This window comes from Macaca mulatta, chromosome 1 (genome assembly GCF_049350105.2).
Source record: "Macaca mulatta isolate MMU2019108-1 chromosome 1, T2T-MMU8v2.0, whole genome shotgun sequence".
NCBI classification, from domain to species: Eukaryota; Metazoa; Chordata; class Mammalia; order Primates; family Cercopithecidae; genus Macaca; species Macaca mulatta.
In genome coordinates this window covers 138,536,118-138,680,296 of record NC_133406.1, presented here as the reverse complement: position 1 = coordinate 138,680,296, position 144,179 = coordinate 138,536,118, and the positions used below count along the sequence as shown (strand labels likewise).

At 37.1% G+C, this 144,179-nt stretch overlaps 1 long non-coding RNA gene across 1 annotated transcript; it reads left to right on the top strand.

Moving 5' to 3' along the window:
* The first annotated feature begins 26,695 nt into the window (after positions 1-26,695).
* Positions 26,696-141,656, top strand: LOC144337797 (uncharacterized). Its single transcript, XR_013411318.1, has 4 exons — positions 26,696-26,825; positions 33,465-33,562; positions 134,210-134,343; positions 141,391-141,656. It is a non-coding gene; the product is annotated as an uncharacterized LOC144337797 (long non-coding RNA).
* Positions 141,657-144,179: the final 2,523 nt, after the last annotated feature.

Sequence of the window (144,179 nt, the reverse complement as noted above, 5' to 3'; positions counted from 1 at the left end):
CGTATGCCAGTCACAAAGGCTATTATTAAAAGGTCAAAAAACAACAGATGCTGGTGAGGTTGCAGAGAAAGGGAACACTTATACACGGTTGGTAGGAACATAAATTAGTTCAGCCATTGTAGAAAACCATTCGGCAATTTCTAAAAGAACCTAAAACACAATTTTTACATAGATCAAGACATCACATTGTGAACTATAAATATATGTATTTTTTATTTACCAATTATACCTCTCCAATCCTAAAAATAAAATATATTAAAGCAGAAAATGTTTTGTTTTAAATGTTTGTTTCCATTATTTTATGTAGCTCTATGTCATCCTTTTCTGTAATGTATACTATTCTATTGAGCAAATATACACAATTTATTTAATATTAACAATGTTAAAACATATGATTATTATTTCCAATGTTTTGCTGTTATAAAGTTTCTTGTATATGTTTCCAGGAACATAGGTGCAAAGATTTTTTTTAGAGTATATATTTAGAATTGGAATCCCCAGTTTGCAAGAAATGCATATGTTCAATCAATTTTGAAATTTGATGTTACATGTCTTCACAAGTTGTTCTTGTACTTTAGGAGTATCTTGGCTATTCTTATTCTTTGATTTTGCACATAAATATTAAAGTCAATTTGCTGGCGTCACTGTTATTCTATGTAATACTGGAATTTCTAGCTTTAGTCACTGCAAAAAAAGTCAGGAAAGAGGGACGGGGTGGGGAAAGACAGGCAGATTGAAAAGGAAGAAATAGAACTGCCCATATTTTCAGATGGTGTTATTGTTTATGCAGAAAATTCCAAGGACTCTAAAAGCTAAAACTAAAAGAGAACTCCTAGAACTAATGAATGCCTTCAGCAAGGTTAGAAGTTATGACATCAACACACAAAAATCAACTGCATTTTTATATACTAATAACAGACATGTGAAAATAGAAATAAAAGATAATAATATTAACTTCCACTCCAAAGAAAGTAAAATACCTAGGTATGAATTTAAAAAAAAATATAAAGAATCTAAATGCTGAAAACTACAAAATGCTGATAAAATAAATTGAAGACGTAGAGATATAGAAGACTCAACATTGTAAGACACTGTAAAGGCCATAGAAGGCATGAAAGACTGAATGTCATAAAGCTGTCAATTCTTCCAAAACTGAATTATAATTTTTTTTTTTTTTTTTTTTTTTTTTTTGAGACGGAGTCTCGCTCTGTCGCCCAGACTGGAGTGCAGTGGCGCGATCTCGGCTCACTGCAAGCTCCGCCTCCCGGGTTCACGCCATTCTCCTGCCTCAGCCTCCGGAGTAGCTGGGACTACAGGCGCCCGCCACCACGCCCGGCTAATTTCTTTTTGTATTTTTAGTAGAGACGGGGTTTCACCGTGTTAGCCAGGATGGTCTCGATCTCCTGACCTCGTGATCCGCCCGCCTCGGCCTCCCAAAGTGCTGGGATTACAGGCTTGAGCCACCGCGCCCGGCCTGAATTATAATTTTAATGGCATTCTTACCACAATCCCAGCAAGACATTTTTATAGAGATAAACAGTCTTACTTCAAAATTTATATGAAATAATGCAGATCTTGGAATACCTAGAGTAATCTTGAAATAAAAGAATAAAATAGGAGAAATCATTCTACCTGATTTTTTTTTAAACATAGAGAGTTAGTCACATGGATCAGTGGAATGCTGTAGAGAACCCAGAAATAAACTCACACAAATATAACCAACTGATTTTAGACAAGGAAGCAAAAGCAATTCAATGGAAGAAGGATAGCCTTTACAACAAATTGCTCTGGAACAACTGGACATCCATAGGCAAAAAAATGAACCTTGACCTAAACCTTTATACAAAGTGTATACAAAAACCAACTCAAAATAGATTAAAGACTTAAATGTAAAATATAAATCTATAAAACTTTCAGAAAAAATAGGAGAAAAATATTTGGCTAGACAGAGTTCTTACAATTGATAACAAAGAAATGATACATAAAAGGAAAAATGGATAAACTGTATCTCATCAAATTTAAAAAGTTTACTCTGCAAAACACACTGTTAAGTAGATAAAATGATAAACTATATATAGAGAGAAAATGGTTGTATATCATATATCTAAAACAGTACTAGTATCTTGTAAAACTCAACAGTAAAATGCCCAGATAGTCCAAGCAGAAAAATGGGCAAAAGACATGAACAGACATTTCAACAAAGAGGATATACACATGAAAAATAAACATATGGAAAGTTTTCAACATCATTAGTCATTAGAGAAATATAAATTAAAATTACAATGACGTATCACTACAGACCTATAAATATGACTAAAATAAAAATGTAAAATGTGAAATGGCATAGGCATTTGGCATAACAGTTTGGCAGTTTTTTCCAAAACAAAACATACAACTACTATATGACTCCACAATGGTACCATTACATATTTATCCCAGAGAAATAAAAATTTTTGCTCGTTCAAACCCTCTACAGGAATACTCATAGAAGCTTTATTTGGAATAACCCCAAACTGGAAACAACTATATATCCTTCAGCAGGTGAATGGTTAAACAAATTGTAGAATATTCATACCATGGGATATGACTCAGCAGTAAGAAGGAAAGGACAACTGATAAGTGCAACAATCAGTTGGATCTTGATACAATCATGCTGAGTGAAAAAAGCCAATCCCAGAAGGTTACATACACTATGATTCTCTTTATGTAACATTCTCAAATGACATAAAGAACTTGAGAACAGATCAGTGATTGCCAGATGGTAAAAATAGGGGAGTGGGTGGTGTGGCCATAAAGAGCAAAGCAAGGGATTCTTGTGCTGAATGAATTGTTTTGTGTTTTTACTGTGTTACTCTTAATATTCTGGTTTTGATATTGTGCTAGAGTTTTGTGAGATGTTACTACTGGGGGAAACTAAGTAAAAGGTACATGTGATCACTTCTTACTATTTTTTACTACTGCACAAGATTCTGTAACTCTCTCAAAATAAAAAGTTTAAGAAATGAATTTAAGTTCCTTGAATGAAATATCTATGTAACATATGCACACATGTATACATATATACACATAAATAATAAAATCTGTTAGAATATTATATGAAATTATACCCACTATAGAAAGTCAATTACATTTCTATATCCATAAACTTGCTAAACTCTTATAATTCTAAAATCTTCTTTGTAAATTATTTTATTTTTCAATGTACCTATTTATCTCATTAACAAATAATAACAGCTTTATTTTATTTTTTCCTTATGCACTTTTTCTTTTTCTTTTCTGGTGAGACTGGCTAGAACTTGCAGTAAAATGTTGAATAGAAGTGGTGACAGTGGGCATCCATATTTTTACTAGATTTATGCTTATATTTCTATTGTGTTTTTCTCTTTAATTTCTGACTCATCTTTATTATTTTAGCTTTCAGATTTCCCTTATTGAGCTTTATTTTTCTTTCGCAACTTCTAACTGTTCTAAGGTTGTTATAATTATCATTATAATTTGGGCTTATTTAGTAGTATGTTTTAACTAATGAGTTATTTAATAGTATGTTTTAATAGTCTGTATATATTTTTTAAAATTTCGTTTAATTTTGATTTCTAATTTATGATAAAATGTAATCTACATGAGTCAGCTCTTTAAAGTTTGTATTATAACCTAATATGTGGTCAGTTTTTATATATGATCCACAGGTGATTGAATAGAATTTATGATATCTAGTTACTGTGTATGGACCAGTTGCTCTCAAGGCTTGCTACTCATCTGTCATCCTGGGACTTGTGCTGTGAATTAGCTTTGCCTCTCTCCAGTTTTGTCTCTCTTGCCTCCTGGATATGATTTCTTCTGCTTTTCGACTTGACTTCCCTGTTATCATAGTGCATAAAGAGCTTTAAGGGAAAAAGTGTGAATCCAATTATGCTTTTATTCTATGTCATATTTGACTGTAAGCAGAATTATATGTTACTAATAGCGGCCGTTACATTCTAAAGGACTGCTGTAATAGCATTTAGCTTCCGTTGCAGTAGTTAACAAGTCTAAAATAAATGTAATGCCTGTTTCTCAGTATATGACATTTCTCTTCTCTCTGAAAACTCTTAGAATTTTTCTCTTTATTTTTATGGTTCTGAAATGTTATGATGTTGTGCTTAAAGATATTCTTTTTTTCCCCTTTTAGTCATTGTTCTAGCTCCTTCATGACCCTTTTATTTTGGAGACACGTGTTCCTTAAGTCTGCAAGAAAATTTTTCTTTTATTATTTCTTTGATACTTTTCCTCTTCCATTTCCCTTCTTATCATTTTCTACAGCACTAATTATTTGGATTTTGAATCATCTGGACTTTTTTTAGTCAATTTTCTATTTGTTTTGCTTTTTTTTTCCTGCATTCTTTGAAATTTTCTCAGCTTAACAAGAGTGAATAAGTTTTTTTATTTGAGTTATTTGAGTTAAAATATTTTTATATTTATTATATATGTGTATATATGTATGCATGTGTGTATATGTAACATATATATTTAATTTCTAAGAATTCCTCATTTTTTTCTTTTTATCTTGTAGAGAGTATTCTTCTGTTGTTTCCTTTTTAAACAATTTCTTTTTTTCTCTACAGTTATCAACTGGAGATTTAAAGTTTTAAAATTTTTCTGCTGCTGCATGCATTGCTCCTATATACATTAGAAAATATTTGTTTATTTTGTTGTCTGTCTTTTATGATAGAGGCTCTCCTCAACTGCTTGGTAATCTTTGGTCAACCACTCATACTTAAGAGTGAGGCACAACAGATCTGATTGGAGCATGAGAGGGTAGCCTTTATTGTCAAGTTATAGGATGACGACCTTATCATTTTATTGCAGGATCATTAAGGTATGTCTATAGGTCTCCTCATGCTCACTCCCTATACCTTGGACTGTTCAGTTCCCCCAAATAATCCTTTAATCATTCACCAGGAATGGGAAAATGAATGGGTATAATAAGCTGGCTGCTATGATTGGGAGGACTAACCAAGCACGGAAAGGGGCTGAGTATCTCACTGTTTTGTTTGCAGAATTTTGTATATATCCCTTGGTCTTTAGTACAATAATTCATTTATTCCTTCAGCTGTGCCTGGTATCCACGGTATCCAGGCTTTCTGTGGTGAAATCTTTCCAGAGAGTATATCATCTGATATCTGCTTGACAGTAGGTGCGGGGTGAGGTTGGGGCTGTTGTTTGATTCATGACAACAAGAGAGGAGCATATGGAGTTCTTGCTCCTTATATAGACTTGTCATCAATTCTCTTATTTTCAGTTCCAAGGCAAAACCTGCCTTCCGAGGTGCTAGATGTTTCCATTTCCTGGAATCCTCTAAGATTCTGTGAGGTAATTGATTTGCCTCTTGCTAGTATCTGCAACTCCCTCCATTTACATAGTAGTTCTAAGTTTTGGTGAAGTCAAACTATTTATCTCTTTATTTAGAGTGTGTGCTTTTTGTGTCTCATTAAAGACAGGTTTCCTATTCTAAGTGATTAAAGTAATTTCCTTCATTTTCTTCTAATAGTTTTATATTTTTTTATTCACTTTTATTTTTAATTTAGGTCTTTAGATGGAAATATTTTTGTTTATGGTAGGAATAGAAATCTCATTTTTTCAATATGTAGATCCAATTGTCCTAACTTGATTTGTTTAATAGTCCTTTCCCCTACTGACTTGCAATTTGCCGTTTTATTATTCCATGATTCCATAGATAGATAGGTCTGTTTTTGTGTTCTTTATTCACTTTCATTGAGACAAGATGCTCTGTGAAATTTTGAAGAACTTGTTTTGAATTTACAGATTACTTTGAAAAAAGGTAATATTGTCTTGATTGAATTTATTAATTAACATGGTACCTTTTTCCATTATTCTTTTTTCTTTCTTTAGTAATATTTTATTATAACTATAAAGAATAACTAATTATAATTATTATAATTTTAGATTATATTTTGCCATTTTATGATTTAATCTTAATAATCTTAAATACTTTGTTATATTGATTTTGAAATATTTTATTATATTTGATGCATGGTGAGTGGTATTTTCCTCCTATTATGTATTTGATTTTTCCTGTTTTTTTCACTCATGTGTCCCTGGCCTATAACAGTGCCTGACACACTGTAGGTTATCAGCAAATATTTGTTGACTTAATAAATGAATACGTAGTTACTCCCAATTTAAAGCAATAATAGTGGTTCAGTCTGCCCCCTTTGATTCTTATTTCTCTCTAAATTCCAATTTTTAGATATTGATGTTTTAATCTTTGTTATTTCCTCTTGCCTTTTTATTTTTACCTTCTATATAGCTTATCTCTTGGGAAGAATATATAGCTGAGTTTTCTAGCTAGTGATTTTAGCCAATTATATTTTCTGATAATGAACATGTTTGGAATTGTATTTGCCAACTTATTTTGTGTTTTGTACCTTTTATTCTCCCTAATTATTTTTTCTCCTTTCCAATATTCTGTTAAATTGATTAATTGTTTGAAACTCTATTTTTTCTTTTGATTTGAATATTATATTTTGATTTCTATAGCTTTTAACATACATGCTTATATTTATGTTTGATTTGGTATCAGATTTTAGAGTTATTTTTGTCTAGCGTCTTTAACCCTCGCTGTACAAAACATAGGTTTCAGTATGCTTTCATTTTCTTTTAATTTTTCCCAGCCTTATCTAATGTCATAGTTATTTTTATATGTTTAAAGAATGAACTGAAGTTATCAGGGTAACCCGGATGATGATATACTTGACTTTGTATCTAAACTAGTCTTTGAGGGATAGCCTTTTTTTCTTTTTTCTTTTTTCTTTTTTTTTTTTTTTTTGACTGTGTATTCCAGGCTTATTTTTGTGGTGCTTTGCTAATGTACTGATTGGTACATATATTCATTTAATATAATGTGGTTAACAGTGCCTAGAGCAGAGTACATTGATCAGCAAGTCCTGCTCCCTGCCTTTACAAAATGTTGTCTTATACATTCTTTCAAGTGTGTAAAAAATGAACTCAAAAATAAAAGGATAGAATTAAATTTTCAGGAATATGTTTCTGAAAGATTTTACATTTTCTTATGAAAATAGAAATATTTTGATGTTGTTTAGGAATAACTTGAATAAAATTTAAAACAATAAAAACATAAAGCTGAGTAGTTGTCCTTCCTCAATTGTCTTTGTAAAAGTTTTAAAAATGGCAGAGCAATTTGCACATTTGAGAACTTGCCTTACAGCTATTCACTTTTCAGTAGGCATGGCTCCTAATACACATTTTAGGTCTCAGTGGTTCTGACACTGTAACTGACTAATTCATGGGTAGGCATCCTGGGTGGGCCAATCTGGGTTTTTCTCCTAAAGAAATGCAATTTTAGTCAGGAGACACATAGACTGAGTGTCTTGGGAACAATATTGTTATAGACTCTGGGGAGAAAGATGGTGGAAATCCAACTGGTGAGGATGTTTGAGCCCCTCTGATTCTTCCTTTCTATAGTCTTGGCAGTCTGACTCATTCTTTCAAAACTTTATGCCCTCTCCCCGAAATCAGTGGTTCCCAAACTTTTTGGCACCACGGACCAGTTTCGTGGAAGAAAGATGATTTTTCCACGGATGAGCGTGGAGTGGGGTGGCGGGGGATGGTTTCAGGATGAAACTGTTCCACCTCAGATCACTAGGCATTAGAGTCTCATATACAGAGTGCAACCTAGATCCCTCACATGCCAGTTCACAATAGGGTTCACGTTCCTATGAGAATCTAGTGCAACTATTGATCTGGCAGGAAGCACAGCTCAGGCGTAATGCTCTCTCCCCTGCTGCTCATGTCCTGCTGTGCCACCAGGTTCCTGACAGGCCAGGGACCAGTGCCTGTCTGCACCCCAGGGTTTGGGGACCCTGGGGGAACCCTGCCCTAAATCCAATTCTGTTCATACTAACACCACCACCACCACCACAACAATAACAAAAATTACCCCACAAATAAATGGAAAGTAATAAGAAATATAAACTAATAATATGTTAAATCTACTTTTTCTACTTCTTTTTTAAAGAAAAATAAACATTAGTAGCTGTTACTCTTGTTTACATGATTTATTACTATAACACAAATATTCTATTCATTTATTTAAAAAAATATTTGGGGGCATAGCTCTTGGAATGTATTAGTAATGTAAACAGAAAACATTTTGACTCACAAAATTCACATTCAGGGGTATGTGTTCACATACATACACACAGGGTTAGTTGCAGATACAGACCTTATATGATAACATAATTAATTATATTGTATGTGAAGAGGTGATCTTACATGCTATGGAAAAAGATTATATAAAGCAGGGTAAGGAGTATTGGAAATGGAGGGGGAATGTGTTGAAATTTACATAGGGTGGTCAAGAGTAGGTCTTATTGGGAAGGTGGCATTTGTGACTTAAAGGAAATGAGAGACTCAACCGTGGCGATAGGTGAAGGAAAAGCAGCATTTCCAAGAGGCAACAGCCAGAGCAAAAGACCTCAGGCAGTAGTCTTATGTATTTGAGGATGGGAAAGAAAGCTCCTGTGCTTGAAACGGAGGAAGTGAAGGGAGAGTAGTAAGAGATAATGTCAGAGAGACAAGAGGGAGGAGGACAAATGATATACTGGCTGGCAGTCATTGTAGGTACTTTTCCTTTTATTCTGATTGAAACAGGAAGCCAGGGCAGGGTTTTGCACAGAGGAGAGACATGAGCTGACTTACAATGTGTGTGTGGGAGAGTCGGGGTAATGGTGTGAGCAGAAGTAGAAGCAAGAAGATATTGTGGAGCTCTTGTAATCCAGACATGAAATGATGGTAGCTTTGATCCGGGGGAAGCAGTGAAGATGGTGACAGGTGGTCTGGATAGAGTTTGGATATAGATTCTGAGTATGGAAGTTTGAAAGTAGAGCTAACAGGATTAGCTGTAAAGAATCAGAGAAAGAAGTCAAGGATAACACCAAAGTTTTGGCCTGAGCAGCAGAAAAGATAGAGTCACTCATAATTGACTTGGGAAAGACTGGTGGGTGACACAGTTTTTGTTTTATTAAGGAGTTTGATTTTAGACATGTTGAGTATGAAATGTATTAGACATTTATTAAAATTTGGAGTTCCAGAGAGAAGTTTGTATTCAAGATGGAAGTCTGGTATTAGGGATAGATTCTTTGGTATTGACACAGGTTTTAAAGCCATGACTGGATGATCCCCAAAAGAGTGAATGCATATAAGGAAGAGGAGCAGCAGGAGTGGATTCCGTTTCCAGGATCTGATTTACAAACAATATGGGAGACTCTCTGAAAGAGTTTTGAATATAAAATTAGGGCAATAGTAAATAATGGAAAAAAGAAAAAAGCAGATTGTATATTTTAAAAAGCTGAGAAATGTAAAAATATTACCAAGTCTGGAAAAATGACAGTATTTTAATTAATTTACTGACAAAGCACTCGAACATTTTTCCTTACTGTTTTAGGCTGTCTACTCAACCACTCTCTTTTTTCTTTTCTTTCTTTTTTTGAGACGGAGTCTCACTCTGTCGCTAGACTGGAGGGCAACGGTGCGATCTCAGCTCACTGCATCCTCCGTCCCCCCGGTTCAAGTGATTCTCCTCCCTCAGACTCCCTAGTAGCTGGGATTACAGGCATGCGCCACCACACCCAGCTGATTTTTGTATTTGTAGTAGAGACGGGGTTTCATCATGTTGGCCAGGATGGTCTCGATCTCTTGACCTTATGATCCAGCCGCCTCGGCCTCCCAAAGTGCTAGATAATAGGTGTGAGCCACTGTGCCCGGCCTACTCACACCACTCTCTATGACAATAATTTACAAACATTTTCATAGAAAATAGAAATAAATTATCAAAATATTTTTTATCACTGATTACTGGGATGCATAAAATGCAAGATTTTGTCCACAGAAAAACTCACTGTTAATACTATTACAGGTTTATACCCTACAAACAGGAGTTCTACTACATTTGATTACATTTTATTGCCATCAAAAAGGAAAGAAGTTATACATTTATAATTGACATACTGCATTACCAAGTGTGTTACTGACAGAAAAAAATTTCCCTTTTTTTTTTCTTTTGAGATGGAGTCTTGCTCTGTCGGCCAAGCTGGAGTGCAGTGGAGTCATCTCAGCTCACTGCAGCCTCTGCCTCCCAGGTCTAAGCAATTCTCATGCCTCAGCCTCCCGAGTAGCTGGGACTACAGGCGTGCACCACCACACCCGGCTAATTTTTTTATTTTTAGTAGAGACAGGGTTTCACCATGTTGTCCAGGCTGGTCTCAAACTCCTGACCTCAGGTGATCCACCTGCCTCAGCCTCCCAAATTATTGGGTTACAGGTGTGAGCCACCATGCCAGCCAAAAATTTTCATTTTGATTAGGTATTAATTTTACATGTCTGAAGATTGGAAGAATTTTTTTATAGATTAGTTTATGGATCCATATATTTTAAATAATTTTTTACTTCTACTACATATATAGTCTCAGGTACCTCACAACACATTCACATTGCAACTCAACCTTTGGCACATGAGTAGTTGGAATACTGTTTAAAGCCAGCTCTTTTATGAGGTAGCTAGCATTACCTTAATACATGGAAATGACAAAACTACATAAAAATACCCTGTAAAACCTTGGTTGCTTTTGGCCACATCCCCAACATGACTGCTGCTACTCCAGTAGCACCTGGATGTAAGGAAATGTGATAACAGAAGTGAAAAGGAGGAAAAAGTAGTCTTAACCAATTACAATTTGAAAGCATGAACAGATTTTGAGGGCTTTCCTAGACCCTTGAAATGGGCCCATGCAATGGAGGATTGCTGAAGCTAAAATTAAACATCATTTGCTTCGCTGTAAATCCTCCTCTGGGAGGCAATTAAAGACTAAGTCCTGAAGCACTTCATTGTAAAGAGTTTGGGAATGAAAGGGAACCATAACAGAGATTGAGAAGGAATGGGAGTGATTTGTGCAGTAGGAAGAAACTCAAGAAAAATTAGGGCTTTCCAAAACTGTGAAAAATAATGTATCAAGGGGAATGATCAACTATAGGAAAAAGGATGGGGACTGAGAATTGATCATTGGATTTAGCAATATGGAGGTCATTTGTGACAATAGTCAGAGAAGATTTAGTGGATCAATGAAGTCAAAGCCTTAAAGGATGAGTTTAAAGAGAATTAGGATGAGAACAGAGGTAAGCAAAAAATACAGATAACTATTTCAAAAAGTTTTTCTGCAAAGGGGATCCAAGATATGGAAATATAAGTAGCAAGGGTAGTGGGGTCAAGAAGAATATATATGTGTGTATATATATGTATATATCCAGGTGAGCGTGAATCAGCAGAGGATGAAATGCTGATGATATAGGAGAGAGGCAAGGGAATCTAGCGCAAAAATGGAAGATTTGGCTTTAGATAGTTTCATCTATAATTCATCTATGGCAACAGAAGAAAGGGCCTAGTATGTGAGTGCAAGTGTTAGCAGACAGTGGAGTCCATGGAAGTTCTTTTCTGATTGCTCTAATTTTCTCAGTATGGAGGAAGCAGAGTCATCAGCTTCCTACTGGGAATAAGGATAGAATAAAATGTATTTGAGGTATGAGGAGAAAGGTGTGGATTATCATCTAGGAGGGTGACAAAGTGGATAGATTAGGGAAGTTCAGTGAATTTCTGGAAGCATTAGCAGCTCACCCTTATCTGTGTTTATTAATTCAAAATATCTTCCCACATGATTGTGGGATTTTCTATAGTCATGGTTACCTGTACAGGTACAGGAGTGAAAAGAGTTGGATTTGTCTGTGTTATCAGGTGCAAAAATAAACTGTGAAGATTGTAAGTTCTATAGAAATTCAGAGATCCCTGTGGGATGACCTTTACCATGTGAGTGAATGCAGTGGTTCCACTGTGCCCTCCAAAGTTTATGAGTTGGAAACTTAACCCGCACTACAAAAGTGTTGAAAGGTGGGATCTTTAGGAAGTAATTAAGTCATGAGGACTCTGTCCTCAAGAATGGACTAATGTTATTGCAGGAATGGGTTCCTGATAAAAGGCAGGGTTCAGCCTACTCCCCCCAGTAACTCCCCACATGCTCTATTGCCCTTCTGCCTTCTGCTTTGAGTGATGCAGCAAGAAGGCCCTTGTCAGACGTGGGCCCCTCAACCTTGGACTTCCCAGCCTTCAGAACTGTAAGATAGAAATCTTACAGTTGTTCTTTATAAATTGCCCATTTTGGCCGGGCGCGGTGGCTCAAGCCTGTAATCCCAGCACTTTGGGAGGCCGAGACGGGCGGATCACGAGGTCAGGAGATCGAGACCATCCTGGCTAACACGGTGAAACCCCGTCTCTATTAAGAAATACAAAAAACTAGCCGGGCGAGGTGGCGGGCGCCTGTAGTCCCAGCTACTCGGGAGGCTGAGGCCGGAGAATGGCGTAAACCCGGGAGGCGGAGCTTGCAGTGAGCTGAGATCCGGCCACTGCACTCCAGCCTGGGTGACAGAGCGAGACTCCGTCTCAAAAAAAAAAAAAAAAATAAAAAATAAATAAATAAATTGCCCATTCTCTGGTATTCTGTTATAGCAGCACAAAGCAGACCAAGTGAATTTTGAATGAACATTTGAAAGAGAAGAATTACTGAACCCAGGAGACAGAAAATGTATCTTTGAAGTGAATTAAGTAATTTAAGTAATTTTCTAGGCAATGACAGACTTATAGTTTTGATGACTCAAATATTTATAAATACCATGAATATGAAATTGTCTGTTCCCAAGAAATCTGGTGAGTTTGTGTTTTGTTACTTGCTTGTTGGGAAGTATTTTAGTCCCTCTTTTCATTTAAATTTCATGTTAACTCTCCTCTGAAGCAAAAACAATGCTTCCAGTGCTCTCTCTGTCACTATTTTTGGTGTATATTTTGTTTCTTGGCTTTTATCCTGTCTTTATAAATTTTTACCCTCAGGTTGAGAAAATACAGAATTAAGTCCAAAGCAATGTACTGTGCTGAACTGCTTTCTACTCTCAACAGCATATAGCCCTTGAAAACATGGTGTAATTTCCTGCCTCATAATGGTCCTCTGAAAAGTAGTGAGGTAACCAGGGTGAAGGGCTCCTTAGACTCTTTGGTCCTTGTTAGCACTTGGGGTTCTCTTGGTTGGAGACTCCTCTACACAGTGAACACAAATTCTCTGTGCTAAATCTTGAGGCTAAAAATGTTGTCTCAAAGGAATGATCTTGGTTACCAATCTTGTTAAATGAATAAAGTTTGATGAATTTAGATGAGGAAAATAATTTGGACCTTCTTGGTTGTCCCAGGCTCTTTCTACAATCTTGTGATATATTTGTAAAATAACTTATTTATTTTTATATCCTAAGCATAGAAAAGGAAAACATAGGTAAACTGTTAGTTAGAAATCCATATCCTTAATCCAGTATAATTTATAAATTCAGAAAGTAACATATTCTAGAAAAAGACTATAATTTGTTTCCTTGTCAGTATTTAAATATATCTCCTTCTCAACTTCAAGCATCACTTAACCCTCCTTTGACAAATAATATATGTTCCACAGTCAATACTACCTCATTTAGACTGAGGAAACAAGTGTCATTTGCTTTAGGATAGAGTCTTACACAAAGCTTTCCAGTATTTGATAAATTGATCCTTTGGACCCAAGGGACAGGAAATCCATGTGGTCATACACTCTCTTGATAGTTGTCAGGCTTGTGAAAACAGCCAGATTCTGAGAGACGGTGTTCTGTTCCTAGTATATATTTTTGAGCTATATATTCTCTGTGTAGTGTGTGTGTGTGTGTGTGTGTGTGTGTGTGTAAGAAGCAAGGAGAAGATAAGTTTATCAAAGAACAGTAAGCTGACAATAACATATTGATTATTTTCAAATTGAAACATAACATTAGTTGTTTATTTGAAAAAACAAAAGCCTAATATAAATAAAATCAGAGTGTATCATACCTTTGAAAGGCGAGTGTTTGATATGGCTTGGATCTGTGTCTCCACCAAATTTCATGTTGAATTATAATCCCCAGTGTTAGAAGTAGAGCTTGTTGGGAGGTGTTTGGGTCATGGGGGCTGTGATAGTTAACAATGCGTGTCAACTTGATTGGATTGGAGGATGGAAAGTATTGATCCTGGCTGTGTCTGTAAGGGTGTTGCCAAAGGAGATTAACATTTGAGTCAGTGGGCTGAGAAAGGCAGACCCACCCTTAATCTAGGTGGGCACAATCTAATCAGCTGCCAGCGTGACCAGAATAAAAGCAGGCAGAAGAACATGGAGACATCAGACTGTTGTAGCCTCCCAGACTACATCTTTCTCCTGTGCTGGATGCTTCCTGCCCTTGAACACTGGACTCCTAGTTCTTCAGCTTTGGCACTCAGACTGGCTTCCTTGCTCCTCAGCTTGCAGGTGGCCTATTGTGAGATCTTGTGATCTTGTGAGTTAATATTCCTTAATAAACTCCCTTTTAATATACATCTAGCCTATTAGTTCTGTCCCTCTAGAGAACTCTGACCTATCTAGGGGCATACCCCTTATGGTTTGGTACTGTCTCCACGATAGTGAGTTCTCATGAGATCTGCTTGTTATAAAGTGTAGCACCTCCCCTACCCTCTCTTGCTCCTGCTTTTATCACGTGAAGTGCCTGCTCCATGAGCAAAAGCCCCCTGAGGCCTCTCTAGAGCAGATGCCACTATGTTTCCTGTACAGCCTTCAGAACCGTGAGCCAATTAAACCTATTTTCTTATAAATTACCCAATCTCAGATATGTCTTTATAGCAATACAAGAATGGCCTAAAACAGAAAATTGGTACTGAGGAGCAGAGCATTGCTATAAAGATATCTGAAAATGTAGAAGCAGCTTTTGAACTGGTAACAGGTAGAGGTTGGAAGAGTACGGAGGGCTCAGAAGAAGATAGGAAGATGATGGAAGGTTTGGAACTGCTTAGAGCCTGGTTAAATGGTTATAACCAAAATACTGATAGTGATATGGACAGTGAAGTCCAGGGCTCGGAGGCCTCGGATGGAAATGAGGAACTTACTGGGAACTGGAGCAAAGGTCACACATGTTATGCCTTAGTAAAGAGTCAGGCTGCATTCTGTTCATGCCCTAGGGATCTGTGGAAGTTTGAACTAGAGTGATGACTTGGGATATCTGGTGGTGGACGTTTCTAAGCAGTAAAGTGTTCAAGATGTGATCTTGCTGTGTCTAATCACCTATGATGAGATGTGGGAGTAAAGGAATGACTTAAAGTTTGAATTTATATTTATGAGAAAGCATAGCATAAAAGTCTGGAAAATTTGCAGCCTGGCCATGTGGCAGAGAAAGAAAATGCTTTTTGTTTTCAGGAGACAAATTTAAGCAGGTTGTGGAGCCACCATTTTCTAGAGCTATTTGTATAACTAAAAGGGAGCCAAGTGCTAATATCCAAGACAATGGAAAAATGGCCTCAAAGGCATATGGGAGACCATCACATCAGCCCCTCCCATCACAGGCCCAGAGGTCTAGGAGGGAAGAATGGTTTTGTGGGACAAGCCTAGGGCCCCACTGCCCTTCACAGCCTAGAGATACTGCTTCCTGCCTCTCAACCACTCCATCTCCAGCCTTGACTCAAAGAGCTTCAGATATTGCTTGTGCTGCCACTCTGGAGAGCGCAAGCTGCCATAAGCCTTGGTGGCTTCCATGTGATGTTATGCCTGTGTGCACAGAAAGTGCAAAAGTGAATGAGGCCTGGCAACTTCTGCCTAGATTTCAGAGGAGGTATGAAAAAGCCTGGGTGCTCAGGAAGAAGCCCGATGCAGGGGTGGAACCCCCACAGAGAACCTCTATTAGAGCAGTGACAAGGTGAAATGTGGAGTTGGAATCTCCACACAGAGTCCCCAGTGAAACTCTCAGGGTAGCAAAGACACAGGGTCAGAGCTTCCAAAGCCTTGGGAGCCCACACCTTGCACCAGTATGTCCTGGATGAAGGATATGGAGTCAAAGGAGATTATTTTGGAGTTTAAGATTTAATGAATGCCCTGCCAGGTTTTGAAATTGTTTGGGGGCTACAGCCCCTTTATTTTGATTGATTTCTCACTGTTGGAATGGCAGTATTTATCCAATGTCTGTACCCCTATTGTATTTCTGAAGTAAATAACCTTTTTTGATTGTGCAGGCCCATAGGTAGAAGGGACTTGCCTTGTTTAGGTGAGACTTTAGACTTTGGGCTTTTGGGTTAATGCTGGAATGAGTTAAGTCTTTAGGGGACTGTTGGGAAGGCATGATTGTATTTTGCAGTGTGAGAAGAGCATGAGATTTGGAGAGGCCGGGGTGGAGTGACATGGTTTGGACCTTTCTTCCCACCAACTCTCTTGTGGAACTGTAATCCCCAATGTTAAACATGGGGCCAGGTGGGATGTATTTGGGACATGGTGGTGGATCCCTCGTGGCTTAGTGCTGTCCTTCTGATAGTGAGTGAGTTCTCATGAGATCTTTCTGTAAAGTATGACACCTCCTCCCACCCCCTTGCTTCTGCTTTCACCATGTGAAGTACCTGCTCCTGCTTCACTTTCTGTCATTAGTAAAAGCTCCCTGAGGCCTACCCAGAAGCAGATGCTGCTATGCTTCCTGTATACTTTACAAAATCACCAGCCAATTAAAGCTCAGTCTCAGGTGTTTATTCATAGGAATGCAAGAATGGCTTAATACAGTATTGTTAGAGATTATTTTTGTCTTAGCACACATGCATTGGGTTGCACCCAATTTAAATAAAAAGTAAAAATAAAAAAATAAAAAAACATTATTTGTTTTTCTTACTATAGACTACAGTAAAAAACATTTGAAAATCATCAGCCTAAAGCAACTAAAGTCTCTTACAGAGTTTACCTCGAGGAGTTGTTAGAAGGTTCACATGTAAATGTTTACAATATGAAAATAACTTTTTAATATAAAAAATACTTTATAAGAAACTCAGGGCTTTATTTTCTAATTTACTATAAAAAATTATATTATTTTATAATAAAAGTTAGAAAAATGGAGACATTCCAAGTATTAAGTGTCTAAAATACACAAATGTGAACTTTATTTTATTGAGAAAACATGATATCTTACTTTTAAAAAGCTTTTGAGATCCCTGGGTTCAGGGAATACAGAATGTATTATATTTTCTTGGAGTTCTACCTGGCACCAATCCCTCCTCAAGGGAGTCTGGAGCAAGTTCAGCAAGGACAATGGCCAGGAGGCCTCACATGATAGATATCAGGCATTAGAATTTGGCCAGAAGGATTACCCAGAGAGCTCAAAATGGATAAAGGATGGAAAGAGGGACTTCTGAGGATGGAAGTTCAAAGAGGGGGTTCTGAGGCTGGAAGCCAGAAAAACCAAATCTGTCATAAGGTCTGAGCATCAGCGTTCTTATGCCTTCATTACATCAGTGAAAATGTAAGAACAGGGCAGGGAGCAAAGGGCAAATGTTGGAACAAAGTAAGAGGATCTGAACCCAGGAGGTCCAGATTTTGGAACCTAAACTTGGGCCCAGTGTATTGTGGTTCAAGTAGAGGGAGCTGCAGTGGCTCAGTGCAAGAGGGCAGAAGGAGAAGAGAGTAGCAATGGAACATGATAGAATAATACTCAGCAGATTCATCTCCTCCTACAAGGTGTACATGGCAGTAGGCAAAAGGAGAGTCTAAGGAACCTATGGAGACTGTCACTGATTGACTGTGTGAACTGGAATTAATTTCTGTGCCTTAGTTTCTTCAATGTAAAATGAGGTTAATAAAGAGTTGTTCGGAGGATTAAGTAAATTAATATTTTAAAAGTACTTAGAACAGTGGCTGGCTTATGCTAAGTGCTACATAAAGGCTTGATACATAAATAAGTTGTCACCATAGCTTTTCACTTGCAGCAGGATTTTTTTTGATACATTGTCTTAATCTGTTTTGTGCTGCTATAACAGGATACCCGAGACTGAGTAATTTATAAAGAACAGAAATTTATTTCTCATAGTTCTGGAGGCGGGGAAGTCCAAGATCAAGGTACTTATATCTGGTGTCTGGTGTGGCCCTTCTTGATGCAGCCTCACATGGTGGAAGGCAGAAGCGCAAGGGAGAATAAACATTGTATCCTCACACGGCATAAGAGCAAAAGAGTGAATCCACTCCCATAAGCTCTTTGTACAGTGATAATGATCTATTCATGAAGGTGCAGTCCTCATGACCTAAATACTTCTAGTTAGGCCCCACCTCTGATACTGGTGCATTGGAAGTTAAGTTTCAACAGGAGATTTTGGGGGAAAGCACTCAAACTACAGCACACATCAATGCCTGATTTTCTCTATGTATATTTTCCACCTTTCCCTTCCTTCCTTTATTCAAGCAGAAAGTTAGACTCATAGGATTTTGGATTCTGGATGTTTTTGGCTTGTAGAAAGCAGATATTGCATTAAAATTCACTTTTTGCGTTATTTATTCTAAATATTTCTGAGGGCACCGAGGGAAAAGAGATACGTTCTCTCTAAGAGTAGAGCATCTTGTGTGCTTCTATAGTGGAGACCCTTGTCCTGCTCTGTAACTCCACACTGGGGAGGAGTCAAGCTCTCAGAGAAAGTCTGAGTGGGGTCCCCAGGGAGTCTGAGTTCCCAATCTGGAGGCTCCAACTGTCTTCAAAGTTTTTCTGACTCAAAGTAGCAGCAAAGCTGCAGGATCTGAAGAGACTGGATGTATCTCCAAGGGAAATAATAGGTACTCACTTGCATGTAATAGGTACTGTCTTGCAATAATAGTCATGACCAGAAGACCTTCCCCAATGTATGATTCTTTTGCAAAATTCTCAAACTTTGCTCAATTCAGGGGAGGAGATGGGATAAGGAGCAGAAGTATGAGAAATTTCCTGAATGATAAAGTCTGAATTTTTTTTCCCAACCTGGTGGGATGGGGCTCAGAGTGTGAAAACGGTCTTGTTTCAGTTTAAGAAAATTTTAAGAATGGTATTTTTTGTACACTGTAGTTTGGCAACTAAAAATTATATATGATATAGTCATATTTTTTGATAACCTCCCTTATTCACCTGCTTTTTAAGTTGTTATTCATTTTAAGTATATTTCATTTGAGGAAAGATGTTAAGAACGGGAAATGAAATTCACTGAGTATGTTCTCTGTGTCCCTGCCCAATCAACTCCTATGTCAAATAGGAGCAAACAGCTTTGTTTTCAGCTCAGCTGTCACATCTGAACCTACAAAACCATGATGATCTGGCTTCTGGGAGTTGGAGGAGAGAAGAGCCTCTCCTAAATCTGAGCTGTGTGCCTCAGTTATCACCAGAAACATCTGTTTACCAACTTGGCAAGCCAAACTCTTTACTCTGAATTTAGACAGCTGCCACAAAAATAATACGCTTTCCTGAGAAAGACAATAAACACAATATAACAGAAGCCAATTGTCTTAGGATTAGCCAGCCAGAGACCAGGAGGGCCTATCAGCATTTATGCTTAATTTATAAGGTCCTCTAGCATAGCTCACCATACTGAGTCTGGCTGGGCTCACTTCGGAGGTATTTTATACATAACTTTAATTCTGCACGTCAAGGTGGATTTCTGTTGCCCTGCACTTCGTTTAGGCTCCTTCCATCACCTCAGTGCTTCACCCTGAAGATCTGCTGACCTTGCTGTTTGCAGATCCTGCATTCTGCAGCTGCTACCTTTGACAGCTGAACAGCTTGGCTCTGCTCTCAGCTGTCTTGACGTGCTGAGGGTGAGATCTGCTGATTCACCTCACACACTGGTGTCACCCTCCACCTTATGCTCAGGTTGGGGGCAGGGCACATCCTCAGTATTATTGTTTGGATTCTGAAATACTGCAGAGGTTAACAGTATAACTTTTAATTTTTTTCATTCCTGTAATCTTATGCCCTTTGTCAGCTCTCAGCCCACTGGCCAGGTCCTTCTTTTTTCAAGTGATTTCCATCTCAGGGCTCTTTGTTCTGTATGCAAATTTGAAAGAACTTTCCTCTTGTCACCACTACCTATACCCACTACCCAGGTCCTCCCACGTTCTTATTTGTGGATGCAAGTCTGAACCTTAATTGTGGATGCAGTTCAAACGTTTGTCCTAGGATGGTCCTCAGCCTCCAGGAAAATCACAGATGCACATAGAAGCTTAGGGAAGGGGCACCACCCAACACACATTGGATATATGTGAGACTTTCATCTACTCTCAACTCCCTATTATATAGGCTATGTGCATTTAGGGTCCAGGAATAATAATAATAATCAACTTTTACTGAGTTCTTATCACGTTCTTATCTGGTTTTGTATTTTCATTATTTTTTTAATCTTTGCAATAATTCCATGAAGTAGCTATTACATCCATCCATGTGGACTTTAGATAAGAACACTGGTGGCACAAAGAGGTTGGGTAATTTACTTGAGGCTCTGCAGTTAGAAAATGGCTGGATCGGGATTCAGTTTGAACTTGAATGGTATACTGAAAAACTATCAGTTGTAAGCAGATCCTGGGGCTTGTACTTCTAATTATTGGCTACATGGGAGGACTAGCCTGGGAATGCTTTCTCTGGCTGTTTTCCCACATAGCTAATGGTATTTTTTTACTAATGAACTACATTTTTTGCTGTTATAAACACTGCCTAATCTTTCACTAACAAAAGACTGGAATACGTTACTCTCCCCAGGTGATTCTTAGGATGGTAGTTTGACTTCAAATACAAAAAGACAATTCTTAACTGTCTTTAACGATTAATAATGATAATAAGAAAAACAAGAAAATAGGCCACTGTTACTTGTGTTCAATGTGCATTCAAATTTATGACATGTCTCTCCTTCACAACTCTCATTCATTGTTACTTACATGCCATACTCTTAGTTCTTTTTACTTAAAAATATATCAGTTGTTTTTTGACATGCTCACTTTTTGGATTTTTACCTTTTTGATAAAAGGTAGCTCTTGTTTTAGATGTTGTGTTCTGCTTGGTTACTTGTGACTACTTGTTATTTATTACAAAATAAATGCATCTCAGCCACACAGTTTTTCAGATGGCACTTGCAGAATATTTAACATTTGGTTAATAGCTCTGAAAACAACAAAGCTACCGGGAAAAGCTTCTGAGGCTGACAACATTTCAAAATGAAGGTATCAAAGCATTTGAAGACTTTTCTCCATTTGTATATAGTCAGGGCAAGACAATTGTTTCTCAGATGTTATTTATTTGTTGCTAGTGTCCTTGTGAGCAAATGTTTTTTTGTGGAGCTGACTTCAATGTGACCTTCTCTTTCCAAATGCATTCAACCTTTTGAAAAATGTCTGTTTTGGAATGAAACTTTTCAAAGAACATATTTCTCATGTCTTCCTGAGTGTTGTTACTCTTGTCAAAATTTTCTTCTAGTAGGGATATTGTCATTTTTGCTCTATCTGCCGGTTAAATTTTTGCATGGTGGATAACTTAGACTAGGCTAAGAGTTTCTCACAGACTAGGGCATTCCTGTATGAGATCTAATTCCAATCAAAAGGGATATCGGCCAGGCATGGTGACTCATGCCTGTAATCCCAGCACACTGGGAGGCCGAGGTGGGTGGATCACCTGAGGTCAGGAGTTCAAGACCAGCCTGGCCAACTGGTGAAACCCATTCTCAACTAAAAAATACAAAAAAAATTTGCTGGGTGTGGTGGTGGGTGCCTGTAATCCCTGCTACTTTGGAAGGCTGAAGCAGGAGAATCGCTCGAACCTGGGAGGTGGAGGTTGCAGTGAGCCGAGATTGCACCACCGCACTCCAGCCTGGGAGACAAGAGTGAAACTCTGTCTCAAAATAAGTAAATAAATAAATAATAAAAATAAAAGGGGTATCATTTCACCCCTAACATGGCTGTATTAAAGTAACTACAATAATTGCAATGCCAGTCATGTCATCCTATCTTTCTCTTTATGTCTGGCTCGGGGCTCTTTTTTTTTTTTTTTTTTTTCCATACATTGCTTATTTTATTTCATAAACTATGACACCTGAGGGAGAATTACTGGGTTTCTTAATCTGTACAATTCAGGGAAAACTTGTAGGACATGGAAATTGATCTATACATTAGCAGCAAGCTCATGGGATTGTTGTAAGGATTAAAAGAGAAACCCTTAAAAGCAATGCTAAATATTATCTCTTTTTAATAAACAAATATGAGATCTTTAAATGCATACTATCTCTGGATTCCTTTAGTTGTGCTAAGTTTGTAAATTTGGTGTCCCATGCAAAGTGCTTAGAACCAAACTAATATTGATATTAAGCCAGAGCTTAATGAGTGATATTATTATTATTGCTGTTGTTATGTTCTGAAATTGTAGTTCTTTGCGTCAGCGCAACAAGCAAGTGGCTAAACGGAGTTGGGGAAGTATTGTTAAAGTATAAGAAAATTTATGATCTTTCCTGTTTGCAGGAAATCTGGAAAGTATTGCTACTGATTAGGAAAGCATTTTTTTATTATAATACATCCATCGCTGTATGGGAAAGCAGGAAGGGATCTGCCAATGATACGTAAGAAAATAATGTGGGTAAAAAATTATCTTGGTGTAAAACACAGAGTTTTATATGTTAACTTTCCTCTTAATCTAGGAAATACTTTTCAGGAAATAAATAACATTTACAGACAATTGAATTGAAACTATTGACTATAGAGTGATGCAGTTGTTTCAAGATATGTATGATCATCTGTTAACATTCTGGGTGAGATATTTAATCATACTTTTAATTTGCCTTTGAGGGTGCATCACCCAGTACAATTTCCATTTAATGATTAAATATTCAATATGACTTATTCTATTAAGTAAAGTAACATGGAAACTTGTCTAGTATAAGACAAAAACCAGGCCCAATATATAAAATAATACATAATGCTTGCTATTAAAAGCTGAGAGAGTCTTCCAGTAACAGAAGGAATTGCCTCTCTTATTTATTTATTTATTTATTTATTTATTTATTATTATTATTATACTTTAAGTTCTAGGGTACATGTGCATAGCGTGCAGGTTTGTTACATATGTATACTTGTGCCATGTTGATGTGCTGCACCCATCAACTTGTCAGCACCCATCAACTCGTCATTTACATTAGGTATAACAATCAATGATAATTTGACAGACATACACAGGAATATTCCTTGAGCTTCCTTAAAGTTTCGCTTGTCCTTTCATGAATTGTGTCATGATTAGTGAGCTCCAGATGGTTGACTGGGTGACTTGACGCTGTCATTTATTATTGAGCATTTATTTATTAAAAGAAACATGAGTAGTAACATGCAATATGATGTAAAGTATGAGCTAGAGAAATAGAAACAGCTTGAATTAAAGCTGTAGATGGGCTGTGATTCAATCATAAGATAAGGAATAACATTATAAGGCTACCAGAGGTGTGAGGAATTTACTCAGCAAACACATATTTGAGACATTCTCTGTGCCAGAAATGATGCTAGTAATAGAAGATGAACCAAATATGACATAGTCCTCATCCTAGAAACACTTATTGTAGTCTTGGAATGTAAATAAATACATATAGTATATGACATGCAAAAATATCACTGAACTTGGACAATAGGCGTTAAATCAAAAAATTTTTGGTGAGTGAAAAATTCAGTTTTGTACAGTGGAATGAGTGGGTGTAGAGGGCTGGTTCTTAGACAAGGAGTAAATTCTCTTCTCACTTTCTGAGATTTCCCTTGTAGAAATAGTTTAAACTTAGGTTTTTAGCCAATATCTATGTACCAAGCCATATATAGACTGAGCTTCAGAGCCACAAAGTCACTACCCACTGAACATTTGTACTTGACATTCCAGTATTTCTAGGATAAGGGCTATGTCATATTTGCTTTATCTCCTATTACTAGCATCATTTCTGGCATATTGCCCAAACTCATGTATCCTAACTTGATTTTCCTTTATCTGCATTTCCTATTTCAGTTAATCACTACTGTTCACCCAGTTTCCAAAGCCACCCTAAATTATTCCCTCTAATTCACCTGTCCATGTCCCTAGTCTCTACTTTAATTGTAAACTTCTCTCCTTGACTTTCCTATTGATGTGATTTAGGTATTTGTCACTTATCTCCCAGATTATTATGATGTGCTTATAAATCCTCTCCCTTATTGTAATCATTTACATCTTTTCTATTCCTTAGAGTCCTAGGATTTTTTTTTTTTTTTTTTTTTTTGAGATAGAGTCTCCCTCTGTCGCCCAGGCTGGGGTGCAGTGGTGCAATTTTGGCTCACTGAAACCTCTGCCTCCCAGCTTCAAGTGATTCTCCTGCCTCAGCCTTCTCAGTAGCTGGGACTACAGGCATGCGCCACCATGCCCAGCTAATTTTTGTATTATTAGTACAGACGGGGATTTTGCCATGTTGACCAGGTTGATCTCAACCTGGCCTCAATTGATCTCCCCACCTTGGCCTCCCAAACTGCTGGAATTACAGGCATGAGCCACTGTTCCTGGACCCAGTTTGTTTCTATTATTATTAACAGGACTGTCTTTCTAAAATTTTTCAATGGCTGTCTCTAGAGTTGAGCAAATCCAAACTTCTTATCTAAGACATAAAATATATCATGTTACTTTATATATATATATGCTGTTTGCCTATGCTGTTCCCTCTGCTTGCAATTTCCTTTCCTTACAATTTCCTTTCCTTACCTGAGGCTTATTATCTGTTACAATGCAGTTCATATGTCAATGAGTCAATGAAGGCTCCTCTGCCTCCCTCTTCACATGATATGGCAAACTTCTTGTGGGCAGTCTTAGGAAAATTATTACACATAATAGACTCCCAAAATGTTTATTAAATAAATGAATATTATTAGTGTTAAATAATATCATTATTTTTATTTATGGAGCATTTACTTTATGAAGGCACTGGCTAAGCATTTTAAACATATTATCTCCAATAATCACAACACTTCTGAAAGTAGCTATGATTTTTCTTACCTTATAAATAAGAAAACAGAGGCTCAAAGAAGTTAAGTGAATTTTTATATCTCACATAGCCAGATTATGACAGAAGAGAGATTTGAAATCCAATCTGCCTGATTCTGAGCTTATGAAAACATAACCTGAATTTTAATAACCTTTTATTAAAGACAAGTGAAAATAAGGTTAGCTCATAAGGATAATAGCAAGTTAATTTTCCAGCTGGAATATATAACCATAAGCATAAATATATAAAATGTGGATATTATGTATAATAAAATATAGAATTTCAAGACAGATATAGAATTATATTTAATATAAAACATATTGTTAATAATATAGCATATATTATATATGCATCTATAATTTTATATATAATATAAATTAACATATGTAAACATAATATGCTATATTCATATACTAATGTAATACAAAACTATAAAATAAATGTAATTATATATTACCTAAATTTTTATCTATCCAAAGTATAATTAAACAGAAAAACTTCAAATAAAAAGCGGCAGCTCCTTATTTCATCTTTCACCAAAGTCTCATTTTTAAGATAGTATTATCAAATTATTTTTTATTACAATTTCTTGGGTAATTACTCTCAAATAAAAATGAAACACTTATAATACTGTTTCCTAACTTATGAACTTGATTTCCTATTACAAAAGATGAATATTAAGCTGATTTATAATACCTCATGTCACCTCTCCATGTCTTCCAATTCTGAAAGCTCTCATATTTCTCTTAATTTTGTATTGGTTAATTGCGTGCCTTTATTGTTCTTAAACCCCCATTTCTCTCTACCAGTTTTCTACTGTATCTTTTGATTTCCCTTAATGTAAAAATGGTATTAATGTCCTTCCCTTCCTTACATGTCTCCTTCCCATTCAAATAATCAGCTCTGGCCATGTTTTCCTCTCTTGTTATTTAGGATGATAACTTTTACTTTCCATTCAGTTAGAATTGTTCATCATCTGTGTGTTTGTACGTGTGTGTGTGTGTACTTGCCTTGAAAATTACAACATGCACTTTTTACTTTCCCTGGACGTTGCAAGGACATTAGAACATTTCAATTTGTATGCTATGATTTTCTTACACATACACTTATGCAAATATGGGTAAGTCTACATAAACAGTGACTGTATAAAACAACAAATGGTAATATGTAAAATGTCTGTTTATACAATGTTTTTGAAAAGTATTATTATTGTTTTTTTATACAATCACTTCTCATGTAGTGTCCCACATATTTATCACTTTCATTGCTCTTTTTTTATCTATCTATCTATCTATCTATTTATTTATTTATTTTTCGAGACGGAGGTTCACACTGTCACCCTGGCTGGAGTGCAATGGCACAATCTTGGCTCACTGCAACCTTTGCCTCCCAGGTTAAAGCGATTCTCCTCCCTCAGCCTCCCGAGTAGCTGGGATTACAGGTGCCCACCACCACACTGGGCTAAGTTTTGTATTTTATTAGAGACGGGGTTTCACTATGTTGGCCAGATTCGTCTCGAAATCCTGACCTTATAATCCACCTGCCGCGGCCTTCTTAAATTCTATTACAATATCTTCTATGGTTTAAATGTTTTTTTTCCACCCTCCAAAATTCATGTTAAAACTTAATCCCCATAGCCACAGCATTGGGAGGTGTGGCCTTTGGGAAGTGATTGAGTCATGAGGGCTCTGTCCTCGTGAACAGGACTAGGTGAGCTAATAAAGGGGCTTGCAAGATGGAGTTTATTTCTTTTTCCCTTTCACCATCATCCATGAGAAGACACATTGTTCCATCCAGAGGATGTAGCATCAAGGCATCATCTTAAAAGCAGAGAACAGACTCTTATTTGACACCAGGTGCCAGTGCATTGATCTTGGACTTCCCAGCCTCCAGAACTGTGAGAAAATATGTTTCTGTTGTTTATATCTTACCCAGTCTGTGGTATTTTGTTATAACAGCACAAATGGCCTAAGACAATATCCTAACATTTTGACTCTTTCAAGCAGTTCTCTAGATCATGTTTCATAGTTGCAAGCTCCTTAACAAGATTTTCAAATCAACTTTCAGTTTGTTGTCTGTTATTTGTGCTGGTTCTTTCTTGAAGTTTTTGTCAACACATGCCTCTAGTTATTGTAGCTTGCATGATGAAAATTGTATTTTGAAAAGCTAATTGCTGAAATAATTCAAGATTGAGCATTATGTTTCTTTCCTCCAAGGAAGATTTTCATTTTTTTTGGTCAAGTGCATAAGGGCACTAGCAATTAGTGCTTAATTAAGTTCAGGCCTGAAAGTTTCTATGTAACCCAAATGACTTCAAGCCCAGCAAGGCTTTCCCCAGGACAGTATCTGATGAAGAGACTTTTCTCCATTCGGACAGAATCTGACAGAGATTACAGGTTTCCACATCTCTATAGTCCAGACAAATTCAATGAGGATAATTAGAGAGTTGAAAAATATTTTTCATTGAGGGAGGTTAAAGAAAAAAATGATTCAAAAAATGTATTAAAGTTCAGACTATTTTTAGGACTGCCACAATAGCATAGGGACTACTGCAATGGGGTTTTGCTGTAGGGGAGACAGATTGGGGCCAACTCTGAGTGCAACAAGGAAAAACCATTATTTATAGCCAAAGAGAAGGGTAGGGTTGGAGGGGTTAACGGATGGAAAATTACTATGAGAATGTCAAGGGTAATGGGGGATTATGGCTAAACTGACTTAACCAGGATTCTTTCTGAAGGCAGATCAGGGTGATGATATTCTAAAAGACGGGTGGAGGATGAGAAACTCTGTCAGATATGGAGGATGAATAGGCATCAAGGGTGAGGAACTCTGGATAATCAAACTTGACAGGATTCTTGTAACACCAGGTTCTTGGAGAACATACCTGAGGATGGAGCCTCATTTGCTCAGAGGAGCCTGACTAAAACTTGCTCAGAGACGATCTTTGTCAGGGAGAATGAAAAACATTGGAGTTATTAATGGAGTTATTCTTCCTCAAGATGAAAAATCTAGGTGTTAATTATGGAAAATATGTGAGGAATTACTATTCTATTCTTCATATCTACTCAACAAGGAATAAGAGAAATTAAGCTTGAGGCATCCCAAGCAGGGAGCAAATAGTAGATTTAATGAATGAATAATTCAACTAGTGGACATATAAGGGAAATATTCCAATTTTTCTTCCTTAATATACCATTCTCAATGGATCTTTTTGGTCCATTCTCATTATACTCCTTTCACTGTCAGTTACTTTTCATTGTCAGTTACTGAGGCACAGACCCCAGTAGTACACTAGACATTTCTTATATTGTCCAGTGCCCCTCTTGAAGGATTGTAGTATCTAGCTATCAATTTGGAGAAGATTGCATCTGGACACAAAATGAGAATAATAACTTTTACATTTGTATAGTGCTTTCTGTTATGTCAAAGAGCTTTCTTTTCCATTGCCTCAAGCAATATGGTGTAGTTTAAAAGCTGTGTGTTGTTGGCAGAGCGGTTTGATTTATTTCCACTGTACGACTGGTAAAACTGAATCCCAGAAAGGTTTTTACTTAAGTTCCAACTGGCGACAAAGTGTACGATAAAAGCAGGGGTTTCTAGTCTTACTTTCATTACACTTTAACATGGATGAAACATACCATGCGAAGGAATTCCAGAATTTAAATACTAAGCTTTTTAGTGAATGCAAAGCCATAGTTAAGCTATACAGGCTCCAAACTGCCTACCTAGTTTGCTTTAATCTTCTTCATGTTTGACATGAATGTGGTAGACACCCTTCTTTACCCAGTTATTAAAGTATTTTCTTTATCTGTCTTCTCTCCAATTAGTAATAGTATATCTTGATATTGTTATATTTCCTGAAGATTTAGTCTTGTAATATATTTTCTTTTTTTATCCTTCCTTCCTTGGATTTCCATTCACCTCTCTTTGCCCAGTTGCAGGTAGTCAGGACTTATTCTCCAAAACCTACTTCTTTTCTATTTTCCTTCTAGAATGCTGGTAGCTGCGCAATTAGGCAAGTTCTTCTCTGCTATTTTAAGAAAAAGCCTTCATAGAAAACTAAGTCTCCTTTTGAATATTCACTGTATGGGATTCTTAATGTTGAAATTAATATCTTCCCTTAATTATTAAGCACATAAATAACGTGGAGATATTTAACATGGAGTCTGGTCCATGGTAAATACTCAGTAAATGACAACTATTTCTATTACCATCAATAATAATAAATATTAGGCTTACAACGACAAAGTGTGGATATGTGTTTCCTGGTCTACCAGGCTTGTATAGCATTATGAAAGAATGAAGCAATATTGTGCTGACTTAGAGTGCTCCTCTGGCTGTGGTTTGGTTGTACACTCAAGGTCAGATATCCCATCTCTTAGAACATTGTTTGTGACTATGTATGCATCAGGATTAATAATGTCTTCAGTGACTAAAAGTTAATTTAGCCACAGCTGTGTCAATATAAGAAGCATTACTTTCTGGTGGGATTAGTTTCTGAAATGACATTTTAAGCTAAGGATTTCATCATCTCTATCCCTGAAATATTTTGAGAATGCCTGGAGAATGCAGTGTGGAAAGAGTTTTCTAGATGTGGCTTTTTAAAATGTGAAATCAGATTTGAAGACAGCTTTTAAATAAATTGTGAAGGAGGTTCCGAAGGAGTGAAGTTGTAACTCACTGAGTTTGGGCAGCAGAATTTTTTAAAGCCATAACCAAGATTTAATTTGTTCTGGGGGTAAATTAGCTTTAATTTGGTTGGCTAGGTTTGGAGAGTAACCCTCTCCCAAGCAAGAACCTTTGTGTTTTAGCTCTTAAACATTTGAGAAATGGTTCCATAATGTGAATTAGTTGATGCCAATTGTGACAAAAGTGTGGAAGGTACTGACCCCTATTCAGAGACTACTAAAGCTGCTATTTAATGTAATGTTGCTACATCAGCCCTAGGCCATCTATAAGTCAGACAAGCAGATGGTTATAATGTACACTTTGACATTGTTGATTGTAGAAATAATTAAATAATGCATTAATTTATACATGATAGAAATTTGAACAAAGTCATCCCATTACTCATGAGAAAAACTTGTAAATAAAAATGAAGGACCCAGATACTAGCCAATGGGAGACAAGTTGGCCCTGTATTACTGACCGGTTCTATAAATATTTCCAACTCTTGAGTCTGTGACAAACTGAAAGTGTAAAAGCAATGTATTTTTGCTGACAGGGATACAATAACTCCACTATTAAGTCAAGGAAGGCTTTGAATGAGATCATGATGCAAATGGTTGACATCAGATGAGTTAATTGTTCTGGTTGGCTCTGAAGGGAAGTAGGTGAATGTTTTTCTTCTTGATGAAATCTCAGAGCTATTTACCACAAATGGCACAGACCTCAGATTTATGTTACAACAATGAAGCCTAGCATTATATTTGGTATTCTTTCTTAGAAAAATGAGCCACACGTCCTGTTTTCTGATTGTCTATGATTTCCTCATACTTGATGCTCTACCTCAGAAAAATGAGCCATCTGTAATATTTTCTATGATTGCCTAAGATTTCCTCAGATAGTCACATTAGGCAGAAGCTGTCATGCGAGATCAGACAAAAATCACAAATGAAGGTAATGTAGTTGCAGGAGATACTTTAGAACATCCTCAACATTTTTAGTTTCACAAGATCTGAATCATCTTTTGTTTAGATGAATCGTTTTTACTCTCTAAGCTTCTACAACAAAGCTCAATGTATTTGAAGTGTAATTACCAATATTGAGGATTATAGCCACCTAACTTGGCAGACTATTACTCTTTCTTTGGCTCACTCCTTTAATCAAGGGCATTTTAGGGGCCAAATTTGACAGCTGCAGTGCTGGAGACAGATTGCAAAAAAGGTTCTGGGATAAGTTACATTTTCTCTAACTTTTGTGTCAAAGCAATTGACAATCTATTAGAAAGTTTCATTGTCTACATCAAAGCCAGGAAGGTGTAATGCACCATCTTTCTGGCAGGATTAACAACAGGATAAAGTGATTTTAAAAAAATCTCATTATAGTCACATCTATGGGATTGTGATAGTGAATACTGAGTGTCAACTTGATTGGACTGAAGGATGCAAAGTATTGTTCCTGGGTGTGTCTGTGAGGGTGCTGCCAAAGGAGATTAAAGTTTGAGTCAGTGGACAGGGAGAGGCAGACCCACCCTCAATCTGGGTGGGCACCATCTAATCAGCTGCAAGTGCGGCTACAAGTGCGGCTAGAATAAAGCAGGCAGGAGAAGACGGCAGAGCAAACTTGCTGAGTCTTTTGGCCTTCATCTTTCTCCCATGCTGGATGCTTCCTGTCTTCAAATACCAGACTCCAAGTTTTTCAGCTTTTGAACTCTTGGACTTACACCAGTGGTTTGCCAGGGACTCTTAGGTCTTCTGCCTCAGACTAAAGGCTCCTCTGTCAGTTTTCCTGCGTTTGAGGTTTTGGAACTCATACTGGCTTCCCTGCTCCTCAGCTTGCAGACGGCCTATTGTGGGACTTCACTTTGTGATCGTGCGAGTCAATACTCCTTAATACACTCCTCTAGATATATACATCTATTCTATTAGTTCTGCCCCTTTAGAGAACCCTAACTAATACTGGGATCAAAAGAGGAGAAAAGCAGCCTATTTTTATAGGAAATAAAGGATAGTAGTACATGGTCTTATTCCTCCGGATACTGAAAGTCTCTGAGTAACTCTGCTACATGATAGAGTTGGCTTCCAAAGACTACGGGCTCCAAAAACAAACAAACACACACACACACACACACACACACACACACACACACACACACACACACACAAAAACCCAAAGACTACAGGCTCTAAAATGTCCTTCTTCAGAAATATCAGAACCTGTTGAGGAAAAGCAGCTGCAGCGGCAGCAGCAGTCACACAATAACAGTAACAACAGCATATTCTGGGTTATTCTGACTCGGTACTACTACTGCATCAAGTTATTTTGATTCGTAACCGAATTTAAGAATTGCCAATGAGACTATAACCATACTGATTTCTCCCCAACTCCCTTTTTACTTCTTTTTCTCTCTATCCTTCACCTCCTTTCCTTTCTCCCCTGAAGGTACCAAATGCAACTCCACACAATTACTTCTTTGTTTTTTATACTCCTTGGGATATAAGTGATGTAACTGTTATTTGGTTTAGTTCCCCAGCTGTTCATAAGGACCTCAAAGATCAATGTACCTGTTTAGATATAGCCACACAAAAGCAAAGTATCTGAAGTTTAAGTCAATTTTCCATCTGAACTGCTAATTGGAATACTTCTCTGGAAAGTGAAAGATTCTCATTTTCCTTTGGCTGGCAGTTGGCCAGAGGTGAAGATGTGAGCTTTTGACAAAGTCAACATTCTTGGCTCCTATTGCCTAGGTTTTCGTTGAACGATAGTCTTAATCTCGTATGTCAATGGTGTGTGGTCCTATCTCTTCTTTGAGTGTGTTTTTTATATTTTAAGAAATGTTTTGAGTAGGTGCATCTTGAAAGGACTTTGTGGTTAAAGATTGGAAGTTAAGTTGGTGTTGCTTATAGTTAATTGAGCATGTTGCACCAGAAGGTAGATAACAATTGGGCTACAGCAGAGGTTAACTTGCATTTTTTTTTTTTTTTTTGCAATTTACAATAAATATAGACATTAAAGCTAAAGGATTATCAGAATTTAACTTCTGATCAGATAGCCGACAACAGTTCCCTATGATAACTATGCTAGTTTATAATTTTTTAAATACATAATCTTTAGCATTGGCTCACATATGCCCTCTATTTGTGAATGTACTCAAAGAATATTATCTCATAAAACTTTAAAAATGATTATTTTGACTCTGGAAACTTAGTAAATATAATTCAAACCGAAGGATTTTTGAAAAACTTTTTTCCCTCCTTTCTGGGGATGTTTTCTTGAGTTTGAAGAAGGTTAATTGCTAATTCTTTATCATCCAAAGTGGCAGCTTCCTTATTATAATGCTATATCATACACTGGAATGCCCCTTATCTAACATGACTGACTAATTATTAAAATACTCAATTTTTTTTTCTCCAGCTGTTTGGTTTCTGAGTAAACAAATTGCTAAGTTCAATTGGCTTCCATTTGCACTTCATTGCTTCTTGACAGCAAATACTCCGCAAAAATGAGTTGCCTCTGGGTGTTTATAATCTCCAAGGGCAGAAGAAACAAATGTGTGCATGATTTTGCTAACTGAAAAACTAAAAGCCACCCTCATTAAAAATCTAACACACTTTAAAACTATTGCACAATATGATTTCTTAAACTTTGTAAAGACAGTGTCTGTTCTTAGAATCCCCAAATTCATTAATTTGATATTTTAAGATGTGATTTTATTAAATGAAAGCAAAGGCCTTATCTTCAAGGAATAGGATCACCCTCTATTGATGGCATACAAATATAGTTGTATGTAGACAATTCAGAATTGCTTTCATCCTGATTAAGCAGAGTTACATGATTAAAAAGTTAACAAGAGTGCTGATTTACTTTCTAACAGATTTAGTTCAGCCTGGTGTGATTGCATTTCAGAATCTGTAAAAAATGGACTCCCAATGCTGTGACAGTATTTTTTCTGCTGTGGTGTCTGTGAAGCAGGTATTGTAATACACATCAGAATTGTAATTTTGTCACAGATTTGGTGGTTTCGTCAGCTCCCAAGACCAGATTTATTTGTAGAGTTTGGACTTTTTTTGTTTCTGTCATGTCTCAGGGAAAGGATGACACACAATGTAGAGTTCAATATATACCTGTCCCTTAGAATCTGTGGAGAATTGGTTCTAGGACCCCCACAGATACAAAAATCCCCTGTGATGTTCAAGTCCTTTATATAAAATGGAATATTTGCATATAAGTCATGCACAACCTTCTGTATACTTTAAATCATCTCTAGATTATTTATAATGCTATAAATGTGCTGGGTGAATAGTTGTTACACTGTGTTTTTATTTGCATTATTTTAAAATATTTTATTATTATTTATTTATATGTTTTTCCAAATATTTTCCATCTGGTTGATTGAACACACAGATGCAGAACTGGACTATGAAGGGTAGACTGCAGTTTTATGCAAGAACAAGATTGTGAAAAGAAAAAGAAATTGGAAATATACCTTGGAGAGAAATGTACTTATTTCATTCTGTAGATGACAAAGTGGTCAGGAGGCTGCTCTTTGAAGTTGTATAAACAACTTCAAAGATTGTTGAAACTTGATTCAAAGATTGTGTTAGAGACCCAGGGCTACCAGTTTTTAGCTCAGTGATGTTGAGCAAGTTACTAGCGTGTAATAATAGTATCTACCTCCTTAGGTCACTGTGAAGATAATGTAAAATATTGCATATAAAGTGATTAACCCAGAACCTGACAGAGACAAAGGTAACAGGAATTATTTATTATTATCATCATCATAATTATTGTTGTTGCTAATAGACACCTTACATTACATGTGAAAAGTCCACTACATGAATGCACATGGGATTTTTCTTATTATTTGTTAGGTCTTTAAATATCTATGAAATGAGTGTCGGGGCTACAAACCACAATGTCTCCATGAATTAAAGGTTAAGAGAGCAGTACCAGAGTGGATTCAGGACAGGCTTTAAACTTTGGGAAGGCAAAGGTTCACCTTGATAATAGAAATGAAAATTCTTTTAAATGTATATAAATATGTTTTATATCACCTTCTTTACAACCATATGAGTTAAGAGTTATCTTGTCAAGTTTTAAGTAAACTGAAGTTTAAAGATGCTAAATTACCTGCCTAAGATCACACAGTAGGCAAAGCTAAAATTTGAATTTGGATTTGGCTGACTTCAGTGAAAAGTTCCTTTTTTTTCCTTCCTTTTTTCCTCCCTCCCTATCTTACTTCCTATCTTCCTTCCTTCTTTTTTTTCTTTTATTTTTTCATTATTTTTTATTGATACATAATAATTATATGTATTTATGAGACACATGATATTTTGATCCATATATATAAAACATGTAATGATCAAATTAGGGTAATTGGGATATCCATCATCTCAAATATTTATCATTTCCTAGTGTTGGGAACACTCAAAATCTTCTTTTGTAGCTATTTTTGAAGTATACTGTACATTCTTGTTAACTACAATCATCTTAGTGGGTTATAAAACACCAGAACTTATTCCTTTCATCTGACTACTTCTATACCATTAGCCAGTCTTTCTTCATCTCTCACTTCCCCTTCCCCTTCCAAAACTTTGGCAACTACCATTCTACTCACTTCCTCCATGATACCAGCTTTTTTAGTTCCCATGCATGAGGAAAAACATGAAATATTCTCTTTCTGTGCCTGGTTTATTTCACTTCACATAATGTTCCCCAGGCTCATTTGTGTTACTGCAAATGACAAAATTTCATTCTTTTCTTATGACTGAATAGTATTGCATTGTGTATATATACCACATTTTCTTTATCCATTCATTTGTTGGTGGATACAAGTTGATTCCATATTTTGACTATTGTGAATAGTGCTGCAATGAACATGGGAATGCAGACAATCTTTTGACATACTGATTTTCTTTTCTTTGTACGTCTAGCTGGCACTGGGATTATTGGATCTTGTGTTATTTCTATTATTAGTTTTTTGGGAAATCTTCATACTATTTTCCATAATGATTGTATGAATTCCCACCAACAGTGTGTGAGAGTTTCCTTTTCTCCCCATCCTTACTAACATTTTTTATTTTTTGTCTGATAATAGCCATTGTGACCTGGGTAAGATAATCTCATTATGGTTTTTATTTCATTTCCCTAATATTTAGTAATGTTGAGTATGTTTTCATATACTTGTTGGTGATTTGTAGGCCTTCTTTTGAGAAGTGTCTATTCAGATCATTTGCCCATTTTTAACTGGATTATTTGTCTTTTATGTTTTTAGTAGTTGGAATTCTTTATATATTCTGCTTATTGAACCCTTGTCATCTGAACAGTTCAGTTTCTAAACATTTTCTCCCATTCTGTAGCTTATCTCTTCACTACGTTGATTGTTTCCTTTGCTGCACAGAGCTTTTTAGCTTGAAATAATTGAATTTGTCTATTTTTTGTTTGGTTGTCTATGCTTTTGAGGTCTTAATAAAAAAATCTGCCCAGACTAACATCCTGAAGCACTTACTCAATGTTTTCTTCTAGTAGTTGCATAGTTTCAGGTGTTACATTTAAGCCTTTCATCAATTTTGATGTGATTTCTATATATGGTGAGAGATATGGATCTAGTTTTATTCATCTACATATGAATATAGTTTTCCCATAACCATTTATTGAAGAAACTGTCCTTTCCTCAGTGTGTGTTCTTGGTCCTTTGTCTAAAGTGAGTTGGATGTATTAATAAATAAATTTATTTATGTGTTCTTTATTCTTTTGCACTGATGTCTCTGTTTTTATGTATGCCATTACTGTGTTTATTTGGTTATTATAGCTTTGCAGTATATTTTGTGGTCAGGCAGTGTTATGCCTTCAGTTTTATTCTTTTTGTTCAGAATTGCTTTGACTATTTGGGGTCTTTTGTGTTTTCCTACAAATTTTAGAATGCTTTTTCCTATTTCTGTGAAAAATATCATTGGTAGTTTGATAGGGATTACACTGATTCTCTAGACCACCTTAAATAATATGGACCTTTTAACAATATTAATTCTTCCAATCCATGAATATAGAAAGGATTTCCATTTATTTGTGTCCTTTAATTTCTTTCATTATGTTTTGTAGTTTTTATTGTAGAGATCTTTTACCTCCTGATTAAATTTATTACTAGGTTTTTTTGTAGCTATTGTTAATGGGATTGCTTTCTTGATAGTTTCTGATTATTCACTAACACCTATAAATTCTACTTATTTTTATGTGTATTTTATATCTTTCAACTTTACTGCATTTGTCTATCTGTTCTAACAGATTTTTGGCTAAGTCTTTAGGTTTTTCTAAATATAAGATTATGTTTTCTGCAAAAAAAGACACATTGATGTATTTCTTTCCAATTTGGATGCCCTTTATTTTTATTCTCTTGCCTAATTGCTCTGGCTAGGACTTCCAGTACTATATTGAGGAAAAGTGATGAAAATAGAGATTCTTGTTTGTGTTCCAGACCTTGGAGAAAAGGTTTTCAAATTTTCCCCATTTAGTATGAAGTTAGCTGTGGGTTTGTCATATGTGACTTTTATTGTTTCAATCTATGTTTCTTTTATATCCATTTTTTGAGAGTTTTCCTCATGAAGAGATGTTGAATTTTATTAAATGATTATTCAGCATGGATTGAAATAATTATATGATTTTTGTTATTTGTTCTGTTAATGTGATATATCATGGTTATTGATTGATTTGTGTATGTTGAACCATCCTTGCATTCCTAGCTGAATCCTATTTGATCATAGGGAATGATCTTTTTGATATGCTGTTGAATTCAATTTGCTAGTATTGAGAATTTTTGCTTTTATGTTTGTTTATTAGGGATATCGGTCTGTAGTTTTCTTTCTTTCCTTTTTTTTTTTTTTTTTTTTAAATTATGTTCTTACCTGGTTTTGCTATTAGGGTAATGATGGCTTCAAAGCACAAACTTGAAAGTATTTTCTCCTCTTCAAAGTTTTTGGAGTTTGAGTAGAATTGGTATTAGCTCTTTAAAAGTTTAGTGGAGTTCACTAATAAACCCAGCAGGTCCTGGGTTTTGTTTGATGAGATACTTTTTATTACAGCTTTAGTCTTATTATTTGCTGTTAGTATGTTCAGATTTTCTATTTATTCACGGTTCAATCATGGTAGGCTGTATGTTTCCAGAAGTTTATTTACTTATTCTAGGTTTTCCAATTCATTGGCATATTCATTGTTTCTTTATTGATTTTTTACTTATTCTAGGTTTTCTAATTCATTGGCATATTCGTTGTTTCTTTGTTGATTTTTTTGCCTGGATGGTATGTCCATTGCTAAAAGTGGGGTGTTGAAGTTTCCTACTATTATTGTATTGCAGTCTGTCTCCCCCTTTAGATCTATTAATGTTTGATTTATATATTTGGATGCTACAGTGTTGGGTGTACATATACTTACAATTGTTATATTTTTATTATGAATTAATTCTTTTGTCATTATATAATAGTAGTCTCTACTGATCATTTTTTATGTCTGTACTATCAGTTGTAATGTCTCTTTTTCATCTCTGATTTTATTAATTTGGGTCTTCTCTCTTTTTTCTTAGTCTAGGTAAAGTTTTGTTGATTTTGTTTATCTCTTCAAGAAACCAACTTTTTATAATTTATCTTTTGTATTGTTTTGTAGTCTCAGTTTCATTTATTTCTTCTGTGATCTTTATTATTTATTTTCTCCTACTAATTTTGAGTTTGGTCTTGATTTTCTAGTTCCTTAAGGTATAGCATTACCTTGTTTATTTGAACTCTTTCTACTTTTTAAATGTAGATGTTTATTGCTATAAACTTTCCTCTAGTACTACTTTCTCTGTATCTTATAGTTTCTGGTATGTTGTGTTTCAATTTTTCATTTATTTCAAAAACTTTTAAAATTTCCTTCTTAATTTCTTCTTTGACTCATTGGTAATTCAGGAACATGTTGTTTAGTTTCTATGTATTTGTAAGATTCCTAAAGGTTTTCTTGTTATTGAATTCTGCTTTTACTCAATTATGGTCAGAAAAGATACTTGATATGATTTCAACTTTTTTGAATTTATTGAAACTTGTTTTGTGACCTAACATATGGTCTATTCTGCAGAATGATCAATGTGCTAATAAGAAGACTATATATTCTGTAAATGTTAGGTCCTTTTGGTTTAGAATATAGTTGTAACTTAAATGTTTCTTTGTTGATTTTTTTTTTGTCTGGATGGTATATTCATTGCTAAAAGTGGGGTGTTGAAGTTCCCTACTATTACTGTATTTCAGTATATCTCTCCCTTTAGATCTATTAATGTTTGATTTATATATTTGGATGCTCTGGTGTTGGGTGCATATATATTTACAATTCTTATATTTTTATTATGAATTGACTCTTTTTTCATTATACAATGACCCTTTCTGTCTTTTTTCATAGTTTTTGAGGTAAAGTATATTTTATGTGATATATATATATGTTCTCCTTCTCTTCTTTGGTTTTAATTTATATGGAATATCATTTTCCATCCCCTTACATTCAGTTTGTGTGTTTCTATACAGATGAAGTGAGCTTTTTGTGGTCAACATATTGTCAGGTCCTGTTTTTTTAATCTAGCAATCCACTCTGTGTCATTTAATCAAAGAATTTAGTCAATTTGCATTTAATTTTATTACTGATAGGTAAGTACTTACTGCTGCCATTATGTTACTTGTTTTCTGGCTCTAAAGTTACTCCTGTCTTTAATTCTTCTTTTCCTACTGTCTTACTTTGTGGTTAAGTGATTTTCTCAGGTAATATACTTTAATTAACTATTTTTTATTTTTAGGGTATCTCTTAGAGGTTTTTGCTTTGTGGTTACCATGTAGATCACAAAAAAAAAAAAAAAAAACCTTTTAATTATAAAAAGTATAATAATGATGACTAGTTTGATCTCAAAGAAAAAATAAAAACAAGCAATAAACTGTAAAACTACATATTTTACCTCAATTTCTACAAAACTTTGACTTTTTGTTGTCTCAATTTGTGCATCTTTAATATGGCTTATCTCTTAAATTGTGGTAGTTATTATTTCTGATAGATTTGTCTTTTTATCTTAATACTAAATATATGAATAGTTTATACATCACAATTACAGTATTAAACTATTTTAATTTGTCTGTGTACTTACTTTTACCACTGAGTTTTATACCTTCAGATTTTTTCTTGTTGAACTTCAGCACCCTTTTCTTTCTAATTGGAAAACTTTAACATTTCTTGTAAGACAGGTCTGATGTTGATTAATTCTTTCAGCTTAGTTTTTCTGAAAGTCTTTATCTCCCCGTTTGTGAAGGATAGTTTTGCTGAATACAATATTCTTGGTTGACAGTTTTACTCCTTTCACACTTTGAATATGTCATCCCACTTCCTCTTGGCATGTAAAGTTTCTGCTGAGAAGTCTATTGCCACATGAATCACAGCTCCCAAATATGTTATTTGCATCTTTTTCCTTTGGAATCCTCTCTTTGTTCTTAACCTTTCAGAGTTCAATCAATTATATGTCCTGAGGTATACTTATTTGGATAGAATCTCTTTGGTGACCTTTGATTTTCCTGTATCTGGATACTTATATCTTTTTGTAGGATTGGAAAGCTTTCTTTTATTATTTCTTTGAATAAATTCTGACTCCTTACAATTTTTCAGTTCCCTTTTAAAGGCCAATAACTCTTAGATTTGCTCTTTTGAGACTATCCTCTAGCTCTTGTAAGTATTTTTCATTATTTTTTCCTCTGACTGTGTATTTTCAAATATCCTGTCTTTGTACTCACTGATTCTTCTGCTTGATTTATTCTAATATTAAGATCCTTCAATAGATTTTCCAATTTAACTGTATTTCTTACCTCTAGTATATCTGTTTCATTTTTTAAAATTATTTCAACCTCTTTATTAAATTTCTTTGATACATTTCTGAATTGCTTTTCTGTGTTATCTTGGAGTTCACTGAATTTCCTCAAACTGCTATTTTGAATTATTGATCTAAGAGCTCACACATTGTCATCTCATTGGGATCAGTCACTGTCTTCTTATTTTTTACATTTAAGGAGGTCATGTTTCCTCATTTGCTTTTATTTCTTATAAACCTCTGTTTATATCATTGCACTGAGGGATTAATCATTTACCTCAGTTTGTGCTGTTTGGCCTGATTTATTTTTTTCTAGTGCATGTCTCTTCATAGGTATTATGTTGATTGAGTTCCCCTGGCCCGAGATTGCTGCCTCTTTTATAGCACTAGATGGTACCCTAAGCCTAGGTTTGCCATGGCTCTTGCAAAAGTTAATCTGCTCTTCCTGAATATTGGGGGATCCCAAAGAGTACCCCTGGCTATTCAGGAAGACTGGCTAGATGTTTGTGGCCAGAGGACCCATGGAGCATGTACCCTACAGTATTATGCTGCTAAACAGCCCCCCTGATTTGTCAGAGTATAGACACTTCTTCTTTGGCCAAGTCAAAGAATAGCTACCAAATTTTATGAGCAGAATGTTACTAGCCCCACCCTACTCTTTTTCTCTAGCTTACCTCAGGAATTTTTGCCCTACAGATCATTCACAATGCTTCCATTGGGTTGTGGCAGGAACAATTATCATGCAAAACACAAAACACACACACACACACACAAAAACCAAGATGATGGGGAACTTGGCTGTCTGCCTTGATTTTACTTTTCCCAGTGTAGAAACTGAAGTGTAGGGTGACTTTTTCTGTGTGGTACGTAGCAGCTTCAGGAAGGGGCATTGCAGTTAGAGTGGTCCATTTCTTTTATCATCTGGTGGCAGATTTTTGCTTATCTGTGATCCCAGTGACTGTCACAGACTTAATTTTGAGTTCTGAGATATTTCTGGTGATAACCTTGGCACTAGGTAGTTGGTTTTGTTTTTGGAGGGGGAGAACAACTGAGAAAGCCAGATTGCTTCTGCTCTTATTTTGGTGCTCTCTCTCTCTGTCTCTCTCTCCTGTGCATCACTGCCACTTTTGATATAGAGTTTTTGAAACCGTCTTCTGACATTGTAATTTTTCTGATTAATACTATAATTGTTTCTGTTTAAGTTAAAACATAGAAAAGCACAAAATGATAAAAAGATAACCTGCAATCTTATCACCATGAGTTAGTCACCCAACAATTTTAGCATTTATCTGCTAATCTCATAATTAACTAATTGCTGCTTTTTGATGCATTATACTTTAGCATATAGAGAAACTAGTTTTTGGCTCCTCTTAGCTTTTCCAGACCCCCTTTATGAAACCCTTTGGTCCTCGGCCTTGGTTGGTGGTACTGATACAAGAAGAGGCATTTTTCCTTTGTTTTCAGTTTGCAAAACATCATGCTGGCAAGTGTCAAAGATAAAGTGGTAAGGACAAAATTTCATCAATAACCTTTGGCAAAGACAGAAAAATACTGTTTTTCCTCTACCCCTCTTAGTTTCATTGGCTGGAGCCTTGACAATTAGACTGACAAAAGACAGATAAATGAACAGATTTATCTACAAATGTATAGTACATATACATGGGAGTACTCAGACATAAGTAATTGAAAGAGGTAGTGCAATGTTTTGAACACTTCTGTTCCCTCCAAAATTAATGTTGAAACTTAATCCCCAAGGAATCCGTATTAACAGGTTGAGCCTTTAAAAGGTGATTAGATCATGAAGGTTCCACTTTTATGAATGAGTATAATCTTATAAAGGAGATAAAGATAACTAGATTTACCATTTTTGCTCTTTGGCCCTTCTCCACGTTAGGACATAACATTCAGCCCTTTAGAGAATATAGCATTCAAGGTATTATCTTAGACGCAAAAAACATCTTAGACTTTCCAACCTCTGGAACTGTGAGAAAATAAATTTCTTTTCTCTAGCCAGTCTGTGATATTTCATTACAGCATTATTAATAGACTAAAACACGTAGTTAGAACTTGGGCTTGTGTAGGATCCCAAAAAAAGAACAATACACATTTAGGGAATTGAGAAAGCAAAAATTAAAGGATATAGAGTTTCTAGAGTGGCAAATTGTGGGAAGGTAAATATATGGGGGAAACTAATGGAAGATAGGGCTAGTTAGTAAAGTTTGTTATGGAGTGTCCTCTGTTGACTTCCAGCTGACAAGGAATTGTCTTTGGTAATTTACTTCTCTTCTTCCTGTTACAGAAAAAAGAGGGGACCTCTTTATCTTTACAAATTTATATTTTGTCTTTAGGCAAACAGGAAGAAGGCAGAAAATTTTTCTTGTATCTGTTTTTTCTCAGTTGCCTTCAATTTGAAATAATCCTCATGCTAAAGTGGCACATTTTCCAGTGGCATAGTCTTCTATCCTTCACATTGTAATGGAGAAGAAGTTCCAGTGTTAACTCAGCTTTGATTTGTACAGAGGTACTGGACATTTTTAAGGGAGAATGAGGGAGTGAGGAAGAGGAAAAAGTGGAGGCTTGAGCAGAAATTGTGTATTGAAATTGGTGCTTATCAGGAGATGTGAACTTCTTATATTTATGACAGAAGGTAGTGGTATATGTTGAAGCAGGATGCCCATCAGGCTGGGAGAGAGAGTCAGAGTTATCTCCCTGAGGTTTGCATTTCAAAGAGACAGATCTCAGGTTCTTTAGAAGAAAGTTCTAGATGGTGGGAAACATCAGTCTCAAAAGAGGAAAGAAAGTATTATATTTACAACTTCAAGCTTTCAAAAGTAACTGCCCTAAGAGAGGATTCAGAGACCTGTCTATTACCAGGTTGTGGCTGCAACAAACTGTCAGGACTCTGAACCCAAGCTAAGCCATCGTATCTCCTGTGACCTGCAGTTATATATCCAGATGGCCTGAAGTAACTGAAGAATCACAAAATAAGTGAAAATGGCCTGTTCCTGCCTTAACTGATGACATTACCTTGTGAAATTCCTTCTCCTGGCTTATCCTGGCTCAAAAGCTCCCCCACTGAGCACCTTGTGACCCCAACCCCTTCCTGCCAGAGAACAACCCCCTTTGACTGTAATTTTCCACTACCTACCCAAATCCTATAAAATGGCCCAACCCCTATCTCCCTTCATTGGCTCTCCTTTCAGACTCAGCCCATCTGCACCCAGGTGAAATAAACAGCCTTATTGCTCACACAAAGCCTGTTTGGTGGTCTCTTCACATGGACGTGAGTGAAACAAACAATAAATTCCTTTTTTATTGTTTTTACCGAGCTTTCTGAGGCAGACACTTTAAAGGGGGTTTGGGGGCTGCATCACCCCAGAAACTATGGTGGTGTTTGTTCAAGCCTCTTAGTGTTAGGGCAGGAGAATAACGAAATCATCTGTGCTGAAAGGCTGCAGTTTTGTAGCTGAATATTAAGGTCTGGCCTAGGAGCGGGTTCAGAGGATCTTGACTAGGTTTGAACAAGGAGAGAATCTCTGTCACAAGTAAGGGAATGCTTTGGCTTGTAAGTACCAGTCTTTATAGAATATGCATCAATTGACCAAAGGGATGCCAATGAAAAGTTAAAAATTCTGTTAGTTAAAAAAAAAAATACATGTGTAGAACTGGGGAAAAGGAGAAAGAATCAGACCAGAAAATATTTCACTAAAGTCTAGGTCCAATTAGCTATAGTTGGTATCTGATATGGATGATTAATTACATCACAAATATGAAAAGAGGGAATGCAGCCATGGTTCTATTGAGAATATATAATGGGAAGGGATGGGAAAGGTGAATGGTGCTGAAATGGGAAAAGTTCCCTTATTCCCCTTGCAGGGTGTATGATGGGGGTGTGGCTAACTTATTTGATGCCCCACAGCTCAAACTTTTAGGGGGAGCATGGAGATGGGCAGGTTTTGGGGCTCTGACCCCATGGCAGTGCCTACGGGTGAATGTTTACAGCTCCTGAAGCCCCAGTGAATGTGTGTTAACAGTGTGTTCTTTGAGTTTTGCCGTCTGTAGGTGACTTGTATTAATCAGCTCAATTAGACTCTCTGCCTTAACACAAGGACACAGAGCTTTCTGTATCCCAGACTTCTTGCCTTGGTGTGCTGGAAAAAATCGGATCACACAAGGGCTTGGAGAATGAGTGCAAGAATGTATTGAATGGTGGAAGTAGCTCTCAGCAGATGGATGGGGATCCACAACGGGGATGGAGTGGGAAGGTGGTTTTCCCCTGGAGTTCAGCCACTCAATGGCTGGACTCTGCTCTGACGACCCTGGGCAAATTCCCCTCAGCATCCACATTGTTCCACTGGTCCATGGCCTGCTGGTGTCTGCTGTTGCCTGTTGGTGTGCTCTTCTGCTCCTCTGTTCCTCTAGATGTTCAATTGCCTATGCGCTCTTCTGCTGGTGTGTTCCTCTCAATATCCAGCCACTTGTGTGTGTGGCCACTAGAGTCTCAGGGTTTTTATAGGCACAGGATAGCGGGTATGGCAGGCTAGGGTGGTCTTGGAAAATGCAACATTTGGGCACAAAAACAGGAGTGTCTGTCCTCACCTAGGTCCGCGGGTACAGGCTTGAGGGTGGAGCCCTCACCAGAGACCCTTCTCTTCTTCTCCCAGCACTTTTCTGGCCTTCTCTCATATCAGTGCCACTCTGCTGCAAACTTTGATGAGAGATAATTGTGGAGAATCTGTTTAATTTGGATGTCTATGGTTAACTATCTAAACTAAGTCTGACCATTGAACCTAATTTCATCTCATAGGCTTTGATCATTCAACAGAGAGCAAGGATTTAGGGGTATGCACATGCATGTATGTGTGTATAGGCAAATGTATTCATAATATCATTCAGGGTATAGGTATCTATAGATAAATTATTATTTATATTTAAGTATATTTTTGGCTCATTTGAGGAAAGAGAGAGACTCTCTCATATTGTTTAGATTGTTTTATATTCGGTACTTGTTTTAAGAAAAAACAAGGAAGTAAAACCAAAGACTGACAGCCCGGCACCAGGCCCAAAACCAGGCCTGGGCTTGCCTGACCTAAACCCAGTAGTTAAAAATCAACTCATAAGTTAGAAACCGATGTTATTCATAGATTCCAGACATTGTATAGAAGAACACTGTGAAACTCCCTGCCCTGTTCTGTTTCTCTCTGACCACCAGTGCATGCAGCCCCTGCCACATACTCCCTACTTGCTGAAATTTATCACGACCCTTTCATGTGAAATCTTTAATGTTGTGAGCCCTTAAAAGGGACAGAAATTGTGAACTCAGGGAGCTCGGATTTTAAGGCAGTAGCTTGCCGATGATCCCAGCTGAACAAAGCCCTTCCTTCTACAACTTGGTGTCTGAGAGCTTTTGTCTGCGGCTCGTCCTGCTACAGTTAAGGACCTTTTGGGGTTAGGGGACAAATCAGGCACTCTCTCTGTCTCTCTGCCTATATATATATATATATTTAAAATTTTTTTTATCACTTTCTAAAAGTTTCAAATGTGTGTTTTCCTTTTTTTCTTTACAAACAGTGTAAAATTCTTCTTCTTTTTTTTTTTTTTTTTTTTTTTTTTTTTTTGAGACAGAGTTTTGCTCTTGTTGCCCAGGCTGGAGTGCAATGGCATGATCTTGGCTCACCGTAACCTCTGCCTCCTGAGTTCAAGTGATTCTCCTGCCTCAGCCTCCCAAGTAGCTGGGCTTACAGGCATGAACCACCACACCTGGCTATTTTTGTATTTTTAGTAGAGATGGGATTTCTCCACATTGGTCAGACCGGTAGAACTCCTGGCCTCAGGTGATCCACCAGCCTCGGCCTCCCATGGTGCTGGGATTACAGGCGTGAGCCACTGCGCTTGGCCAAATTATTCTCTCTCTCTCTTTTTTTTTTTTTTTCAATTTACACATTTCTTTAAAAAATGATCCTAAAGAACTTGTATATCCAGTACTTTATAACACACAGTGCTGATTGTGAGATTTGAGTGTGAAGCTAATTTTTCATCTCTTTACCTCAGTTTTTAGTCTTCTAAATCCATAAATGCTGAATGCTAGAATTTTAGTGTAGAATTCTCCTTGGGCATGGTTTGCAGTTGGCTCCTACTTACACAGTGACACCTGAAATAGGCCCAGAAAGATAGGAAAATTGAATGATGGGTTGGGTGATAAATTAAAAACTGTGAAGAAAAAAAAAAAAGGAAACCATTAATGGTGAACATTTTTAAAAAGGAAAAAATATATTTTATTTTCTTTCATCAGAAAGTATATTGCCCTATATTAGGGCCGGCATAATAAGAGGAAGTAATGATAACTGTGTAGATAAATCATGCACATTCCACTGATATTTGATTAGTCTCAGTGTGTTTTATGGAGGATGCAGTGCTTTAGCCATCCTAGAATACTTGCAGATTCTTGAATGCTGTGTTTTCTGATCTTCAGGCCTCCATTTTCTCTCTTATAACTTCACTCATTCTTCAAAATGCTATTTAACTCTTTTAAAAGAAAAGAAAAAAAAAACCTCTCTTCTTTCTCTATATTCTCAAGGTTTAGCATCAGGCCAAGTACTTAGGGTCCAATAAATGTTAAAACTGTGGATAAATGATACAGAGATCAGTAGTGGTGGTGAGAAAATTCTCTTCCTTAGCATTGAAGAAGGGCTTTGGGAAGAAGCATAGTTTCAGAGGTGGGAAAAGGAACATGAATATTACATTTCTAAATATAAATTTATATTTAGAATCACATAAAACTGAAATTCTCTTTAAAACAACTAGAATAAGGTGAATACTCAACTACATAACTACAACTATGTCTGCAAGACCAAAAAGTAAATTATTTGCATCAAGAAAAATGCAAATAACTCCCACTTTGTACCCTTTGATTAACTTCTGATTTTTCCTAGTCTCAAGCCCCTGCCAACTGCTATTCTACTCTAGACTTCTGTAAGTTCTACTTTTTAGATTCTATACATAAGCAAGATTATTTGGTGTTTGTCTTTCTGTGCCTGGCTTACTTCACTAAATATAACATCCTTCATTCATCTGTGTCATTGCAAATGATGAGATTTCCTTCACTGCTAATACTAAATAATATTTCATTATATATGTGTGTATATACATGTGTGCGTGTGTGCGTGTGTGTGTGTGTGTGTAGTCCATTCTTCTGTTGACTGGCATTAGGTTGATTCTATATCTTGGCTTTTATGAATAATATTGTGTTGAACATGGTGGTGCTTTGAGATACTGATTTCATTTTCTTTGGATATATACTCAGAAGTGAGATTATTGAATCATATAGCAATCTATTTTTAATATTTTGAGAAAAATACACACTGTTTTCCATAATGGCTATAGCAATTTACATTTCTGTCAACAGTATACAAGATTTCCTTTTCTCCACATCCATGCCAATACTTGCTCTTTTGTCTTTTTTATCTTAACCATTTTAATCATTGTGAGGTGATATCTAGTGGTTTTGATTTGCATTTCCTGGATGATCAGGTATATTGAGCATCTTTTCATATACTTGTTGACTATTTGTATGTCTTCCTCTGAGAAAAGTCTATTCAGGTCATTTGCACACTTTTTAATAGAGTTATTTGTTATATTGCTATTGAGTTGTTTGAGTTTCTATATTTTTAGCTATTAACCCATTATCAGATGTATGGCTTGCAAATATTTTCCCCCATTTCTTAGGTTGTGTCTTCACTCTGTTAATTGTTTACTTTGTTGTACAGAAGCTTCTTACTTTGATGCATTCCCATTTCTCTACTATTTTGCTTTTGCTGCCTGTGCCTTGGTGTCATATCAAAAAAGTTACTGCCTATCCTAATATAAATAAACTTTTCCCCTATATTTTATTCCAGCAATTGTACAGTTAAGTCTTAAATTCATTTTGAGTTTATATTTGTCTATGGCATAAGATTCCAATTTCATTCTTCTGACTATGGATATCCAGTTTTCCCAGCACAGTATATTGAGGAGACTTTCCTTATTGTGTGTTCTTTGCATATTTGTTGAAGACAAATTGGCCATTAATGTGGATTTAATTCTGAGCTCTCCTATTCTGTTCCATATGTGTATATGTCTCTTTTTATGCCTGAACTATTCTGTTTTGATTGGTATAGCTTTGTAGTACATTTTGAAATCAGATAGTTTGATGCCTCCAACTTGGTTCTTTTTGTTCAATATTGCTTTGGCTATTTGAATTCTCTTGTAGTTCCATATGAATTTTAGGATTGTTTTCTATTTTTATAAAAAATATCATTGTGTTTTTATAGGGATTGCAAGACTCTGTAGATTACTTTGAGTAGAACTGCCATTTTACAACATTAATTATTCCAATCCATAAATATGAGATATCTTTCCATCTATTTGTGTCTTCAAAAATTTCTTTCATTAATATCTTGTAGATTTCAGTGTACAGATCATTCAACTTCTTGGTTAAATTTATTCTTAAGCATTGTATTCTTTTTATGCCATTGTAAAGGAGATTGTTTTGCTTTTTTAAATAGTCACTTTTGTGTGTAGAAATGCATCATTGGTTTTTCTTTTCATTCTTCTGACTTGTTACTTTCAAATGACTTGTCTTTTTGCTTGCTGATTCTTCCTTTTGCTAAAGCTCTCTATGGAATTTTTCAGTGCAGTCATTGTGTCCTTCAGCTCCAGAACTATAGTTTGGTTCTTTTTTTCTAGTTTCTACCTCTTTGTTGAACTTCTCATATTATTCATTACTATTACTATTTTCCTTGTTTTGTCTGGTTGCCTATTTGGGATCTCTTACAGCTTACTGAGCTACTTTCAAATTATTATTTTTAATTATTTGTTGAGAAGTTTGTAAATCTTCATTTCTTTAGGATAAGTTACTGGTGCTTTATTTTGTAATGTCATTGTTTTCTGATTATTTATGACCCTAGTGACCTTGATGTCTGTACATTTGAATAAGTAGGCACTTCTTAGAGTCTTTACTGACAGACTTCAGTAGTTAGCCTATCCAGAGATTTTATGTGGGACATTTAGTGGGTTCTACTCATTAGTCTGCTGCTGGTGTCCTTAGATGGGGTGGCCTGGGCCCTGGGTCAGTGGGAAGGCAGGTCTAGCACCTGAGTCCACAGGAGCCAGCCTGGAGCCTGGGTCTGCAGAGGCTATCCTGAAGCTTAGGTCTGCAGGTAGGAGCCTGAAGCTTCAGTCTGCATGGATAAATCTGGTGCTTTAGTCTATGGTATGGGACTGAATTCTAGATCCACAAGGGCCAGCCTGGTGATGGAGTGTGGCTGGAGCCTGGGTCTAAAGGGCGGATATCCTGGATTCTGGAGTTGTGGTTGCCTCCTCTTGTACTAGGGAGGCCACAACCCTGGGACCATGGGTGTTGGCCTGGTGCTGGAGTGGGCTTGGAGCCTGAGTCTACAGGGTCCAGCCTGGTACTGGTTTACTATGATTAACCTGGTGCTGGGGTCTGTGGGGAAGCTGACTTCTCACTTGACTTTTCTTTCCCTATGTGGATAGTATTTTTCTTTGCACTTTGCTGCCCAAGCTGTGGGAAGGGGTGGTGTGTGTAATGTGAAACTGTCCTTTGTACACTTTTCAATGCATCTTTCCTTATTTCTGTTTCACCTGGGTGCTGTAATCTCTCACCTAGATTTCCTAGCTGGTGTGAAGATAGTTTTATGCATAGGTAGTTGTTCAAATTGATGCTTTTGTAATGGGATAAGTGCTTGAAAATCTTATTCTGCCATGTTGCTGGCATTTTCTAGCTCTGCTTGAAAATCTTACTCTGCCATGTTGCTGACATTTTGTATCTCTACTAGTCTTAGGACTCGTAATGAGGACTAGGGACCTAAGAAGGAGGCAAAGTGGTTTAATAAAAGAGAACAAGTTTGAATGTGTTCAAAATTGAAAAATCTTAAAATTAACTCAAAACGATAAAATGAGGCAATTTGTTGGGATAGAAAATTGTGAAATTAATTGGAACTTGGATCTATCTATAAATCTGAGATGGAAAACTATTGGTAAATATTTTCAGAACTAATTGCAAACATTTTTTAAAAACAAGAGACTGAAAACTAAGAATGACATATTGGCGGAATATTTTTACACCTGAGACTGTAAAAGGAATAAATCATGGGACATATTGATTCTGCCTCAATAATAAAGTTTATCACATTGAAAAAATCTGTACTTTAATTCACATAATAATATTGGACAGGGCCCTAAAATAAAGTCTATTATTTCATGAGAAGTCGGGCATTGCTAAATAATTTAAGAGTTCAGAAGAATCAGAATTTCAGAGCTGAAACAAACCTTATAAATAATCGAATCTCGCTTCTTAATTTTATAGTTAAAGAAATTGAGGTTTAGAGAATAAAAAGAATTATCTAATCTAGGGAATTATTAACAAAATGGAAAGAAAGAGTCAGGACTTCAAGTTTTCAGCCTGGTGCCCATTTCTTGTGACATTATATCATGATGAGCTATGTGCCAATAATTTCTTTAGTAGAAATTAGGTATGAAATTCAGTTGCTTCTTGGATGAATAGATTTCCATTTTTGAGAATGATGAGATACAAGTACATTTAGCAAGTATTTATTCAGTACATCCCTGTGGTTGGCACTCCAAAAATTTGAAATATAGTGGAAGGTTCATTCCCTTCTCTAGTGGCATATGAAATTGCAAGTTCCTCACAAAAGTGTGAAATTTTTAATGTCTGGGTCATCTTACATTCACTGTGTTCTCAGTAGTTATCATAGGTCCTGGTATATAATGGACAGTCAAAAATTGCTCAGTAACTCAACCTGGAGAAAGAAAACTCATATCTAGATCATCAAACCATGAACATTAAATTGTTAACCAGCAAATTCTGAGCAACTGTAGTAAAAATAGGAGACATTAAAATGTGTTGTTCTTGTTTCTAAGCAATGAAATTTTTTTTAAAAAAATACTGTACCCGGCCAGGCACGGTGGCTCATGCCTGTAATTCCAGCACTTTGGGAGGCTGAGGCAGGTGGATCATGAGGTCAGGAGATAGAGACCATCCTGACTAACACGGTGAAACCCCGTCTCTATTAAAAATACAAAAAATTAGTCAGACCTGGTGGCAGGCACCTGTAGTCCCAGCTACTCGGGAGGCTGAGGCAGGAGAATGGCATGAACCTGGGAGGCAGAGCTTGCAGTGAGCTGAGATCATGCCACTGCACTCCAGTCTGGGCAACAGAGCAAGACTCTGTCTCAAAACAACAACAACAACAAAAAACAAAAAATACTGTACCCAATTTAGTATTTTCCTTCTTACAAGTTTTTTTTAAAGGAAAAAGATAGAAGCAATGGAAAAAAATTAATCTGGTGACCTCCACGGCACGGCAGGATACTGTGCTATGCTGAAAGATAAGTAGAAGACTGAAAAATAAGCCATTTCCCAATAAAAAGTATCTGAAGAGTAAAATTATCTATGAAGTGTAAATTATCCCTCAGAATTTATTCCAACTTGAGGCAAGGGAGCTATATTCTCATACAATTTAGCTACTGGCTTTAGGTCATACCTGAATGAGGGAAATATAAACTCCCAGGTATTTTCAGACCTCTGTGTCTGCAGTCAAAGTAGTTATAATAGCTCAAGGGCAGCCTCCAAAGAGAACCACAGTGAAATAATTTGTAGTACAAATACAGAACAGGGAAAGGGTGTGCAGAACTGGTAAAGCAATGGAATCTTATTATCTATAATCTCTGTTGCAATCATTGAACTCTGTTATTGCAGCAAAACCTTCCATAAACAATAAATGAGCAAATGAGCAGGTATGTATCCTAACAAAACTTTACTATGAACACTGAAATTTCAATTGTGTGTAATTTTTACATGCTACAAAATATTATTTTTGCTATGACTTTAAAAAAATGGTTAAAAATATAAAAACCATTCTTAGCTCACAGGTTGTACAAAAACAGGCAGTGATTCCAGGCTGTAGTTTGCTGACTGTTGAAACAGTACTATTCAAACTACTTCATGTTTATTAGCTCTTTTTTCCTCATAATGACTTATTGTATTATGACTATTATTTTCCCCATATTACAGATAAGGTGACTGATGCACAGATTGGTTAAATAACTGTAGGATATAATAAATTCCTCTTCAAAGATTTTAGTCTGTAAATTCTTAAGTACAAAGAGTTCTGAGATCTTCTTCAAAGAACCAACGTATCAGTATGTTCAGCTCTGCTGTTCTTTGTTCTTCATTTTAAAGTTTAACTTCCTTGTTCTCTTCATCTCCTTGCTTCTAGTTTCAGTAAACAACCTCCTCCTAGCCTCTATCACCTGCTCTGACCTGAATCATCCTGAGCCACCTGTTTTGTAACTGTCCTTCCCCCAAAACTACTTACCTCGTCACTCTAGCTCGTATCCCTGCTCTCTTTAAAACAGCCAATTGGAATTAGCTTAGACTGTTCAGTCCAATCCTAGCCAGTAGGAGAAAGACACAGCAGTAGGGGCTACCTGCATCTGGGATAAGAACTCCTTCTCCTCCCTTGTTCAGGTGTGCTCTCACCATTGCTCCATTCGTGAGGCACACCCTTCTATAGAAGGAAAATTGCCTTGCTGAGAAAATTAAATTTATGTTTGAATGTTCTTTCTTTTGTGGCACTGAAAATTTATTTCTAATATAACTCAATATTTACTCAGTTAGTAAGTAGCACAGCCAGGATTTGAATACATGGTCTAGCTAGTTTGTGTTCTTAATTGCTATACCATGTTTGAGTGTTTTTTTTTTTTTATTTTTTTTGTTTTTGTTTTTGTTTTTTTTCAGCACTGAAAATTTATTTCTAACAATTTGGGGGCTCATCTGATATTCCCATTCTCCTCTGGGGAGGGTCTAGACCTCTCCCATGAGGAAGCACACCCCACTGCCTCCTTGTGGAAGCCTCAGGGGTAAGGAATTGAGACTCACCTGATGTGACAAATGAACCCAGACTCTCAGCAACACAAGAAGAAACAGACCAACAACTTGGGGGAAAAGATTATCACAAACCGTGGTGACCAGGTAACTCCATGAATAGGCCAACATTGCAAAAGTGGCAAAGTATTTTCTTACCAGAACCAAGGTAAGAAAAGCTGCAGGGCTAGTGAGGTATTTCTTGGTCAGAACCAAGGTAAGAAAAGCCTCAGGGGTGGTGAAGTATTCCTGGTCGGGATAAAGAGCCGCGGGAGCGGTGAAGTATTCCTTGGTTGAGGTGTCTTGGAAGTTAAAAAGAGGTGAGGAATTTCCAGTAGGGGAAATTGAGCCTCACCCCAAAAGGCAAGAAATTTTCAGCAAGGGAAATTGAGGCTCACCCTAAAACTATTAAAATGGAAACTACCCCAAGTAAGGTAAGAGATAAAAAGGATAAATCTAGCCACAATATTCCCCCTAATTATCCCCTAGGCCTAATGTTAAAATATCAGAAGGATAAAACCAAAAAAAAAAGAAAGAAAGAAAAAAGCAGCCGCTGTCCCACACCCTTCGCCTATCCCTGTTGTCCCCTTCCTTATAACCCTTCCTCTTGGGAATCATCCCAAGAGCACACTCAATCACAGCCTAAGTACCCTTCCATAAAAGTGTGTCTGGAATTATTTCCTTCCGGTGGGTTCTTGGTCTCGCTGACTTCAAGTATGAAGCCGCGGACCCTTGCAGTGAGTGTTACAGTTCTTAAAGATGGTGTGTCCAGAGTTTGTTCCTTCAGATGTTTAGATATGTCTGGAGTTTCTTCCTTCTGGTGGGTTCATGGTCTCATTGACTTCAGGAGTGAAGCCACAGACATTCACAGTGAGTGTAACAGTCTTAAAGGTGACACCTCTGGAGTTGTTTGTTCCTCCTGGTGGGTTTGTGGTCTTGCCTACTTCAGGAATGAAGCCACAGACCCTCGGTGTGTGTTATAGCTCATAAAGGTAATGCAGACCCAAAGAGTGAGCAGCAGCAAGATTTATTGTGAAGAATAAAAGAACAAAGTTTCCACGGCATAGAAGGGGACCTGAGCAAGTTGCCACTGTTGGCTGGGGTGGTCAGCTCATATTCCCTTATTTGTCCCCACCCACATCCTGCTGATTGGTCCATTTTACAGAGAGCTGATTGGTCCATTTTATAGAGTCCTGATCGGTGCGTTTACAATCCTTTAGCTAGACACAGAATGCTGATTGGTGCATTTTTTTTTTTATTTTTTTTTTTTTGAGACGGAGTCTCGCTCTGTCGCCCAGGCTGGAGTGCAGTGGCGTGATCTCGGCTCACTGCAAGCTCCGCCTCCCGGGTTCACGCCATTCTCCTGCCTCAGCCTCCCGAGTAGCTGGGACTACAGGCGCCCACAACCGCGCCTGGCTAATTTTTTGTATTTTTAGTAGAGACGGGGTTTCACCATGGTCTCGATCTCCTGACCTTGTGATCCGCCCGCCTCGGCCTCCCAAAGTGCTGGGATTACAGGCGTGAGCCACCGCGCCCGGCGATTGGTGCATTTTTAGAGTGCTGACTGGTGCATTTACAATCATTTAGCTAGACACAGAGCTCTGATTGGTGCATTTTTACACCATTGGTGCTGATTGGTGCATTTACAATCCTTTAGCTAGACACAGTGCTGATCAGTGTGTTTTTACAGAACGCTGATTGGTGCATTTGCAATTCTCTAGCTAGACAGAAAAGTTCTCCAAGTTCCCACTTGACCCAGGAAGTCCATCTGGCTTCACCTCTCAATCCCCCCTCTAAACAGGACACCCCAACTGCTGTTGGGAATTGGGCAATGACCACTCTAGCTACTTGCTGCTGGATAGAGGTGAAGGGGCCCTGCAGTTGTAGTGTCCTCCAGAGGGGAACTCTTTAGGCCAGTGAAAGGGCCAGTGGGTCAGTTCAGGGGTCCTTGGTAGAAGTTTCTAGTTGAGCTTATTTTGGGTTCCATTTGTAAGACCATCTGTAGCTTGATGGCCTCGATCCTAGAGGAAACAAATTTGACAAAGAGGTTAAAATATAGAGCCCAAAGGTGAGTAATAGTAAGATGGCTGTCATAGGACCTAGAAAGGGGAGAAGCCATGTCACCCAACTCCAGAGGTTGGTATAAGAGTTTGAAAGGCGTTGTCTGATTTCAGAAGCCTTTTCCTGTAAATGCTGGACGGCGTCTCATACTATCCCTGACTGGTTAGTGTAAAAACAACACTCTTCCCCTAAAAGGGTACAGAGTCCTCCTTTCTCAGCAGTGAGGAGGTCTAGGCCTCAGCGGTTTTGGAGAGTCACTGCTGCCAAAGAGTCTATTTGGAATTGTAGAGTAAGGATAGATTTAGTTATTTCTTGCAAACTGTCTGACAGGCAGATATTGGTTGAAGTTCCACATGAGAAGAATATGCCTTGGCTGGGTAGACAGAAATTTACCCTGACTTTTAAATGAATAGGGTACACTGTTTTTTTCTTTACTACTTCTATCTCTTTCTCTCTCTTCGACTCCTTCTTTGTCTCTCTTTCTTTCTCTCTTTGACTTTCTGTTTCTGTCTCTTCCTCTCTCTATCTCTTTCTGTCTTCCCCCCTTCTCTCTCTTTTCTTTCTGACTCCCTCTGTCTCTGTCACTTCCCCTCTCTCTCTCTCTCTTTCTCTTTCTGTCTTTCTCTCTTTCATTTCTGCTGGTCTTTCCCTGCCTCTGTCAGCCACTTATGCTGTGGGTCTCCCCTCTCCTTCTCCTTTTGATGGCTTTGGCAGTGTAAGACTGCCACTTCCTCGGGTTTTTGCACTGTATGCAATAACTCCATAGTTTCCTTGTGATATTTAATGGGGATTCCCCCAGAGTTAGGAACTCCCTTTCTTTCCATATTGCAGCATGGGCATGTAGGGTTAGATAAGCATACTTACTATCTGTAGCAAAGTCTCCCAATTACAACTGAGGATGTGGGAGAAATACCAGTTACATGCTGTCCCAGGATTCCTCGGATGGTAATGGACCTTGAGGACAGATGTCCAGGACAGGAGATTAACACTGAGAAAGCTGGACCAGTGTCCAGGAGGAAGTCAATTTCCTGGCCTTCAATGGTTAAACATACTTGGGGCTCAGTAAGGGTGATGACATAAGCTGGCGCTTGTCCCAGGCATCCTCAGTCCTCTTGTTGGATTATGTGGTTGGGGGCTTCTAGACTAGAGAACCTTTGTCCTCTGGGGCAGTGTGCCTTCCAGTGATTGCCTCAGCATAGCAGACATGGATGAGGGGGTGGCTTGTTTCTCATTGGACAGTCTTTTTAAAGGTGTCCTTGCAAATCACACTGGTAAAGAGCCCCACTGGGTGATATACCTGCTCCATTTTCTGTCCTCTTTGAACCACCAAGGTTTGTTTGTCTGAGGCTCATGACTAAGGCTGCAGCCTTTCTCTGATCTCGCTTTTCCTTTTGGGCCTATTCCTCTTAGTCCCTATTATAGAACACTGAGGTTGCCAGGTTTAATAATGCCTCCAGATTTTGCTCATGGTCCAGGGCTCACTTTTGGAGCTTTCTCCTGATATCTGCAGCTGATTGGGTAATAAACTTATCTTTTAGGATCAATTGACCCTGTAGTGAGTCAGGTGACAGGGGAGTATATTTTCTTAAGGCCTCCCATAGCTGCTTGAGGAAGGCAGAAGGATTTTCTTTCTTTCCCTGAGTTATGGTGGACATCATTGAATAATTCATGGGCTTTTTCCTAATTCTCCTTAGTCCTTCTAGAACACAGGTTAGCAGCTGTTTATGACTCTAGTCCCCATGATCTGAGTCTAGATCCCATTGGGGATCCATAGTGGGGTGGCTTGCTGACCGGTAGGGAATTTGTCCCTTTCTTTGGCTGTCATTCTATCATTTGAGTAAGACCAGGTATCTCCAAACGCTTGTGTTGCAGCTAAAGCCACATTCTTTTCATTAGAGGCGAGGGTTTGATCTAACAATAGCATGACATCTCTCCAAGTGAGATCAAAGGTTTGCCCTAGACCCTGTAGCACATCTGTATACCTATCAGGATCATCTGAAAGCTTCCCTAGGTCTGCCTTGATCTTCCTTAAATCAGAGAGGGAGAAGGAGACATGTACCCGGGTTGGGCCAAGTTCCCCTCCCCCTACAGCTTGAAGGGGACATAATCGATAGCCTGGAGGTTTTTGTGGTCCTTTGGAGATTTCTTTGCTTTTTTTCTTCTGGGCAGGGGGGATTAGAGGAGGCTTATCATTAACAGAAAGGGGAGCTATAGGGAGGCTAGGATATAGGGGTAAGCTGAGAGGTCCTCTTGTGGGATGTAAATTGCAAGCTTTGCACACTTGTGGATTCTCCTTCAATGAAAAGAAAGCTTGGACATAAGGTATTTCACTCCATTTCCTTTCTCTCTTACAGAAAAGGTCAAGCTGCAGGATAGTATTGTAATTTATACTTCCCTCAGCTGGCCATTTTTTCCCATCACAGAGAGAATATTGGAGCCACGACGTACTGCAGAAAAAAAATGAGCCACCTCTTTTTCAGGGTTTGTTGGTGAAATTGGTCCCAATAGCTTAGGATGCATTTCAACGGTGAGCCTGTTGGTGCCTGAGTGTTTGCCATTTGAAAGACAAAACCGCCCATGGTTTTGGTTTGTTTGTTTCTCCCCTGTCTAAGAACCCGCAACTGTCCCTGGACCCTGCTGATCGGAATAGCTGAGCTCAACTTTGCAGCAGCAGAAACACCTCTTGCCTAAGAACCTGCAATGGTCCCTGGACCCTGCTGATCATAATAGTTGTGCTCACTGATGCAGCAGTAGAAACACTAGTTTCCCTCCTAGACCACAAGGAGGACCAAGGAAGGTGGGATTTAGTGGCCCTTACTGACGCATCCTTGAAAACCTGCACCCTTGCCGGTCCTCCTAGACCACAAAGAGGACTGACAAAAATCAGATTTAGTGACCCTTACTGACACATTCTCGAAAACCTGTTAGAGTCCTAAGCATTGTCCTGTTAGTATTGGGACTTTACCCCTGTCCTATAAAGATGTTATGCCCCAAAAATGAAGTGGAAGGCCATACCCTGAGGGAGGGAATGGATCTCCAGGGTTGGAAGAGTGATGCCTTTTGTCCTCACTTGAATAGGAAGGATATCATTTCTGAAGCTCCCCCTATCCTAGCTTTAGGAATAACTTTTGTTAGTCCTGCTAATCTGAAGAGGGGTCCTAAAACTCCAGATAAGATTGTCCCTCCCACCCCCGATGGGGCTGTGGCCAAAAATTATGTCTTTCTGATTGGTGAGCCCAGGGGCCTAAAAAAGGGAAGAGAGTCCTGAAGTTTATACTAGAAATCATTCTTATAAGAGAAACTAGAAAAGCACCAGAGACAGGGAGTGGTTTTTAGAAGTGAGACTAGACTCAGAGAAGAGAGGCCAGAGGAAGTTTGTCTGACAGGCATCAGGACCCAGGGGGCAAGGGTCAGGAATAGATAGGATAGACAGGCAAGTCTCGCTTGGGCGACCTGACTTTGAGAGTTCTGCTCATGGCTGCAGGGTCAACCAATTTGTTGTCGGGACCCCAGAGCTGAATGGCTTTCCTCTCTGTCAACCCTCAGCTCAGCCCGGAAGTACAGGAAAAGTGGAAACTGGTTCCAGGTGAAGCAATGCTCCCAACTCCAAAGAGTTGGGGGCTGTTAGAGAGCCTTTTCCCAGAAAGTCTGACACCTGTGTCTTTAGTCCGGCGGCTGCACTAGTCGCTTTTAACTGGCTAACAGGTGCCTGGTATTTAGCCCCCAAATTTTAAAGAAAAATAGGACAGAATAGCAAGTGAAAGGAGTTCAATGGTGCTCACCACTTGGCAATAGTCCCTTCGTGGTTGCCAAAATGTGTCTGGAATTTATTCCTCCCAGTGGGTTCTTGGTCTTGCTGACTTCAAGAATGAAGCCACAGCCCTATGCAGTGAGTGTTACATCTCTTAAAGGTGGCGCATCCAGAGTTGTTTGTTCCTCCTGGTGGGTTCGTGGTTTTGCTGACTTCAGGAATGAAGCTGCAGACCCTCACAGTGAGTGTTATAGCTCATAAGGTAGTGCAGACCCCAACAGTGTGCAGCAGCAAGATTTAATGTGAAGAGAGAAAGAACAAAGCTTCCACAGCATGGAAGGGGACCCGAGTGGGTTGCTGCTGCTGGCTGGGGGTGGCCAGCTTTTATTCTCTTAGTTGACCCCTCCCACATCCTGCTGATTGGTCCATTTTACAGAGTGCTGATTGGTGTGTTTGCAATCCTTTAGCTAGACACAGAGTGCTGATTGGTGCATTTTTACAGAGTGCTGGTTGCTGCATTTACTTTAGCTAGAAGTAAATGCTAGAAGTAAATTAGCTGGTTGCTAATTTACTTTAGCTAGACACAGAGTGCTGATTGGTGTGTTTACAATCCTTTAGCTAGACACAGAGCACTGATTGGTGCATTTTTAAGCAAGACAGAAAAGTTCTCCAAGTCCCCACTCGATCCAGAAAGTCCAGCTGGCTTCATCTCTCAAAACGACTTCAACATGAGATAGAGCAATGTAATAAGATATTCGGAACTTCCCTTTCCCCTATTCTCAGGGGAAGAAAGAGGCATGATCCGTAGAGCTGCTATAGGAGCCTAGGAACATGAACACCCTCCTGGCAAAAACGTTTCTACAGTGCATGAAATATTTTCTGCCCAAAACTCCTGGGGGGACAATAACAACACAGCCCACTGAGAAAATGTGCAGGACCTTAGGGAATTGATAATAAAGGAGATCAAATAATCAGTACTCCAAATCCAGAATCTTACCTGAACATTTGATATACAGCAAGGGAACAATGAAGGGCCTATAGAATTTTTAGACAGATTAAAGGAACAAATGAGAAAATATCCTGGTCTAGGTCTTGAGGATCCTGTTGGTCAGGGAATGTTAAAACATCATTTTATCACTAACAGTTGGCCAGATATTAACAAGAAATTACAGAAGATAGTGAACTAGAAATATAGACCTATAGAAGAGCTTCAGATAGAAGCCCAAAAAGTATAAGAAGAGATGAAGAAAAACAAAAGCAGAAGGCAAAAATTCTGCTGTCCACCATAAAACCAAGTACCCAGGAAGCCAGAACCTATAAAGAACCTAGCTTCCCACTCTCCAGGCAATATAAAGTGTACAAAAGAGTAAAGCCAGGAGACTCAAAGGTAGAAAAAATAATCTTAGAGGAGAGAGAAAGAGAGAGACAGAGAGTCAAAGAGAGAGAAAGAGAAAGACAGGCAGAGAGAGAAAAAGAGACAGAGAGGCAAAGAGGGAGTCAAAGAGAGAGAAAGAGAGAAAGAAAGAGAGTCAGAGAGAGAGAGAGAAAGCAAGAGACAGAGAAGCAGAGAGAGAGAGAGAGAGAGAAAGAGAGGCAAAGAGAGACGGAGAGGCAAAGGGAGAGAAAGAGGACCAATGTTTCAAATTAAAAATCAATCACTTCAAAAAATAATGTCTCAAATGGGAAAAATAACCAGTCATATATAAAAGCAAATCAGATAATATTAAATTTACCTCACACTTGTAATCCCAGCACTTTGGGAGGCCAAGGCAGGTGGATCACCAGGTCAGGAGATCGAGACCATCCTGGCCAACACGGTGAAACCCCATCTCTACTAAAAATACAAAACATTAGCCAGTCATGGTGGTGGACGCCTGTAGTCCCAGTTATTTGGGAGGCTGAGGCAGGATAATGGTGTGAACCTGGGAGAGGGAGCTTGCCGTGAGCCGAGATTGTGCCACTGCACTCCAGCCTGGGCGACAGAGTGAGATTCCGTATCAAAAAAAAAAAAAGTTAATTTTCGAGGCAGGCACAAACGTATTAGAGATTTAATGCTAAAATTTGGCTTAGGCCTCTATATTAATCAGGGAGAATTTCTCCCCTCCCTAAACTTGCTCACCACCACAGACAAAGAACACATTCATCCCAAGATATGGTCAAAAGACGGGAATCGAGGAAAGTTGCAGATTCCTCTGATTCATGTTAAATTAAAAAATTAAAAACCCCTGGCGAAGTAGTAAAGCGAAAGCAATATCCTATTCCTTTAAAAGCCAGGGTAAATTTAATAATTGATAATTGAACATCTTCTCCATGATGGGCTTCTTAAACCCTGTATCTTTACCTATAACACGCCAATACTGCCTGTAAAGCAGCCAGACGGGTCATACCGGTTAGTGCAAGACCTTAGAGCTATTAATTAGATTGTCCAAAGCTGTCGTTACTAGTAACTGCCCCTGTCCTAGCTTTACTCTCCCTAGAACTGCCCTTTCATCTCTCTGTCAATGTAAATAAGGGTGTAGTCTTAGAAGTACTTACCCAAAAGCATGGAGGCCACTGGCCATAGCCTTCCTATGAAAAATCCTTAACCCAGTAACCTGCAGATGGCCCAAATGCATTCAATCTGTAGTGGCAACTGCTTTGCTAACAGAAACAAGCAGGAAATTGACTTTTGGAGGAAATCTCATTGTGAGTACACTTCATCAAGTCAGGGCTACCCTTAATCAGAAGGCAGAAAGGTAGCTTACTGACTCAAAAATTTTAAAGCATACAGCTATCCTATTAAAGGAAAAAAAAAGAGAGCCCTGGCGTATTGGCTCACACCTGTAATCCCAGCACTTTGGGAGGCCGAGGCGGGTGGATCACGAGGTCAGGAGTTCAAGACCAGCCTGGCCAAGATGGTGAAACCTTGTCTCTACTAAAAATACAAAAATTAGCTGGATGCGGTGGCAGGCGCCTGCAATCCCAGCTATTTGGGAGGCTGAGGCAGGAGAATCACTTGAACCTGGGAGGTAGAGATTGCAGTGAGCCGAGATTGTGCCGCTGCACTCCAGCCTAGGTGACAGAGCAAGACTCCGTCTCAAAAAAAAAAAAAAAAAAAAAAAAAGACATGATTTAATACTAACCACTGATAATTCACTTAACCCAGCATGTTTCCTAACTGGAAATCCAAATTTAAAGAGACCTGAGCATGAGTGTTAAGATTTAATTTGTTATCATAATAAAGTCAGACTCGATTTAAGAAAGACCTCTTTCAAATGGCGCAGCACTAATTTATAGATGGCTCTTCCCAGGTAATTGAAGGAAAAAGACATAATGTGTACTCAGTAGTCAATGCGGAAGCCCTTACAGAAGTACAGTCAGAAAGACTCCACAATAATTGATCTGCCCAGAGATAAAGATGTTCTTTGAAACCAATGAGAACAAAGATACAACATACCAGAATCTCTGGGACACATTTAAAGCAGTGTGTAGAGGGAAATTTATAGCACTAAATGCCCACAAGAGAAAGCAGGAAAGATTTAAAATTGACACTCTAACATCGCAATTAAAAGAACTAGAGAAGCAAGAGCAAACACATTCGAAAGCTAGCAGAAGGCAAGAAATAACTAAGATCAGAGCAGAACTGAAGGAGATAGAGACACAAAAACCTCTCCAAAAAATCAATGAACCCAGGAGTTGGTTTTTTGAAAAGATCAACAAAATTGACAGACCGCTAGCAAGACTAATAAAGAAGAAAAGAGAGAAGAATCAAATCGACGCAATTAAAAATGATAAAGGGGATATCACCACCGACCACACAGAAATACAAACTACCATCAGAGAATACTATACGCAAATAAACTGGAAACACCTCTACGCAAATAAACTGGAAAATCTAGAAGAAATGGATAATTTCCTGGACACTTACACTCTTCCAAGACTAAACCAGGAAGAAGTTGAATCCCTGAATAGACCAATAGCAGGCTCTGAAATTGAGGCAATAATTAATAGCCTACCAACCAAAAAAAGTCCAGGACCAGATGGATTCACAGCTGAATTCTACCAGAGGTACAAGGAGGAGTTGGTACCATTCCTTCTGAAACTATTCCAATCAACAGAAAAAGAGGGAACCCTCCCTAACTCATTTTATGAGGCCAACATCATCCTGATACCAAAGCCTGGCAGAGACACAACAAAAAAAGAGAATTTTAGACCAATATCCCTGATGAACATCGATGCAAAAATCCTCAAGAAAATACTGGCAAACCGGATTCAGCAACACATCAAAAAGCTTATCCACCATGATCAAGTGGGCTTCATCCCTGGGATGCAAGGCTGGTTCAACATTCGCAAATCAATAAACATAATCCAGCATATAAATAGAACCAAAGACAAGAACCACATGATTATCTCAATAGATGCAGAAAAGGCTTTTGACAAAATTCAACAGCCCTTCATGCTAAAAACGCTCAATAAATTCGGTATTGATGGAACATACCTCAAAACAATAAGAGCTATTTATGACAAATCCACAGCCAATATCATACTGAATGGGCAAAAACTGGAAAAATTCCCTTTGAAAACTGGCACAAGACAGGGATGCCCTCTCTCACCACTCCTATTCAATATAGTGTTGGAAGTTCTGGCTAGGGCAATGAGGCAAGAGAAAGAAATCAAGGGTATTCAGTTAGGAAAAGAAGAAGTCAAATTGTCCCTGTTTGCAGATGACATGATTGTATATTTAGAAAACCCCATTGTCTCAGCCCAAAATCTCCTTAAGCTGATAAGCAACTTCAGCAAAGTCTCAGGATACAAAATTAATGTGCAAAAATCACAAGCATTCTTATACACCAGTAACAGACAAACAGAGAGCCAAATCAGGAATGAACTTCCATTCACAATTGCTTCAAAGAGAATAAAATACCTAGGAATCCAACTTACAAGGGATGTAAAGGACCTCTTCAAGGAGAACTACAAACCACTGCTCAGTGAAATAAAAGAGGACACAAACAAATGGAAGAACATACCATGCTCATTGGTAGGAAGAATCAATATCGTGAAAATGGCCATACTGCCCAAGGTAATTTATAGATTCAATGCCATCCCCATCAAGCTACCAATGAGTTTCTTCACAGAATTGGAAAAAACTGCTTTAAAGTTCATATGGAACCAAAAAAGAGCCCGCATCTCCAAGACAATCCTAAGTCAAAAGAACAAAGCTGGAGGCATCACCCTACCTGACTTCCAACTATACTACAAGGCTACAGTAACCAAAACAGCATGGTACTGGTACCAAAACAGAGATATAGACCAATGGAACAGAACAGAGTCCTCAGAAATAATACCACACATCTACAGCCATCTGATCTTTGACAAACCTGAGAGAAACAAGAAATGGGGAAAGGATTCCCTATTTAATAAATGGTGCTGGGAAAATTGGCTAGCCATAAGTAGAAAGCTGAAACTGGATCCTTTCCTTACTCCTTATACGAAAATTAATTCAAGATGGATTAGAGACTTAAATGTTAGACCTAATACCATAAAAATCCTAGAGGAAAACCTAGGTAGTACCATTCAGGACATAGGCATGGGCAAAGACTTCATGTCTAAAACACCAAAAGCAATGGCAGCAAAAGCCAAAATTGACAAATGGGATCTCATTAAACTAAAGAGCTTCTGCACAGCAAAAGAAACTACCATCAGAGTGAACAGGCAACCTACAGAATGGGAGAAAATTTTTGCAATCTACTCATCTGACAAAGGGCTAATATCCAGAACCTACAAAGAACTCAAACAAATTTACAAGAAAAAAACAAACAACCCCATCAAAAAGTGGGCAAAGGATATGAACAGACATTTCTCAAAAGAAGACATTCATACAGCCAACAGACACATGAAAAAATGCTCATCATCACTGGCCATCAGAGAAATGCAAATCAAAACCACAATGAGATACCATCTCACACCAGTTAGAATGGCGATCATTAAAAAGTCAGGAAACAACAGGTGCTGGAGAGGATGTGGAGAAATAGGAACACTTTTACACTGTTGGTGGGATTGTAAACTAGTTCAACCATTATGGAAAACAGTATGGCGATTCCTCAAGGATCTAGAACTAGATGTACCATATGACCCAGCCATCCCATTACTGGGTATATACCCAAAGGATTATAAATTATGCTGCTATAAAGACACATGCACACGTATGTTTATTGCGGCACTATTCACAATAGCAAAGACTTGGAATCAACCCAAATGTCCATCAGTGACAGATTGGATTAAGAAAATGTGGCACATATACACCATGGAATACTATGCAGCCATCAAAAAGGATGAGTTTGTGTCCTTTGTAGGGACATGGATGCAGCTGGAAACCATCATTCTTAGCAAACTATCACAAGAACAGAAAACCAAACACCGCATGTTCTCACTCATAGGTGGGAACTGAACAATGAGATCACCTGGACTCAGGAAGGGGAACATGACACACCGGGGCCTATCATGGGGAGGGGGAAGGGGGGAGGGATTGCATTGGGAGTTATACCTGATGTAAATGACGAGTTGATGGGTGCAGCACACCAACATGGCAGAAGTATACATATGTAACAAACCTGCACATTATGCACATGTACCCTACAACTTAAAGTATAATAATAATAAATAAATTAAAAAAAAAATAATAATTGATCTGCCCAAACATGTGAATTGTTTGCATTAAGTCAAGTCTTAAAACACCTGCAGAACCAAGAAGGGACTATTTATACTGATTCCAAATATGTCTTCAGGGTGGCTCACACCTTTGGAAAAATTTGTACTGAACGAGGTCTTATTAATAGCAAAGGCCAAGACCTTGTCCATGAGGAATTAATCACCCAAGTTTAAATAACCTTCAGTTGCCAAAAGAAGTAGCTATTTTCCACATCTCCAGACACCAGAAAAGCCTTTCTTTTGAAAGTCGATGAAATAAGCTATCAGATCAGATAGTCAAACAGGCTAGCATTTCCTAACTGTACAACTGGCCTGCTTTGCAGTTAGGTAAAACCTAGGACACATGGAGTTAAATGCTAGAATAAGCCAGACCTTCTCTGCACTTCTGTCTAGGTCCTAGGCTCTACACCTAGCACATAACTGCACATAATTAAAATGCCAAATGTACAAGGTTTTCAACAAAAGTAAAGCTTGCTAAAAGTTAACAGTGTAACATGTATTATCCTAATTTTTAATCTTGTGGCCTTAGGCAATCCAGTCCACAGACATGAAGGAAGTTTGCATTGGGAAGGAACGGTTATCATCTTTGACATTTAAAAAAAGGGAGAATTTATGTAAAAACATTTTTAAAAAGGGAGAATTTATGACATTTAAAAATAGGGAAAATTTATGTGAAAAAAATTATGTAAAAAAAAATCTTATATGATAAATTCCCTACCTAAAGTAAATTAATTGGCTTAAAGAAAGGGATATTTACAACAAGTCAGAAAGTTGAGGCATGTCAAAGATTGTCTGTCAAACTCGTGAAAAATATTATGAAATTTATGCAAGAAATATTGTGTAACTTAAAAATAATTAGGCTTCCTAAATGTAAAACTATTGAAAAAACAGTTTACGTGCAAGGTGTACAAGGAAAGTAAAATACACTTTTGGTAAAAGGATTATAAGGAGGCATAAGAATGGAAATTTACCTACATTAAAAGGTTAAAAAATTGTTTTGAAGGTCTAAGCAAGTTTAGAAATGTTAATTGTAAAGGAAATTCTGTGTGTAAACATATTGGCTAAAATTAAACAGGTATCATCCGGTTTTTCTGTAAACTGGACATTAAAATAAAAGCATAATGGGTTTTTCTTAAAGCAGTAACCTGTTCTTTAACAAAAATTATAAAGGGTTAAAAAGAGTCCATACAAATCTAACCTTATGGTCAGAAATTAAAATTAGATAAATATGTCTACAAGGTTTTATTAAAATTAAGTTTACATTAATAGCACACTAATATGAAGGTGAAATTTAGCTTATCTGGTATAAAATCATAGAGGAATCATTGTCAAATATAAAATGGTGTTTGGTTTCCTTTGGTCTAAAAACTAACAAAAATAGGTGCTAAAGAGAATTCAGAAGGAAAATAGATATTGCCAGACCAGAGAGAAATGTTATCCAAACCCCTTATGAGGGAAATCTTGTTCCCACTCATCAAGGGACCCACTGGGGGCCCCAAGACATGTGTGACACAGTCCTCAGAGTTTATGGCTGCATAAGAATTTATACCCTGCCCTAATGGGTTACAGACTGTTGCTTTCTATGTAAGAAAACCAATAAAAAAACTATAAAAAGATTACCCCTTGGGGGAAGGAGTCCAGGCTTAAGGCCATTCCAGAGTATCCAGATTGATTACACAGGGATGCCTCTAATTGGTCGTCTAAAGTATTTATTAGTAATAGTATATCACCTACTGGTTAGAAGCTATTTCCTTTTCAAGTACAACTGCTAATAATGTAGTCAAGGCATTAGTTGAAAGGATTATACCCAAATTTAGATTAGTAGAAAACTTTAATTCAGATAATAGGTCTCATTTCACTGCACGTGTCATTAAGAAATTAGCCCAGGTACTGGATATAACATGGGAATATCATAATCCCTGGCACCCACCTTCATCAGAGAGGGTGGAAAGAATGAACCAAAGTATATAAAAAAAATCCAGCTAATCAAATTAGCCTTAGAGACTCAGTTGCCATGGACTAGATGCCATTGCTCTGTTGAAAATCTGATCTGCTTCTCAGAGAGATGTTGGCTTATCCTCTTATGAAATGTTGTATAGGTTGCCCTGTTTGCATTCCACTGCTGACATTTCCATGTTCAAAACAAAAGATCAGTTTCTCAGAAATTATATACTCGGATTATCTTCCTCTTTCTCTTCTCTCAGAACTAAAGGTCTTTTAGCACAGGTAGAGTTTCCAGTACACAAACATGAGCCTGAGGACCACATCCTCGTCAAAAGTTGGAGGGAAGGAAAACTCGAACCAGCTTGGCAAGGACCCTACCTAGTGCTTCTAATCACTGAGACCACAGTTTGAACCAGAAGAAAGAAGATGCACTCATCACACCTGGGTCGAAAGAGCGCCACCACCTCCAGAATCATGGATAGCGATTCCAGGGCCAACTCCAACCAAGCTAAAGCTAAAACGGGATTGATCCTCTCATATTGCATCTCTTTTCCCCTTCCATTGCTAGTCCTCTCGTTATTAAAGTAACTGGGTCAAGCTCATCCCAAACTATTACTTTTGATGCTTGCCTTGTGATGACCTTTGGAGATTTGCCAAACCAGAGGCAACTCTCCACTTCAGAAAACTATCTTTATCCTTCTGGGCTCACCTCAGATTGGAAATCTGTTAACTGGGATCAGTTAATTTGGGAAGAGTTTGACAAAATTCCAGTATAAACTGGGACTCTTGTCCTCCTAGAGCAGAGCTTCTCTGTTGAAGGTGGTCCAATGCTCTACAAAATACTAAAAAGCAAGAATGGACAGCCCCAACTAGTACTTGCAGTTTCTTAAAACTATTCCCTTTACTAAAGGAGTTACCCCTCTTCATTGTCAGCTGAAGCAATGTAATCCAGTACAGATTACCATCTCTGCTCCCTAGAGTTCTTCCCCTTCATTAAGCTGTTTCTATGGTATAGGAGGAGACATCTCAGGGAAGGATCGCATAGGATCCTTTGAAATGCACTTAATTCCCTCCTCACCTCCTGCACCTCCTTCTCCCTCTCCTAAGTTCTTCACTAACCAGACCTTCACTTGTTATATACCCAATGATAAAACCAAAGTAGTAGTTGTAGAGATTAAAGATTTGAAACAAACTATAGCAATTAAAACAGGGTATCAGGACGCAAATGCTTGGCTGGAATGGATCAAATATTCTGTTCACAGGCCAAGCAAAAGCAACTGTTAGGCTTGTGTGACAGGCAGGCCAGAGATGCAAATAGTCCCCTTTCCACTTGGGTGGTCCTCTCATGGACTGGGCATGAGCTGTATGGTAGCTATCTTCCAGAACCCCACAGCCTGGGGCAATGAATCACGCAAGACTCTTTCACTGCTGTTCCCTGAGGTCAAAAGCCCTGCGGTTCAGCCCCTGAGGGCCATCCGGCCTCCAGCCCCTGACGTTAACTTCACCTTGTACCTTTCATGGCAGGGGAAAAGTTAGCATTCCTTAGAGACTTAACAGGGTGCAGTGAAACCAAGTCTTTTCAAGAGCCTACCAATCAGTCTGCCCTTGTTCATCGCTGAGCAGATGTGTGGTGGTATTGTCGGGGGACATTACTGGGTACTCTGCCAAGTAATTAGAGCAGCACTCATGCACTAGTGCAGTTGGCCATCCCTTTTGCCCTAACATTCGACCCTCATGTTTACATAAACGCTATTGGAGTTCCATGAGGAGTACCAGATGAATAGCCCAAGATCAAATAGCTACAGGATTTAAGTCAATATTTTCATGGGTGACTATTAATAAAAACATAGATTGGATACATTACATTTATTATAAGAAGCAGCAGTTTATTAATTACACCAAGGATGCTGTCAAAGGGATAGCAGAACAATTGGGGCCCACTAGCCAGATGGTCTGGGAAAACAGAATGGCCCTAGATATGATATTAGCTGAAAAAGGTGGTGTTTGTGTTATGATTAAAATTCAGTGTTATACCTTTATCCCAAACAACACTGCCCACACTGGGAGCATAACAAGGGCCTTACAAAGACTTACCACTTTATCCAATGAGTTAACTAAAAATTCTGAAGTTGATAACCCTTTCTCAGGGTGGCTAGAAAGATGGTTCAGTAAATGGAAAGAAATCATAGCCTCAATTCTTACGTCTCTTGCAGCCATAATAGGTGTACTCATTCTTGTTGGGTATTGTGTCATACCACGCATCCCTGGGCTAGTCCAAAGACTTATAAAAGCAGCACTTATTAAACCTTCCTTAACTCTCCTCCACCTTACTCAGATAATAGTTTTCTTTTAGAGTATTAAGTTGAGCAGCAAAGCCAAGACATGTTAAAAAATTTTGAAGAGGAAGTACTATAAAAATTGAAAGTGGGGAAATTGTAGGATATAACAAATTCCTCTCCAAAGGTTTTTAGCCTATAAATTGTTAAGTACAATGAGTTCTGAGTTCCTCTCCAAAGAGCCAGTGTATCAGTATGTTCAGCTCCCCTCTTCTTTGTTCTTCATTTTAAAATTTAACTTCCTCATTATCTTCATCTCTTTGCCCCTAGTTTCAGTAAACAACCTCCTCCTAGCCTCTATCACCTGCTCCACCCTGAGTCACCCCTGGTCACCTGCTCTGACCTGAGTCATCCTGAGTCACCTGTTCTGTAACTGTCCTTCCTGCCAAACTACTCACCCTGCCACTCTGGCTTGTATCCTTGCTCTCTTTAAAATAGCCAGCTGGAATTACTGTGCAGTCCAACCCTAGCCAACAGGGGAATGACACAGCTGTAAGGGCTACCTGCGTCAGGGATAAGAACCCCTTCCCCTCCCTTGTTCAGGTGTGCTCTTGCCATTGCTCCATCTGTGATGCACACTCTTCTATAGAAGTAAAATTACCTTGCTGAGAAAATTAAATTTATGTTTGAGTGCTATTTCTTTTGTGGCACTGAAAATTTATTTCTAACATAACTCAGCTTTTACTCAGCTAATAAGTAGCACAGCCAGGATTTGAATACATGATCTAGCTAGTCTATGCTCTTAATTGCTATACCACGTTGTGCCTGACCTGAACAGAAATAAGCTAAAACAGTAAAAACTCTATTATATAGATAACATAACCAATCTTCCTTTACTGATATTTCTAGAACTGTATGGGAAGTGAACCTAAGAAAGAACAGAATCACACACTTTCTGGCTGCAATGACTGGCACATGGTATTGCATTAGGTCTTCAACTCAGTGTGCTGAAAGTCAGTGATATGTCTTATTTTCGGAAAGTGGTTTATCTTTGGAGTAAAATAGCTTTATTGAAAGTTATGCAGTTCTCTTAGTTGGAACAAAAAAGGTATGTGGGCTATGTATCTGGAAAGGATGGATCCTTGTCTTACAAGACAAGCTTTACTATACAACCAGCTTTACTTGAATGTATCCTAGCTGATATCTTTTGTCCCAGTACTATAATATATTGTATGGTTATTGCTTTCAGGGACCTTGAGAACTGAAACATCTGCACCCATGCAGCTTTCTGTCTACATTAATGTGACTTTACTCTTCCACTGTTTCCAATTTCCAAGAAACTCTTGCCTGGGAAGACAAAAGTTGAAAGTAACTTTATTGCTTATTCCAGGAACATCCTGAAGAATTTACTTAAATGAACATCAAACTATTTAACTCTTCAGTAGATAGGTTCTAATGACTGTTTAGTCCACAAGACTATTTGAACTTGCCTGAAAAGCCCTGTCTTTGGACACATCAATACTAAACTAACACATTTTTACAAAATTTAACTAAGCTCATGAATTGAAAGACCCACTTTAAACCAGAGTCTAAAACCCCACAAATATCCCAACTTTGTACTCTCTGCTCTGAGATACAACTATGACTTTGCTAAGGTAGTGGCTTCCTTTACCATGGTAAAATTAAACTCAGTTTTATCTTATCAAAAGTTGCTTTGATAATATTTCAGGGAGTCAGCACTTCGCAATATCCTAGTTTTCTGTATTTTTAATACTTTGAACCGTCTGTACTTGAAGATTATACAGATGTTAACAGGTTCTCTGAGTTAGGAGCTCCTTCTAAGCAGTGTTTTTATTAAGAGAATCTGGGAACTGAAATCTTCTTCCTGGCTGTAATACAGATCTTCACAACTTCTGCGATTAAATGTACCTTCTATTGATGTGTAAATTACTTGGAAAGTTTTTATTAAGCAAATGGTGTTTTTTTTTTTTTCAATTGCTGATGTTGTCTAATTGATGAATTATGTTATAAGATTCAGCTGGTTTATGACAAAGGCCAGTGCATAGAAGAGACCACAAATGAATGTGCCTGTCTTCATTTGGTTCCTGGGAAGCTAAAATTGAGGAGTTGAATCTTTCCCTCCCCATAACCTCTATTGAGAGAGATTCTGAATGAAATCAAAATGCAACAAGTTCACATTTTTATCAGGAAAAAATCTGATAGTTTTGGTTAGACACAAAAAGTCTTTAAAAATCTAATTAAGTCTTAGGTTTTTGAAGAATAACTGACTTTTCTACTGAAGGCAACCCATGAAGCAATGTAATAGCCTAAACAGAGAAAGGTTGGGAGCCTAATTTGGGTCAATTCTGGTCACAAATCAATTTTTATTTTAAAGATAGCCTGAAAATAACCTGTAATAAACTTATTTTATAAAGTAACTGTGAAAACTTATTGTTCCTTTTGCTGTATTTTTTATTGTGCTTTGGGACTTGTTTACTCAGCTATAAAATTTTTAATAGAGTATTTCTTGCTTTTGCTTGGGAAACTAACAAGAATATGACACTTTAGGGGTTATTTGATGGGAAGGAGAAGAAAGTCTTTAAAACTTGCTGAAGCAAGCTGTAGCTACTGTATTCTAAATAAAGCTACTCTTTGCTTTGGTTATCTTCTACAAGGCAAGTCAGGCATCTCTATTATTTATGGGCAAAGATTTGATTGAAAGCCAACCTTTAAAATATTTCTACTCTACTCAGCTTAAGTACCAATCATATTTGGGATTTGCCTAACACCTCTTCTCCAAAACGTTTTAAATACATTTTACTGAGGATGTAAGTGATGATATATAAAACATTTTGCCTTTTTAGCCTGTTGCACTCCTGTTCCAGATCAGGAACAAACTTTTGAATACTGGAAAAAGCTACATATGTCCTGAACTTCTAGTTCATTGTACCTAATCAACCCAGTCAAGGTAGGCGTGGGAATCAGTTCAAAACTCTCAATATATTATGTTTTTTTTTTCATTCAAATGAGTCATGTTCCTGAAAGTCAAAATTTATAATAAAATATACTTTTTGAGACAAAAGACAGACCTTATTAGTATGTTTAAATTTTTAAGCACTTTTGAAAGAACTTACACTTTCTACTGCATAATGAAGCAAATGTTGTTTTCTTAACAATGGTTGATTATTTGTGTTCTCTGGATAACACAGCGCTGGAAAGCGGAGAGATAACTGAGTCAGGGAAGAATTCTAATGCTCCTGGGAACTCAGGGTCCAGATTTACACACAAAAAATTTATTGTATGTCTTCCACATTTTCACATCTGTATGATAGGAAATAATGTTCAGTCAGCCAAGTTTTTATTGGCATGCTTCAGAGTGAAACTCAGACAATTTTCGTTCATATTTTATTGACTATTCCATAATACTCTGTACCTTTAAAATAAATAGCCCTTGACATTCCATTTTCATCCTTATGCTAAACCTATTGTTTTTCTGTTTCATTCCTTTTGGAAAATAGACTGTGACTTTCCAGAATTACTTTCTCAGTTTCTAAGGAAGCAATTTTTCAGGATTCTTTTACTTTTTATATTTAAAGGAGTTTGTTGATGCCTTTAAACTTAAGTTCTCACAATGATTTACATGCTATACTCATCACATTTCTTGGAAATTAACCATTTTATTGGGCAGAGAAACACAAACCAGTAAAATGAAACTACCTTGAGTTATAATTGCTGTGCTGTGCTAGTACCATTGGTTTAAGATTTTCTCTTGCAACAAATATCAAATCAAATCTCATCTCCTTTTGGTGTTTTAGACATGAAGTCTTTGCCCATGCCTATGTCCTGAATGGTACTACCTAGGTTTTCCTCTAGGATTTTTATGGTATTAGGTCTAACATTTAAGTCTCTAATCCATCTTGAATTAATTTTCGTATAAGGAGTAAGGAAAGGATCCAGTTTCAGCTTTCTACTTATGGCTAGCCAATTTTCCCAGCACCATTTATGAAATAGGGAATCCTTTCCCCATTTCTTGTTTCTCTCAGGTTTGTCAAAGATCAGATGGCTGTAGATGTGTGGTATTATTTCTGGGGACTCTGTTCTGTTCCATTGGTCTATATCTCTGTTTTGGTACCAGTACCATGCTGTTTTGGTTACTGTAGCCTTGTAGTATAGTTTGAAGTCAGGTAGCGTGATGCCTCCAGCTTTGTTCTTTTGACTTAGGATTGTCTTGGAGATGCGGGCTCTTTTTTGGTTCCGTATGAACTTTAAAGCAGTTTTTTCCAATTCTGTGAAGAAACTCGTTGGTAGCTTGATGGGGATGGCATTGAATCTATAAATTACCTTGGGCAGTATGGCCATTTTCACGATATTGATTCTTCCTATCCATGAGCATGGTATGTTCTTCCATTTGTTTGTGTCCTCTTTTATTTCACTGAGCAGTGGTTTGTAGTTCTCCTTGAAGAGGTCCTTTACATCCCTTGTAAGTTGGATTCCTAGGTATTTGATTCTCTTTGAAGCAATTGTGAATGGAAGTTCATTCCTGATTTGGCTCTCTGTTTGTCTGTTACTGGTGTATAAGAATGCTTGTGATTTTTGCACATTAATTTTGTATCCTGAGACTTTGCTGAAGTTGCTTATCAGCTTAAGGAGATTTTGGGCTGAGACAATGGGGTTTTCTAAATATACAATCATGTCATCTGCAAACAGGGACAATTTGACTTCTTCTTTTCCTAACTGAATACCCTTGATTTCTTTCTCTTGCCTAATTGCCCTAGCCAGAACTTCCAACACTATGTTGAATAGGAGTGGTGAGAGAGGGCATCCCTGTCTTGTGCCAGTTTTCAAAGGGAATTTTTCCAGTTTTTGCCCATTCAGTATGATATTGGCTGTGGGTTTGTCATAAATAGCTCTTATGATTTTGAGGTACGTTCCATCAATACCGAATTTATTGAGCGTTTTTAGCATGAAGGGCTGTTGAATTTTGTCAAAAGCCTTTTCTGCATCTATTGAGATAATCATGTGGTTCTTGTCTTTGGTTCTGTTTATATGCTGGATTATGTTTATTGATTTGCGAATGTTGAACCAGCCTTGCATCCCAGGGATGAAGCCCACTTGATCATGGTGGATAAGCTTTTTGATGTGTTGCTGAATCCGGTTTGCCCAAGCCAAAATTGACAAATGGGATCTCATTAAACTAAAGAGCTTCTGCACAGCAAAAGAAACTACCATCAGAGTGAACAGGCAACCTACAGAATGGGAGAAAATTTTTGCAATCTACTCATCTGACAAAGGGCTAATATCCAGAACCTACAAAGAACTCAAACAAATTTACAAGAAAAAAACAAACAACCCCATCAAAAAGTGGGCAAAGGATATGAACAGACATTTCTCAAAAGAAGACATTCATACAGCCAACAGACACATGAAAAAATGCTCATCATCACTGGCCATCAGAGAAATGCAAATCAAAACCACAATGAGATACCATCTCACACCAGTTAGAATGGCGATCATTAAAAAGTCAGGAAACAACAGGTGCTGGAGAGGATGTGGAGAAATAGGAACACTTTTACACTGTTGGTGGGATTGTAAACTAGTTCAACCATTATGGAAAACAGTATGGCGATTCCTCAAGGATCTAGAACTAGATGTACCATATGGCCCAGCCATCCCATTACTGGGTATATACCCAAAGGATTATAAATTATGCTGCTATAAAGACACATGCACACGTATGTTTATTGCGGCACTATTCACAATAGCAAAGACTTGGAATCAACCCAAATGTCCATCAGTGACAGATTGGATTAAGAAAATGTGGCACATAAACACCATGGAATACTATGCAGCCATCAAAAAGGATGAGTTTGTGTCCTTTGTAGGAACATGGATGCAGCTGGAAACCATCATTCTTAGCAAACTATCACAAGAACAGAAAACCAAACACCGCATGTTCTCACTCATAGGTGGGAACTGAACAATGAGATCACTTGGACTCAGGAAGGGGAACATCACACACCAGGGCCTATCATGGGGAGGGGGGAGGGGGGAGGGGGGAGGGATTGCATTGGGAGTTATACCTGATGTAAATGACGAGTTGATGGGTGCAGCACACCAACAAGGCACAAGTATACATATGTAACAAACCTGCACGTTATGCACATGTACCCTACAACTTAAAGTATAATAATAATAAATAAATTAAAAAAAAAAAACAAATCTCATCTCCTATAGAAAAATAGGCATACAAGAGAAAAAGGGAAAAACATGGAAGAATTTCAACTTTTTTGAGTAATGTAAAGGGAGTAGAAAAGTTGAGGACATGGTACCCACTTCTAAGGACCTTCATGCCCATTTGACTTCACCATGATTCCCCCTTCTATGAGTACATTCATAATGTAAGAGTTGCATATTGATTTGATTTGGCTTACACACTTGATTACTCTTCGTTGACTGTTTCTTAACAGGTCACCTTGATTCTATAAATTTGGATCACATTTACTCTTGAATAAAAATATGTAAATTTCAATAGTATTCCAGTCAAAGTTATTTTGTTGCAAATAGTCACTCTTTTACACTAGCAAAACACAGGATTTTATCATGCAATGCAGAGGATCTTCATGATCCCAAGGCAAAGTTCACATTTTATATTGTAGTGGAATTGGGAGCCAGGAAGTTAATTCAGTCTTATTAGCTCTCTAGAACCATGTGGTCTTTCTTATCTCTGCTTTGCCTAATGTTCTGTTCATCTTTCTTTTTTGCTTACTCATAATGTACCTGGCTCAACATGGTCTCTAGACTCTGTCGCTACATCATGAACACTTAGCTTCAAAAATCACCATTAATTGACAACTGTCTCTGTGCATTTTGTTCAGATTCTTTTGAGAGGGTATGATTGCCTAAGCACAGCTAACATTTGGAGCACCCTTTGTTCATTGCTAGTCCAATTAGCTTTTGCTGGAAGACAGGTTCATATGTTACAACATGGATGGTTAGTTCTGTCAGAGGCGTTTGAGCCAGAGCAACTCCATTTTGAGTGACGGCTAGAAAAATGAGGCTGAGACTTGCTGGGCTGCATTCTCAGGAGGTTAGGCATTCCTAGCCTCTAGATGTTTATGGTTAAGGGAACAAATTAATAATGTTTACTAAACAGACCAAGACTTAGGAGTGTCCAGATATTCCAATATCTGGAAACAAAGGCATTCCTAATATTGCTTTAAAGATAATAATATTGATTCTTGCAAAATATAGTAATTTAAAAAATTAATCCTTTATCACAAACCCTTGTAGCAGAGCACATCTCCCCATATATACAAGCATCGTACCTAGGGTAGATGTGTTCCTCCTCTTACTTTCGGGAATGTCCCACTCTGCCTATGGAGTAGCTGTCCTTTCACCACTTTACCTTTTTAATAAACTTGCTTTTACTTTGCACTGTGGACTCGCACTAAATTCCTTCTTGCATGAGATCCAAGAACCCTCTCTTGGGGTCTGGATCCAAACCTCTATATTATAATAGTTCTACTACTTTAGTAGTGGCTGTGAGTGGAAACTGTTTCTGTTGAAGGAGTGGCTGGTCTAGGAGGCATTGAATGGCTTCACATGAGTTATGGTCGGGTTAGCCTTTTCACCAAATCTGTATTCATATATCTGACTTCCACAACATCTGGAAGAATATCCAAGGATAGACATTCAAGTTTATCAAGACTCCTTCACTGTTAGAGGTGTGCCCCTAATGCTTCATTTAATAAATATTTTTGCCAGGTGCTGACCCAGGTCCTGGTAATACAGTGGTGAAGAAGTCAAGGAAAGGCCCTGCATTCATGAAGCTTGTATTATATGGGAAGGAGGGTAGTAATGCAAAATAAACAAACAAGCATACAAAATTCTATGAGAAAATGTTTAGTGCTATAAAGATGATAATACAGGATGATGTGATACAGAGTGAATGGGGGTTTATATTGGATTCCCAGGTAAATTCTCTCTGAGGCAGTGAACTTTGAGCTAACATCTTAATGATAAAGGTGGTTGCCACATTTCTAAGAATTTTATATATGTTAGCTCATTTTTTTCTCACATTTAGCTTATGAAGTAATTATTCATATTCTCTACAATTGATTAATGAGGAAACAAACGCATGGAGACCTAGTCAGAATATGTAAGTTGCCCACAGTTGCATAACTAAGTAACAGAGCTATAATTCAATCCCTAACAGCACCAACACCGTACAGAGTCTGTACCCACAAACACACCCTCTATGGCCTTCTGAGTAATTAAACATTCCAGATTTAAAAGCTACTCAGACTCCCAGCTTCATTTTTTTTTTCACTTAGTAATTTGCAACTTACTATTCGTTTTCTCTCAGTGTTCAAATGTGTTTCTATTTCCTCCCATTTCTGACTACTTAAACACATAAGTAAAACTACTTTTAAGCTCTTGTGCACAACAAACTGTGGCATAAAAAATATGGCAATTTTATTATGTGTAAAATAATATAAACATTTGCTACTTTTTAATAATAAAATTTAATTTTTATCCCCATATTAAAATAGTTTATCTGTCATTATGAAATATTTCAAGCATATTAAACAAGAGGTACATATAGTAATGACTCAAATTCCCACCGCGTAGCTTTTCCAATTTTTACCATTTTATTTTGCTTTTAATTTAAGAAATCTAAAGAAAAATAGAAACAATAGATGAAGTCTATATACCTCTCCCTGATCTAATCTTTTCCCTTTCCTCCTAGATGTTTTTACCATCTTGAATTTGGTATTGTTCGCTTTTACTATAAACATGCATAGACAATATATAGCATTCTTTGTGATTGCTATAGACTGAATGTTTAATGTCCCCCTCAATTCCATATGTTGAAGCCCTAATCCCCAGTGTGATGATATTTGGAGGTGTGGCCTTTGGGAGGTTATTAGGTTTTGATGAGGTCATGAGATGGAGCCCATGATGGAACTTGTGTCCTTATAAAGGAATGATGAGACCAGAACTCTCTCTCAGGCCCGTGTGAGGACACTGAGGACAGTACTCTCTCTCGGGGCCTTGTGAGGACACAGCCTTTGTAGCTGTCTTTAAGTCAGGAGGTGGGCCCACACTAGACACCAAATCTTCTGGCACCTTTTCTTAAACTTCCCAGTTTATAGAAATGTGAGAAATAAATGTTTTTTGTTTAAGTCACCTAGTCTATGAAATTTGTTATAGCAGCAGGAGCTAAGACAGTGATGTTTTATTTTTGTGATGAAAAAAAGTATTGGCCAGGCATGGTGGTTCATGCCTGTAATCCCAGCACTTTGGGAGGCTAAGGTGAGTGGATCATGAAGTCAGGAGATGGAGACCATCCCAGCCAACATGGTGAAATCCTGTCTCTACTAAAAATACCAAAAAAATAAAAAAATAAAAATAGCTAGGCATGGTGGCGAGAGCCTGTAATCCCAGCCACCTGGGAGGCTGAAGCAGAAGAATTGCTTGAACTCAGGAAGCGGAGGTTGCAGTGAGCCGAGATCATGCCACTGCACTCCAGCCTCGCAACAGAGCAAGAGTCTATCTCAAAAAACATATATATATTATTTATTGCAGTAAAGAATTTTTAATTGCCAAGTCTTGTTAACTAAAGGCACAACATTGTATATATAGCAGATCTCTAGAATTTATTCATCTTATGAAACTGACCCTTTATAACTGAAGAACAGTAACTTCTCATATCTCCTCCCCCAGTCCCTGGCAACTACCATTCCACTCTGTTTCTATGAGTTTTGACTACTTTAGACACTTCATATAATTATGGAATATTTGCTTTTCTGTGACTGGCTTAGCTTATTTCATTTAGCATAATCCTCCAGTTTCATCCATGCTGTCACATATTGCAGGATTTCTTTCCTTTTAAGGCTGAATAATATTCCATTGTATGTGTACATCACATTTTAAAAATCCATTCATCTGTTGATGGACACTCAGGTTGTTTACATATCTTTGCTGTTATGAACAATGCTGCAATAAACATGGGAGTGCAGATATCTCCTTGATATCCAGATTTCAATTATCTTGGGTGTATAGTCAGTAGTGGTATTGGTAGATCATATGATAGCTCTATTTTTCAATTTTCTGATAATCTCACATACCGCTTTCCATGATGACTGCACTATTTTACATTTCTAGCAATACACAAGGGTTCCAGTTTATCCATATTCTCACTAACATTTGCTATCTTTGTTTTCTTGATAACAGTCATCCTAACAGGCATGAAGTGGTGTCTTATTGTGGTTTTAATTAGCATTTCCTTAATGATTAATGCTGAGGATTTTTTCATATACATGTTGACTTTTGTATATCTTATTTAGAGAAATGTCTATTTAAATCCTTTTCTCATTTTAAAAATGGGTTTTATGTTTTTTTACTATTGAGTTGTACAAGGATGTTGATATGGTTTTGCTGTGTCCCCACTCAGATCTCATCTTGAATTCCCATGTGTTTTGGGAGGGACCTGGTGGGAGGTAATTGAATCATGGGGGCAAGTCTTTCCTGTGCCATCTCATGATAGTTAATAAGTCTCACAACATCTGATGGTTTTAAAAAGAGGCATTCCCCTGCACAAGCTCGCTCTCATTTTTTTGCTTGCCACCATCCATGTAAGATGTTGACTTGCTCCTCCTTGCCTTCCACCATGATTGTGAGACTTCCCCAGCCACATGGAACTGTAAATCCAATTAAACATCTTTCTTTTGTAAATTGCTCAGTCTTGGTTACATCTTTATCAGCAGTGTGAAAATGAACTAATACAGATGTCTTAAACTTTATTAAGACGTCATACTATATGTACTTTCTTCAACTTGATCTCTCTTTTTTTTTTTTTTGGTCAACATTATGCTTCTAAGATTTACCTGTGTTTCTACATTCAGTTCTGGTTTATTGAATTTAGTGTGGTTTTAAATAAACAAAGTTTGGCTGGGTGCGGTCGCTCATGCCTGTAATCCCAGCACTCTAGGAGCCAGGAGTTCGAGACCAGACTGGCTAACATGGTGAAACTGCATCTCTACTAAATACAAAATTTAGTCAAGGATGGTGGCATGTGCCTGTAGTCCCAGCTACTTGGGAGACTGAGTCAGCAGAACCGCTTGAACTCTAGAGGCGGAGGTTGCAATGAACCGAGATCGTGCAGCTGCATTCCAGCCTGGGTGACAGAGCAAGACTCTGTCTCAGGAAAACAAAAACAAAAAAAAACACAAAGTTTATTCTCTGTTCTTTCACAGCTAGTTAATGCTATAAGGAACCTGCTTGTACTTGTCTGCTTGTGTTCAGTCATAAATATTTCTTTTGGTTTTATACCCAGGAATAAACTTATTAGGTGTAGGACGTGGACATCTTCACCTTTAACAAATTTTGACAAACTGCTCTTCAAATATGGTTTCACCAGTTTTTTATATTTTTTATTGTAAAAAATACTCATGAAAAAATATCTGGAAACATGAAAAAGAAAAAAGATGAAAAGTATCTGCATTCCATCTAAACCCTTTTTTTCTATGCATTTTATGTATATAATATGACCCTATTGTATATATAATGTTTGGTTTTACTTTTTACATATAAGTATGTCATTGCTGGATTGTAAACTTTTATTTGTGTCATTTTTAGCAACCCTAAAACATTTCCTGAGATGAATATACCACATAATTATCTCCTCCTTATTGGTTATTTTGATTAATTTTAATTTTTCACCATTTAAAACAATGTTTATAAATTTCATATGGTTTTAAAAATGTATTTATATTATTTTGGCTTCTGTTTTCTTATCTTGATATTATATCATGTGTATATTCTATATCTGCCATGGAATGCTTCAAGTCACTCCGTGATGTGGAATCACACAGAGTTTTTTCTACTTTCACAGGTAAAGAGGATTCCATACCAAAACTTAAAAATTAACCTGAAAATTTCAATAATTTGAGTTATTTTCAAATGGTTAAATATTTTAGTAGGCTATCTTTTCTGTCTGAATAGTTGCCATCCTTCCCTGCATTTTAACAGTTAGCTTTATTTTTGATACTGAAGAGCTACAGACTATTGAAATGGCTGAAAGGAGTAGAGAATAGTTGACTGCTTTGGTTTTCTTCTAGGACTGTAGTCTCCACCATTTCCAAACTTAACATATTGTGTGGACCATGTGTGTATGTAACAGACACAATTTCTAAACTTTTTCCTGTCCTTTGTCTTTTGTAGTTTTGAACAAGTTGTCATAATAAGGTCACAGTACAGGCTCAGTCTTATGTTAACAACTTTCTGGAGCTGAAATAGAATTCCCCTGAGAAGGCTACACAGCAGTGTTTGGCATGTGAACAAAAAAATATCAAAAGAAAGAATGGCACAGTTTTCCTGTGATGGGTATACACTCTGCGATAAAGATTCTAAAATATTAATTGTAAGGCAGAGGGAGGCTGAGTTTGAAAGGATGCATAAAACACAATTGTGGATTTCTAATGCAACTGAAACAAATTAATTTTCCCACTAATTCCATTTAATTTATAATAGGCCCCAACTCTATACATGCCTCAAGAAATACTTCTTTCCTAGGCAATTCTTTGAATAAAATGATGAATAGAGTTCAAGTGAGAGCTTGCAGAATGGATTGTCAAACTCAGTGAATTTTATGCCCTCAGCTAAAATGAGATGGTTGAGAGAAAACTGATTGAAGCAGCTAAACCCTGCCAGGAAGAAAAGTCTCTGAGTTGCCACCATTGTTGTGTGGCCCTAAGCTTGTTACCATACAAATATATGACACCATCAGAGCTGATGACAAATGGACGATGGAGGAAGAGCAGGGGCTGGTGAATAAGGGACAAAGGTGTGGGTTTTGCTAAGAAAGAAATTTTGCCTGTGAGGGACATAATGTACATTAGCTCATTAAATCTTAGGCAGAATTGGAAATTTAAAAATTAGATTTTTGAATCATGCAGTCTCATCAATTATCTTTGATTTGGGGCATGGTGTACAAGGTTCTCCATGACCTGACCCTTACCTGACACTTCAGCTTCATCTTCCTCTATAATCCCCACTTCAGACTATACCTTGGTTATATTTCAGGTTGATTCTTGCTGAGATATCTTTGCTTTTTAAAATTATTATTATTTTACCCTTTTAGCTTAAGATTTGGCTAAATTTTACTAATTTTTAAGACTTCTTAGTCCTTCTTTCTGAGGATTTCTGACCTTCTTTCTTGGGAATAATGTCTATGGTGGCAATGATTTTTATCCGCCCAGTATTTTTCCCTATATCTCACTTCTGCTACAGCTCTAGACATTCTCACTGTAGAAGGGACTTGGTAGAGTCCTTTACCAAAGTTATTCTAACAGGAACTGAAGACAGAAGATCCTATTGTCTACTGGGTCGGTAAGAAAAAAGCTTTGCATTAGGAGAAATTAAAGACAATCATCAGAGACAACAGATGGAGAGATAGAGTTCTAATAATTACTGCCTTCCCTTTTCAGTCCCTAATATACACAGAATGACTTTGGTTCCTGAATTTTTTTTTTCTTCTGATGGTTTGTTTTACTTCAGAATTCTAATACTCTCCCACAAAACTTAATTTCCTGATGAATTGGAGATTTATTTTTTTTTTAATTTGTTACATGTAACCTGATGGTTTGACTAATACAATTTTATTCTTGTGCTTCCCTTTATACCTTGGACTTACCTCTATCTTATTACTTTCTTCATTTTGATGATGCAGTCTCATTATCTCTCTATGATTCCTGAAGACTCTGAGCTCCTCCAGAATAGGACAATATTTTCATCAACATTTTAAAGTGAGTGTCTTGGACACCTTATCATTTAAAAGTACTTAGCAAATGCAAACTTAAACTAGACCAAACAGCAATAACCTTGGAAAGTTAGTTTAGTGTTGAGCTATTTATGGAATTGAATACTGTCTTGGAATTTTATTGGCTAAAAACTGTTAAAGTAGGTTAGGATTTTGATATTAGTCAACCATGAATTACAAGTAAATTGAAGATGCTCATCTTCAATAAATCATAGTCAATCTTGCTGCAATATTGTTTTCTATTCACTAACATTTATCAGTGGTAATTAATATAAGAAAAAATAACATATGTATTGATAATTTGATAATTATTATTTCCTTTGAATGTTAAATTTTTCTTTTTTAAATTTCCAGTAGCAGAAAAATTTTTGGTGATTCTCTCAGTGCCTTTGTTTTTTATACCTAAAATATATAAAAGTGAAAAACTTCAACTTTGGAGTTTGTGTCTTGAGTGGGCCTGTTGATATTCCAACTATTGCTTATGTTGCTGAATTGTGACATAGTGTAGTTAACCTCATATAGTCTGCCAAAGAGACATTAGACATTTATTCTGGGTCCCAAGGAGCACCATAAAGAAAATGAGTATAATAATATTACTTATTTTCTTTTTTCCTTCATCTGTAAAACGGCTGTAGCAATAACACTGAATATGGTTAGAAGTACAATAAGTTAAAGGACTGAAGTTATTATGAGGATTAAATTTAAAAAAAATCAATGGAGAAAATTTACATTGTGCTTAGCACATAGTAAATACTCAATACATGTTAGCCATTGTTAGAATTATTATAATTTGTTAGGTGACAGATTAACAATTTTAAAAAATCAGAAATAAATGTAAGCAAAATGTACGGTAGTGGTGGGGATCTCAGACCCCATCTATCAAATCCATCTCTCCCCCTACTCTAAGCTAACATTTCAGAGTATATATGTTTATTGAATACCCCAGATGATGGGACTGAAAAATAAAACCCGTATCCTAAAATAATAGACCTTTACTTGAAAGGTTCACTGGAGGCCATTTCTTATGAGAGAAAACCCTACTGCTTTTGTTTTATAACCCCCAGTGAATTGAACTTTTTAAAAATGATAGTCTATTCAATTTCATAATAGATACAATTGTTAAGAAATTATTTTTTATTAAATTGAAATGAAATCTAGTTCTCAGAAAATTATATTAATTGTTATTTGTGCTATTCCTTAGGGCATATAGAAAAATGTCTAATTTCTTTTCAGCATAATATATGAGGTCAATTAAGATGTCTCACACAAGCCATCCCTCTCCTTAGGGATTCTGACTAGAGCTCATTTGCCATTGTATTGAATCTTCCCATCCTCTTACATACTCTCATCAGCGCTGAACCTAGTGTTCCAAAATCTCATTCATTCTGACACCCAAAACTATGTTTAAGTTTATTCTCATTAGCTCAGAAGAGCTAAAATAGATTAATCTTCCTTGTTCTGGTACTTTATACTCAGTAATACAGATTAGGTAGAATAATTTTGGGCCATCTCCATATTTTGATGACTTAAAGTAGTACATGTGCCTTAACAACATGTTTCTTTTTAGTGTGTATTAAAGTACAGATAGATTGTTGATCTTATGAGTCTCGTAGAAAATTAAACCCTCAAAAGGCTATGTATGTGCTGCTATATTTTTGAACTTGTGCTCGAGATTTTTTATTTATCTATGTTAAATTCTATTTGGATTCAGCCCATAATTAGAATTTGATGAAATCTTTTTGGGTTCCTAAATCTATCATCAGCATGTTATCTTTCTCTCTAGTTTCATGTTATCCTTCAATTTAATTCCCATGCTATAAGTGTTGGTTTGTATTTTTAAATCCATATTTGTTTAAATATTGTATTTTTTACTCTTTCAAAGAATAGTTTTATTAATTACAAAAGTAATACATGCTTGTTATAAAAATCAAAATATTACAGAAATTTGTGATAGAGAAAAAGTTATAGTGCCCCTTTATCCTACTTCTGGAAATCATCACTATTAATATTTTGGATTATATTCTTCTCTCTCTCTCTTTTTCTCTCTCCATATACTAATACAAATATATTTTTGTGTCTTTTTCCACACATGGAATAATACATTTAATATTGAAACTTGATTTTTAAAAATTTCCTGCTAACTTAGCCGATCAAAACAAATTTATTGATGCATAATAATTATACATATTTATAGGGTGTGTGTGATATTTTTGCAGTGTTTAAAGATTTGCAGAAAAGAATATTGGCAGAACAGAGCTTTGGACTGGAAACACAAGGTATTTATGTTGACTATCCATGAATACGAAGGTAAATAAGGGAGAGGCACTCATGTTTTTGAATATATACATTTTATGTGAGAACTTGTGCTCAGTACCATACATACATTAGCTCATACATGCATTAGTCACAACATAGTCCTATAAACTTAGTATTAAGTAATATAATTTTCACATTATAGATGAAGATAGTGAGAGGTGTCTCGTCCATCTTATGCTGGAACAAGAGGTTCCCCCTCCTTTTTTTTTTTTTGAGACTGACTTTCATCCTTGTGCCCAGGCTGAATGAAGTGCAATGGCACGATCTCTGCTCACTGTAACCTCTGCCTCCCAGGTTCAAGAAATTCTACTGCCTCAGCCTCCCAAGTAGCTGGGATTACAGGTGCCCGCCGCCATGTCCAGGTAATTATTGTATTTTAGTAGAAACAGGGTTTCACCATGTTGGCCAGGCTGGTCTCGAACTCCTGACCTCAGGTGGTCTGCCCACCTCGGCCTCCCAATGTACTGGGATTAGAGGTGTGAGACACTGTGCCCAGCCAAGCTCCTATTTTTGAAATATGTCTATCTAGGCATACCAGCATCATTTGCTGAAAAGACTATCTCTTCCTAATTGAATTACCTTGGTGTCTTTGTGAAAAATCAATTAACCCTATTTGCAAGGGCCTGTTTCCTGGACTCCGTATTCTATTTCATTGATCTAATCATCTATACTTATGTCACCTCCACAGTCTTAATTATTGTAGTTTTATAGTAAGCCTTGAAATCGGTAGTGTGAGGCCTCCAGCTTAATTTTTCTTTGTAAATATTGTTTTTATTACTTTAGATTCTTTGAGTTCCATACACATTTTAGAATATATGTTAATTTCAGAAGAAAAGTATGTTTGGATTATGATAGAGATGGTGTTAATTATAGCTGAGGGAGAATACCATGAAGGTTAATTCTATCACCTCTGGATTTGGCCTGAGCTGTTTTGCTAAAGTACCTGCATGAAACTGACTTCTATCAAGGCATGAAACATATTATCATAATTTTTTGCCTTGTAGTCACGGGCCCAAAGAATTTTAGGGTTGTGTGGACCAGCTTGTTGGCTTTGTTTATTTATTTATTTATTTTATTTTATTTTTTTGAGACGGAGTCTCACTCTTATCATCCAGGCTGGAGTGCAGTGGTGCAATCTCGACTCACTGCAAACTCCCCCTCCCGGGTTCACGCCATCCTCCTGCCTCAGCCTGCTGAGTAGCTGGGACTACGGGCGCCCGCCACCGCGCCCAGCTATTTTTTTTTGTAGTTTTAGTAGAGACGGGGTTTCACCGTGTTAGCCAGGATGGTCTTGATCTCCTGACCTTGTGATCCACCCTCCTTGGCCTCACAAAGTGCTGGGATTACAGGGGTGAGCCATTGCACCTGGCCTAGCTTTGTTTATTGGTAATAATTAGATAATTTACTATCCTGTCTCAAACCCCTGGAGGGCTGTGCTCTTGGGGCTGGTTACATAGCAGAAATGCTTATGTAATCAGCAGAGCATAGGAAATCTCAGCTGAGATTCCATTTTAGAGTTCTTGGTTCTTTGGTGTTCCCTGCACAGTTTGGTGGCTCCTTATCTAAGAGAGAAAGTATGTCTCTCAGTGAACTTTAGAGAGGGAGAAAAATTGGTTTGCATCTGGCTTCTCTAGGACACTTAAAGTAGACAAAAGTTTCTTGAATGCCTGCTATATTATATCCTTTTTCTGCAATAAACTGTAGATTTTTAAACAGTGCCATTTTGGGTCCTGGGAACCTTGTTTAGCAGCTGAACCCCACCTGACTGCTACTGGTAGTGCAGAGATAATCAATATCTTAACAATACTGAGTCTTCCAATCTATTAATGTAGTTTATCTCTTCATTTATTTGTCTTCCTTAATTTCTCTTTGTTCCTTTAAAATGTATTCAGTGTAGAGCTCTTGCACATTAATAACAATTCCAAAGTGTGTTTTTTGTTGCTATTGTAAACTTTATTGTTTTGTAAAATTCCAAAGTGTGTTTTTTGTTGCTATTGTAAACTTTATTGTTTTGTAAAGTTACTTCTTAATTTTGATTGCCAGTTTATAGAAGGAAATGCAATTGAATTTTTTTATATTTACTTGGTGTTATATTTTTACTTTGATCTGATATCCTAGAATAGTTTAAATTTAAAAATTAATTACAGTCACTTTGTATATGATTTTCTACATAAACAATCATATTGTCTTGGAATGGAGGCAGTTTTACTTCTTTTCTCTCAATCATATGCCTATTTTTTTTCTTTTACTTTATTGCACTGCTAGAACCTCCATTACCATGTTAAAACAAAGTGATAAAAGCAGACATTCTTAACTTCTCTGTGATTTTGCTGCAAACAAGTTTATTAATTTGCCATTGCAGAAGTTAAAGTTTTTGTAGGAATGCCTTTATCATATTGAGGCAATTCCTTTTTATTCATAGTTTACTAAGACTTTTATTGTTCATATTAAATTTTGTTAGTTGCTTTTTCTGTAACTATTGTGAGAATCACAGAATTTTTCTCCTTAATTCTGTAATTTGGTGAGTTGGATTGATTAGTTTTCAAATATTAACCTAACTTTGCACTCTTGGACTAAAACCATCTAGTTCTTGGAGATAATTCTTGTAGACAATGAACAATTATACTGAGGAAAGAAAGTGAGGGGTGTGTGTGTGTGTGTGTGTGTGTGTGTGTGTATACATACATAGTTTTTAAAAATTAATTGGTTTTAGTTTTTCTTTTAAGGAAAATTAGCCTTTAATTTGTTCAACTAATTGTAAGACAGAAGCCTAAGTGTTCACACAGCTGAACAGTTGAATTTAACAAAGCATGGCCAATTCTGTAAATGTTGCAGAATCCAGCAAAGCTGGTATGGTATTGACTTGAGAAACAATAACAAAGCACATGCCTGTGATCTAAGAAAAATGTAACTTTCAAGCACAAAGTGTTAGTAGGCAATTGGTCTACAAAGGGCTCTCCATGGAGTGGGCAAAAATCTGCCCAACTGTGCCGCATCAGTGTTAGGAATTGACAGAAAAAAGCAAGGGCTGTCTGTAGTAACTTATCCAGATTCCACTTCAAATTTTCTTTGGCATTTTAAGTAGGACTGTCCTCCCTTGGACTCATACAATTTTCTACAATTCCTACAAGTTTTCAAGAGGGAGACTGCGCTTTCTGTTAACAGAGAAGTGGCATAATGTAGTGATCAGCAGCAGGACTCAGAACCCGACTGTCTAGATTCAAGTCCTGGGTCCACCACTCATCAACTGTCTCACCTTGAAGTTTCTAAATTTCTATCTGACTTAGTCATTCGTGATGACTGTGACGGTGATGATGATGATGGTGATGATGACAATAGAATCCACACAATGGAGTTATTTTGAGGAAACAATGAGATAATATATTTAAATAATATGATGACAACAATGCCCTGTATATAGAAGTATTCTGTGAATATTTGCCATAATTAGAAAATTCTGTTATTAGTATGTAAATACCATGAGGAGAGGGATTTTTATGTTTTGTTCATTGCTGCATCTGCAGTGCCTAGAATAGTACCTGGAACAAAGAGATACTCCATAAAAAATATATTGAATGCATGAATGTAACATTTGCATCTAGAACTGATGAGTTGCATATATTGGTAACAATTAGTCCTATAATCTAGCAATTTAGTGGATTGGCCCTTGCTAAGGCGATAGCCTACTGAACTGGACAGATGGTTGGGGTAAATGCCAGTACTTGCCCTCCTGCAGGCATTTTCTGACCTAAAATTCTCATGCTTTGGTTCAATGTGACTCTGCATAGAGCAGCCATATAATTTGTATACAAACCAAACACTTTTGAGAATAAAAAACGTGCTATTAATGACACCATGATAACAGATGTAAGCTGGGACAAACTAGGACAAACCAGGACATATGGCCACCTTGTTTCGGCACCCTCACTGCCCCTGACTGGATTAAAGATTGGTGGCATTCCTAAAAGAGGCTGTCTATTGAGTAGACAGCAGCCCATGAAGTGGTCCCCAATACCTTAGATAGGAACTGTCTAAAGCAGTAATATTCTCAATGGGGGCATTTTTAATGCAAAAATAGCCTGAAAGTCAAGTACTGATAAAAGAAGTTCAAAGAGGTAAAACAGGATAGCTGAGTCACCTAACAGCACAGCACTGCTGCAGAGGGCATAAAAGGGACCAGATCTTTGCAGCTGTTGCTGTGCCTGGAGAGTCACCCGTGCTGTTCTATTCTCAGATTCATTCCAGATTTTTTCCATGACTTCAGTTCTCTGCTGACTGGGATTCTTTCTTTTCTGTTCTTGCTTACTTCCCTGATAATCCATAATATAAGCTTTGATTACTTGTGAAGAACTGGTTATATTTTTGTTAATTACCATTTGAAAAACTCTAACTCACATATGTGCAACAAATATCAGTTCTTTGTACTTTTTCCAGCATTATCTGCTGTTCTGTGCTGCTTTGGTGTTAACTCATTACTCATGTTAGCCCACAATACTAAGATACTCTGTAAGCTCCTGCCCACCATGAAATTAGTGTAGGTTTACAGATTAATTGAGAAATAATTCACTTACATTAACTGTATCATATTCAACTATGAGTTAAACGAGCTTTGGGTTTGCCTAGGAGTCTGACCAATGTTTGTAAAACGATTTCCATGAAAAAAATTTCATATTTCAACCAAGAGTGCCAAGGCATTATTTTAGAAACTAAGATCCAGGATACAAGGTTTGATAAGTATAAGTGCATTAAGAAGACAATAGGGCAGAATATTTGAACTGGGATTCTTCCAGAAAGGCAGAGCTAAACGAAAACCATAAATATCAGAGACACAGGGCGGCATTCAGAGTCATCATAATAGGGATATTATGGTAGAAATATAATTAAAAAATAACTAAACTACAGTCATGTCAAATGTACCAGAAAAGAAGATATGCATGTGTGGGAGATAAGGGGTGACTGGAGGAGAGCAGGACTGTGAGAGCACAGCCTTTCTAGAACGAATTTTCTGCGAGGATTTTTAGTCCAACTCAGCAATATATGTACACACAGGAGTAAGGAGACTGCTGATGCATGTAATGCCTGTCAACATTGTTTCACGTGATTAACTTTTCCTTTTTAAACTCATCTGATGTTATTGTTGTTAAATAAAATGTATAGGTGACTATTGGTTTGAACTGAGTTCCTACACTGAGCTCAACAGATCAAACTAAAATGAAATAATTTTTGTCGAGTTCCAGGCCACCAAGCCAAAACCAAGTTGTTTATCTGACCTTCTGAGAAATCAGGAGAGAGATAATAGCCAAATTCCCAAACAGGTCAGGTTTAGCCGTATGATAAGGATATTCCCTCTGCTTTAACGTTGTCAGGGAAAATAACTTTGAAATGACCAATCTGCTTTCTGTTCTCAGTTTCTGCTTTCCTCAGCCCTTTTCTGTCCATAAAGCCAATCTACTCCACTCAGCTCATTGGAATACTTATTCTGTTTTACAGAATGGGGTATTGCCTGATTGTAGAATTGTAACTAAAAGTCAATTGAGGTCCTTAAATTAAATTGGTTATAATTTTGTCTTTTGACAGCCCATAAGAGGATCCCTACAGAAGTCCCAATCATCCATTTTACGACAGTCTTTGTGTGTGCCTCCCATACAAATAAAATAAATTTAAAAAAAAAAAAAAGCATAACTTCCTCCTACTTTTAGCTCTTCTTCAGAGTTCTGACTAAACCCACATCCATTAGTCCTGAAGCTAATTGAACTAATCTACCATTTTCATGTTCTTATTTAGGAAAAGAGGTCATTGACGCTTTGATATTTTGGTCAGAATCTATTTTAAAGATTTGTGTCTATTGCAGCCAAATCATTTAAATAGCTGTGAAACTGTAAAAATATTTTAAAGGTTTATTTTTATTTTTCTGAACAGCCTTTTAAAATAGCAGTCCAACTGAGGTCAAATGAAGCAAGATGTGGAATTTTAAAATTAGAAGGCAGCCATTAGAAAAATTACACTCATTACAGTAAAGGTTAGCTGAGAGTATTTTAGAATTCTAAGAGTTTACTTATCATTTACATAGACTACCATGTATTATCCTTACACATTTCTCTGATTCTTTGTTTTCTAATTTTTCTTCAATGTGTTAAAAAGATTCAGGCCGGGCACCGTGGCTCACGCCTGTAATCCCAGCACTTTGGAAGGCCGAGGTGGGAGGATCAGGAGGTCAGGAGATTGAGACCATTCGAGTTAACACGGTGAAATCCCGTCTCTACTAAAAATACAAAAACTTAGCCGGGCGCTGTTGTGGGCGCCTGTAGTCCCAGCTACTCAGGAGGCTGAGGCAGGAAAATGGCGTGAACCCGGCAGGTGGAGCTTGAAGTGAGCCGAGATGGCGCCACTGCACTCCAGCCTGGGTGACAGTGCGAGACTGTGTCTCAAACAAACAAACAAACAAAAAGATTCAAGGGGAAAAAATGAATCAAACCCTACTGTAGTGTTCAGATTAAGACAGACTTTATAAAAGTCCTGAGAACGTTTATAATTTTTTCCTCCCTCCTTCCCTTCCTCTCTCCCTTTTTTCTCTTTTTCTTTCTTTCTCTCTTTTTCTTTCTTCTCTCTTCCTCTCTCCCTCTCTAACCTCCCCCTCCCCCTATCCCCTCCCCTCCCCCTATCCCCTCCCCTCCCCTCCCCTCCCCTTCTTTCTCTTCTCTTTTCTTGTCTGTCTTGGTCTGTTGCCCAGGCTGCAATGTAGTGGCACGACCTCTGCTCACAGAAAACTCCACCTCCTGGGTTCAAGCAATTCTCCTGACTCAGTCTCCTGAGTATCTGGGATTACAGGCATGCATCACCACGCCCATCCCAGCGAATTTTTGGAATTTTAATAGAGACGTGGGTTTCACTGTATTGCTCGGGCTGGTCTTGAGCTCCTGGCCTCAAGTGATCCACCTGCCTCGGCCTCCCAAAGTGCTAGGATTACAGGTGTGAGCCACCATGCCAGGCCAGAAAATTTATTTTTTTTTTCTGACAAGTTTTATTTGTTTCTTTATATATGTATAATGTAATATATTTCTATGTTTGCAATATATATTACTGGGGATTTTTGAAACCTATAAGTTTAATTTTATATTAGACTCTAATATAAATATAAATATAAATATCCAATTAGTTAATCCAACACTGAGGAAAATATTTGTTCCCCCATGTCCATAATATTTATGACCATTTTATAAATATATAAATTTTTTTTCTTAAAGTAGTCATGACTCTGTTGCCCAAAAATAAATTCCTTACCGAAAGGCATTTTTCTTTGGCCTTTAAAGTTACTTTTTTAAAAAATTTCATCAGTAAGGTCTATGAAAAGTAGATTTAGACAAATACTATTTTTTTTATGTTTCTGCACTCAAAATGTTAACAGTCAATATAAATTCAACCATATTATACGTTTCTAAAAGCCAAGGCAATGCTGTCTTTAGTTATTTCTTTGCAGATAATTAGGATGAAAGGAGACATTGAGTACTGTTATTTATCACAAAATAAAAATTCCCATTGATCAAGTAAGGAGGCAAACCAGTACAATTTTTCACCAGTTTACTCATGTTCAGAAATCCACTGTGATATGGCTTAGGCTATTTTTAAAAAACTGAAAAATAAAGTGTTGGATAATAAAAAATATGAAATGCATGGCTAGAATTACACCAAATACGCCTTTTGGCCAAAGATGATTCAAAATTGAATCTGAAATGCTATTAAAATGTTTACTATGATTACAATTTTATTATTAAAACTTTTGCTAGATCTATTTTTAAAGTCTGACATTAAAATGCAAGATTGATAACTTTTCAGCACAAATACTCACTTTTAACAGAGAAAAGTCAATAGTGGGACAAGACCTACTTTTGCTACCTTGTCCAGACTAGGGTACTCCTGGATTGTGATGTTTCCACCAAGTACTTAGCTTTTCTTCTTCTCTAGCCAGAGCTGAATGTGGTTAACTACTCATCAACATTTGGGCTCTCAGATATGATCAGTGCCCTTGTGGCTGTCCTAACAACCTAATCTCACACTTAGAAGCTTTCTGCATTGCTGGAAAACCACTTTGTGAATATTTTCAGAAGCAGGCATATTGTTGCTTTCATTTCAATATTTTTATTCTAATATATTTGCAAACATCCACTGCTTTATATTTTCTTATGGGGATATTTGTTATTAATCTTGGAGCTAGAAATGTAACAAGGGAGCAATGTGATTGGCTTTCAAGTTACTAAACTAAACGCTTGTCTGAATTTCTGTCTGCACCCAGCTTTTACTGTCTGCACTCTCAGCATCTTTTAATAGAATGATAGGAGGATATTTTTAGCAGCAGTTATCGGTAAAGAAATAGTTGTAATCTCAAGGCACATAGTTTGCCTGATTTAGTATATAAATAACTTTCTCTACAAACAATTATTGGTTGTTAAGTAAGACCTGCTATGTTGGAGCTTTCCCCCCTTGCAACATATAGTAAGGCTTTCTTTTATTTAAGCAGATTTTAATATATGATGGTTATTTCTCCATCTAGTTTGGTTTGCAGTTCCAAAATCTCCTGTAACTCTTGATTTTTCCCTTTGGCTTAAAAAGAATGAAAATAGTGGCCCAACATTTCTCTGCACACTGCTAGTAATTTAGTTGTACTGTGTTCTATAACAATTTTTTAACCATATAAAAATATAAGCTTTTATCACATTGTCAATAAAATTGCATGCAATTTTTGTTAATAATTTATTATTCAATAATTATTATTTAGTCAGATACTGTTAGCACATGTGATTGCTGGAAATCTAAGATAGCCCCAAAGTCTCCTGCTTCCTGATGTACACACATTGTATAACCCCTAAAATTATAAATATGATGGTTATCACTCTCACGATTATATTATGTGTTATGGCCAAAAAGAATTTTGCAGGTGTAGTTGAGTTCCCAAATCAGTTGACCTGAAGATATCAGAGATTATCCTTGCGGGCTTTGCCTAAGCACATGAGTCCTTTAAATCTGGCTTTAGAAGTGGGAGACAAAGAGGATAAAAAATTTGAATCATGATAAGGATTCAACTTGCTATTGCTAGTTTGGAAATAAAGAGGAAGTCATGTGGCAAAGATTATGAGTGGCCTCTAGGAGCTGAGAGTAGCTCCCAGCTGACAGCCAGCAAGAAAACAGGGGCTTCTGTCCTATAACCAGAAGGAAATTAATTCTGCTAATGACAAGAATGAACTTGGAGGAGAACTTTTCCCTAGAATTCAGTGTAGCAGATAAATTGATTTCAGTCTGGCATACTCTGAACAGAGAACTTAGTTACACCACACTAGACTTCTGATCTACAAAACTCTTAGCTAATACATGGAAATGTTTTAAGCTGCTAAATTTGTCATAACTTGATATGCAGTCATAGAAAATAATGTAGCATCAAACCCAGAAATATTTTGCCAAACAAGTACATCAGAAGCACTGTTGAGTTCAGCGTGAGTCCACCACATTAGCAAAGTTAAAAAACAAGTATCCATTGGTTGCCTGGATTGGATGGTTCTCCCTGCCCATAAATCTGATGTACTAGACAAATAAGTATCACATGAAACATTATCACTAACCTTTCTGTGCTCAGCAGAATATGTTAGGAATCTTTTTATAAGCATCATTTTCTATTAAAATTTATTTTATTTATTTTTCAAACTATCTAATTTCAGAAAGGTTCCTGCCCATTTCTAGGTCTCAGTATCCCCATATATGAAATGAGAAAGCAAACCTGAAGAACATAAAGAACTCATCCCAGATTTCTGACTCATTCTTTTCTCCTCTCTAGAGACTCTACTGGAAAGAGATAGTTGGGCAAATCCTTCAACTAGGGCCTCTTGGTCTTCCCCTTGATACCACCTTCTCACCCTGTGTTCTTCCTAACCCTCCATGATGCACTCTCTTCATCTTTCTCCCCCAAGCATTTTGCAACTAAAAGTCCCCAGGATGTAATGTGCGTTCTGCAGGACGCATTATCAGAAGTTACCCTACTTTCGCTTCCATAACTGAAAGCTTTTAGTTAAGTTCAATTGATATGTAGACCTGGCTATTCTATGAACTCAGAGTCATGCCCAGTCTATCTCATGTCTCACTATCCAGAAGTGACTTTGGGTTGGGGGTTCATAAATGCTGTTGTGTCAGATTTCCAGAAAATTATCTCTGATTAAGCAAAGACTAGGAATTGGAAACCTGACATCTCTACAAAACATTCGTAGATGAGTGAAAAACACACAGCTCATCACAGAGAACTTGCCATGGTTTACTCAAATTGATTAAGAAGATGTTGCCATAATAATTCACCTGCTGTTAATTAATGAATTCACTTATAAAAACAAAAGAACAACAACTCTTACTGAGGCCTTCTATATCTATGTGAATAACAGGAGACTCATTTTTCAAATTCAGATCGGAATTGATACTGATTAAAACCTGAATGATGCTTGATAGTAAATGAGAATGGTTAACATCTGCAAGTGTAAACAATTTAAATGATTGCACATATTTTGTTGGAGTCAGTAAACGTTTAACATAGGAATCTAAATTTTACCTGATAAAGCTCATATGATCTATGACTTAAGTCCTTTTACGTTATCCCTCCATTCTTTCTCTTGGAATAGTTCTCTCCTATTAGTTTGCATATAGAGATAATGTGGATTGTTGAGAGCTGATGGTATTTTCCAACAAAAATGCAAAAGAGAGAGTCCTGAGAATCACCCATATTTAGTGGGATAAGGCATAGAAAAATGATCCCATAAAGAACATTAGAAAGGAACGGCCAGAGAGGTGGAGGAAAACTCAGCTATATGTGGCTTCACAAGACTGGAAGAGGAGAACAGAGAGGGCAGAATAATGCTTGTCGGATTTGTCTAACATGTAGCAGTGAGGATAATTTCAGTGATATAGTTGAGGCAGAACCAAGTTGCAGTGTGTGGTAGATGGAGTAGGAAGCAAGGAACTAAAGTCAGATGGTTTCAATGCCTCTGTTGACAGGATTGCCATCTTCATTACACTGTGTGTCTCTCCTAAGCAGGGACCTCTTCCTGATTCTTCTTCATATTCTCAGTATCCACATCATCGGCTCTGGATCAAAGAAGGCCTAAGGATCACTTTGGGGGAATGTTTCTTCCCCATACTCTATGTTTCCTTCCATGGAGGACATCAATTATTGCAACATTCCTGACTTCGCTCTATCTTTTAGAAAGCTTCATTCCTGGGGGGAGACCTGCAGCTTACCCCCTTTTAAATTCTTCTCTCTCTCTCACCTTCTCCGTGCTCTAAGTTTTAGGGGCTAATAATTTAGAGGGGTGCCGGGAGGGAGGGAGCTGCCCTGATACAGTCAACCTGGGAAGTAATATTTTCTAGAGTAATTTATAGCTTTAGTATGCCACAAAAAGCATTGTGTTCATCTACTAAAAATAAAAACCTACAAATATGTTCTGAAAAGATTTCTGCAAAATGTGGATAGAGATTTCCTATACTCACAACTTTCAGGAATGTCTTTTGATAGCATTATGGTAATATCTATTGTTTCAAAGTTTAATTAATGGGGATATTTGGAATGCTTCATTTTTCTCTCTTCATACTATTTATATCCCTTTTTATGCATGATTAAAGGAATTTATTACGGTTACTCTTGTGGATAACTTTGAAGGTTTTGTCAGAATAAAATTTTGAGGGGATGAGTAGGTGTTGCAATTTGAATTTCTCCTCAGATGTGAATTATTTTCTAATAGGACTTATTCTCAAAATACTTAGAGCACAAATTGAATTAAGCAACTAAATACTAAACCTAGTTCTTATGTTTTATTTTCTCTATTATTAATGATAGCACAACAAACAATTCTACAATGAGAATTAGATATAATCTCTACTTTGTGCTTTGTGTTAATATTTAAATTTTCATAGTTTTTTGACTTGAATAAAATAAATTTTAAAGTTATCTAGCTAATGTACTGTTTGTATTAACTGTCATTCTGTTTTACTATTTCGTTATTTGTAATTTTAAAATATTTTTTGTATGTAAACCTAACAGCTTTCACAATGAATTAATTATTGACACAATTCGCTCATGCAAAAATATGCATGGCTGCGTTTCAACTGATTTATAGAATTTCAAAAAGTTGAGGAATACAAGGAAGTGTTTTTACTTCAAGGTACATCCAGAATGCTTATTCAAAACTGAATATGAAGAGACAACTGGTAAATGTAAATAATGGGCCCATTTTATATTAGTAAAGTTGTTATTTTGATTAGCTATGATGGAAACCTAAGGGATGTTTGTTATGTTTTTGTTTATGTTTTTATTCTTTTGTCCTTGTTTGTTGATCTTTTTGAAAAACAATTTTTTTTAATACTTTAAGTTCAGGGGTACATGTGCAGAATGTGCAAGTTTGTTACATAGGTATACATGTGCCATGGTGGTTTGCTACACCCATCAACCCATCATCTACATTAGGCATTTCTCCTAATGCTATCCCTCCCTCACTCCCCTACACCCCAACAGGCTCCACTGTGTAATGTTCTCCTCCCTGTGTACATGTGTTCTCATTGTTCATCTCCCACATATGAGTGAGAACATGCAGTGTTTGGTTTTCTGTTCTTGTGATAGTTTGCTGAGAATGATGGTTTCCAGCTTCGTCCATGTCCCTAAGCAAAAAGAACAAAGCTGGAGGCATCACCCTACCAGATTGCAAACTACACTGCAAGGCTGCAGTAACCCAAACAGCATGCTACTGGTACGAAAACAGACACATAGACCAATGGAACAGAACAGAGGCCTCAGAAATAACATGACACATCTACAACCATCTGATCTTTGACAAATCTGACAAAAACAAGCAATGGGGAAAGGATTCCCTGTTTAATAAATGGTGTTGGGAAAACTGGCTAGCCATATGCAAAAAGCTGAAACTGGATCCCTTCCTTACACCTTATACAAAAGTTAACTCAAAATGGATTAAAGACTTAAATGTAAGACCTAAAACTATAAAAACCTTAGAAGAAAACCTAGGCAATACCATTCAGAACACAGGCAGGCAACGACTTCATGACTAAAACATCAAAAGCAATGCCAGCAAAAGCCAAAGTTGACAAATGGGATCTAATTAAACTAAAGAGCTTCTGCACAGGAAAAGAAACTATCATCAGAGTAAACAGGCAACCTGAATGGGAGAAAATTTTTGCAATCTATCCAACTGACAAAGGGCTAATATCTAGAATCTACAAAGAACTTAAACAAATTTACAAGAAAAAACAAATAGCCCCATCAAAAAGTGGGCAAAGGATATGAACAGACACTTTTCAAAAGACATTTATGCAGCCAACAAACATATGAAAAAAAGCTCATCACCACTGGTCATTAGAGAAATGCAAATCAAAACCACAATGACATACCATCTCACACCAGTTAGAATGGTGATCATTAAAAAGTCAGGAAACAACAGATGATGAAGATGTGGACAAATAAGAAAGTTTTACACGTTGGATGGGAGTGTAAATTAGTTCAACCATTGTGGAAGATAGTGTGGCGAATCCTCAAGGATCTAGAACTAGAAATACCATCTGATCCAGCAATCCCATTACTGAGTACACCCAAAGGATTATAAATCTTTCAACTATAAAGACACATGCACATGTATGTTTATTGCGGCACTATTCACAATAGCAAAGACTTGGAACCAATCCAAATGCCCATCAATGATAAAGTAGATAAAGAAAATGTGGCACATATACACCATGGGATATTATGCAGCCATAGAAAAACAAAGTTTTTTGTTAATTCTCTTTATTGTTTTCCTGTTTTCTGTTTCATTGTTCTCTCCCTACATTGCATTTTTTTTTTTTTTTTTTTTTTTTTTTTTTTTTGCATTTCTTTATCAAGCTTCTTAAGGTGGACCTTCAGGCTATTGATTTTACCCCTTTGCTTTTTTCTTATATAAACATTAGAAACTATACACTTCTCTGTAAGTTCTACTTTAGTTTCCCCTTAAGTTTTAGTACTAATACTTTTATTATCACAGAACTTGAAATATTTTCTAATTTTTCTTGGGTTAAAGTTATGACTCTTGGATCATCCTACTTTTACAGGGGAAAAAAAGGTTATCCCCAAAATAATCACTGGGTTATTTAAAATTATATAATTTTTTTTCCAAACTGGGGGATTTTTCTAGATATCTTGTTGTTATTTATTTCTATTTAGTCCTATTGTCAGAGAACACATGTTATATGACTTCAGGGATTTTTTCTTTCTTTGAGATAGATCTCACTTTGTCACTCAGGCTGAAATGCAGTGGTGCAATCTCGTCTCACTGCAGCCCCAACTTCCTGGACTCAAGTGATCGTCCCGTCTCAGTTCCCCACAAGTAGTTGGGACTACCAACTGCTTGTTTTCTCCCTACATTGGATTTTCTTTGCATTTCTTTATCACGCTTCTTAAAGTGGAACTCTAGGCTATTGATTTAGACTACTGATTAAAACAGCGCGCACCTCCATGCCCAGCTAATTTTTGTATTTTTAGCAGAGAGGGGATCTTGTTATGTTGCCTAGGTTGGTCTTGAACTCCTGGACTCAAGAGATTTGCCCACCTTGGCCTCCCAAAGTGCTGGGATTACAAGCCTATGCCACTGTGCCTAGCCAACTTCTTTTTTTTTTTTTTTTAGTTTATTGACAATATTTTTGACCTATCTTCTGTCTTGTTGACCATACCATGTGTGCTTGAAAAGAGTGTTTTCTGCAGTTGTTGGGTGTAATGTTTTATAAATATCAATTACGTGGCCAGGTGTGGTGGCTCACACCTGTAATCCCAGCACTTTGAGAGGCCAAGGTGGGCAGTTAACTTGAGGTGAGGTGCTGGAGACCAGCCTGGCCAATGTTGGGAAACTCCATCTTTACTAAAAATATAAAAATTAGCTGAGTGTGGTGGCACACACCTGTAATCCCAGCTACTCAGGAGGCTGAGGCAGGAGAATCCTTTGAATCCTGGAGGTGGAGGCTCCAGTGAGCAGAAATTGCCCCACTGCGCTCTCTTGCACCATTGTGCTCCCGCCTGGGTGAGAGTGAGACTTTGTATCGAAACAAACAAAAGAACAAGCAAACAAACAAACAACTATGTTAAGATGCAAATGCTGTTCAAAACTTTTATGCCTTTGACGATTTTTTAAATTAACTAACATTTCCTGTGAAGAGGTGTTAAAACTTCCAACCACGACTTTGTCTATTTAACTCTTTAATTCTGCTAATTTTTTCTTCACGTATTCTGAAATTATCTTACTAGATGTATCTGTATTTCTGATTGTTATGGCTTTGGTATGAATTGACCCCTTTGTCATTGTTATATCATTATCATTATGAGCACATTATCTCTGTTAATGCTCTTTGTCTTAATGTTGACTTTCTCTAATATTAGTATTTTATTTTATATGTAACATCAGTACATAATGTATTCACTAATTTTTTATTTAAAATAATTTTAAAAAGTAACTTTAAATTCATGTACCTTTAATCTATCTTTGTCTTTATACTTAAAATAAATATAATTGAGTCTTGCTTTTTAAATCTAAGCCGACAACCTCTGCCTTTTAATTGGAGAGTTTAATCCATTTATAATATATTTATTGTAGTTATTAATATACTTAGGATTAAGTCTACCATTTCAGTTTTCGTTTTCTGTTTATCCCATGTAGGTTTTTCCTCTGTCTTTCCTTTCCTGACATTTTTCTTGTTTTAAATTGAATATTTGTATGAATTATATTTTAATCTATCTATTGACTTTTTACTATTTTTTTGCATTATTTTTAGGAGTTGCCTCCGGAGTTATACTACAAATATTTAGTTTTCACAGTCTACCTAATTTGTATTGTGCCATTTGTAAAATGTAAGAGGTGTGCAATCTTATACATCTTTGGTTCTCTTCTTTTCTGGGATATCCCCCCCCCCATCAAGCTGCCATTTACTTTGAGCTCTTTCGTCTAGTTCTTCAAGTTGGCAAAACTATGTGTTTCTATCCAATATTCAACCACCTGTGTAGAGTTGAATGGGGTGTGCCCTCAGGTAAAGAGCCACACAAATGGGAAACTCAGTGCTGTTTCTTTTTCCATGTGTGGACTCCGATTGGATTCCCATCTTATACCTTTACTGGAGTTATATAGTTTTGTCTGGAAGAATTAGTACAATAGAAGCAATCCTACCATTTCAAAAATCTCTTCAAACCATCTCCTTCAAATTTAAATTAAATTTAAGCTTTCTTTTCCCTACATCCTCTTTATTTTCAGGCATCTAATTTTTTACTTGTGTTAGGAAACTCACATTTTCTGAGAATAAATTAAAGATCTCGAATTGCTTACTGATAACTAAGTCAGACACACCTTGAAATTTTCTTGAACATTTAAACAAAACAGAATTCTGCATTATCCTCAGGTGTACCGAATCATGGTATTAAGATTTAGTTTTATGAATCTGTATTAAAGAAATGAAACTTACCTGGTGATTCTGACTAACCTTTGAGACAGACGTTTGAATTCTAAATTAAACAGAAATTGTTACTAATTTAAAATATAAATTCTGACATTTTAATTCTATAGAAGGCAGGCAAGGAATTGGAGAAAAGAGGAATCATCAGAGTTACTTTGGGTGGGAAAACTATGTAACATGCAATTTACAATAATTTTCTTGTATTTCCCAATTATCTTAAAATTAGAAAATAATAATATAATTTCACAAGTAAACATTTGGGGGCATTTTATATGCTCAATGAAAGTTTATATTAAATTTTTCTTAGAATTGAGGGTTTTTTTTTTTTTTTTTTTTTTGAGACGGAGTCTCGCTCTGCCGCCCAGGCTGGAGTGCAGTGGCCGGATCTCAGCTCACTGCAGGCTCCGCCTCCCGGGTTCACGCAATTCTCCTGCCTCAGCCTCCCCAGTAGCTGGGCCTACAGGCGCCCGCCACCTCGCCCGGCTAGTTTTTTGTATTTTTTAGTAGAGACGGGGTTTCACCGTGTTAGCCAGGATGGTCTCGATCTCGTGACCTCGTGATCCGCCCGCCTCGGCCTCCCAAAGTGCTGGGATTACAGGCTTGAGCCACCGCGCCCGGCCCGAATTGAGGGTTATTAATAATGATTTGCTCAATTTGTAATATTATTTATTCAGCACATACTTATTAATGATGTAAAATATCACTATTCTAAACCATAAAATATGCTATGTGATGGAAACTCTTGTTTTAGATAAAGATAATTAAAAATGACCTCCCTAAATTTTGTTTATGTGAGCCTAAGTTTTTCACAGGTTTCCCCACTTAGATTTCTCATGTAGAAATAATTGATGAAAAATGGTATTATTATCAATCCAATTTGAAATAACAGTTTTGGAAGTCATAATAAGCTGTCTTCCTCACACACACATGCACGTACACCCACACTCACATACACACACACACACAATCAACTCACATTTGCAGGCCTTATGAACCTGATCTATTAAAAAGTAATCATGCAGGCAATTTCCTTCCGATAGTTTCTATGTGAGAATCTAACCAAAAGAGTGTCAATGAAAAGAAATTAGTGTAGAGTCAATGATTAGGCATCTGTGTTGTAGTTTTCCAGTTTGCTACTTGGCATTGCTTTTGCAATGTTATTGCAGTGGAAGAACTGAAAACATCAGACATGAGTATGAGAAAATCAGCAAGAAAATATAGTAAAGAAAAAATATGGAGCAAAAGCTGAAATTTTACATAAGTCTATTTTATTAATATCCTGTGGGAAAGAACAACTTTCTCTTCACTTACTTAAAAGTGAATGCCTTACCTGGAAAGAAGCAGAAAGTAGGACAAAAACAAGCAAAGAAAAGAAGATTTGGTTTAATGACAGAGTTCACAAGTTGTTTAGAAATCTCAAGGCATAAAATTTTATAGGTTCTCCTTACATAGGGTTCAGGGAAAAAGCCTAGAGATGTGTAAAACAATAATTAGTCTTTAGAAAAGAGTATGCAGTGCAAGACGCAGTCCTTGAGGCTGTTGCTTGCAGTTTCTCAGTTCCCACTCTGACTGCAGTACTGTGGAAGACTCAAAAGCAGTCGTCCCTGACATTTTTCAGTCTGCAAATCACTTTAAAAATCCCAAGAGGGAGATATATGGTAGTGAAATATAGTTAGTACTTGGAGCCAACCATGATTTGAGCTCTTGGCATAGGCACAGCATAAAGTAGCTTTAAAAAATACTGCATTACTTTACAGCCCCTTGTTGATTTATAGATTGATATTTCTTTCAAATTTTGTGTTCATTTTCATCTCCTATTTGTTTTTGTGTATGCCATGATAAAGCCAGTATCTGGTCTGAGAATAGTTTTATTTTATGATTTTCTGAATTCACAAAGTAGAGAATAGACACAATTGCCAATATGCTGCTCCCAAATAAAATATTCTCCTGAAATTTATAATTGATGCCAAAATATTTTCTCTCAATCTATGTATTTCAATTATAAACTGAACTACTTAGGTGTCAGTTGCAAACTGATAGAGAGTTATATCTACCTAAAATAACCACATAAATTCTAAGGACTCAACAATGCTGTTGGAGAGTACATTTCCAATCAAGTGTGACTTTGCAACTTAACAAGATAGGCTAAGAATTAGATTTTCCATTTCCTGAAGGCAGATCTGGTTTTATATGCGGGCAGAGTAAGTAGCTGCTTCTGTATTGGGATTTGAGGAACACTAAAATTCCTTCCCTATCTCTGATGCTGAAGTATATATCTCATCCATATTCAGAATCTTGAAGGTTTTGTAATCCAACTCTCAAGTTTTTGAATGAGGAAACTGAGATCCAGGGAGGTCAAATAACTTGTTCAATCTTGTCTTTTTTCCTGAAGTCTGAAATGATACAGAAAACCAACATAACAAGGAGACTATATAACCTGCGGTGAAAAAAAAAAAAAAAAGCAGACAGAATAATGTTAACATGCTTACTGTAATGATTTGTTACCTGTTTAACTGAACATATTTTGGAAGTTTTTAACAACTTAAGAAACAAGGAAAATTGAGTCATAGCATTCATAGTAGTCAGAAGAAAATTATTATTTATTTATTTTGGCAAAGTACAATTAGCAGTGAATTTTATGTTTTATATTCTGAGTAGAGAGAGATATTTCCTAAGGATTACTTCATAAAAAGGGCTACTTGTGATGCAATAAAGAAACTTCTTTACAAATCCTGAAAATGGGTGTAACTATACATTTCAGAAAAAGCTTCCTCATAGTCACCTTCAATATAAATTGATGGTCACATACCAAAGTGCAATGAAGTGAAAGGAATTCTGTTGGGAACTAGGACAGTGGTATTCTACTCTCAACTTGTCTGTCTGGATTTAGGTATCTAATAAGATATATGCTTGGCATGTTTAAAAAATGGTTTTTACTAAAATCAATAAAATATTAACAGTAGTTAGCATGTTTGACCTTCTTACATCTTGATGTCAGATGCTTCACCAAAAATGGCCAATTTTAAAATTCATTTTTAACAGTTGTATGCATTGTGCACAAAGAAGAATAGGAATTCAACTGCAAGAGCAAAAAGCTCAAGAGAAAATGAAGATCAAACATTTTAATTGGCAAGAATCTTGAGATTAGGTTTTTTGATGAAACCAGTGAAGAATTATGCATTGAGAATCCAATATGTTACCACATATGTTCTGAGGGTTTTGCATTTTCATTTAATGCTGTAGGAGTGAAGCAGATGAAAATGCAAAACTCCCAGAACCTTTCAGTAAATTTCATTTTAGAAGAGATTGAAAGCAAACTCTTAAAGAGATTAACCTATACTCAGCTCATTTGGAGATCTCTGAGCATATTTTTTCTTAACTCAGCAATACAAAGCTAAAAGAAAGCTCACAACACTATAGTCCATGGTTGCATAGTTTTTTATCAATAAAAGTTAAGGGCTTTTTTTTCCACACAGAAATAGCTCAGTGACCAACTCAGTGAATACTTTATATCCTAGAACAGATGCTAATGCTGTATGATATAGTTCCTGTAACATCCCAAATATAATTCATCAAGAAGTCTTATTGGTGCTGTCTTGAATGACTACCCAAATCTCATTACTTCTCAACATCCTTACTGCACTCGTGAAGTCAACATCATCTCTCACTTCTATGACAGCAGAAGTCTCCTAACGGATCTTTCAACCACCACAACTTGTCCCCATCCTCCAAACCACAAAGCCATTTTCCAATCAGCAGCCAAAGAGATTTTCTTAAAATGTATATCAAATCATATTTACTTCTTTTTTAAAAATTCCTCCCAAGATTTTCTATTTTCATTGGAATATAATCTCACAACTTTATCCTGTCCTTCAAAACGGCATGTAGAAAGAGGCATTGGTAATGGTTCTTTCCTTTTTTAAAATGCTGTACCACTTTACCGCCCTCGCTGCTCCTGACAGTCCAAGCATGTACGTTTCTGTCTGTGAACTTGCAGTTTGCTCTGCTCGGAACCCGCTTCTCTCCGATGTGTTATACTGTTTCACCATTCAGTTCTCAACCTGCCAGCTCTTCTGAAGGACCTCTTTTACAACTTACTCTTTATGAATAAGTTCCTAGGGGAAGGGAAGAAGTCTACCAAAATAACTCCAAGGAGATACGATGCCTAGAATCGCCCCTGATAAAACTGTGATATCACTGAAGTGTTTACTTGGTATCCCTAGCCTCTTCTTAGTGTGTTATTTTCTCCTTTTTATGGTATTTGCTCCTCCTTGTTTCAGCAATTAGTGTCTCCTCCTCCTTCAACAAAACCTCAGAAAAAACCCTCTGTCATTCTTTGCCTCTTATTTTGCATAGTAGTTAAAAAGTTAAAGTATGAAGAGCATTCAACAGTTTTTTATGACCATTTTTTGTTTGCTTCTGAAGTTATATCATTTGCTTGTATATGATTGTTGTCTGCTTACTCCTAGAATATAACACTGATGAATACAGGGACTTTGCCCTGCTGACTTCTGTATATACCATAGAACAGTGCCTTGTACCAGATAGATAATGTTGAATGAATGCATGGGTAAAAAATGATGCTCTTGTCATATAACCATAACAGTGCTGATTTAGAATTAGTGTGATATCTATAAGATGCAGTCATAGGAAACAATCATAACAACTTTGGTCTGTGTTTCATTGTCACCAAAGAAAAATATTTCAAAATGATTTGATTAAGGTTTTAGCACAGTGTAAGTTTAGGAAGTAAGAAAGTTGACCCATAAAGGCATATAGCTCATGGGCTTGGCATCCATTTGCCATTCTCTCCTCAGTGAACCCATTACTAGTAAGTGAACCTAAAATTTTTAAGGTGAGTAAAACAGTTAAGAGTATATTTTTGTATTTCTGGACACCTCATCTGGTTATAGAAAATATTATCCATGAAGAGTAATAACAAGACTGTCATTAATACTGGATCATATTAGGATTTGAGATCAACATACTCTGTGTTGATCTTTACTAGGACTGAGCACTTGCCCAGGATGTAGTTAACTCCTGGTCTCCTTCCTGATATTCTTCCTCTCCATTTTCTAAGAAAGGAGACTCTTGAGTCATGGGATATACAGCCTAGTGAGTTTCTGATGTTGATTTATGCAGCTCTAAGATTTGTAAACCACTTAGGAAAGCTCTTGTTGTTGAAGGGAAAATACAGTATTCTTTATTTCCATGAATAGCTTATTTCTAATAAAGCATTTTTAACAATCTGGCATTTACTTTAGGAAAAAAATGGACATTAGGTATCACTTAAAATTTTCATGTGTTAGTATGACAGAATGTAATAAACGTTCATTAGCCCTAACTACAGTCTTTAACACAGATAACAGACAATTTATAAAAAATGGTTATACTATATTTATTTAGCACTTTCTAAGATGGATTATGTTATAGACCAATAAATTATCAGAAAAGGATGTTAGTTAGCCTAAAATGCAGTTTTAAGTAAAGTGCTAGCTCAGTGCTGAGGGGGAAGAAATCTTGTGACTAGATGCCAGGTGGTCTCTTTCATACACTCTGTTTCTATGAATTAGTTTCCGGGGGTGGGGGTAGAAGTCTGCCAAAATAACTTCAAGGGAATCCTGTGCCTAGGACAGCCCCTTGATAAAACTGTGAAGTCAATGAGGTGTTTATTTGGTATCTCTAGCGTCTCTTTTTTTTCTTTCTTTTTTTTTTCCTCCCCTCACCTCTCCTCCCCTCCCTTCCCCTACCCACCCCTTCCCTTCTTCCCTCTTTTTTTTTCTTTTTTTCTCTCTCTCTGTCACCCAGGCTGGAGTACAGTGCTGTGATCTTGGCTCACTGTAACCTCCATCTTCCGGGTTCAAGCAATTCTCCTGCCTCAGCCTCCCGAGTAGCTGGGATTACAGGCACCCGTCACCATGCCCCACAATTTTTTTTTGGATTTTTAGTGGAGATGGGGTTTCACTATGTTGGCCAGGCTGGTTTTGAACTCCTGACCTCAGGTGATCCACTGGCCTCGGCCTCGCAAGTGCTAGGATTACAGGCGTGAGTCACTGTGCCCAGCCTCTAGCCTCTTCTTACTGTTATTTTCTCCTTTTCATGGTATTTGCTACCTCTTGTTTCAGCAATTTGTGTCTCTCCCCTCCTTCAATAAAACCTCAGAAAAAACTCTCTTGTCCGTCTTCGTCCCTTATTTTGCATAGTAGTTAAAAACAGACATTTGCGAGCTAGACTACCTGGATTCAAATCCCAGATCTACCACTTATAGTGTAATGTGTTTGTAACTCACTTTTTCTATAACTCAGTTTTCTCTTGTATAAAATGGAATTATAGGAGTTTTTCTGTCAGAGGTTTGTGGTTTTGGTTTAATGAGTTAAAATGTGAAATCCATGATAGTCTTGCCATGCAGCAGGTACTCAGTAAATGTTAGCTCTTACAAGGTATCTGTTTCATTGCTAATTTTGGGAGGAATAATTTTGTCTTTTCTTGAAGGAATTTTAGGCAGTTGTGCACAGAAGGAGTCAAGTAGGTAATCTTTGGTGCTGGAAGTCTTCTATATTCTTCCTGAAATAATAAAATTAGGTCAGTTCTTACCCTGAGGGTCAGCAGAGCTTGCCTCAAAATTTCAAGGATTAAATGGCCACTACAGCCAAAACTGTCCAGGCTCCCGGATTTTATGTACGGCTGATGCAACTTCGGAGATGGAAATAGTTTACAACTTATGTATTTCTTATGTAACAAGTGAGATGTTACTAGTATGCTACTAGATTTCAGAGATCTTTTCTATAAGATGTTTAAGAAAAAGGGATAGAGAGCTGGGAGTGAAGGCTGCTGTGATGTTTCTGTTCTCTTTGAAGGTCTTTTAAATTAACTAACACATATTGTCAATCCACTCAACCGGTGTCATTAAATGATATTTTGTTGTTCAATGCCATGGGCATAATCTTTTTCTACATGAAATACGGAGAAGGAGTAGAGAAACAATATAAAATATTTATGCCATATCAGTATGTGTGAACATTATTTATGGAAAACAATTCTATATGCCAGGCACTTCCATGCGTTTTCTCGTTTTGCCCTCAAAACCATTCTACGAAACACAGTTTGTTCTTCCCATTTCGCTGTAATAGATGGAAATGGCAAAGGTTAAATATCATGACTGTGGCCGACCTGTTGCCCAGAGGTAGAGCTAGGATTCATTCCAGGCCTGTCTGTGACTAATTGGAGCTTGTGCTCTTCATCACTGCATTCCATCATGAACTACACATGTATCTGATAGATTTCATAGCAATGGAAGACTTTTGCTCTGAAAGCTAATAAGCAAGGTTTACCATCCTTGGGAGTTTCCCAGAGGCATGATATTGATCCTAAGACTGGTTGAGTCAGAATTGCTGCATTTGTTTGCTCAAAGCTTCAACAATGAAATGAATCTTGCGTTCATAATTGCCTATTATGTTCAGTCTATTTTGCACTGCAAAACTCAAGAACAAGAGCTCTCAAAGATGATTCCAGATCTTTTAGAATACTTTTCAACTAAAGCAATTTCAGTTTAGGTTATATATCTGTTGAAACCAGCATAGGAAAAAGATTTTGGATTGTGTGGAGAGAAATAAAAAATAATTCACTCATTTCTTGCTTTATTTGGATTAATGTCTTATATACAAATATAAATGATAAAAACTATTTGCTTCGCTAAGTGGATGGAAAAATGTATGGGTAATTGAGATTTGGGCATAAATAATTCCCAACCCCATATTTATAAGTATTGTTTTAAAGTAAGAAAGCTCAGGAAGTATTACATGAAAATAAAAATAGAGTTCTTTAGACTTCTGAAGAGTGAGGGGTGTTAGCAAAATTCTGCTTCCTTAACAGGGAACTAAAAACCATATGTACATAAATGTTATATCATTTTCCAAAAGATGAAATGAGTTAAGGCATATAAAACAGAACAGGGCTTTGCCTAAAGCAAGAATATTACTATTCTTATTCTGTCATATGTCCAAGAGAACAAAGATGGAAATATATTTATATATCTATAATAAAAAACACCTCAATAAAAAACTACATGTTTCATATTGCTGAAGGATCATACACTTACGAAAATATATCAGTTAACTTAGTCTGATATTAAGGGAAATCCAGAATCTATTTTAAAATACTAAAAATTTCAAAATTCACTTTGAGATGTTAAATCTCAATGTATACAAAACAAGCATATGAGGACTTCTGATATGTTTATTATAAAACAACCCCAAGTGATAAATAATTATAAATCTTATATTTTTTACTAAACACTACTAATAGTCAACTTGGATTGTAAAAAATTATAATGCACAAAGTATGTGTTTAAACATGCTATTTCTTCACCATTTAACAAGACTAACCCTATTTTCTTTCCCTAAACTATAAATTTGTGGGTGGGGTCTGACAATAAGGGTAAAAAATTCCCAAACATGGTAAATCAATCTCTCTTTTGGCCCCATCATATTCAAATTTCATTTATCTGAAATCCAAAAGATTTAAAAGGACAAAAAATACAAAATTTCTCCTTTAATGTCTACCTCCCCAAATGAGGTAATTAATGTCCAGAGAAGGAAATTGACTAGTTTTTTGTCTGAGGAATGGTGGAGGAGAGGAGTGACCAGAACTCAGGCTTCTAGCCTCCTAAAAATTTTTATGAAAAAACAGATGAAAAATACATAATGGATATAAAAATGTTTTAAAGTGAAATGACTTTCAAGTTATATTATGAAGTTAGTGTAGATATAGCCTAACTTCTTTCAACTTTTTAATTTACTTTAAAAGAAAATAGATGTTCATCAAAATATTGTAAGCTGTTAAAATCTTTGGAATTATCGAATATTACATTACATTCAGAATAACTTTAATGATAAGTATTTATTAGTACACCGTATTTGTTTTCTAAAAGGATTTGTGTTGTTGCAAAATAATGGGACACACACCTTAAGGTTAATAATATAAGAATATGTGGAAGTCAGGGAAACTAGTAAAGAGTAAAATGAAGCATTTCATATGCTAAATTCTATGCATTAACATAAATCTTGTGTTGCAGAGTAAAATTTGACTGTGAACCTTCACGTTGTCAATGCAGAATGGTTATACAAGCCTTATCAAAAAGGAGAAGACTTAATTCTAAAAAGCATAGAAACTTTCACCTGACTCTAAATTCTTATTTTATTCTATTATACTTTAAGTTCTAGGGTACATGTGCACAACATGCATGTTTGTTACATATGTATACATGTGCCATGTTGGTGTGCTGCACCCATTAACTCATCATTTACATTAGGTATTTCTCCTAATGCTATCCCTCTCCCCCACTCCCCACAATAGGACCCAGTGTGTGATGATCCCCTTCCTGTGTTCAAGTGATCTCATTGTTCAATACCCACCTATGAGTGAGAACATGCGCTGTTTGGTTTTCTGTTCTTGCGATAGTTTGCTGAGAATGATGGTTTCCAGCTGCATCCATGTCCTTACAAAGGACATGAACTCATCCTTCTTTATGGCTGCATAGTATTCCATGGTGTATATGTGCCACATTTTCTTAATCCAGTCTGTCACTGATGGACATTTGGGTTGATTCCAAGTCTTTGCTATTGTGAATGCTGCTGCAATAAACATACGTGTGCATGTGTCTTTATAGCAGCATGATTTATAATCCTTTGGGTCTATACCCAGTAATGGGATGGCTGGGTCGAATGGCATTTCTAGTTCTAGATCCTTGAGGAATCACCACACTGTTTTCCACAATGGTTGAACTAGTTTACAGTCCCACCAACAGTGTAAAAGTGTTCCTATTTCTCCACATCCTCTCCAGCACCTGTTGTTTCCTCATTTTTTAATGATTGCCATTCTAACTGGTGTGAGATGGTATCTCATTGTGGTTGATGGTATCTCATTGATTTGCATTTCTCTGATAGTGAGTGATCATGAGCATTTTTTCATGTGTCTGCTGGCTGTTTGAATGTCTTCTTTTGAGAAATGTCTACTCATATCCTTTGCACACTTTTTGATGGGGTTGTTTGTTTTTTTCTTGTAAATTTGATTGAGTTCTTTGTAGGTTCTGGATATTAGCCCTTTGTCAGATGAGTAGATTGCAAAAATTTTCTCCCATTCTGTAGGTTGCCTGTTCACTCTGATGGTAGTTTCTTTTGCCGTGCAGAAGCTCTTTAATTAGATCCCATTTGTCAATTTTGGCTTTTGTTGCTGTTGCTTTTGGTGTTTTAGACATGAAGTCCTTGCCCATGCCTATGTCCTGAACAGTATTACCTAGGTTTTCTTCTATGGTTTTTATGGTTTTAGGTTTAACATTTAAGTTTCTAATCCATCTTGAATTTTCATATAAGGAGTAAGGAAGGGATCTAGTTTCAGTTTTCTGCATATGGCTAGCCAGTTTTCCCAACACCATTTATTAAATAGGGAATCCTTTCCTCATTGCTTGTTTTTGTCAGGTTTGTCAAAGATCAGATGGTTGTAGCTGTGTGGTGTTACTTCTGAGGCCTCTGTTCTGTTCCGTTGGTCTATATATCTGTTTTGCTACTGGTACCATGCTGTTTTGGTTACTGTAGCCTTGTAGTATACTTTAAAGTCAGGTAGCGTGATGTCTCCAGTTTTGTTCTTTTGGCTTAGGATTGTCTTGGCAATGCAGGGTCTTTTTTGGTTCCATATGAACTTTAAAGCAGTTTTTTCCAATTCTGTGAAGAAAGTCATTGGTAGCTTAATGGGTATGGCATTGAATCTATAAATTACCTTGGGCTACTAGTATGGCCATTTTCATGATATTGATTCTTCCTATCCATGAGCATGGTATGTTCTTCCATTTGTTTGTGTCCTCTTTTATTTCACTGAGCAGTGGTTTGTAGTTCTCCTTGAAGAGGTCCTTTACATCCCTTATAAGTTGGATTCCTGGGTATTTTATTCTCTTTGAAGCTATTGTGAATGAGAGTTCATTCATGATTTGGCTCTCTGTTTGTCTGTTACTGGTGTACAAGAATGCTTGTGATTTTTGCACATTGATTCTGTATCCTGAGACTTTGCTGAAGTTGCTTATCAGCTTAAAGAGATTTTGGGCTGAGACGATGGGGTTTTCTAAATATATAATCATGTCACCTGCAAACAAGGACAATTTGACCTCTTCTTTTCCTAACTGAATACCCTTTATTTCTTTCTCTTGCCTGACCGCCCTAGCCAGAACTTCCAACACTATGTTGAATAGGAGTGGTGAGAGAGGGCATCCCTGTCTTGTGCCAGTTTTCAAAGGGAATACTTCCAGTTTTTGCCCATTCAGTATGATATTGGCTGTGGGTTTGTCATAAATAGCTGTTATTATTTTGAGATATGTTCCATCAATACCGAATTTATTGAGCGTTTTTAGCATGAAGGGCTGTTGAATTTTGTCAAAGGCCTTTTCTGCATCTATTGAGATAATCATGTGGTTTTTGTCTTTGGTTCTGTTTATATGCTGGATTACGTTTACTGATTTGCATATGTTGAACCAGCCTTGCATCCCAGGGATGAAGCCCACTTGATCATGGTGGATAAGCTTTTTGATGTGCTGCTGAATCCGGTTTGCCAGTATTTTATTGAGGATTTTTGCATCGATGTTCATCAGGCATATTGGTCTAAAATTCTCTTTTTTTGTTGTATCTCTGTCAGGCTGTGGTATCAGGATGATGTTGCCCTCGTAAAATGAGTTAGGGAGGATTCCCTCTTTTTCTATTGATTGAAATCGTTTCAGAAGAAATGGTACCAACTCCTCCTTGGACCTCTGGTAGAATTCGGCTGTGAATTCATCTGGTCCTGGACTTTTTTTGGTTGGTAGGCTATTAATTATTGCCTCAATTTCAGAGCCTGCTACTGGTCTATTCAGGGATTCAACTTCTTCCTGGTTTAGTCTTGGGAGACTGTAAGTATCCAGGAAATTACCCATTTCTTCTAGGTTTTCTAGTTTATTTGTGTAGAGGTGTTTATTGTATTCTCTGATGATAGTTTGTATTTCTGTGGGATCGTTGGTGATATCCCCTTTATCATTTTTTATTGTGTCTATTTGATTCTTCTCTCTTCTTTATTAGTCTTGCTAGTGGTCTATCCATTTTGTTGATCTTTTCAGAAAACCAGCTCTTGGATTCATTGATTTTTTGGAGGGTTTTTTTGTGTCTCTAACTCCTTCAGTTCTGCTCTGATCTTAGTTATTTCTTGCCTTCTGTTAGCTTTTGAATGTGTTTGCTCTTGCTTCTCTAGTTCTTTCAATTGTGATGTCAGGGTGTCAATTTTAGTTCTTTCCTGCTTTTTCTTGTGGGCATTTAGTGCTATAAATTTCCCTCTGCACACTGCTTTAAATGTATCCCAGAGATTCTGGTATATTGTATCTTTGTTCTCATTGGTTTCAAAGAACATCTTTATTTCTGCCTTCTTTTCGTTATGTACCCAGTAGTCATTCAGGAGCAGGTTGTTCAGTTTCCATGTAGTTGAGCGGTTTTGATTGAGTTTCTTAGTCCTGAGTTCTAGTTTGATTGCACTGTGGTCTGAGAGACAGTTTGTTATAAGTTCTGTTTTTCAACATTTGCTGAGGAGTGCTTTACTTTCAACTATGTGGTCAATTTTGGAATAAGTGCGATGTAGTGCTGAGAAGAATGTATATTCTGTTGATTTGGGGTGTAGAGTTCTGTAGATATCTATTAGGTCCACTTGGTGCAGAGTTGAGTTCAATTCCTGGATATCCTTGTTAACTTTCTGTCTCGTTGATCTGTCTAATGTTGAGAGTGGACCATTCATTCAGAACAAGTAAGAATTTAACATATGATGTCCACATTGCCTTCAAAAAGTTTGAAAGGGTTCTTTGCACAGTGGGTAAATGCGTTTGTTTTTTTGTTTGTTTGTTTACTTTGAAGAGTCTGTTTTAAATTAATGACTTACTGATTTACTTGCTGTTTGTAATGGTTTAAAACATTTCTACAAAATTCTCTGACATTTTCTTATGGAGAAGCTGGGCTGGCCTTAGTGACTCATTTGTAACTAATAGAAATTAATGAGGCCGGGCGCGGTGGCTCAAGCCTGTAATCCCAGCACTTTGGGAGGCCGAGACGGGTGGATCACGAGGTCAGGAGATCGAGACCATCCTGGCTAACACGGTGAAACCCCGTCTCTACTAAAAAAATACAAAAAACTAGCCGGGCGAGGTGGCGGGTGCCTGTAGTCCCAGCTACTTGGGAGGCTGAGGCAGGAGTTTGCATGAACCCGGGAGGCGGAGCTTGCAGTGAGCTGAGATCCGGCCATTGCACTCCAGCCTGGGCGACAGAGCGAGACTCCATCTCAAAAAAAAAAAAAAAAAAAAAAAAAAAAAAGAAATTAATGAAAGTTAGGTTGGGTGACTTATGAGGTCAGGTCATAAAAAGCCATGCTTACATGTAAGAAGTCTGAGTACGCTGAAACCACCATGTTGTTAGGAAGCCCAGGCCAAAAAGAGAGGCTGTGTGTAGGTACTCCCATCAACAGACCCAAACCAAGCCTCAGATAAGTGAGTAAAGTCACCTCTAGATAGTTCTGCCCAAGTTCTCTATCAAGAGACCTAGTCATTCAATTCTTCTCAGCTTATGTGCCAGATATTGTGAAGCCAATAAGAGACAGTCACGTTGTATACTTCTGAAAGTTTGGACTTCAGAATCCTTGTTAAGCTAAATAAAACGGTTATTTTAAGCTGCTAAATATTGAAGTTTTTTTTTTTTTTAAAAAAAAACACAGTAACAGTAATTAATGGACTGTTAAAATAAATTCTGCATTTAACCTGGAAAATATCTACTGTGAGAATTCAAAAAATTAGAAGTATGAGGAGATCTGAGATTAGATAGTTTCATTTTTGTAAATCTGAATAGTGATTTAGGAAATTTGCTCACATTTCTGAATTAAAAAGAAATGAAAATAATTTACTTTTCCTGAATGAAAAAATATATGGAGAGGTGCCAATTTATTTTTTCTGAATGAAATAAAATAAAACTAGATGATGTTGAAGAGGTTGTTGAGATTAGGACTACAGCACAATTCCCAGAGCGAGAAGACTCTTAGGCCCTGATACATTAACGAAGGTGGTCCAGAAATCACTTTCCTTAAGTATTTTGCCTCTAGATCTATAGCAATAGAGTCCACCCACTGCATTCTTTATGAACATAGTGTTCTCAGAGAGTTTCTTTTGGTTTTATCAATTCAACAATGCCCTATGGAAGGAGAACTGTAGACACTGTAGGTATAATAGATTGTTGCACAGACCACTTGCTGCCATCTGGTGTGCCACTGACTGCAAACGAGTCTCTTCTGTGGCAGCATATTTTCCCTTTTGTAGCCAACAAAATATTTTATTTTCAACTGATGACTCTGCAATGAGGTCTTAATTATGATTTCCAAAGAAGAAATTGAAACAATGAAAGAAGTTTTAGAGAATATATCTATCAATATCTCTATTTGTTTATTTGTATTCATTATCTAGTTACTTATTTTTATCTATCTATTGATACATCATCCTGAAGGGTTAATTGGCTATATGCAACATAATGGTAGACTGTTTTTTCTGCCTTTTCTTTGAATGTGTTCCACAATTGGACTAAAAACTATTTTATTTCATGATTGCAGTGAGTCTTCCTTTCCTGTGACTTTTACAGAAATAAAATTATAAAACCATTGCTGAAAAACTGTAAGAAACCTGTGAAATAATTTATTGTAACCTCCAGTTTTTTCTTCTAAAATAATCTCCAAATTTCTTCGTTCTTACCCCATCATAGAACCACATAAAATTTGTGAATATCCTAAAACTGCCAACTCCTTTTATAATTCCATGATTTCTATATGCTGCAACTATAATTAGAAATCTTCCTGTCCCATCCCCTTAAAAAACATTCTCCTTCAAATCCTAAATAAAATGTCATGGCCTCTATGAAGCCTTCTCTAACATCCAAAGTTAGTTGTTCATATATATCACCTTGTTTTACCCCTCTTCTAAAGGATTCATCACATCGAACTGCAAGTGTTTATTTATCCATTGTTTTCTGCATCAGAGCAACCTGAACATAGGAAACTGTGTCTAAGTTACTTTTGTACTTGTAGTGCTCAATAAATTTTGATGCAGAAAATACTGTGTTGATTGGTGGCACTAAGATTTTAGGGTTTTACTTTCAGCTGGGCCCTCAGAACTACTCAGTAGTCCTTTATTCATTCCCAGTTGTACCAGGGTGTTACTGGGCCTTTCTCCTTTCCTCCTCCTCAAACCTAGTCGACCATTTCTCACCCTCTTTCTAGGAAAAATATATGAGGAATTTATTTAATTTACTCCTTACCCCCCAAAAATGTATGCATTACAGTTATCATTGCAATTTAATTTGTTCCTTTACATTGTTCCATTCCAAGGCCAAGTCTTTCACTTTGCACTATTCAATACTCTCACAACTACTCTTATAATCAATCAACTCTTCCACCTGTTTTCTCTCCCTTTCCATTGACAATATACTTTCTACATCCATAAAGCCAAAGAAAGCAAATCTTCACAATGAAAATAAAGGTCTAGTTAAAACCCAAACCATTCATTTAACTAAGCACCACCTTCAAAGTTCTTCCCCATCTCCCTCCTTCTTTCCTGCACTCTTTTCCTAAAAATACCACCTGCACCTCCCGTATTCACTTTGTCAGATTCCTCATTCTCTTCTGAATCTATTGAACCCGGCTCCTGCTCCCACCATTTCCATGAAACTCTTTGGATCAGATCAATTATAGTTGGCATATATCCAGGGTGTATTCTACATGACCTTGCAACTTTTAGATGCTGGTGACCTTGGACTTCTTGCCATCTCTCCTTATCAGTATGCTTTTCTGGTTCCCATCTCTGACAACATCTTTTTTCTTCTATTCTTATCTCCTCCTCTTCTGCTTGCCCCTGAATGCTACAACACTGAGAACTCTGTCCTCCTTCATCTCTTTATCTCACCCACTCCTGTGGCTTCAGTTTATCATCTTTGTGTTGATAAATTTCAAACTGGATTCTCTGGCTCAGACTGTTCTTAGTTCTAGATCTACATTTCCATTACTTACTGAACTTCTACAAGCAAAAATATATCCTTTTTTCTATAACCGAACTTACTGTTTTAGTAGCAGAAACTTTCAGATTAGTGTCAGTTGATTCATAGTTTGTCCCTCAGCCACTTATCTCTGAGGTTGCCCTTAAGTTCCAGGGGGCATAAATGGGTATGGTGGGAGGGAGGAACATGTGGGGCTGTCCCTAGTCTATGGCTATTCTTGCTGGTGCCTGTCTCGCAGCCTCGTAAATGTTGGTTCCTTTTCATCAGAGTCTGTCCTAGTGATCTACTGAGATAGCTATATTTCCATCTAGTTTTCAGCATTCACTTAGACAATTTACTCTCCACTCATTTATAACACGACACAGCTCTCCTGGCCCTCAGTCATTTGCTTCTGAGACTTCCAGTGTAGACATGGAAATATTCTGATTCTGTTTCATGACACCCTGGGGACTGGGAGATTGATGCCTTCATTTGTATTCTGCTAATGCTAAACCAAACTTGCAGTGGTCTCTAGGTCTATACCGTTTTTGAGTTTCCAGTTGTGCAATGTACTGTCTTTAATACCATCTCTCCTACTAAAAAATTTTACTTAGATTTGGGGATCTACTGCTCAGAGTCCCATATTGGTATATAAAAGTTTCTTCTCTTTTTTTCTTCACTAGTTCAAGACAAGTTTATCTTTTTTCTGATAGGGAGGAAAAAATTAACTCTGACCAAGCTCAGATTTTTCTGTGCTTATTATTTAAGGCTTAAACTTTATGCCCCTCATTATTTAGAGCTCTGGCTTTTGATCATTAAAATTTTGAATTTCACAGTTTACCATTTTTTTCCATTAAAAGCCTTTGTACCATACATTTCAAAGTTCTGTTTTGAAACAAAAACCAATTCTCTTCCACTCTCTTTGCATTTTTGCATAATAATGCAACTCTGAGTGAAGTAGTGTAGATGCCCTTACTGCAGCCTGACTTCAAGGAAATGAGTATGAGATTGAAAGAGGCATGACTATTGTTGCAAAATATCCTCCAATTCCGGTTTCATTCTTGAACATCCAGATTGTTTCATTCTACTGTGTCTTTCAATAATAGCATCATCATTTCCCTTGTTTATTGTTTTATTGACTCTTCTTTCTTGACTTCCCCTTTTGTCCCTTCTCACTCTTACTGGAAATGAATGTGACAATTCTATCTAGAAATGTTGCTCCAATTAGTCCTTTCTTTCACATCCCTTTCACCTCCAATTCAATACCGCTTTCATAAACTCTCCTTTGGACCACTATGACAGAATCCTGATTAAGTATGTCTGTCACCAATTTCTGTTTACTGCAGTCCATCCTCTAGCTTACTGTAAATGATGTTTCTATAAAAGAAAAATAACTATTTTACTCTTGTTTAAACACCTCTGTTACATCCGTTTCATACAGAAAAATTCAAATTCAAATTTCTTAGTTTGCATGAAAATTCCTTCATAATATAACTTCAACATGTGTGTTCATATGCACATTTCTTTGCTCTTGCTGTTTTCAGCTCTCTCCACATTGAATATCTCTCTGTTCCCCAGAACACTGGGCTCTTTCACAACTGAGTGCTTTAAGGAGTAGTTGCTGCCTTTATTAGGTGTGCCTAGTCTCTGCTTCCACCCTCTACCCCTTCTTTTTGTAAAAAATAAAATAAAATAAAATAAAATAAAGTAAAATAAAATAAAATAAAATAATATTGCAATTCTTCAGTCACCTATCATAGAACTTATGCTCTGTTTTAACTGGCTCATCATTTGACTTTAAATCTGATTAGACTAATAAAGACCAATAGAGCATGTACTTTTTCTACTTTTTAAACATTATGCTGCCAATACGAATTACAGTGCCACTCCACAAATATGTATTAAATGAATAAACATAGGCCTTTCATGCTCCTATATCACTGTTTTTATTTTATAACACTGCATTGTATTACTGTTTACTTCTTTACATATCAATATCTCCTATTAGATTTCTAATATTTGCCATCTGCATTGCATTTAGCATAGTTGGTCCCCATGCTTTTTTGAAAGACTCTCTTCTGTTCCTCTCATGTCTGTGGCCACTGCTTCTTAGTCTTCTTTAAAGGTTCTTTTTCCATTTGTAAAATATCTCCTTCCCTTATCCCCTCCCTCCTCTTCGTCTCCCCCTCCCCTCCTTCTTCTCATCTTTGAACACTCAGTGCTAACTTCTCTTACATTATCTATCTATCTATCTATCTATCTATCTATCTGTCTGTCTGTCTGTCTGTCTGTCTATCTATCTATCTATCTATCTATCTATCTATCTATCTATCTATCATCTATCTGGTGATATCATCCAAATTCTGACTTTATCAGTAAAACACAAATAACATTAATTTATAATTATGTCCAAGATCTTCCCTTTGAACTCTAGATCTGTATATCTGTTTATATAATATGTTCATGCATTTTCTCACAGTCCTTCCCCCAAAAAGCATGATGATATAGACTGAATTGATTCCCCGCAATTTCATAAGTTGAAGTCCTAACACCTAAGATCTCAAATATGCCTATATTTGGAGACAGGTTCTTTAAAGAAGTAACTAAGTTAAAATGAGATCATCAGAGTTGGCCCTAATCCTATGTGACTGACATCCTACAGAAGAAGAGATAAGAAACACAGACACATAGACTGAGGGGTGTTTGTGTGAGGACACAGTGAAAAGAGGGCCGTCTGGCAAGCCAAGGAGAGACACCTGAGAAGAAACTAAATCTGCTGACACTTTGATCTTCACCCCCTAGTCTCCAGAACTGTGAGAAAATTAATTTCTGTTGTTTTAACCGCTCATTCTGTGGTGTTTTATTATGGCAGTCCTAGAGAAATCATATACATGCCTAAATATTGAATTCATTTATTTTTCTTCAAATCTCCTCTTCTCATCTTTCTTATTTTAGTGGATAGCACCATCATCCACCCAGTTATAGAAATTTGAAACCTTGTTAATTAGCACAGTAATTAATGTAGATTGATCTGTATTCAATCTTAAACTGCACCTTCATTCTAAATATCTCTTCATCTCCACTGGTGCCTTCCAAGTTAAGCCACCATTGCCTTTTACTTGATATGGCAGCTATAGCCCCTTATATTCCTTCTTCCATTTTTGCTCCTATTCTATATTCTCTGCACTGGAAATTGTTTTACTTAAAAATATAACCATGTCACTGTCACAATTAAAACCCTTAATAACATCCAATTGCATTAATGTCTAAAACCCTTCAGGGCTTAGAAGGCCTTTTTAGATATGAACCCTGCCTACCTCTCCAGGCCAATCTTGCATTACTTTTCTTTTCAGTTTCCTTAGTTCCTCAAATGTACTATGTTTCCTTTCTCAGGACCTTTGCACATGCTCTTCCCTCTTCTTACTTTCTCATCTTTCTTTCTCCACATCTTTTAATAAATGCAATTACAGCTAGCATTTTTCTGAGCTTTATTTTGTGCCACGCACTGTCCTAAGCAGTTTAAATATGTTAGATTATTTAAATCTTACCATAAACCTACATAAAAATTTTCTTATTTTTGTTTTGCCAGTTAAAAAACTGAGGCACAGATAAGTTATTAAAATTAAGTGACTGGTTTGAGATTCCAAAGCTGGAAGTGGAACTTGGATTTGAACTTGGTTGGGGACAGGGTAGCTCTAAAGCTTAGATCATGATAAAGAACAAAAGCTTTGATTCTCTAAATTAGGTCATGGCAGTCAGTATGCATGCTGTTAAGTCTCATCAGATTTGTAATGAATAATTGTGTAATAAATTGCTTAGCACCTATCTTCTGGATCAGAATGTAATCTCCATGGGATCAGAGGTAATGTCTATCTTGTTGCCATTGTATCTGTAAGTATCTTGTATATGCTGCCATGATGAGGGCATTCACAAATATTTGTTCAATAAATACACTGTAACTTTTCCTAGAACAGATGCTGACTGTACAGCTTTGGCTAACAGCAGAGTCCTCACCTACAGAAAATGCTCAATATATATATGTTTGATTAACTATCACCAGTTAGTTACAGATCTGCAGTAAACTTTAATTCCATGTTTTGCTGTCTACCTGTATTAGTTCATTTTCACACTGCTGATAAAGACATACCCGAGAGTAAGCAATTTACAAAAGGAAGTGGTTTAATGGACTTACAGTTCCATGTGGCCAGGGAGGCCTCACAATCATGATAGAAACCCAAAGCACTTCTTCCATGGTGGTGTCAAGAGAAAGAATGAGAGCCAAATGAAATGGGTTTTCCCTTATTCAAACCATCAGATCTTGTGAGACTTATTCACTCCCAAGGGAACAGTTTGGGAGAAACTGCCCCCATGATTCATTTATTGTCCACCTGGTCCCTCCCACAACACGCGGGAATTCAAGAAGAGATTTGGGTGAGGACACAGCCAAACCATATCTCTACCCTAAACAAGTGGAAGCATTTTTATCCTAATAAAGGGATGATGATGCAGATGGTGGGATGTTGGTGAGTGTAGAGAGGGGAATTATCTGAGCTATTTATCCCCATTTTTATCCTCCAAACCAAATTTTCATTTTAATTTATGTTATAATTCACTGCATTTGAAAATCTCAGGCATATATTAAAAATCTCTCTCTCTCTCTCTCTCTCTCTCTTTGTCTTTCTCTCTGTCTCTGTCTCTCTCTGGTTCTCATTCTCTCTTTGGGTAGACTGTGATAGTTACTTGTTTTGTGTCTTTTTTTCTAGCTCTCATTTTCTTCAAGTTCAGTATTTTTCATTTTAATGCAATACAAATATTATGGAGACTATGCCTGTCTTGGAGTCATTTTTGCTATTGGAAGAGTTTCTGACTCCTCTGAGATGAGTACTAGATAAGCCATAATTGTACTAGTACAGAGTTTAAAGGCATGGCAGTACTATGATTGGGTTAATACTTTACTACCTTCCTCCTGCTTCTAATTCATCTCTCCCAAAACAATTAAGAAATGTCTCAGAAGTCCTATTCACACATCTTCGCCATCCCAGTAGAGGGAGAGAGAAACAGTAAAAAATAAGTAAAATGGTTCTAACACTCTGCACTTAATGAGCATCTGTAAGAAATATTTAATATTTAAAGAGTCTTTTAAATAATTTTGTTGGTAGAAAAAAATCCAGAGTCTCCTTTTAATAAGCACATCTATAGAAACAGCTCATTGAATGGTTTTCAACAGTTAATGTTTTTGTTTCTTAAAAGAAATTTATCATCAATATGTTGTTCAAATTATCATTTCAATAGAAATTGACATCTTCACACTGAACACCATTCATATTTCATGTAGATTAGCATTTTTTTTCTTAAGATCAACGTGAGTTAGTGATAAAATTTGCTGCTTATATTTTATAGGTATATAGTCCCAGGGGTAATTAGTAAGGCAGTCACAATTTTAACCTCACAGACCATAAACTTGAACCTATTAATGTGTGTGTGCATGCGCGTGTGTGCATCCCTAGCTTCTCTTTCCCCATGGCAGAGGGTGGTGGTGGTGGTGTAAGAGGTTAACATGAAGGGAGGAAGGTGGGACCTCAAATGGATCAGATTGTGGAGGACTCAATCAATAAGTATTATGCACAATTGAAACACTTAGTGGTAACCATTAGGAAAATTTTTGTTTTGGTAATAAAGTTATTGTTAGGATTGGTGTTTAAATTTACAAAATAATTCCCTTAGACCTTGAGTAAAGGGAATAGTGCTGTACTTTTAAAGTTGTATTATAAAACCACAAGTTGTTTTATTTTTCCTTTCCAAGTTATATTGACAACTTACAGCAGTAGCATAAACAATATTATTAGCAGGTATAAAGAAAAAAGGTAGTGACAGAAGACAGTCTGGCAGCATTAAAAAACAAACAAACAAACAAACAAACAAACAAACAAAAACAGACACGAAGAATCCAGTTATGCTTAGCTAAAAGAGAGTGTCTCTGTGGTAAAAATATTTCACAAATTCTGTTCCCACTGCCAGGATTATCCAAAAAGTGGCAAATACTCCCAAACTATCTTATTTGGGTATTTTTAATAAGACTGTCTAAGTACTTTTAGCACTAATTTTGACCATGTAAACTTAGGATTATCACCGCTTCTTTTAAAAGTTGGATTATAAGAGAAAGAATGCTTTAGATACATCCTCTAAAATTCAGGTCTTGCAGCAATTACGTTTCTCATAATTAATAAATTACATTCTAGTGTCTACTTCAATTTTCAATGCATTTTAGTTGACTTAATTTATGTAGTAAAAAATCCCAAGAGCCTTTAAAGCATAGACTTAGTTTTTAGAATCCACCAAGCTAGCTAATGTGGTTCCTGGTTTGAATCAGCTTTCTCTTGGCTCAATCGTTTGGATTGTTTTTGGGGTTAAGGTCTTGTCTTTGCCATTCTGATGAAGACTATGCAATCTCTCACTACACACACACACACACACACACACACACACACACACCTTCCATAATTCTATATATTCTTTCTTTGGGTACAATTTCAAAGGAATCTTGGGACTCTGAAGCTCACTCATTTGCTTGAGAATTAGGAACTTTCTACCTCACTGTAGTTCGGGTTTAAGCTTGTCTCTTGCTCCATTTTGTAGTGCTATACCGAACACCTGAGGTTGAGGAATTTATAAAGAAAGGAGGTTTATTTCTTACAGTTCTGGAGGCTGGAAAGTCTAAGGTTGAGAAACCCAGATCTGGTGAGGGCTTTCTCACTATACCATCCCATGGTGGAAGGCAGAAAACAAGACAGCACACACAATGTTGTGGGGGCACTGAGGGCGGGAAGGGGGCTGAATTTAGTCTTTTACTAGAAACCCAGATAAAACCAGCCCTCATGAATGCATCACCTCTTACAGGAACCTCTCCACACTGTTGCATTAGGGATTAAGCTTCCAATGCACGAATTTGGGGGGCACATTCAAACTACAGAAGTTTCTAAATGCTGCTCAAAGTTTGATTTTATGCCCAGTAACCCCAAAGAGGAGAAATGTTCATCCTCACTAGCCAATAGTCCTTGGCAATTGGACTTCCAAAATGATTGAAAAGTTAAGCACATCCATCCATTGATTGGATTCTTTTCTTTAGCCTCTTTGCTGCATGTAACTGAAATGGAAAGGGCATCTCTCTTTTTCTTGTCAGAATTCTTCTCTTTTTACCATGAGGTGGAGAAGGTAAGCATTGCTCATTGCTCCATTCCTCCAGTCATCACATACTCAGTCACTGGGGATATATACCTCCAGCTGTTTTTTTTCTCTTTTCCTCTGTCTTTTTTTTTAATCTGTGTATATTCTTCTCACTCATGTTTTTATATTTTTATTACAGATATATGTATTCATAAATAATAGCCAACATTTATAGTGCTTTTATTATACCAGTCAGTAGTCATTATTTTGATGGCACACACACATACACACACACGCACACACCACACAATTTAATCTTCACAATGATCCTCTGAGGTAGATACTGTCATTATTCCCAAATTAATTATGAGAAAACTGAAGCCCAAAATATTTCTTGCCCAAAATCACAGTTAGGAAATGATGGAGTTGTCTCCAGATTTTATATTCTTAATCAATATTTTTTTTGCTTTTTCATGAAAGACGAAAGCATGAATGGTATTTTTTTTTTTTTTTTTTTTGCCTTAAGTATCTCCCTTAACATGTCTTGTTAACTCCCTTAACAGTGCAAGTTGGCTGGTGATGAATTCTTTCATCTTTTGTATGTCTAAAAACACCTTTATTTTGTCTTTATTTTCTGCTAGGCATATTCATTGGGTATAGAATTCTAGATTTACAAAGTCCCCTTTCCAAAGTACTTAAAATACATTGCTCCACTGTCTTATTACTTGCATTATTTCCAATAAGAAATCTGATATGATTCCTAGGTTTGTTTCTTTCTGCATAACATGTCTTTTTCTCTGGCGCTTTTATGATTTTCTCTCTATCACTGCTTTTTAGCAATTTTGATTAAGCTATACATTGGTATTGTTTTATTCATATTTCTTGTGTTGAGGTTCATTGAGCTTCTTGAATATGTGGATCAACATTTTCCATCAGGCCTGGCAGGGTGGCTCATGCCTGTAATCCCAGTACTTTGGGAGGCTAAGGTGGGTGGATCATTTGAGGTCAGGAGTTCAAGACCAGTTTGGCCAATGTGGTGAGACCTCGTCTCTACTAAAAATACAAAAGTTAGCCAGGCGTGGTGGCGGGCACCTGTAATTCCAGCTACTTGGGAGGCTGAGGTATGATAATCGCTTGAACCTGGGAGATGGAGGTTGCAGTGAGCCAAGATTGTGCCACTGCACCCCAGCCTGGGAGACGTACTGAGACTCTATCTCGAAAAAAAAAAATTCCATCTCCATCAGGTTTGTAAAAATTTTGGTCATTATTTATTCAAATCTTATTTTGGTTCTCCAACCCCCTCCTTTGAGGACTTCAAATGAAATTGTTCTATAGCTTTGTGATGCTTTTTTATTTTTTAAAATGTATTTTTCTCTGTATGTTTCATTTTGGATTGTTATATTTATATACCTTCAAGTTCCCCAATCTTTTCTTTCACAATGTCTAATCTATCATTAATCCTGGCTAATACACTTTAAATTTCTAGTATGATCATTTGCATTTTTAGAAATTCAATTGAATTTTTTAAAATATCTGCTATGTCTTCTTTTAACTTCATTTAATTTTTTGGACATATGGAATATAGTTATAAGGTTTCAATGTCTTTGTTTGCTAATTCTAATGTCTATGTCAATTTTGGGTCAATTTCACCTAATTTATTATTCTTCTTATTATGGCTTATGCTTTCCTAAATTGTTTACATGCCTGGTACTCTAATCAAAAGCTAGATATTGTGAATTTTACCTTGTTTGGTGCTGGATAATTTTGTACTTCTATAAATCTTCTACAGTTTGTTTTTAGTTACTTAGAAGTGGTTTGATCATTTTGGATCTGGTGCATAATAAAAATAATTTGTCAGTAGCTTGGGAGCACTGCTTAGTCTATAATTAATTTTCAGTTATTGAGGCACTACCTTCCTGGGTACTCTACCCAGTGTCCTGTGAATTAAGAAGTTTTGCAGTCTGATTGGTCAGAACACAAACATTTCTTGGCCCTATGTGAATGTTGGGCCCTATTTATTCTAATTATTTTGGACAGTGTTTTCCAGCCTTGGACAATTTTCTCACACACTTGCATTGATCAGTACTCCACTGAATGCCGATAAGGGTGGGATGTGAAGGTGGAATGCGGCCCTCTACTGAGGACTATGGACGTTTCTCTGCACAGGTCTGTCGTCCCTGGTTAATTTTTTCTTTGAACACTGCCTGTCTTAATTCTTCAGGAATCTCAGCTCTATCTCTTCACCTCATGGGGTCTGCCAGGTTTCACCCTCAGTTCCTTCTCTGTCATAGTTTAAAATCTCTTTCAAGGCCAATAAGATGGGGCTCACCTCATTTGTTTTTTGTTTTTGTTCACTTGTTTTTTCAATTGTTTAAGGAGGGAGGGTAAGGGGTAAATTTGATCTCTGTTATTCCATTTTGGCTGGAAATGTATGACAATTTTATATATACATATTTTTAATTAAAAATATTACCTATATGTTTTCACTTTGTACATATTCTTTTGAAACTTACTTTTTCTACTCAATCATATATGTCAAGATTTACACCTCCAGACTAGTATATTTCATTTGTAGAAATATTACGCTAATACTTGTTTCCTTATCAATAACTTTGCATCGTTTTCAACCAGTTGCCATTATTATAATGGAGCAGTTGACATTACGAATTTGCAGATTTTTTATCTGCAAAATACTGATAGCAATAGCAGAGTTGTTATCAGAATTATAAAATGTGTCTTACGTTGTTCAAAAGGAGCAAAGTACACAATGTTAAGTAAGTTTTAATTTATTCTAAGATGGTTTTCTCTTCTATTAATCTAATTCCTCTTCTCTTTCTTTCTACTTTATCTTGCCTTTTTGGATTTATCAAACAAGGGTAACTAATTCATTAAACCCAGTAAGTAATTACAGGTCAACAGTCATTTTATGAGCTACAGGAATGAGCACCAGAGGCAATCCAAGTGATGTCATGTGAATTGTTTTGACTGAACTTTTTGGTTTTTAAAATTCTGGCCTTGTAGGACTCAACTTTTCTCCCAGTAGCAGGAAATACAAGGAAGACCCTAGGGAAAGGTCACAAATAGTACTTCAAAGCACTGTAATTCCTTGGAGAGGTGGGAAGCAGGGCACTAAATCATGTTGCCAAAGTGTGCAGAGACTGCCTTTCTCTGTATCTGCCTAATTTGCTCCTGGAGGAGTTAATTCTTTTTACATTTTGGAAATCAAAGCTCCATGAATAAATACTACTCTTTCTGACCTCATGATTTTTTTTTCCAGACTTCATCTAAAGCATCTTAAATCAGATCAAAGGGAACACGAGGCTGTGCATTTACATATCCAGTTGAAGTCATTTTCTTAGTAGTTTCCCTACCACCTGTATTTCCCTCCTCCCACTATCTGCATTTTGCTGCCAGGCTCATCTTCCTTAAGTGAACTTCACAGACATGGATGGCTCCCCATTGTCTCCTAAATTGAACACAATAGTCTCAACCAGCTTTCAAGCCTCTGAACATTGTGATCTATAAGACATCTTTTCATATTTATGCTATAGTGATACCTTTCCAGTACTCTGCATTTCAACTCCATAGGACTGTTGACTTAGGGCTGCTGCAAGTGGCTGTGCAGCAGTGAACTGCACAAAGGCAGAAGGATAAGGGGACTGAAACTCGGCATGCGCTCTGACCTAGCTACACACTTTCAGAGTTGTGTCCGCGCAAAGGAGGTGCTTTTTTTCTACTCTGAAGGAAAATGAGTTAAGGCCGAGGTGGTCCTGTTCACTCATGGTCCTGTTAACTCAATGTTCACCAAATACAACTTAAACAATTTCCTGTATCTGTTTGTGTCTTTGCTCATGCTCATTGTCTTCTGTACATTCCCAGTCTCTTTTTTCAACAATAAATTCTTTTTTCAATCAATCCACTAAAGTTGTCAAAGCTTTACTGCTGACCTGATACTAGTGTTTATGGTTTTAATCTTCTCTTTGGTAATTTATTGGTTGACTTCCCTCTTAAGTCCTTCTTCTTCTGGTTTCTATGTCATGTCACTTTCCTTATTTTCTTTTAAATATCTGACTAGTCATATTTGGGCTTTCTTGAATTCCTCTCACCTCTACCTCATTTCTTGACTCTTAAAGTGTTATTATTCCTCAGGTTTTTGGTCTTTATATTTTTGTGCCTGGCTTATATGTTCTCTCTGGTTGATTACATTTTCTAGCATGTCTTCAACTCACATCTATGACTTGACTCTAAAATCTTTCTTGAGCTCCAGACCTATATCTCCACCTGCCTGCTCAGGCATATCTCCTTGCATGTATCCCTAAATCGATATGTCTAAAATAGTATTGAATGTCCATTTTCAAAGCATCTCATCAACTTGTATTTCTATCTCAGTTCCTGGCAGCACAATACACCAGTTTCCAAAATTATAGTTAGGTAATTCTTCTCCTCTCTACTCCTGACAGTCAATCAATTTTCAAGGCAATTCTACCTTTGAATATTTCTCATCATCCTTTCTTCTTGTCTATCCCAACTGCTATTGCCTTAGTTCAAACGTTCATCTTCTTAAGGCTAGACTATTACAAAACACTCCTCTTTTACATTTATTGTGCTTCTTGATATTTCAACCCATCCTGCACATTGCTGACCTAATTATATTTCTAAAACATTGATTTATCATATCCTCATCCCATCTCCTTGTTTAGGATCAAAAAAACAAAGCACCAAATTAATTGAAAGCCCATTCTCCTAAACACAATGCGAAACACTTCACATACATTTGTTGTCTCACATAAAGTACACGGTAATCCTGATGCAGAGATAATATTACGTTAGAGATTAAGAAAGCTCACAAGTATAAATAATTTTCTCACACAGAAATGGTAAAGCAGTTTTTCAAAGGTAAGGTACTCTGATTACAAAGCCTCTATCTTCCTTCTAACCCTTACTGCCCCTTCCGAGATTTGTACTTTAATGTAAATATTTCATGTTTTGAATAGCCTTGTAAGTTACTTAACTTAGTATAATAACAATAATGACAATATAAAACTCATAGGAATTTTTTCTTAAGAAAAATGAAATACATATGAAGTACTTGAAAGTAATAAGTACTATGCAGATGTAAGTTATTATTACAGACGCTTCAAGGTCCAGATGATCTATTTTCTAAAACTTTCTTGATTTGCCAGGTTGAACTGGCAAATCATTTTTTTCAGTGCACTCATTGCTGCTGGTGCATATCTCAGTTTATTTACTTACTTACAATTTTTTCTCTGCATAACTCAGCTTTTTTAGAACAAAGGCTGTGTCTCCATCATTGCTATATACCCAGGACCTATCAAATTACCTGACAGAGTAGATTGAACACCATCCGCCAGCCAAAATGGAAAACAAAAACCTTAAGTTAAAATTAATGCAATAGCATGAAAGATATTTAAACCCAGAAAGATATCCTGTTCACCTTCAAAGTCAGTAAAGGTTTATAGAGAGCAGAGACTGAATTTCAAAGAGAAGATCTGAGAAAAGAAATCAATAGACAGATTAGATTCTCAATTCAAATATAAAGCCTTTAAAATATTACTGTTGCAGACCTTTTTACATAGCCCTTTCAAATTGTCCAACAACCATTTATTAAAAATTAAGAAATAGACTTCCTGCTACTTCATCTGAACCTGCAGTAGAAATAATATGTTGTTGGTTCCCAGATGTTTAAGGGTTCATGAATGTGGATATAAAATTCTATGGTGTTTTCAAAATTTTAATAATCTTCTTGAAATTGCTTAATTCCCTGAATTAGATGGTCTGGCTAACAAAATATATTTTCTATTCTGTGGGCTAGAAGTAAAGCAACACATTTTGAAAGTAATAGGTAATGATTGACTTCTGGTGATATCATGGAAATTATTGGAACAAGTTAGGAGATTAAACACTGTGACGAGAAACCTGTCAGATGATCACCGTAATAAACTGAATATGTCCTATGTGTGATAAACCTTGGATACAAATGGTAAGCGACAGTAAAAATGAGCTACTGGTAGCACTGAAAAATGCTAAGTGTCTGTCAACTTATTTATTACTTATTAGTAATACAACTGACTTATGTGAAATCATAAAAATATTATGAAATCACAAATGCAGAATATAGGGTTAAAATCTGAATAAGTGTAAGAAAAGATAGGGATAAACATTAATAAATACAGTTTTGTAAGCAGACAAATTCTTTCAGATTATGGTGTCCATAAAGCAATAATAAAAGGAAAATTTAGTGATGAAAACATTGATACCTTTTCATGAAAATGCATAAATTTTAAGGGTATAGTAAACTTATTTTTACTAAGTGAATGTACCAGCACATGCACCTATCATTTTATATTTAATGAAAATATCAAACATTACCAGCATCTCAGGAAACTTTCTCACAGATGCTCCCAGTACTTACGCATTGTGCCCCTGTCCCAGCTCAGGCAAAAGGTAACCACTATCCTGACTTTAATACCACATATTAGATTGCCTCTCTATGCAATTTATGAGATCAAATAATTCAGTATGTATTTCTGTCTTTGACTTTTTACACTCTATAGCATGCCTGTTGTATTCATCTGTGTGATGTTATATGGTAGTAGTGTGCTCCTCATCGTTATATGGTACCCCATTGTTTAAAAATACACTTAAAAATGTTCTCCTGTTGATGGACAATTGGGCTTTTTCCAAGTATTAGCTATTGATGATATTGCTGCTATGAGCATTCTAATATGTATTAATATCTGTATGTATCTGTTGCTGCATATCTGTGCACATTTTGGTTGAGTATATAATTAGAGAGGACTTGTTAAACAATATGAATGCATGTGATCAGAGTTTGTATAATAAATTTTTAATTTTCCAAAGTGGTTTTACCACTTTCACTTCAACTAGCAGGGAGTGAGAGTTCCAGTTGTTCCATATCTTAACAGTTGGCATTGTCAGATTGATGGATTAATGGATAAAATTTTATTCATTCTAGTGGATAGGTGGTAATACCTCATTTCAAACTCAGCTATCATTCTTTTATTTATCTCCTCTTTTCACAGATTGTGGTTTAGTATTAATGATGTCTCGTGGTTCTCATAGTGTTATTGTTTTCTTATTTTTGCCAGTTCTATTTTGTTTAGTCTAATTTCTGCTACCAAGTACCACTGAGTATTGTTGTTGTTCTTGAATTGTATTTTATCATAATAAGAACATCAATTTTCAATTTCTTTGCAAATAATTTGTCCTTACTCATTAGGCATGATATTGATCTAATGAAAATTTCAGAGTAAAGAATAGGGGGTTGTGGAGTATATGCTAATTTGGAATGAATACCCTAAGCATATTTTCCCAAGATAATTCAAAGATTTGGATTTATTTTCCTCTAGCACTTACGATTGATGGTGAGTCAGTGAAGGCTAGTGGACACCAGTCAGTGGCTGCAGAACCAGCAATAACCAAGCCCCTTATACAAGCATTTTTATGCTCTCCATGAAATAGAAAGTTTAGAAATAGAATGGTTACAATGAATTTTTAAGAAGTGGATGTGGCTTCTTTAATTGATCTTTCCCGTCCACTAACTTAATGCAGAACAACATGGTGACCTGGGAAGATGGTGGTGCCATAGGTAGAAGCAACCTACTTTTCTGAGTTACTATTTGGAGGAGAGTCTTCCACAGATTAGGAGCATTAGGACTATGTAGGGGTGAATAATAAACTTCTAATGTGTTTGGGCCACTTAAAATTTGGGGGTTTGTTTGTTACATCATCTAGCTTTTAATTAATACAAAAATTGAAACTTTGAAAAAGAGTTATTTCTCCAACAAATAATTAAAATATGTGGCATTGGCTTGATAATCACTGGCGGGCAAGAAATGCATATTACAGGCTGTAAAAATGACAATCTATATTTGCAGTGACAAAACACTTGGTAAAACTGCAAATCACCTGGAAGACAATCAATTGTTTGTAGGTCTGTAACTCTAGGAGTACAGAAACCTGATTGTGTACTACTTTCTTCTTATAGCACATGGAAATGTATTATTAAAACAAAACAAAAAGTATAAGAACAACTGACAGTTTGAAAGCAGCAATGAAAGGGGGTAGAAAGATTCTGAAAGCTTTAGGGCTTGTAGAGTTGGAAAAATTGTCAGCTTCTACATTCCAAACAGCAAGAAATGAAACTGAAAACAGCATTGAACAATAACAAGTTATTAATATTTTTCAGGTAAACAGCCCTGGGACAAAGAACAGACTATGGGTATTGCCTTCTTAATCAACCATAAAGTATTAGCTGGCTTCCAGGAAGACACCACTGACTTTTGAGAGAAAGGCATGGGAGTAAGGAAGTAAAGAATTCAGGTAGGCTTGAAAATTACACTCAAGAAAGAAAATTGGTCCTAGTTACTGGCACATGGAAATAAATGGAAATAAATAAACTAGAATCTACTAAGATTTTGAGGGATTCTAATTGTTAAAACTGTTAGGAACTGGCCAAGAAAAAGCCTATGACTCTACAACTTTTTTCCAATCCTCAAACTTGTACCAGCAGGAAAGAGTTTCTGGAATTTGTACAGGCCCCCAAAACTGGCTCACTCTTCAATACTCACATAAGATAAGGTATTGAGAGGTGACAATGTGCTAGCAGCCCTCACTCTCCATGCCTCCTCAGCTTCGGATCATTGGAGGAGCCCTTCACCTTGCCACTGCACTGTGGGAGCCCCTCTCTGGGCTGGCGGAAGCCGGAGCTGGCTCCCTCTGCTCTCTGGGAAGGTGTGGAGGGAGAGGCGTGGGCGGAACCGGGGCTGCACGCGTCCAGGCCAGCGGGAGTTCCAGTGGGTGCTGGCACACTTGGCAGGCCCGGCACTTGGACAGGCCCAGGGCAGTAAGTGGCTTAGCACCAGGGCCAGCAGCTGCAGAGGTTGCACTGGGTCTGGAGCACTGCCTGCCCGCGTATGCAGCGCTGCTCTCGAATTCTCCCTGGGCCTCAGCCGCCTCCCTGTGGGGCAGGGCTGGGGACCTGCAGCCCACCATGTCTGAGCCCCACCCTTGGCGGTGGGCTCCTACGCAGCTGAGCCTCCCCCACGAGCGCAGCTCACTGCTCTGTGGGGCTCTGTCCCATCAACTGCCCAGGCGCTGAGGAGTAGGAGTGCATGGTGCAGGACTGGCAAGCAGCTCCGCTGGAGGCCCTGGTGCGGGATCCACTAGGTGAAGCCAGCTGGCCTCCTGAGTCTAGTGGGGACTTGGAGAACTTTTATGTCTAACCTAGGGATGGTAAATACACCAATCAGCACCCTGTGTCTAGCTCAAGGTTTGTACATGCACCAATCAGTACTCTCTGTCTAGCTAACCTAGGGGAACTTGGAGAACTTTTATGTCTAGCTAAGGGATCCTAAAGGCACCAATCAGCACTCTGTGTCTAGCTCAGGGTTTGTAAATACACCAATCGGTACTCTGTGTCTAGCTAACCTAGTGGGGACTTGGAGAACTTTTATGTCTAGCTAGAGGATTGTAAATGCAGCAATCAGCACTCTGTGTCTAGCTAGGGATTGTAAATGTACCAGTCAGCATTCTGTCAAAACAGAAGAATGGGCTCTCCGTAAAATAAACCAATCAGCAGGATGTGGGTGGTGCCAGATAAGGGAATAAAAGCAGGCTGCCTCAGCTAGCCAGTGGCAACCGGCTCCCCGTTCCACACTGTGGAAGCGTTATTCTTTCGCTCTTTACAATAAATCTTGCTGCTGCTCACTCTTTAGGTCAACGCTGCCTTTAAGTGCTGCAACACTCACCATGAAGGTCTGCAGCTTCACTCCTGAAGCCAGCCAGACCACGAACCCACCGGAAAGAAGGAACAACTCCAGATGCACCGCCTTTAAGAGCTGTAACGCACACTGCGAGAGTCTGCAGCTTCACTCCTGTCAGCGAGACCACGAACCCACCAAAAGGAAGAAGCTCCAAACACATCTGAACATCTGAAGGAACAAAGCCCGGACACACCATCTTTAAGAACTGTAACACTCACTGAGAGGGTATGCAGCTTCATTCTTGAAGTCAGCAAGACCAAGAACCTACCAATTCCGGACATGGTACAAGGACAAACTTCTCAGGGCTGGAACCAGAGACAAGAGATAACGACGGGCAAGAGAGTTTCTACCAGAGAGCAGGTTTATAGTCTAATCTGGGAATAGTCTCTACTGACAAATAAGCGAATGCCTACCCAGCAGGAGTTAACTGTTTCTGTAGAGTTTTACTATTTTCTCTTTTCTTTTCCAATTAAGAGGTTTTAATTATACTTCTCGTCTCCCTCCTCTATAGTATATTGAGAGAAAGACAGAGATAAGTGGGGGAAGGGAGGAGGATGTGGCAAGTAGAAACTAATTTGTCTGTTAATGTGTGGGAGCCATTAGGATCTGGTGAAGAAGGCTGTATTTCACCAGGACATTCTGAACTTTGATTTGGTTAAAATTTCTTGATGGGATTTTGGAAGATCTGTCTTGGCCAGGGCTTGACTATGTCCTATGTGTGAGGGAAATAGATGGCCAGAGGGGTGAACCATTTAAAATAAGGCTAGTAGCGCCCCTCACAATTTGTGTGTCTCCTTCCATAATGCCCATAATGCAGAGTTGTGGCTAAGATGTGGTTTCCATCTAGCAAATACTTTCCCTACTTTACGTTTTTGTTTGTTTTGTTTTTGTTTTTGTTTTTGTTTTGAGACGAGCCTCGCTCTGTCGCCCAGGGTGGAGTGCGGTGGCGCGATCTCGGCTCACTGCACCGCAGGCTCCCGGGTTCACGCCATTCTCCTGCCTCAGCCTCCCGTGTAGCTGGGACTGTAGGCGCCCCTCACCTCACCCGGCTCATTTTTTGTCTTTTTAGTAGAGACGGAGTTTCACCGTGTTAGCCAGGATGGTCTCGATCTCCTGACCTTGTAATCCGCCCACCTCGGACTCCCAAAGTGGGAGTCCTACTTTACGTTTTAGTTTTCAGCAAGGGTTTTAAAGAAGCACATGTGCCTTTTTTCACGGGCGTTTTCACCTTCTGTCATCTTGGTTTCAGGGAACATGACAACCCTGTAAGCCACATATTGAAGATGGCAGAAACATACGACGGAAGGAGTTTGTATCCTTGAATTATTACTTTAGGGAAAGCTTCCAATCAGGAACACCTTTGTTTTTTAGAGGAAGAAATAAAATTTAAATGTATATGAGCTGTTTTTAGATTGATTTGTTACAATAAGCTAATGTTATTAACTAATAAACAAGGCACAATTTTGTGTTTATTTTAAATTTTCCTATAAGGGAAATGTTACAGATAAGAAGTACTTTAGTGATATTTAGGTGGTTAGATGCCAGGTTGAAGGGAAGTCTGTAGTGAGGGAAGTCTGTAGTGACGTGTCCTGGGATCCTGTGCTGTCTGACTTGTATGACATGCTTTGTAATCATGTTACAATTATTTGACTGGAAACCTATAAAGAGGTCATGTTTGCAAGAACTATCAATAATTACAATTAATTGATTTACAAATTGATTATAATTTTATTTTTACGTGAGAAGTCACCATACTTAAGTTTCACGTAGGAGAAAGGAAAGAGAATTGCTGTTTTTATGTTTAACAAGATGACTAAATACAGGATGAATAAGATGTGACTCAACAGTAATTCATATAAAATATCCTGAGGTTTTTCATTGGCCACAAATTCAATGCAAATAAAAATACCAACGTATTGTGGTTACGTTGTGGAAGTTTCCCTAGCCTTCTCATTTTACAAACATTTGAGGGAACTGCAGATGGATGTCCTGGAAAAGCAATAACTAAAAAAAGACTTAATATCCGCGTTCCAAGGTTCAAAGCCATCACATAAAGTTGTATCTACTGTGGCTTCAAATGCCAGAAGTTTCATCAATTCAAAGAAGCTGGAGGGGATCTTTTAAACTTTTTTCTCTGACAGATCCTTCAAAGAGAGTTGTTGTTTCATGAAGTACTGAGGAATCTGTCACAGAAAACATACACATAGAAATCAAAGAGCCCTGTGCCAGAATGACTGCAGCAAGCATTTCTTTTCGAGTAAGTTTGACTATGTATCTCCAAGGTAGTGGCTCCCAACATTTTCCATATCATGGCACAAAAGAAAGAAATATTTGTGTCTCACAATGTGATAGGCCATTTAAGGTGAGAGTTGGCTGAAGCTCAGCCCATCCCACTCCCTGTTGGTGGCAGGAAAGGTTTATCCATTCGTCTCTAACCTTTTCAGAGTACACCATTGTGTTGTGGCACATGAGGTGGAAGAACTCACTCAAGTCATACCCAAGTCTAAGACTGCATGATTCTCCATTAGAGGATGGAAAGATCTTTTCTTTTCCCAGCAAGAAATGGCTTCCATTTTAGAAACTAAATGGCAGGAAATAGAGCAAATGTAGATGAAATTTATTCTTGCTTCTGATTCTTATATCATTGCTACAGTGCTCTGATCCTCAAATTTGAAACTGGGTAAATAATTCTGTATTTTTATTATTCTGGGAACTTGTCTCCAAAAGTAGGGTACTACTTCACAATAAGTCAATTACTTTTTAAAATCTGTGCAAAGAAGTAAGGAGAAAGAGAATATTCGATCTATAGAAAAGAAATAAGGGCTTCTGCAAATGAAAGCATATTAAGCAGAATGCTAGAATAACAAATGATAATGTCCTTTTCAGAGGGAGCTAACAGAGCTGCAAGATCTTGGACTATGTCCATATTTAGTTTCCCATGTCAGTTCTGAATTTTTAGCTGCTTAGATCTAAGTTTTATTTCAGCTAGAAGGATTTTAACTACTTATGTCATATTGAAGACATCAAGTGGGCAACCAATTTATGACTACATACAAGGGAAATTATATTTTACATTTAGTCATGAGCTCAATTTTAATCCACTAAGAAAGTCTTCCTTGCCAGAGGACTACTTGTCTTTTTCAAAAACATGACTTCTTGGATCTCAACTCTTTTGTAAAATCTTTAAGGTGAGAGAAAGAGATGAAGGATCTTGTCAGAAAGAGAAAACAGATCTCCCATGTCCAATACATGTTTGTTCTGGATTTTCATCATTTTAAAATTTTTGTCATTTTATAGAAATAATGCAAATTACCAATAATTTGCTGACAATGTTATGGTTATTTTTTATTTTCCATTTTTGGTAATAACTGCTATAGTTTGGATTTCTGTTGAATTAATATTTATTTATTTATTGAATCTTTAACTGTTTATTCAGAACTCATTCTGTGCCCAGCACTGTACAACATGTTGGGAAGGACAAATGGAAAAAAAAAATTATTGACCAGAGAGAATAAATAGTCTAGGGGAGGAAATAAATATACATGCTGATGCTTCCATATAATGTAGCAAACACTCTGCTCCTATATATTCAAGATTATACACAGGCGAAAAGTGAACAGATTAGATGGGGAGAAATTCTGAGAAACAATTTTGCAATGATGTTGGGCACAGAGCTGAGTCGGGCTCACTCTGTGCTCACTTTTATTAATTTAACCTATTGCTCTAGTCTTCTCACAGATCATCCTCTTAGATTATTTCTAAATGTTAGGATAACTCTGATCCCTGCCCTCTGAATCACTCTCCATCATTTCTCTGCCCTTTCAAACAAGAGTAATCAATTTATCCTTACCTTCTGCCAGATCCTGTTTTTCATTCGTATGCTCTTTCACACAAACGCTTTCGTTGTTCTGTTTTTCACATTTTCTATGTTCCTACTGATTTATTTTTGTCTGTGTGATCTGTCAGTTATTGGAAGATATATATTAAATCTTTTGATAATGGATGTATTAGTTTCTACTTGTAGTTGTGTTGGTTTTTGCTTTACATACAGTCAATTCTCATTGTTTTTCATAGTTCTGTTTTATAAAGTTGCTGTGAACACTGAGTTAGTGAATATTGAACCATTATTCTGAGGGGAAATACAGGGTTAGGTTCCTGTGAGTCTCTGGTCATAATATTTCCATCAACTTACCAATACATAAGGTTTTTGTGTGTGTGTGGTTTTATTTAAAGATACCTTATTTAGCATACATTGTTGATTCATTAACACACAATTTATGGCCAAGAGCATTATAACTCATGCTTGAACAAAGCTTATCTAATACAAGTATTTTCTTTATAAGGTACATTACAGCCTGCTAGTGCTTATGAAAACTAGGCAGCATTTCAGCATTACACTTGGGGGCCATTTTAAACTGTGAAATCACAAAGAAAAAGCACAAAAGTCTGAAAGACACAGAACTACATAGACCTTGAAAAGAACACCCGGTTACAGTGTCAGAGCTGAAACAAGAAAGCAGAATGTCACTTTCTTCAACCTCCTCTGGGAAGGTGCATTTAGGGCAACTCAAATGTTTTGCTACTCTCTACATGTCTGAAAATGACCACAAAAGTCCTGTGACTATTGGTTTTGGGGATACAAATAAATTGTAGTGAGCGGGAGAATTTGCAAATGTGGAAACCGCAAATGACGAAGATTGCCTGTATTTGAAACTGCTATTAGGTGCATATAAGTTTAGAATTATTATACCTTCCCAAATAATTCAACCTATTATAAATAAGGAGTGAATTTCTTATTTCTAGTAATGTTATTTGCCTTAAAGTGTATTGTATTTGGTATTAACTGTGTATCAGCTTTCTCTTGATTAAAGTATGCCAATCTTTTTTATATTCAACTTTCCTGTCCTTGTGTTTCTTTTTAATGTGGTAAAAAATACATAACATAAAATGTATCCTCTTAAACATCTTTAAATGTACAGTACAAACATAGACAACACCACTAATTTGCATGTCATCGTTATGCAGGAATCATGCTAATCATTCTGGTTTTTGTATAGAGTAGAGCACTGTACTTACGTTTTAACTCTGCCTTTTATAAAGAGCTTTTGGATATACTTACAATACAGTCTAAAAAAAAAAACTTTCCGTCTTTCACTGGAAATTTTAGTCCTTTTATACTTACTGGAATTAACTATTTGGATTCATTTCTATCCTATTACTTTGTGCTTTCTGTTTTTCCCACTTTTACTATATTCTTTCTTTCTTTTTTTGTCTTTATTTACATTGATTAAACTTTTTCTTGTCTTCTATTTTTTCTTCTAACTGCGGAAATAATTTTTAGCTATTGACTCAATTTATCTAGTGTATATAAGATCGATCTAATTTCTATTTTATCTTGGATCAGTTTAGAGACTATGTTTATTTCTTTTCTTACAATGATTATCACAGATATGTTAGCATGTATATTTTATTTAGGGAAAATAGAATGGAACCAGGCACCAACATTTGAATATTACTCATATTAGAATTATTAGCTGTAAGGAAATTTACTTCATTTTTTGTGGAGAAGAGTCTAATGATTTTTTTTTTTTTTTTTTTTTTTTAGGGCAAACGTTGAGCTGCCCTCTGGACTCCAATGTAAAAGACGTGGATAGTGGCTGACTAGTGTACCTATTATGTATGCAGACTTTGAAGGAATCCCCCTCGTTTTTAGCTGTTCTTCCATTGCTCCTGGAGACTCTGAGTTCAGAGATTTTCTAGTCTCTGATGGGCAGAGTGGCTCCTTTCCTCCCTGCAGTTTTCTTCATGCCACATTCTGGATTACAACCTCCTCCAAAGAGTGTCGTCTGTCAATATAATGCCATCTCTTGATTTCTCTATTTTCTTTTCTTCACTATAATAGGTAATTCTATGTTTTAGCAGATCTAAATACATTGCCTTCATCTTCAATCCTAGAGACTAATTCCTTATTGAAAACAAACTTTACTATTTTATCTGGTTAAAAAAGTAGTAAGGTACATTTTAGTAACTTGGACTATAGAGAAATTACAGAAAAAATTGAAAATCCACCCACAATCTTGTAACCTAGAGATTACCGTCGTCAGTATTTCTGTATTTCTCTAGTATTCCCACAACATACATTTCAAGGTGTCTAGCGTGAGCCAGAGCTTAGATTTTAAGTATAGATTGGCATGTGTACTGGAAGGTTTAAAATGTTAGCCTCATCAATAACAAGGTGTATGGCTTTGGGTAAATCTCTTAGTCATTCTAGACTGTTTCCTCTCCTGTACAATGGAAATAATAATATCTGATTGGCTTATTGTGAGCAATACATTAATTGACACATGTAAAATGAGTAGAAGAGTGCCATGCACAAAGTGAAGACTATATAAATGTTAAAACCATTTTTATCCCTTCTACCCATGCAATTGCAAATGAGAGCTTTACAAGTGAGAAAATTCATCCATCTTTATATGAGTCTTGCCTACCTTGTTATAGTGGCTGGTTTTGGCATGGACACTTGAACTCAGTGGGAACCATCACATTAGTTGCTGACTTAGGAGAATAAACTGACTAGATGAAGAGAAGAGAGAGAGTTTTTGTGGTGCTAGCTCCAGTTGCTCTTGATACTTTTTGCTCTCTTTGTGCTTCTGTATCCTATCTTGTGACTCTTAGGTGGGCAAAATCTTCCTTTTGCCTATCCAATTTACAGTATTTTCAGAGTCAAATCAAAGAGTCTTAAAGAATACATTTATTTTCCTGGATATTAATATTTTCCTGGACATCGTTTATTAGACAAACATTTCTACTATAAATATTAAACACTTTGCATATATATACCCATCTAATGTTTACCACAGTCCTATGTAATATGTATTATAATCTCCACTTAATATTTGAGGTTACTGTGATGCAGAGAGGTTAAGAAACATTCTAAAGCAGAGAATGTAGGTCCAAAATCTATGTTTTTAACTGCTAGGCCATATTGACATGCCCCGGTCACTTGGGCTATACTCCAGTTTGCAGTATGCAAAGAGAATATAGATAGAATTTACACACCAAAGAATGTTATGAACCACCGTCAATCTGCTTACCAACTCTCTCACACACACACTGAGTAGAGATGAATCACTAAATTAGTCTAATCCAGTAAAATTATTCCTACCTAATATTTTAATTAGTGCCTCTATTTTTTTCCCTTGCCTACCATCTCCTGCAGGTGACATCTGATTGCATAAAGGAGATTTCTGTATTTGAGATTTTGTCTCAGAAGCAAGTTCAGAAAGAAAGGAGCTCGGCATTGGGTTTCCTTTTCTGCCTGTGTAGGTGATGGTATGTTTAGGTGATGGTATGTTTGGGTGATAGTATGTTTGGGAGATGGTAGGGGCAGCACTCCTGCATACCAGGGTTGTAGTATGGTTTTTAAAACTGATCAGTGACTTCTTTTATTATATTATAGTTTTCTTCTACTTACTTGAGAAAATAAGCTTCATATGCTAGGGGACATGCTTTATAGAAAAATAATATTTTATAAGTATTTTTATTCTAATTTTAATATGGCCATTCTAGTTTCCTGTGGGTATTCTTTTATCTAACATGTGTATTTCTTTTTTTTTTTTTTGGAGACGGAGTCTCTCTCTGTCGCTCAGGTTGGAGTGCAGTGGCATGATCTCGGCACACTGCCACCTCCACCTCCTGGGTATAAGCAATTCTCCTGCCTCAGTCTCCTAAGTAGCGGGGACTACAGGTGCAAGCCGCCTTGCCCAGATAATTTTTTGTAGTTTAGTAGGGACAGGGTTTCACCGTGTTGCCCAGGCTGGTCTCAAACTCCTGAGCTCAGACAATCCACCTGCCTCGGCCTCCCGAAGTGCTGGGATTACAGGTGTGAGCCACCGCACCTGACCATTCTTTAATTTTTTTTTCCCATCACTTTGATTTAGTATGTTTCTTATAAGGAACCAGCTTTATTTTGTTTAAAGCCCCAAGTCATGCTTTTGCTTTTTAATTGATATGTTTAATTGCCAGAGTGTGTATAAGTTCTCCATTAATTTTGCCTGTGATTTGGTGGGATATTTTGATTTTTTTTTTTTTTTTTTTTTTTTTTTTTTTTGAGACGGAGTCTCGCTCTGTCACCCAGGCTGGAGTGCAGTGGCCGGATCTCGGCTCACTGCAAGCTCCGCCTCCCAGGTTCACGCCATTCTCCTGCCTCAGCCTCCCGAGTAGCTGGGACTATAGGCGCCCGCCACCTCGCCCGGCTAGTTTTTTGTATTTTTTAGTAGAGACGGGGTTTCACCGTGTCAGCCAGGATGGTCTCGAACTCCTGACCTCGTGATCCGCCCGTCTCGGCCTCCCAAAGTGCTGGGATTACAGGCGTGAGCCACTGCGCCCGGCCGA